This window comes from Mauremys reevesii, linkage group 21 (genome assembly GCF_016161935.1).
Source record: "Mauremys reevesii isolate NIE-2019 linkage group 21, ASM1616193v1, whole genome shotgun sequence".
In the NCBI taxonomy this organism is placed as follows: domain Eukaryota; kingdom Metazoa; phylum Chordata; order Testudines; family Geoemydidae; genus Mauremys; species Mauremys reevesii.
Genome location: NC_052643.1, coordinates 2,455,747 through 2,597,860, shown reverse-complemented (window position 1 = coordinate 2,597,860; position 142,114 = coordinate 2,455,747). Strand labels below are relative to the sequence as shown.

General features: G+C 49.3%; 5 protein-coding genes across 6 annotated transcripts; 1 reads left to right on the top strand and 4 right to left on the bottom strand.

Moving 5' to 3' along the window:
- Positions 1-17,998: 17,998 nt before the first annotated feature.
- Positions 17,999-29,505, top strand: LOC120388021 (kinesin-like protein KIF17). Its single transcript, XM_039509557.1, has 3 exons — positions 17,999-18,137; positions 26,773-27,223; positions 29,390-29,505. Exons 2-3 carry the CDS (start codon positions 27,022-27,024, stop codon positions 29,503-29,505), a joined length of 318 nt encoding a protein of 105 aa, XP_039365491.1. The 5' UTR covers positions 17,999-18,137; positions 26,773-27,021.
- Positions 29,506-30,223: 718 nt separating this feature from the next.
- LOC120387675 (uncharacterized protein DDB_G0287625-like) lies at positions 30,224-32,877 on the bottom strand. The gene is made up of 2 exons (XM_039508642.1): positions 31,541-32,877; positions 30,224-31,510 (listed from the first exon to the last, which is right to left on the bottom strand). The coding sequence occupies exon 2, from the start codon at positions 31,357-31,359 to the stop codon at positions 30,631-30,633; it is 729 nt and encodes a 242-aa protein (XP_039364576.1). The 5' UTR covers positions 31,360-31,510; positions 31,541-32,877; the 3' UTR covers positions 30,224-30,630.
- Positions 32,878-43,122: 10,245 nt separating this feature from the next.
- On the bottom strand, positions 43,123-88,740 carry LOC120388020 (kinesin-like protein KIF17). Its single transcript, XM_039509556.1, is given in 18 exon segments — positions 43,123-43,167; positions 46,584-46,685; positions 48,311-48,405; positions 50,758-50,861; positions 51,321-51,407; positions 54,184-54,294; positions 59,665-59,785; positions 61,816-61,883; positions 64,977-65,235; positions 70,357-70,588; positions 74,332-74,456; positions 74,901-74,995; positions 75,094-75,133; positions 75,803-75,943; positions 83,408-83,505; positions 87,623-87,694; positions 87,697-88,102; positions 88,720-88,740. Coding segments are annotated over 17 exon segments (2,103 nt in total). The 3' UTR covers positions 43,123-43,167; positions 46,584-46,657.
- On the bottom strand, positions 88,666-98,774 carry LOC120388019 (kinesin-like protein KIF17). Its single transcript, XM_039509555.1, has 4 exons — positions 98,608-98,774; positions 94,627-94,858; positions 89,240-89,498; positions 88,666-88,847 (listed from the first exon to the last, which is right to left on the bottom strand). The coding sequence occupies exons 1-4, from the start codon at positions 98,772-98,774 to the stop codon at positions 88,840-88,842; spliced, it is 666 nt and encodes a 221-aa protein (XP_039365489.1). The 3' UTR covers positions 88,666-88,839.
- LOC120387674 (kinesin-like protein KIF17) lies at positions 98,679-131,381 on the bottom strand. Of its 2 annotated transcripts, XM_039508640.1 has the most exons (9): positions 130,559-131,381; positions 126,587-126,733; positions 123,246-123,347; positions 117,798-117,987; positions 111,759-112,211; positions 107,644-107,741; positions 100,080-100,220; positions 99,177-99,271; positions 98,679-98,732 (listed from the first exon to the last, which is right to left on the bottom strand). In XM_039508640.1, the coding sequence occupies exons 1-8, from the start codon at positions 130,787-130,789 to the stop codon at positions 99,260-99,262; spliced, it is 1,374 nt and encodes a 457-aa protein (XP_039364574.1). In that variant the 5' UTR covers positions 130,790-131,381; the 3' UTR covers positions 98,679-98,732; positions 99,177-99,259. The 2 variants fall into 2 exon arrangements, with proteins under 2 accessions (XP_039364574.1, XP_039364575.1); XM_039508641.1 differs by lacking the exons at positions 98,679-98,732; positions 99,177-99,271; positions 100,080-100,220; positions 107,644-107,741 and adding an exon at positions 110,904-111,091.
- Between the last annotated feature and the right edge of the window lie 10,733 nt (positions 131,382-142,114).

Genomic DNA, 142,114 nt, shown 5'->3' with positions numbered 1-142,114 from the left:
GTGTCTGGATCATCTGCCATATACAATGTCTCTCTGACACCAGGATAACTAACAAACTCCAGCTTTATTGTGGCTGCTTGCAACATGGCTTCTTCAGCCTCATGGCTTCTCTGACAGTCCCCCAGGCGGAGTCCTTCCAGCCAGCTTCCCTCAGGAAACACTATGCTGTGAAAGTCTCTGCTAGCACATTTGCAGTGTTACAACGGGCACTGTCATGGGCAAACTGTGATCTGAAACTGATGAAACAAGGGAGAGAAGTGGCCTAGACAAATTAACATTGGTGCTGACTTTTATTTTATTTGTCCCTGGGGGTGCTCCACCTCTGCTTGGCCGAAGGCCCCACCTCCACTTTGCCCCATCCCCCCGAGGCCCCACCCTTGCTCTGCCTCTTCCTGCCCCCTCTCCGCCCCCTCCCCAAGGCCCCCACCCACCTGCTGCTCTCTGCCCTCCCCAAACCTCTCCTCCAGCTGCCAAACAGCTGTGACTGGTGGGTGCTGACCACCCACTATTTTTTTTCTGCTCCAGCCCCGGAGCACCCGTGGAGTTGGCGTCTATGTGAATAAACACTAAAATATTAGTTTAGCAGCAGTATCCTGTACTAGAAGGTCACACACCTTGGTGGTAGGCCAAGCTGGCAGGTGGTGGCAGGGGCAGAAACAACGTCTCTAGCCCTCAACCTGTATCAGTTGCCTGGGATACTGCCACTCAACCTGAACTTTATTGTCAAGTCATCTGAGCTGCTTCTCTTCACTGTTTTATCACATTTACATCAACAGTTCTCTCTGTCCGCAGACCAAACGGGCACTGGTCACATCAAGTCAAACAGTTTTCCCTGCACAAAGGCAAATGCTCTTGCCTGAGCCAGGCATAGTGTGAAGGGAGCAAGAGTGCAGGTCGCCAGCCCAGTTCCTACTCCGCCAATATCGCTGAGATCTGAAGCAGCTCCTGCTATTCCAGCCTGGATCAGATCCGTTAAATCCCCTGAGCTCAGAAGGACAGCGGATGGCTGTTCTCTGGGGCAAGAGTCCCGACTGGTTTCCTGCTGGTCGCCATCCAAAGCTGTAAGGAGGTGCACGTGTCTCTCCCCTTCTGACAGGGCAGGAGGCTGCACCTCCTCGCTGCTTCGCAAGCAGGGCACAGCTCACAGCCAGTGAGTCCACCTGGTGATTAGTCCAAGTAACAGTTAGTCCTGCCAAGTCCCTCAATCAAGGCAGTTAGCAGGCCTGGCCAGCAATCAGCCCAGGCCTTAATTAGTCTTTCTGCCCCAGTCCCTCAATCAGGGCGTTTCAGGCTGAGTACGTGCAATATGGCCCAGCAATTCAGGGTGGGGAATTAGCTCCCAACCGGGAGCGACAGCAAATGCTCCTGGCACGCTAGCTCCGGTGGGCGCCGATTCAGGCTGATTCAGGCCGCCTGGCCTTTTAGTAGGGAGGTGGCCACCCTTCACAGGTAGGGTGCCCAGGGTAAAGGGACGCAGGCCCTCCCACTCCACTATGTCCCAGCCCAGGGCCCTATTAGTGGCAGGGTAGTTCACCACTAGGTCAGCGGGGATCCACCCACAACACAGTAGCCAGTTCACAATAGTTCCATGATCAAACCCTATTCAGTGTCCCTGGGCTCCTTCCTATCCGCCCCAGTTTGGGGCACCTGGGTTCCGGGGTTGTCCTCGGTCTCCACTGGGTAAACAGCCAATGGCAGCCCCGGCAGTTCATCGGCGTTGCTGGTCTCCGGCAATTCAGGTAACTCCTCTCATCGGGCAGCCATCTCCTTCAGCTCTAGGCTCCGGCAGCAAGGAAGAGAGAGACATCCTACTCCTCTGGCAGCTCTCTTCCTACTGAGCTAGGAGGCTGGCCTTTTATAGTCCTGCTTCCTGTCCCGCCCCTCTGCTTTGGGGGAGGGGGGGGCGCAAGTGGCCTGTTTCTGCCCACTAGGGGGTGATTTCGGGTCTCTCCCCTTCTGACAGGTGGGAGGCCGCGCCTTCTTGCTACAAAAGCCGATAAAACCATGTGTTTGGGTGTGGCACCAAGAGCACTTTCCCCTGGGTGAATCTCACAGCCTCGTTCAAGAGCAGGTAAGTATCAGAACCCATTTTACAGATGGGTGCTGAGCCACAGTGATAGGGAGTGAGTTCCCCAAGAGGCCACAAGTCAATAATGAAACCAAGCGTGGAAGCCAGGAGTGCTGACCCCCGATCCCCTGCGCCAGGCACTACGGTAGATCCCACCCTCACTCTAAGCCAGGAGGAGAGGGAGTAAGGGCCTGCTTGCCATTCCCGGCTCTGGGAGGCAGTGTGCTGTGGGGGTTAGTGCAGGGACCTGGAAAGTAGGACTCCTGGTTCCATCCCTGGCTCTGTCACTGGCTCCTCTAGTGACCCTGAGCCAGTGGCTGCTCCAACCCAGGCCACAATTTCCCATCAGAGGGACTGGGTCCCCATTCCCTACAGCCCAGAGGTTGGGAGGCTTCAGGAATGGGTGTCAGGTGCTGGGGTTCATGAGATGGGGGGGGTCGTCCCCCCACACATGGGATCAGTGTTCTGGCCCCATGCTGCTGGCCTGAATTTACCTGTCCCACGGCAATAAGCCCTGCTCTGTGTTCACTGACATTGTCGTCTGCACCCTGCCCTGCTGGCAGGCAGTGTAACCCGCCAGGGCAGGGCCCCCTCCAGCCCGCACTGGGGTCGGAGAGCGAGGAGAAGGGAGGGGGGCAGAGAGTGCATCAGAACATCCGCCCCAGCACTCCATCTCCTGCAGCAAGTGAGCGCCATTCAGCATGTCCTTCACAGTGGGTGCTAGCCCATTGCTAGCCAGGCGACCCTAAGCAGGAATGTCTTTGCCCCCCGCCACTAAAAGAGGCAAGTTCTTATAATAAAAAGCACATGGGGGGGCCCCTTGAGCTGCTTGGGGCCCTAAGCAATTGCTTAGTCTGCTTAGGCCTGGCACCGGCTCTTGTTTCCTGAGTCACTTCCCCTTTATGTCCGGGGTGGGGCAGAAATGGGAGGGGGCATCCCCCCAGTGAGAGAGTGATTTCCAAGCACAGCCCTCTGGAGCCTTTCACTGGGGACATGAGCAGAACATTCCTGCAGGGTATTCTCCAGAGCAGAGGTTGGCAAACTACGGCCCGCGGGCCACATCCAGCCCGTGGGACCGTCCTGCCTGGCCCTTGAGCTCCCGGCCAGGGAGACTAGCCCCCAGCCCCTCCCCTGCTGTCCCCCTTCCCCCGCAGCCACGCAGGCAGCGCTCTGGGCGGCGGGGTTGCGCGGTCCTGCTGTTAGCCAAAAGGGCTCGTTTCCCCCTGGAGCTTACCTAATTACACCAAGGAGGCACGGAGACAGGAAGACAAGTACCACACCCTTTATTGATCGGTCAGCTGAGCGGGTGTTCCTCTCGGCTAGTGCCAGAGAAAGAGACACACCTTTCATGGCCAAGCGGCCTACCTTTATAGCCGGTAACAAACAACTTAGCCTACGTTTGTCTACGTCATTTGGTTGACCTATAGACCCTGTACATGTCTCTATTAGGGGATAATTGGATATGCAGGATACATATATCATTTTGTGGGGGCTACAAGATACATCTGTTGAGGATACATTTGTCATTCTGAAGGGGACACAAGATACATCCGTTGACCCTTTGTACTAGATACTTTGGATGCATACATGTGAACACAGCTGCACACACTTGGGGAGCCAACATATACTTGGGGAGCCAAACAAAACTGATAAGCGAAATAGCTGACTTAGGTAGATACACGGCCTTCAGTCTAATAAGTTCTGTAAGCTTTCCAACACAGTTTGGACAAGCATAGCATAACTTTGGTTCACTCAGGCCTAATACAAAAAGGCTTCATTAGCACTATGATTTTCCAACAACTCCCCCCTTTGAGAATACTCACCAAACCTTTTGGCTGAGTTTTCTCACACTTTGAGACCAAAAAGCAATGAAGCCCTGCAGAAATATTTACAACTGCTCTTTTAAGCTTAGTCACACACAACCAAGGAATGAATGCATGGACAAAGAGTGGAACCTTGTTCATTTAACAACTAAGGGATCGGGGCACTGACTATAACTCAGGTAGGTATACCCAGTGGTTTAATTTCCCAGATGTCTCGGTGAATAATTTAATCCCATATGCATCCTCCCCATGGACCCGGCAGGATTCGGTATGTGGGAGCCACACCCACCCCAACCGGTCCATATGCTTGGAAGGAGCACTGTAAATGTACACACTTCCACCCAGAAAGTGTCCAAGTATGTCTTCATGACCACAGATCAGATGGTACTCCTGATATGTCTGTAAGGGCAGTGGGTCAAGTCTGGTGCTCAAGATCACTTCAAATGGCCATCAGCTGGTCATCGAGGAAATCCTGAAATTTTAAACATACTAGATCCCACTGCAATGCCTTCCCAGCCTCAGTGATATTCAATACCATCTCTGTCAGTAACTTCTGGGTTATAGAACTAAGGGTGGAAATGACATGTAACTCACCAACTTCAGCCTATACTTGGGTTAGCTGAACTTCAGAAATAAGGCTAGTGGCCCTTTCTAGTCGGCCCAATTTCTTATTATGTTCTTGGCCTTTAAGAATATTCCAAATGGCTGCTACACTATTGGCCCCAGCCCACAGGGATCTGCCCAATTTCTTCTTTTTCCAGAGGAAATAACCCAGGCTCTTTGTTGTGCTAATCTAATGGCAGCCCCTTGTGAGCAATCTGGGTATGTAAAAGTGATCTGAAAACTGGATAAGACAATATCATTTAAAATCCAATTAGGGAGGGCAAGACATACTAAAGGATTTATCCAAAACACAGGGCGCAGCCTGTAGAATAAACCCCAAAATTCAATTAATACCACATTTCCAAACAGGGGTCCCACAAGTTTGTTCCTGCCAGTGTAGAATTTTTGTTTCTTTACCAGGGTCAGTTCTCAATGTCCTTTTTAGTCAGGAATTCCTGGACTTTGGCAGTGTCAGTGAAGTGAGTGTTTCTTCTAGAAAAGTTCAAAGGCACAGTTGGTCTGTCAGTGGACAAGGGAGAGGTTAGCTAGCACGTCACCTTGTCCTTTTTCCCTGCTGTCCAGAAGCACAGTTGAACTAGAAGAAAGAATAGGCTAATTGTCAGTAGGAGAATTCTCCTGATGTAGAGGGGTCTTTTTGCAGTGAGAATCATGGGTCCAAGCAGTCAGTCTTTGGCACTTCACAGCGGTGTTGGTAGTCAGCAGGACTCACTAAGGACCTTTCCAGCATGGAGCCAAAGCAGTCTTTCGTTGGTGGACCTGTACATTGATCCGGTCTCCAGGTTCCATGGAGTGGCAGGGCTGCTAGGGTCTTCGGGTAGTGCGTCTTTACCTGTGTAAAAAGGAAACCTAACACATTGCATTAGTGTCTTTGCAGATTTTACAGCTGGTTGGGCATATTCAAGCCCCCCTTTTCTGGTTGTTAAAACTTGGCTAACTGTGAACAGTGTCCTTGAACGAAGTCAGTGTATCTCTTTTTTTTTTTTTTTTATATTTTTTTTTTTTTGGACTGAGCTTGCTAATTAAAGTTTTTCTCAGTTAACTCATTCTTTTTCCTTTTCCCCTTTTTGGCTTCTTTTTTAACCTACAAAGGAAACTTTTACTTTTTACTTATACACCTTTTGACTTTTACTTTTTACTTATACACCTTTTGTTAACAATGAACACATACACATTGGTGTTATACAGTACATTAGTCTTATTATTTAATGTATGCCACATATACCCTTCTACTAACATAACCTTATTACAGAGCTTTGGAACAACAAGCCAGGACAAGCACACCCACTTTGATGAGTTTATTTAATACAACCTCTAGTTCAATAGCTTCCCACCATCCCCAGTCCTCTGGCTAAAAGTTTGAGGTAGCCAGAAGGATGCCATGCACAATATGGGGAGTGGGTTAACTTTTCATGTCCTCGCTTCCAAAGACTGTTAGTATGCAAATTTTAACAACAATTTTCAATTAAAAGATTTGGCCAATGTAGTTTCTTTCTCTTACTTAAGAAAATATATTAGACTTTAATAGATCACATTTTCCCAATTTATCCAAGCACTTTGTATTCCAAGTTGAACAAAACAAGTATCTGTATTCCAATCCAGACTATCCCATAAACAAAATAATTTTGGCCACTAGACAGACACCACAAGACAGAACATAAAACACAAAACATAATTTTTACTGTGCCATTAAATCACGATACGTTGAATGCTGTTCAGCTGGCATTAGTTTTCTTTGATTATCTGAAAGACCAAAACAGAGGTCTACCCCTTCTGGGCAGTCAATTATTGCTTAAAATATACAAATACCCTTGCTGCTTTCAGGCAAAACAAGGAATTACCCCATATTGTCTTATATGTGTTTCATAGACAGCCCAGATTTCAGTGGCCTCTACCTTATCAGTTAGATAATTTGCATTAATACAGATGCTTTCTGGTTTGCTTTTTACTTTTAACTCCTGCTTTTAAACACTGAAAGAAAATATCACCACTTATAGTGCCTTAGAGCCTAATAAATTTTCATTTACATAGCATTGTATACATTCTTTAGCTAATTCAACAAAATTGTTTATAGCCAAATGATTGCAATCTAATAATTTCTTTGCCTGAATTTATTTACAAACATTTAAAAAAAACACCAAGAACTTTTCTCTTTAGCATTTTTACAAAGTTCAACTACTATTCCCTCCAGCAACTACAGAGTTAACTTTTCACTCTCCTTCAAATCACTTGCTCTTTCCTTGTATCACTTGCTTTGTCTTTCAACAGCCACTTACCAATTCAAATCACCATTCCAAATATCCTTCTGAGTATTTGAAATCCCCATGCTTATACTCACTTACTTCTTCCTTCCACGAGACCCTCAAAAGTTTCCAACCTGTTCTCCAAGCTCTCTGTCTGTTGCCTGCCTGCCTGGGCCCGATCCTTTGTTTGTTTTTTTTTGCGCGCTGAACCGTTTCTTTCATGGGCTTCTGCCCCCACCCTTCTGGTCTTTTCCCAAAAACATTTTATTCACAAGACTACCCGAGTCCTCCCGTGTGAGGCTCGCCACCTGGGCAAAACGCATGGCCCACTGGCGTTTAACTATTTAATTGCCTCTTGTAGCAAACACACTGCTGTTACAGCGAATGCTGAGCACAAATGGTTAAATTTTAACAAGTCCCTGAAGGACTGGTACTTGTTTAGCCAGGGCTTCCTTTTCTAACTGGAAGTCCTGTCTCAAGGCCTGCAACTTGCCCTGGGCGCAGGTTTGAGTTGCTGCCTGGTTCATGATCTATGCTCTTAATTGCTCAATTCTAATGACCAAATACACATTTTTTTTTCTCCAACTACTCTATTGCCCAGTCCTGCTACGACTGGGGGTAGATCCTTTCACCTGCCACCCTTCCTGGTCAACCAGGGTGGAGAGAGGAATGCTAAACCCTTCTCCAGTTCTCAGACTTACTGCAGCTGAGAATGGGCACACCTTTAATTATGCAATCCTCAACATATAACACCAACAATACCAAACAGAACAAACATAAAACAACAAGGGTAAAACAAATAGATGGTGTAAATTCTGTAGGGCTCCCCCATTCTCTATTGCTCACCAAACTGTGACAAATTTCTGTTACCAATTTATGCCTCATGTCAGGTGATCAGGCTGACACTGCAGGACGTTGCAGGAGGATAGAGAAAATACACCATATAACCAAATTTTAAAGCTTCATTACAAATAATAAAACAACAATGGAGAGCGTTGGGAACGCTTCCACATCACTCATAAAAAATATGAATGCCCCATACTTACACATATCCAGACTGGCCACGTCTGTATATAACATTCAGAAAAGGGGAATAGGTGGACGGGAGATTATCCTGTATACAGCTTGTTCAGAATTTCCAACATGCTTCCGCTCTTGGGAAGGCTGTTCTTTTACACCCTGGAATCTCCTGCAGTGTCTCTTTCAGAGATTCTAGTCCAGGTCAGCTACCTCTGGCTTCTCCAGTGTCACCAAGCCACACCAGCACCGGCATCCGTCACAAAGTCAGACTGTTGGATCTCACCAAACAGTTAAGCTTTGCAAATGTAATCTCAGTTCTGTAACTTGTACTGCCTTTGGTTTGCTTGACCTTGAGCATAAAACAACTTTCGCTTTTTATCTCTGGGCGAAGCTGAGTTTTAAATTAACCCGTTTCTAGACAAATTGCTCACACTGTGTCAGAGGCTTTTCTTTGGTGATTAAAAGCTCCTCTGAGATATATGATCTTATCTAGATTAAAGGTACCTTTTAATGGGCATTGTTTAGATGGATCTTCACGCGTATAAAGATTCCAATTCTCTAAATACCTGCAGGTTTTAGAACCATAATGTACGTACATATAATATGCTGGGGTACCCTTAGGGGGTGAGGTGGAATGTTTAGACTGTCCCTTACCCACACGGAAAAGAAGGGGGGGAGAGAATATGGGTTCACGCTCCTAGACCGGTTACAGTTTTGGCTTCCAGCATACCAATAGAACAAGAAACAAAAGTACCCCTACCAAAAAGAAAAGCCAGCCCTGGGGCTGCTCTAAGTCCCAGTAATTGTTCAGCACGGCCCACGGACTCGTGGAGTTAATGGAATTATTCATTAGCCGTGTCTGAACCTAGGTACCTTAACCAGAAAGCTTTTACCCACACACACCTTCCTATTTGTGGGTTCCTTTACCATTAGGGGCCCAATGTCCCAACCCTCACTCTTCGGGGGCGTTAATCCTCAAACCCAGGAGGTAACGCACTTACCACGCCCGGAGTGGCCGCGTCCGGCAGGTGGACTCCCCTCTTCTGGTACTGTCTTGCTTCCGTGTCGGCTGGAGTTCTCTGTGGAGGGGGCGTAGCCGTCCCGGCCGATTGCGGCGACCCGGAGCTTGAGCAAACCAATAGCTCAAGGTGGCCACTCTCCTGAGCCGTCCTCGGCCGCCGGTCAGCGCCCCAAACAGGAGAGAAGTCCCGGCGGAGTCGCCATTTGTTAGCCAAAAGGGCTCGTTTCCCCCTGGAGCTTACCTAATTACACCAAGGAGGCACGGAGACAGGAAGACAAGTACCACACCCTTTATTGATCGGTCAGCTGAGCGGGTGTTCCTCTCGGCTAGTGCCAGAGAAAGAGACACACCTTTCATGGCCAAGCGGCCTACCTTTATAGCCGGTAACAAACAACTTAGCCTACGTTTGTCTACGTCATTTGGTTGACCTATAGACCCTGTACATGTCTCTATTAGGGGATAATTGGATATGCAGGATACATATATCATTTTGTGGGGGCTACAAGATACATCTGTTGAGGATACATTTGTCATTCTGAAGGGGACACAAGATACATCCGTTGACCCTTTGTACTAGATACTTTGGATGCATACATGTGAACACAGCTGCACACACTTGGGGAGCCAACATATACTTGGGGAGCCAAACAAAACTGATAAGCGAAATAGCTGACTTAGGTAGATACACGGCCTTCAGTCTAATAAGTTCTGTAAGCTTTCCAACACAGTTTGGACAAGCATAGCATAACTTTGGTTCACTCAGGCCTAATACAAAAAGGCTTCATTAGCACTATGATTTTCCAACACTGCCAAGCAGAGCAGCAGTGTATCTTGCTCCGGCCAGGCGGCGCGACTGCCAGACATGCTGTTCTGAGCGACATGCTAAGGGGCCGGAGGGTTGGACAAGAGGCGGGGATTCTGGGGGCAGTCAGGGGACAGGAGCAGGGCACAGTTGGATGGGGGGAGGTTCTGGGGGTGGTCAGGGATAGGGGACAGGAGGGGGTTGGATAAGCGTGGGAGTCCTGTGGGGGGACCTGTCGGGGGTGGGCGTGTGAATAGGGGCATGGGGACAGGGAACAGAGGGGGTTGGATAGGCATGGGGACCCGGGGAGCCTGTCAAGGGGCAGGGGTGTGGATAGGGATCAGAGCAGTCGGGACTGGGAGCAGGGGGGCTGGATAGGGGGTGGCGTCCCAGGGGGCGGTTAGGGGACAAGGAGCAGGAGGGGTTTGGATGGGTCGGAGGTTCTGAGGGGGGCAGTCAGGAGGCAGGAAGTGGGAGGGGGCAGATAGGGGGCGGGGGCCAGGCTGTTTGGGGAGGCACAGCCTTCCCTGCCCGGCCCTCCATACAGTTTTGGAACCCCAATGTGGCCCTCGGGCCAAAAAGTTTGCCCACCCCTGCTCCAGAGCCAGCTCCAGTGTGTTTGGAAATGTCCCAGGTATACGGCTCCCAGCCCTTCCCTTGTAGGAGGCTGTTCCCCAGGCTGGGGGGCCAGATGCTGCGAGGGGCTGAAATCAATGGGAACCCAGGCACTCCACAGCCCATGGCTTGGACCTTCTGAATCGGAGCCAGGGAAGTTTCCCAGGTGAAGCCCGGACTCCTGGGTTCTATTCCTTCTTAGGCTTGGGGGGATGGAGGAGTGTGGCCTGGGGCTGGAGGAGGGAGCTGCTTGTTCTGACTAACTGCAGGTGTCAGTCCCTGACCCTACTGCTCTGAATGGATGCGACTCCCCTGCTGTCCCAGCACCATGGACGGTGTGGGGGAGCTTTGGGAGCAGCCTGTCCTGTGAGCTGCTGCCATGTGTGCAGATCCCAGTGCCCACCTGGAGGGCAGACAGTCCCATTGGCAAAAGGCTGTGTTGCCCCAGACTCACAGCTGCTCCCTGCTCAGTTCCAGGATGGATATGCTAAAGTGGATGCTGAGGAGGAAGGCTCTGCAGGTGGCCCTGGAGCCAAAGGGAGGCAGCTGCCAGCGGTTCCAGTAGGAGAGCGGCCTCCTTTGTCCCCCATGATGGGGAAGCAGCTCCTGGCCAGTCCAGGAGGTGGACATGCCCGGCCTTCCTGAGCAGCAGGATACCAGCTCCTGGAGCAGTGAATGAAGTGGGTGGGGGGAGGCGTTCACACAGAGATGGAGGTGGCCAAAGTTCTGGCTAGGCAGACAGGACCCAGCCCATGACAGGAGCCAGGCAACACATCCCTGGGTTTGCTTCTGTTTCAAGGCCAGCCCCCGGGAGCCCAGCCCCAGTGGGCCAGCAGGAGGCATCACTCTGCCCACTCCCTGGACACCTCCCCGCCTCCCCAGGTCAGGAGAGTGGTTGATCCCAAGGGGACAGCTGCAGCTCCCTACCTGCAGGCCACTGCAGGTGAGCAGAACCCTGGGCATGGGGAGAAGTAAGAGACTGTTCATACCCTGTGCCTTGTTGCTCTGTCAGAGTTGTTGGGGGATCCCAGCCAAGGGGGCTGGTCTGAGCCATGCGACCCTACTGATGCCAGCAGGATTTGCACAGCTGCCCCCTGCAGCAGGGCATGGTGGGGGGCTGCTGGCAAGTGGGTGGTGGCATCTCCCAGGGAGGACATGAGAGTGCAGAGCCCTCTGTGGAAGAGGTCTGGGGCAGAGGTGTCTGAGGGAGAAGCAGTGTGAGACCCTCTCTGCCACAGGGCCCATACATGGGAGAAGGAACATTAACCCATCTCTCTCTGCCGTACCCTGTCCTTTCCTTCCTTCCCCAGCAGCAGGAGTCTCTCCTGATGCAGTGATCCCCAGAGACCAGTCAGAGAAGTTGTCCCCAGAGGACGACAACGATCTGACTATGGTGGAAGCTGGCTGGAGGGTCGTCATGGACCATCTCCAAGGTGGAGACAAGATACAAACATTACACAGCGGAGCGGGAACCGAGTACTTCCTGCCCCTCATCCCATCCCAGCTCCCTACGGGGAGGCTTGTCCCAGATGATCCACAGCCCCAATGGGAATGGTTATCCCCTAGGATCCGGGACCCCTAGAAGGATGTGTTTGTCCCTGCAATCGGGGTCCCATCCCTGCATAGGCCTTGTCCTGTTTCCTGACTGCCTGTGCTGGAGGAGGAGCTGGTTATGGGAGCTGGGGGAGGGGTTTCCAGCCTTCCCCTGGAGCGTGTGAGCCCAGGAGCCAGTTTGCATGGCTGTCCCCATCCCACCCTGCTAGTTTCAGGACATGGCGGAGCAGATCCAGTTCCTTTGTGCCAACCCCTGCATGTGCTGCCCAGCTCCAAAGCTGCCCTGGCAGAGGGGATTGCAGTGAGTAAAACACAGCTCCGGGCACCTGGTGGGAAGGCAGGAGACATGGAATGAGAAGGGGCCTTCCATGGGCCAAGGGGCAGATCGGTGGGGCTAGAAGGGGCAGAAGAGGGCAGGGCCTGCCTGGCTGAGGACTGGGCATCAACGAAGGGGAAATTTGGGGCATAATCACTAGGGGCAGGTGAGGACTCATGGGGCTGGTGGACAGCTGAAGGAGAGGGTGAGGAGATGTGGGGTGGCTGGGAGGGGGTAAGTTTGACAGGAGGGAGGGATATGGGAGGACAGGGCCCAGCTGTGCTGGGGAGATCCCGCTGGCTGTGTCAGGGTGCTGGCAGCCTCCTCTCTGGGAGTGCCTGGGGGTTAGTGGGGCCCGAATCTCACACAATGTTTGGGGTCCCACAGGAGCTGATTGAGTTGCTGCCCTTGGACTCTGCGCCCAGCTCCGTCCTCTCCAACTCCGTGGTCGCCATGTGCAACCTCAGGTACCAAGACCTCCCACCCGGCTCCCCACACCCCGGTTCAGCTCACACCCAGAGCCAGGAGTCATTGTGCCTCCCAGGTCACCTCCCAGCTGTGGCGGTTCCCTCCTTTGGAGGCGGGGGTATGTGGAGGGGATGGTCACTCCCTCTTTGCCGGGCTGGAAATTTCACTGACCCCAGCCAGGTCACACCCCTGCTTGGTCCAACAGTTTCCATTCTTGCCAACCCGTGCCTAGTTCCTCACAGTTTCATGCCCATGTTAGTGCCAGGCCCGGCTCTGCCCTGGAAAGTCGAATACTGGTTCCTCTCTCCTACCAGCGAACTGCAGCCAGCTCAGGATCCAGAGCTGGAGTCTCACTCCTGCAGGCCACCATGCCCAGTGTGTCACCGTGGCCACGGACAAGGACCATCACATACAGGTAGATCCCTGCCCTACTCCTCCGTGCCAGGAGCAGGAGTGGCCTCTGGTCCATGCTCCCTCAGTTCGCTGGAACTGCTGAAATGAATGTGTGTGTGTGGGGGGAGAGATGGGAAGAGGCTGGAGGGTAACAGAGGACTGGGGGGTCCCTTCCTCCATGGGAGATTCCTTTACCCTCCTTCAGGAATCCCTTCCTTCCTTCCATGTTCTGTGCTTTGGAGCCTGGAGTCTGTCTGCAAACCCAGCTCCCATCCATGGCAGCTTGGCTATGCCATGCCGTGCTGTGTGCCAGGCCTGGGGCAGAGAAGCACTAAGAACCAGGACTGAGGAGCCAGCTGTCATCCTGCCATGAACTCTTGAGAACTGCGCAGTGAGGGATCAGGATGGGGGAAGCCAGGCCGAGTGTGGGGTCCCCCCAGGGCTCCCCTTGTACCCATCCTGTGGCAAGTGTACCCTGGGTTCCATGACGCTGACCCATGTCTCTCTCTCCCCTTTGCAGGCACTGCACAAGACCTTGGCGGAGAACCTGGATATAATGCTGAGGAGCCTGCTGGCAGCGTCCCCCAACACTGACTAGCTCCAGCACATCTTAGAGATGAGCATGATGGGGATGGGCCAGGGAATTCTGCTTGAACCCCGTGGGAGTCTGCAAAGGAGAGACTGAAAGATCCATGTTTCCAGGGTATCCCCCTAGCTGGGATCCCATGGGGCCAGCTTGGCCAGTATACTCAGAGCCTGCAATGCTGTCCTCCTTCTGGGAATAGAGGGAAGGAGCCTGGCTCTGCATGGCTGCTGCAGAGCCTCCTTTTGGCTGGATGTGGTGTAGCCATTCGCAGCATACCAGGCTGGCTTGGGGAGCAAGAGCCTCAACCCTAGTGAATTGCTCAACTTAGAAGGAGAGGGGAGCCAGAGAAGGGATATGTAGGGGCCTGGAAGAACATTAGGTTATGTCTAGTTAGGAATATAGGACACCTAACTGGATGGACCATTGATCTTGTCCAATGTGGCAAGTCCTATCTTACAGTGTCTGGTTCCAGATGCTTCAGAGGAAAGTGCAAGAGGTCCCCAGTGGACCATTATAGAATAGCCTGCACATAGGGGAGGTTTCTTCCTGATGCCCATAAGTTAGTGTCTGGTTCATGCACTGAAGCAGGAGGGTTTCTGTCTCTTATCCATTTTTAATCTTATCTAATGTGACTGTGGATGATCTTCTTATCTTTAAAAATGGCTGATCCTTTATTGACAGGATACTGCAGAGGTACAACTCCCCATTGGAATGCATGGGAAAGGCAGGAAGTTTCAAAGATGTAGTACACTAAAATTAATACAATTAATAATTCTTTTGATTGTTGTTTTACAGTAGCTTTGCAAATCTCTGCCCTTCCCATGCATTCTTGTGGGGAGCTGCATGTCTTCTCTTCTAATTTACATGCCAGCAAGATTGTCAGTATAAGGAAAACCAAGGTACTAGCACCATCTGCTGCACAGAAATGTTGAAACTGTGACAGAACTTTAGCATGTGCCTGGCCCTATAGGGGTGAAATCCCTGGTGGGTCCCCATTTCCTCCCTCTGCAGAGAGTGTGTGTGTTTAGGGAGAAATAGGGTTCAGTATTTTAGAAAGAGCCTCCTGCACATTCCTGCTTTTTGTTCCACATCAATAATGACATTGGTTTCCATGATGACTGCTGTTGGCACAGGCAGGGCAGTGCTTGGGCAGAACTGTTTCCACGGTAACACGCTGGTGACAGCTTCTGGCTGTAGCTGCTTTAACAGAATAATTAAGTGAGTCAGTGTCCTGTGGAGACCCAAAGCCTAGGCAGATCTTCTGCCCCCTGCAGCCCTACATGTTTCTCCTCTGAGATCCCATTAGTATTATTAATTGTATTTGTTTCCTTTTAATGTTGGTGACTCCTGGCCACCCCTGCACCCCAGGGACTCACAGTCACTTGCCATGAAATAAAGCCCTGCAGAGAACAGGCCTCACTGAGCTCTGCTTGGAAGACATCACACTCAGTTGAAGTGCAGTGTCAAGTGAGTGGAATGTCCTTATTCCCCCCTAGTAGGCTAAGTACAGCTTCCTCCCATGCAAAGCAGTGCCATTCCTTCAGCCGATCAGAGATGGGCATTGGTGAGGACTTCGCCAGGGACTAAGCTTCCACAGCACTCCTAACTTTAGCCATCCCAGTCACCTGATATATCACAGTTAAAAGCTATAGTATAGATCAGGGGTCAGTAACCTTTTGGAAGTGCTGTGCCGAGTCTTCATTTATTCTCTCTAATTTAAGGTTTCGCGTGCCGGTAATACATTGTAACGTTTTTGGAAGGTCTCTTTCTATAAGTCTATAATATATATAACTAAACTATTGTTGTATGTAAAGTGAATAAGGTTTTTAAATGTTTAAGAAACTTCACTTAAAATTAAATTAAAATGCAGAGCCCCCCGGACCAGTGGCCAGGACCCAGATAGTGTGAGTGCCACTGAAAATCAGCTGGCATGCCGTCTTCGGCACACGTGCCATAGGTTGCCTACCCCTGGTATAGATTGACCTAACCCTGATCCTGTAACTCGGTTACCCAGGCAGCCCAAGGCTTTAGCTTGGTTAGGGAACATGGCTAAGGTCCTACCTACACTACAATTTTTAACTCTCTCATAACCTGATTCTGTTCTATTCTAGATAGGTTCTTATGGTGCATTTATCACAGTAGTGTCAGAGTGCTTTCCAGCAGTGCATTAAGCAAGGTGACTAACATCTGTCACATATCTGAAATCACATCAGGATAACCATGTTGTAGCTTGGTCCCCCGACTCAGTTATTTTGTGGTGTAGATAGGGTCCTAGTTGTCAGCTCAAATGATGATGGCCATAACTGTTTGCAAATGATTTCAAATACATTTAAAAGCCCCAATGAGAATGGAGCCTAAGTGGTGTTTGTGATCCTAGTGGGCTATTCTGATCACTTTTTCCTGTGATGGATTTGATGGATCACGCAAGGCTATAAAAGAAAAAACATATACTTTAGTAACATCTTTTATGAAAAGTTCCCTCTGCGGGAATTTTAGTTGCTGGGATGATTCTATTAGAGATTTAATGTATTGGGGATATCTCTCTCCAGAACAGGACTTTGGAGTCACCAAAGAAAAACTGACACCCAGATTTTATACTTGTCCTGAGCATGATGGGCAGGATTTTGAGAGTTTAATCAATGCCGTGTAGATGCCCATGTGGTGTAGAGGGGATCAGTAAAACACCTAATATCAGTATCCCTCACTATTGTGTCTCAGGGTTTGTCTACATATGTCAGGGTTCCCTCCCTACTCTGAACTTTGGGGTACAGATGTGGGGACCCACATGAAAGACCCCCTTACGCTTATTTCTAGCAGCTTAGGTTTAAAAACTTCCCCAAGGCACAAATCCCTTCCTTGTCCTTGGACGGTATTGCTGCCACCACCAAGTGAGTTAGACAAAGATTCAGGAAAAGGATCACTTGGAGTTCCTATCTCCCCAAAATATCCCCCCAAGCCCCTTCACCCCCTTTCCGGGGAGGCTTGACAATAATATACCAACCAATAGGTTAACCAGGTGAGCACAGTCCAGACCCTTGGGTTTTTAGGACACTAAAAACCCATCAAGTTCTTAAAAGAAGAACTTTATAATAAAGAAAAAAGTAAAAGAAGCACCTCTGTAAAATCAGGATGGAAGGTAATTTTACAAGGTAATAAGATTTAAAACACAGAGGATTCCCTTCTAGGCTCAACTTCAAAGTTACAAAAAGCAGGAATAAACCTCCCTCTTAGAATAGGGAAAAGTCACAAGCCAAAACAAAAGATAATCTAATGCATTTCCTTGCTATTACTTACAATTTTTGTAATCTTAGATGCTTATTTCAGGTAAGGTTTTAGGAGATTTTTTTTTCCTTCCCTGGTCCTTCTCTGTCGAGAGAGAGAAATACAAAGAGAACCCAAACAAAACCTCCCCCGCAGATTTGAAAGTATCTTCTTTCCTTATTGTTCCTTTTGGTCAGGTGCCAACCAGGTTATTTGAGCTTCTTAACCCCTTACAGGTAATGGAGGGATTTTATGCTACCCTTAGCTGTATGTTTATGACAACATACCACTTAAGTCGATGTAAGCTATGTTGTTTAGGGGTGTGAACACCCCCCCCCCCGAGCAACATAAGTTACATTGACTTAAAGCTGTGTGTACGCTTCGCTATGTCACCATGAGACACTCTCCCAACAACATAGCTTCTGCCTCTCATTGTGGTGGAGTAATTTTGTTGATGGGAAAGTACTTTCCTGTCAACGTAATGCATCTTTACCAGATGTGCTACATCAGCACCGCTGCAGCACGGTAGTGAAGACAAGCCCTCAAACTCTTGATGTAGTCAACTCCCTATAACCAGAGACACGAGCCATTTGCTGTGGCAGATGAAAACCTTGACATATCTTCTTAATGTTTGAAGTTGAAGACGCAGCTATGGGGCAGCTCAGAGTAGGGGAGCAGGGCACCATGTGACACTGGAGATGCCTGAGCTAAGCAACAAACTCTTGACTTTAGTTCCTGTTGCATATAGTCTGTTTCCTGGTTACTGCCAAATATAGCTGCCTGCTACATTACAGCTGTGTAATGGGGTGGGGCAAAGCCTAATTATTGAGCACCTACTGAGCACGGTGCAACCTCCAAGTTGGTGGGAGATGTGGGTGCTCAGCAGGTGCACAGCACCCCTCAGGAGTTGCTTCAGAGTGCTGTTCTGTAGCTGGCAATGAGATTTTTGCTGTAGTGTCCCATTATGCACATAACTGCTTTTTCCTCTTTTCATATGCAAAGCGTGTGCAGTCCTCGGGCTCCTGGAAAGTTTCCAGAGTGGTCTGTGGAGTTTCAGAGTCTAGTGGTCCTACTGTAACCTGTGTTCATGGATCCATAGATTTTAAGGCCAGAAGGGACCGTTCCGATCATTGTGTTGTGCTCTTCCTGCTTGCAGCTGAAGGAGCACCCAGAGAAGGGGGTGTATGTGAAAGGACTCTCCCTGCACACCGTGCACAGCGTGGCCCAGTGCGAGCGCATCATGGAGACGGGTTGGAGAAACCGAGCAGTGGGCTACACCCTGATGAACAAGGATTCTTCCCGCTCCCACTCCATCTTCACCATCAACATGGAGATCTATGCTGTAGGTAGGTGCCAGATTCCTGGGTCAGGCCTTTGGGAGACTGAGCATAGAACCAGCCTGTGCAATCTGGTGGATAATCCCAGAATAAAAACTGGTGCTTGAATACAGCTGAGCAAATCGTTGATTTTTCTGTTCTATTGCTGAACCACAGTATCTGTGGGGAAAAAATCGGTTTGTTTCTAAATGAAACTGAATGGTTTTTTTGAGTTTTTTTCACCAAAACAAAAACTGAAAACATTCCATGTGGGTCCAAATTAAATGTTTTGAATGTCTGTTCAAATGGACATTTTCAAAATGTTTTGTTTTGATTTTTTCTAAGGTATTTTGACCTTTTCAAAAATGTTGTTGTCTGGTTTTTTTGGCCAAAACAATTTGTTAAATTTGACCAACATTTGCAAAGCGGTTTCAGAGCCCTTGAAAATGCATTTTTCAGTGACTGTATTATTTGCTGAACATTTTCCCAGTTCTAGTCTTGAATGATTTTAGGTCTAGAATGAGAGCTGTGCCTTGGCACCAACATTCACTACAATGCAAAGTGACTGAGTATTTTTTAAATGTCTTTTCCCTTGCTCACCTGTGGAGGGAGGGGGACAAGTGTCCTAAACATTGTTTGGGAGCATATTTCCCTCTGTTTTTCTTCTAAAATCCTTATTTGATGCTGTTGAGAGCTGCTGGACTGACAGCCCCGGTGCCTGAAGGCCACACTTGCACTTGGAATTCATAGATTGTAAAGCTGGAAGGGCCCTTATTCTCATAGAATCAGAATCATAGAAATGTAGAGTTGGACAGGACCTGGAGAGGTCATCAAGTCCAGCCCCTGTCCTGAGGCAAGACCAAAAACCTAGACTGTCCCTGACAGGTGTTTGTCCAACCTATTCTTAAAAAGCTCCCATGATAGGGATTCCACAATCTGCCTTGGAAGCCTGTTCCAGTACTTAACTATCCTTATAGTTAGAAAGTTTTTCCTAATATCTAATCTAATCTCCTTTACTGCAGATTAATCTAATTACTTCTTGTCCTGCCTTCACTGGACATGGAGAAGGAAAGGTTACTTACCTTTCTGTAACTTGAGTTCTTCGAGATGTTTTGTCCTTATGAGTGCTCCACTGCAGTACGCATGCACACCTCTAACTAGTCTGACCTCCTGCTTAACACTGGCCAGAGAACTTCACCCAGTTCTTCCTGCACTGAACCTACGAACTTTTGATTGAACTACAGCATATCTTTTAGACAGATACCTAATCTCAGTTAAAAGATCCCAGGAAAGAGAATCCTAGGTAGTCTAATCCAGTGGCGAATTACTTTCACTGTCCAAAAATGTGCATTTTATTTCCGGTTTGGATTTTCCTGACTTCGGCTTCTAGCCACTGGACTTTCTTTACTCAATAAAGTATGGCTAGAAACAGGGCAAGTTGCCCCTAGATATCACCATGCCAGTGTGTCTCAACCTGACACACCTGAAGGGCCACCTTTAGGAGTGAGAGAGGAGTTCAGTCTCCCATGCTCCATTCAGTCCTTGGCCTCTGCTGAGTGCTAATAGTCTGGTTTTATTTCCTTCATCTGTTCTCCATTCATGGGAAATTTGCACAATGTCTTCCAACTGTAATTGCAGATGCTGCTGATAGTCCCTCATTTCCATGTATAGAGAATTTACTCACCAAACATTTACTGAAAATGGGGGAATGAGGAGTGACCCTCAGAATAACCCAATTAGCTGATCACGTGGGTGTTAACCGTGCCTTGATTTGCTGAACCAGATCCTGCTTCACCAACTTCTATAATATGGGACCCTCAAATCCTGACGTTAGCCTAAGAATCAAAAGTAAATGCTTACTCTCCTCTCGTGTTCCAGATAGGGCTTGGGTTGCAGTCTAAGTTGGAATTATTTGTCTTGTTTAGAGGCTTTCAAAAAGTGGTACCTCTGTTTTTGCAGCCCAAACTAACAGGGTGAGAATGGCTTGTCATTTAATTAACTTATTAGGGAAGCCCCCTGCATTCCATGGCAAGCTGGGCCTAAATTCTGTTTCAGTGTCTCTGGATTTTGCAGTGCTATAGTGCAGCAGACTGGAAATTCTGCATCCGTTTCATTTACATTTGAGATTGGATGTTTTTACTGGCTTTAACATGACAGTCATAATCCAAACAGTATAGTGGCCTCTGCTATTTATTTTGAAATTAAATTACATTTGTTTTACACTTTGCTCATGTTTTCAGTTTTTATGCCTCAAGATTTGTTATTGGCGATCCAGAGCAGCATAGTAGAAGATGGAGGAGAGAGGAGGGTGAAATATGATATTTTGGCAGCTGTATATTGGACAGTCTGAGTTTGGGGCAATTGGGGAGGTGTAGGAGCAAATTTGGGATTGTGGAATAAGCACATTAGCTGGATGTTTCTACTTAAATGACCGTCAGTCAAATAGTTAACAAAGTTGATATTTAAACTGTCATCTTTAGGTTTCAGATTGGACCCCCATTAAGATGAATGGGGAAGATCAAGCTGTCTGCAGTCTTGGGAAGAAACACAGCATCACTGACTTATAGTTCATATTTTTAAGATTCCCTTCACAACCATGAGATCTACAAAGACTTTTTAATGCACGTTTAGATTCCAGAGTGAAAATATGCAGCAAATAGTAGATTCTGTGGCTGCAGATTTATGAAATACACAGGTCCCTTCCCATTAGTCCAGTGTTTCTCAAAGTGGGTCGCGCTTGTGTAGGAAAAGCCCCTGGAGGGCGGGCCAGTTTGTTTACCTGTCCCGTCCGCAGGTCCGGCCGATTGCGGCTCCCACTGGCCACGGTTCGCCGCTGCAGGCCAATGGGAGCTGCTGGAAGCGGCGCAGGCCGAGGGACTTACTGGCTGCCGCTTCCAGCAGCCCCCATTGGCCTGCAGCGGCAAACCGTGGCCAGTGGGAGCCGCAATCGGCCGGACCTGCGGACGGGACAGGTAAACAAACTGGCCCGGCCCTCCAGGGGCTTTCCCTACACAAGCGGCGACCCCAGTTTTAGAAACACTGCATTAGTCCTCTCTGAGCCTTCAAAGGAATGGTGCTTTCCCCCTTGATTTGGTGGGAGGGAAGAAGTTTTAGACTTGTCTCATGCTTCTGCTGCCAGAATTAGTTGATGGACTAGAAGAGAATTAGACAGTGACAGCCTGGCTTTCCAACCTGCTTGCAGGCATTTTAGCAAGAGTCTGGGGACTTGTTACACCAGGGAAACTAACTCAGTAGTTGTATTGATTGAAACAAACAAGCTCCTTGGGTACAATTACTGGCAGGAGCCAAAACAACTACTTAAATTTTAATTGCCAGTTGCTGCTTACAAACCCCCACTCTTCAGAGAGTCCATTTGCCCCAGGGCTCAGAAAGGACAGTCAGAAGGGGTGGCACTATATTCAAACTCCACCTATTTTCCCCAGTTTCACCCACAATCCCTGAGCTGCCAGATGTTTCTGCCAGAATGATCAGTGATGAAATAGCTAGCAGTGCTTTATGTCATAATCATTAGGGTTCAGTGTCAACACTCTACTGTGATGAATAGGCAGTTAACGTCTTGGAGCTGTTGTTTCTGTCTGTCTAACTGAGAACTCAGCTTTCACAGAGTGCATCAGTTTATGCTTTGTTGACATTTGGAAGGTTTTCTTCACAGTCTTAATGGCTAGAGACTAATTTTTTGAAATGAAAGTTTAGATTTTGCAGATATTGATGGGGCCATCACAGTAGTGCTGACCCTGTCGAACCCTTGATGCACTCCATTGTCAGCCTCATGCTTGTGGCCAGTTTTACTCTTAAACCTGGGTTTGTGATGGCTGGGAATAGCAGGGAAAGGGATGTTTGAAATGAAGGATGATCCAGCACTTAGGGTGGTAACCTGGCACATGGGAGACCTGGATTCAATTGTCTGCTCCATCACAGACTTCTTATGTGGCCTTGGACAGGTCATTTAGTCTCTCTGGACCACAGTTCCCCATCTGTACAGTGGGATACTAGCCCTGCTCAGCTTCATGGTGGTGAGAATGAATCCATGAAAAATCATGAGGTGCTGAGATACTGTGATAATAGGGGCTACATTATCTACCATAGGTAGAGTTTGCAAAGTCTGACTTCCTAGCCTACTTTTTATTCACTGGAGAATCACCCTCCTTTTGTTTTATTTTCCTTAGTTCATTGAATGAGCATTTGCTACTTATCTAGCACCTCAGATGCTGACTGGCAGAATGGGGCTTAGGGAGGGACTAAGACAGTTGTTTTCCACCTAGTGAGTTACTTGAAAAAGAGACAAATGCGTACCTTTAAAAACACCTTCCTTCTGGCTCAGAGTGCTCTGTATGCTCCCGAGAGTGGGGTAATTTATGGAGGTGCTGAGAGTCAAATGGTTCAATACACCCCGAATGAATCCGAGCACATTGGAGTTCTGGGGTGAAATTCTGGCCCACTGAAGTCTTTGGGGCCAGGTTTTCACCCTGACCTTTATCCTTCAGTCCCTAGTTAGCAGGGGTGGGCAGCATTCCCGCGCCCTGGATGGGGAAGGAGTGGCTCACATTGGAGAGAAATCCCCCTGGCCAGACTGGCAGCAAAGCTGATAGGTTCTGCAGGGAACTGCTTGCAGCTTTTCTCAGTCAAGAGGATAGTCCTAGAGTTTAAGGCCAGAAAAGATCACCAGATCATCTACTCTGACCTGTACATCACAGGCCCTCAACACCACTTGGCACCAGCACACTAAACCCATCATCTGAAATTACACCAAATTATTACAGCCCACAGGAGACTAGCCTGTTCTATGCCACAGGTGTAGATTACACGGGACTGAGCTGCACCAGTGCCTGAGGCCCCACAATGGCAGGGAAATGATTAAGTGAGAGAGACCCACTCAGCTCAGGGGCTTCTTAATTAACAGAGACTTGCCCAGTGCCCAGTGTTCAGACTTTCTGGGCAAGCGGAGGAAACAGAAGCAGAGGCTGACCCCTCGTCCATCTCCCAGCCCCATGATCGAGAGCACGCCCATGTCCATTGCTGGGGACGCCACACCGCTTTTGGATGAAATGGATCGATAGGCCTTGCTGGACCTGACCCTTAACCTTTGTTCTTTCTCTGGGGAGGGGAAGGGGAGAGAGAACAGCTGAGAACGAGTTCCCTTCCCTTCTCCTATTTTATACTTCATAAAACGATGTGAAACGACACTTGGTGTGTCCACCCACATGAGCTAATATACCTGGCAGGGCTGGCATCTATACACACACACACATCATAGGAAGGGATGCTGCAGGCGCCTCTGCGCACTAAACCTTGGTTCACCGTGTGGGAAGCTCAGCAGAACAGTTATAAAGGTCGATCGAGGCCCTTTAGAAATGAGCAGCGACCTGCTTTCACAGCCAAAGACTAGAAGGCAAACCCAGCTGGAAATGCCAGCTCTTGGCCTAGAGCGAAGTTTTATTTTGATCGTCTTGTATTCTGACTGTCGCCTGTCCCCGTTCCGACCCACGGAACGAAATCATGTGGGGGCTCGGACAACTCAGCCCAGATCCTCTGACATTTCTGCTACTGTATGCTTGGTGGCTCCTTGTGTAGGGGGCTCTGCAAAACTCCACCAACTGCCCCAGCTGTATTTGCAAGGCTGTGCTAGCAGAGCAGCTCTGGGCTAGGGCTCTTGCCAGAGCGAGCAGCAGCTGGTTCACAGGCTCATCCTCTCCTGGCTTCATTTGGGACAATATTTATTCAGTTGGTTTTTAACTCAGACTGCAAAGCAAAACCCTGGGTAACAGCAGCTTTGCCAGGAGTTAGCAGGAGCTAAGGCACTGCAAGGGCAGCCACTCCTGTGGTGAGGAGAATGCAAATCAGCCTGAGTGCATGTCCTCTGTCATACTGCTTAGCTCTGTCCACATGTAACCGAAAAGGGTGAATACTGAAAAAAAAAGTGTTTCTACTGAAAAAAAAAAACAAAAAACTTGTGCAGTTTCAGCTTCTTTTGATCTTCACTCTACTTATTTTTGCCGACTTTTCTGTCCCTATTTCCCTTACCCAAAATAAGCAAACGGAAAATAACAAACTGATAACCAGCCAGCACAGCACATTTAAAACTCACTTAAAATCACTACCAGCATTTCAAATCAATCAGCTGTGCACAGATCCTGCTTGATTTCGCCACCGTGACAGGTTCGGTCACAGAGACTCCCCCTTGAGACCCCACCTGATGTGCTGAGACTTCCTCTGAGCCCGTTTTCCCTGCCAGCTTGGGACTTCAGTACGCTGTCTTGTTGAGCCAGACACACTAGCCTCCTGCAAACACAGACCCAGGTCTGAACCAAGTCCTCCAAATAGCTGCAGACTTAACTGAAAACAGCTTAAGAAGTGCTTCTGTCTCTAGCACCCATACATCAAGCTCCCATTGGGATCCTAAATCCATTTTACTCTGTATAAAGCTTATACAGGGTAAACTCATAAATTGTCCACCCTCTATTACACTGATAGAGAGATATGCTCAGCTGTTTGCTCCCCCAGGAATTACTTACTTACTCTGGGTTAATTTATAAGCAAAAGTGATTCTTTTAAATAGAAAAAGTAGGATTTAAGTGGTTCCAAGTAATAACAGACAGAACAAAGTAAGTTACCAAACAAAATAAAACAAAAACACGGAAGTCTAAGCCTAAGACATTAAGAAACTGCTTACAGATAAATCTCACACTCAGAGATGTTCCAATAAGCTTCTTTCACAGACTAGACTCCTTTCTAGTCTGGGCCCAATCCTTTCCCCTGGTACAGTTCTTGTTCCAGCTCAGGTGGTAGCTAAGGAATTTCTCATGACTGCAGCCCCTTTGTTCTGTCCCACCCCCCTTATATAGCTTTGGCACAAGGCGGGAATCTTTTGTCTCTTTGGGTCCCCAGCCATCCTTCTAAATGGAAAAGCATCAGGTTTAAGATTGATTCCAGTACCAGGTGACATGGTCACATGTCTTGGGAGACCCCAAGCCTTCATTGTTCCTGGCCTGACTCACAGGAAGGCTTGCAAGTAAGCAGAGCTATTTACAACCAATTGTTCTAGTTGATGGGAGCCATCAGATTCCAAACCACCATTAATGGCCCACACTTTGCATACTTACAATAGGACCTCAGAGTTATGTTTCATATTTCTAGTTTCAGATACAAGAATGATACATTTATACAAACTGGATGACCACACTCAGTAGATTATAAGCTTTGTAATGATACTTACAAGAGACCTTTTACATGAAGCATATTCCAGCTACATTATATTCACACTCATTAGCATATTTTCATAAAATCATATGGAGTGCAACGTCACAGTCACCTCAGAGTCCTGGCCCACCCTGTCCACTATCCCACCTCTAGCTATGGACATTGCTGCTGAAGCTTTAGAGGAAGGTGATCCCTCCCCTCCAAAAAAAAAAATTAAAAAAATACAGAATACATGGGCGTGGGGGGAGAAATTCCTTCCTGAGCCCATTACACTTAGCATTATTGTGGGGTGAAAGGTAGGAAGGAAATGTTACAGAGGGGAGGGTCACTTCCTGGTCCCTGGTAAACAAGGTGTTAACTTCAGCTTAGCTCTTGGCTTCCTCATGCAGTGGTACTCAGGGGGAGAGCTGTAAATTGGTTGCTTAGGAGGGAAAGGGGGCAGAATCCTTTTAGGAAGGTCAGGCTCAAGGGACTGGGCTGAATCCCAATCTGGGGAGTTTTCTTGTTTTCTGCTTATACTTTCCATTGTCCGTTGAGGAGGAGCAGACTTTGACAGTGCACGTCTCTCCTCCTGCTGAGTCATTTCACCAGCTTCTAAGCAGTGAAACTTGAACCTTGGAGAGTGTTTGCAGCCCCCCTTGGGATGCCAGGAACCCACATGGTGACGTCTTGATAGTGCTTGTTTCCCTGGTGAGGGGCACTTCCTGTGTCTGTGCACCACAGGCAGCCCTATGAGCATCACCATACACTGAGGCAGCTTTGATTCAGGCCTAGAGAGAAGCTGTAGGCTGGAAATTGAACTAAATATTGCTTCCAGGCTTCTTGGTTCCCCCAAGCCTTTCCCGGTAGTCCACTTGAACAGATCCTCCTCTCTGGCCATTCACATCCTCTGCTGCTTGTACTGCCCATGTGTTTCTTCCAGCCATGCTGATTTCCTACCCCATTGACTCTTGACTCTCATTTCCATTCTCCCTTATCTCCACCCCTTTAACTTCTCTCTCACTGCCTGGCATTGATCATTTAACTCCATGAAACATCCTGGGGGATATAGTTTGTATGAAAGAACCTGTACAAGGTAAGAGTCTCAATCCTGCACGGTGCTGAGTGTCTTCTGCAAAATTCTGTGTACCCTCATCTTCCATTGAAGCCTATGGGAGGTGAGAGTGCTCACGGGATCAGAATCTAAAGCGGTTCAAGAAGTTTTGCTGTGTATTCTGGGAACCAGGGCCCTGATTCAGCAAAATAGGTAAGCACATGATTTCAATGGGACTCAAGCCTGTCTTAGAAGTTATGCATGAGTATATGTGCTCTTCTGAATCGGGGCCTATGTGCATATGAAGTCTAGGGCCCAAATTGATATGTAATGCCTAAGGGCAAGAGGCCTGGTCCTTGTCTGGTGAAGTTGCTTCTTCTTAAAAGAACCCAATCCCACATTGTTTTCTTGCAGATGAGAGAGGGCAGGATCACCTGAGGGCTGCAAAACTCAACCTGGTGGATCTGGCTGGAAGCGAGAGGCAGTCCAAAACCGGAGCCACAGGGGAGCGTCTCAAAGAAGCCACCAAAATTAACCTCTCTCTCAGCTCTGGGCAATGTCATCTCAGCCCTGGTAGATGGCAGGTGCAAACACATCCCCTATCGAGACTCAAAGCTGACCCGGTTGCTGCAGGACTCCCTTGGAGGAAACACCAAGACCCTCATGGTGGCCTGCCTGTCTCCTGCTGATAACAACTACGACGAGAGCCTCAGCACTTTGCGCTACGCCAACCGGGCAAAGAACATCAAGAACAAGCCCCGTATCAATGAGGATCCCAAAGATGCTCTGCTGAGGGAGTATCAGGAGGAGATCAGGAAGCTGAAGGCCATTTTGGCTGAACAGATGAACACAAATAACTTGTCAGGTATGATGCCCTTGAACTGCTCCAGAGTTGCTTTATCATTGGCCAGAAAATTACACCTTAAATATACAGAGTGCACATTGGCATTTCTCCCCAACCTCCCTTCTGCCTATTGGGGAAGGCTCTCTTCAGCCCAACACCAGCAGCTTTGGCCTTTGAGTTGGGTGGGAGGGGTAGGGGTAGGATGGGAGCAGTCTGTTTTCAGATGGGGGGAGACTTTAGGGAGGGGAGCAGCCTCTAGGACCCATCCTCCATACTCCTGGATAGGAGCAGCCTTTCATGTAGGGGCTAAGACTCTATGGCCTTTCTTCCTTCCCCTGCCCCAGCCAGAACCAACCTTCAAGAGAGCAGGCAATGTCCATGCCCGCTTTGCCTCCCTACTGTTGATCCTCCCCTCCTGGGCCTGAGGTTATGTTAGGTGGCCACATTAAGTGGTACTCCTGCCTTTTCTCTCTGAGGGAAGGGAAGGGAAGGGAGCTGCATAGGGGCTATGAAGCTTGAGAAGCACAAGTTCACAAGATCACTGCTCCATTTAACCAGACATCTTGCCTGCATCCCGTAGCTTTAGGCTTGGGTGAAGAGGCAGCATTCTCCAGCCGTTAGAGCAGAGGACTAGGCATCAAGACTCTTAGGTTCTGTTCTCAGCTCTGATGCTAATTCTCTGTCTAGGGCAAGTTGCATAACATTTGTGTGCCTCAATATCCTCATCTGTAAAATGGGGGTGAGAATGATCCCCCTCCCTGAGTGAATAGCTAGATGAAAACCAGGGACAGGAAGACTCCAATTAGCACTGTATTCCAAGCATCTCTCACTCTTGCATTTACTGCCATAACCCTTTCACATCACTGCAGACCTGTACTGCTCTCAGAAATGTGATCCAGTGTCCAGGGAACAATGTCTTTCTGTGTTGAAGGGTTTAGAGTGTCCTACGCGGTAAACTACTTCCCACTGCCAGTCTGGCCACAGGCAAAGATCATACCATTGTAGCCCTCAGTTACATCCTGGAAAATAATAGTAATAATATCTAGACTAGACTAGAATTATCTTCAGCCTTTTACATACCTGGAACCAAGCTGTTTAAAACTCTGTCCTTCCACACAGCAGTGACTTTCTCTCAGGTGCAGCCCCAGCACAGAGCATTCTCTATCAGGGTGGACTGTATCCTATTAGCACAATTTAAAGGAATGTCTAGGCCAGAGGTCTCAAACATGCAGCCCATGGGCCGCATGCGGCCCCAAGGTTATTTTCTGCAGCCCGCAAGGTCCTCGCAGCCCCACCCGCCCTCCCTCAGCGTTTAGCTAGAGCGGCTCCGGCCCGACGCGCACCGGGGGCAGGGTAGGCTCCCTGCCTGCCTGCCCTGCCCCCACGCTGCTCCAGGAAGCGGAAGGAATGTGGGGGAAGAGAGGCGCAGGGGTGTGTGTTGATGTTGCTTCAGGCACCGCCCCCAGCAGCCCCCATTGGCTGCAGTTCCCCATTCCTGGCCCTTGCTCCCCCACATTCCAGCCGCTTCCCGGAGCGGAGCAGCATGGGGGCAGGGCAGGCAGGCAAGGAGCCTGCCCTGCCCCCCTGGTGCGTGCTGGGCCAGAGCCCACTCCCCGAGCCCCTCCTGCAGTCGAACCCCCTGCCCTGAGCCCCTTGCCGCACCCTGCACCCTGACCCCCTGACACACCCCTCCTGCACCCCAACCCACTGCCCTGAGCCCCCTGCCGCACCCCTCCTGCACCCCGATCCCCTGCCCTGACCCCCTGCCGCACCCCTCACCCCTCCTGCACCCCACACCCCAACCCACTGCCCTGAGCCCCTGCCACACCCCACGCCCCTCCTGCACCCCCTGGGGGCAGGGAGGGGGCAGAGTTGGAGTGGGGTTTCAGAGAAGGGGTTGGAATGGAGGCAGGGAAGGGGTGGGAAGAGGTGAGGCAGAGGCGGGGCCTCATGGAAGGGGTGGAGTGGGGGCGGGGCCGAGGACAGCTGGGGGGAGGTGTCAGTAATGCAGCCCTCGGGCCAATGTACTAATCCTCATGTGGCCCTCGTGGTCATTTGAGTTTGAGACCCCTGGTCTAGGCTGACACATTCCCTATCATCTGTTAGCCTCTTTCTGTTGGTTAGTTGCCAAATGATCTGTGGACAGTCCTCTGTTGTATGTGTGAGTAATCTTTCTCCTTTCCTTAGGTCTGTTACCTGCTGAGACTGCTCAGCTGGAAGTGAAGCCAGCTCTCCTACCTGAACCCCAGCCAGATGTCGAGGCAGAGAAGCAGCTGATCAGAGAAGTAAGCCAGGGAGCGTGACCCCCAAGTTACTTCCTGCTGGGGGTTGTCCACTTTTACAATCCTCAGCACAACTGTAGTGCAAGGGGGTACTGTGTGACCTTCTTGGTACACCTCTCCCCACGCACCTCAATCTTTGGTCTTGTACCATAGACAAAACCTGTGTTGTTGGAGACTATGTTACAATACCACTGTTTCCCAACATTGTTTCATTTTGTTTTGGAGATGGGATGGAACTGGGTTCCCAACTGGGGTCAATTTGCATTGTAGAAGTGCCTTAGCTTTCAGCACTCCCTGCCATTCTAGTGTGGAATCTCCTGTCAGCAAGGGGTTCAGCGAATCTGATCTGACCAACTATTGAGCCAAATCCTGAGCCTCCTACTTGCTTCTTAGTTAGACTAAACTCCCAATGACGTCAGTGCTGCTGGTTGCTTAGGTGATCATTAATGAGATATAGAACCTTTCGGTTCTTCTTCGAGTGCTTGCTCATATCGATTCCAGTTAGGTGTGTGCGCGCCGCGTGCACATTCGTTGGAAGATTTTTACCCTAGCAACACTCGGTGGGTCGGCTGGGCGCCCCCTGGAGTGGTGCCGCTATGGCACCAGATATATACCCCTGCCGACCCATCTGCCCCTCAGTTCCTTCTTACCGCCCGTTTCGGTCGTTGGAACAGTGGAGCGGCTTAGCTGACCTCCACTTCCCTAGCTACTCGTAGTTCTCTCGTTCCTTGTTGTGTATATAGTTAAAAACTTTTTATATAATTCACTTTAGTTTATTACTTTATAGTATATTTAGTATAATATTAGTTAAGAGGGGTTTGGGGAATAGCCCCTTCCCCGCACCCGGTGCCGGGGCCCATGCCCGGTTCACCAGGTTTCAAAACCGTGCTTGGCCTGCCGCAGGTCGATGCTGACAGGAGACCCACACGACTCCTGTCTGAAGTGCCTCGGGGAGTCGCACCTGACAGCTAAGTGCCACATTTGCAAGGCTTTTAAGCCAAGAACAAAAAAGGAGCGGGACATTAGGCTAAAGCAGCTCCTCATGGAGGCGGCTCTCACGCCTCAGCCTTCAGCACCGAGCACTGGTCACTCTTCGAACAGAAGCACCTCCTTGGCACCGGACCGCAGCGGTACGGCCAAGGCTCCTCAGCACCACCCGTCGCTGGCACCGAGGCCGGCTCGACGCCGCTCCCTCTCCCCGAGGTCGAGAAAATCTAAGACTCCTGCTGCTTCCGTGCCACCTGCACCGCAGCCAGAGAGCTCATCCAAGTCGGACCGCCCGGCGCCGACACCCGCCACGGCACCGACGACGTCTGCACCGTCAATTCCGGTCCCACAAGGGCCATCGAGTCTGGTGCCTGTCAGCTCCCCGGCTAGACCCGTGGTAGAGCTTAATATCCCGTCCATGCCGGAGACGTTCTCAACGGCGAGGGATCTGATTTTGATGACAGAGTCGATACTGCCTCCGCCCCCGGCACCGCTGGTGCGGGCGATACAGTCTATAGGCAAGCCGGCCTTGATTCGGCCACCCTCTGTTGGCACAGCAGACCGGCACCGTTCTAGATCATGGTCCCGCAGACGTTCCAGGTCCCGACGGCGCTTCCGCGCCCGTCGCCGCTCGCAGTCCCGGCACCGTTCTCCTCTGCGGTACCAGTCGCACTCGCTGCTCCAGTCAGCATCCCGGTCACCGGCCCGATATTCTCGGCACCGCTCCAGGCACCGTGACTCCCGTAGCCGCTCCCGATGCCGAGCCTCGAGATCGCGGTCGACCTCCCGGCACCGTTCCAGTCGCAGGTCCCGATCTCGTTCCCGGTACCGGTATGCCTCCCAGTACCGGTATCTGGTGCCAAGTAGAGCTAGGCCTGCTAGAGACATGGACTCTGCTCAGAGCCTCTCCGCTCCTCCATGGCCTTCCAGGCATGCTTCAGAGTCGTCCCGCGCGGACAGCTATTATGCACAGGACCGTGAGTCTGATGTGCCCACCGGGGTCTTCCAAGAGGGACAGGCCCAGGACCTAGGCCCACACCTGTGGTCCTTCTGGACGCCTTGGGCGTACCACCAGGCCCAAGGGGCACCAGTAGTTCCGTCCCGCTCAGCACCATCAGAGCACCAGGTGCCAGAGGTGACAATCAGCCATCCGCCTCCCGCTGGTACAGAGGAAGCTCCAGTCCACCCACCGGACTCCCCAGTCCCACTGGAGCAGGAGGTTGCTCAGGAGCAAGAGGCCACGCAGGACCCTCTCGTCCCAGGTGTCTCCTCTTCCTCTTCTCCAGATGAGGCGGTGGCAGGGACATCTTCCTCGGGCCCGCCTCCAATCGACCTGAGGGCCCACCAGGACCTCCTCAGGAGGGTAGCACTCAACATGAACCTCCAGGGAGAGGAGGTCCCAGAGGTGGAGGACCCGGTGGTGAGCATTCTGTCGGCGGATGCTCCCACCAGAGTGGCCCTACCGTTCATTCGTACCATCCAAGCCAATGCAGACAATATATGGCAATCGCCGGCCTCCATCCCACCTACGGCCAGGGGAGTCGAGCGTAAATATATGGTGCCCTCTAAGGGGTACGAGTATTTATATGTCCATCCTCCTCCCTGCTCACTGGTCGTTCAATCAGTTAATGAGAGGGAACGCCATGGCCAGCAGGCGGCAGCCCCAAAATCGAAGGAGGCTAGGCGAATGGACCTGCTCGGCCGTAAGGTGTATTCAGCGGGCGCCTTACAGCTCTGGGTGGCGAATCAACAAGCCCTCCTCAGCCGCTATAATTACAAAACATGGGTGGAGGTGGGGAGATTTACGGAACTACTCCCTCAGGATTCCCGCCAGGAGTTCGCGGCCTTCTTGGAGGAAGGAAAAAAGGTGGCCAGAACTTCCCTCCAAGCCTCGCTCGATGCAGCCGACTCAGCAGCCAGGACTCTGGCCTCAGGTGTTGCCATGAGGCGTATCTCATGGCTTCACGTTTCCAACCTCCCACCCGAGTTGCAGTACACCATCCAGGACTTGCCGTTCGATGGTAAAGGCCTCTTCTCGGAGAAGACTGACCCTAGGCTGCAAAGCCTGAAAGACAATAGGGTCATAATACGTTCGCTAGGCATGCACACACCAGTGACCCAATGCAGACCCTTCCGCCCCCAACCTCCCCGTCCATATTTTGTGCCTAGAAACAGGCAGGACTTTGACAGGCGGCACGGTCGAGGTGGGTGTAGACACCAGTCAGGACCCCAAAGGGCCAAAATCAAGGTCCCTCGAAACCACCAGCGGGACCAAAATCTAACTTTTGAAGGTGCGCCCGAGGACAGCGTACCAAGTACAGGCCAGGATCCTTCTCCTCCCTTCTCCAACCATCTCTCCTACTTCCTCCCGGCGTGGTCCCAGTTAACCTCGGACCTCTGGGTCCTACGCACGGTGGAATATGGATACCACCTCCAATTTGTTTCAGCCCCACCCTCCCACCCCGTCCCTCTTCAGGGACCCCTCTCACGAGCAATTCCTCTTGCAAGAGGTGCGGTCGCTCCTCACCATGGGAGCTATAGAGGAGGTGCCAAAGAATGAAAAGGGCAAGGGCTTTTACTCCCGTTATTTCCTAATCCCCAAGTCGAAGGGTGGTCTCAGACCCATCCTAGACCTGCGAGGACTCAACCAGTTTATGGTAAAGTTGAAGTTCCGTATGGTATCCCTGGGGACCATTATCCCATCCTTGGATCCTGGAGATTGGTATGCCGCCCTCGATATGAAGGACGCATATTTTCATATCACCATTTTTCCTCCGGACAGGAGGTACCTCCGTTTCGTAGCCAACCATCAGCACTTCCAGTTCACGGTCCTGCCCTTCGGCCTTTCCACAGCCCCAAGGGTATTCACAAAGTGAATGGCCGTGATCACCGCATATCTCCGCCGACGTTGGATACACGTGTTTCCGTATCTGGACGATTGGCTCCTCTGGGGGACCTCCGAGACACAAGTCGCCCAGCATGTGGGCATCGTCAGGGACCTATTCACTCATCTAGGCCTGGTGATCAATATAGAGAAGTCCTCTCTGGTTCCCACACAGAGGTTAGACTTCATAGAAGCGATCCTAGACTCCAATCTCGCCAGGGCCTGCTTACCACAGCCGCGGTTTCAAGCAATGGCAACAATCATCCACGGTCTGCAAAATTTCCCGACGACCTCGGTTCGCACTTGTCTCGGTCTCTTGGGTCACATGGCTGCATGCACGTTCGTAACCAGGCATGCCAGGCTCCGCCTCTGTCCGTTACAAACTTGGCTCAACTTGGTATACCGCCTGAGCAGGGACTCAATAGACACAATAGTCACCATTCCCCCGAGCACTCTAGGCTCTCTAAACTGGTGGCTGACTCCCTCCCTGGTGTATGCAGGGCTACCGTTCCATCCGCCTCAGCCCTCAGTGTCCCTGATGACGGACGCGTCTTCTCTCGGCTGGGGCGCGCACCTCGGAAGCCTTCGTACGCAAGGCCTCTGGTCACCTCAGGAGCTGACCCTGCACATAAATGTCTGAGAACTGAGAGCAGTCCACCTAGCATGCCAGGCATTCCTGCAACATTTACAAGGCCGCGGTGTCTCAGTGTTTACAGACAACACAACAGCCATGTACTATATAAACAAACAGGGAGGGACTCGATCTTCTCCCCTTTGTCAGGAGACCATCAGACTCTGGGACTTTTGTATAGCCCACTCGATAGACCTGGTAGCGTCCTTTCTCCCGGGGGTTCGGAACACTCTGGTGGATCGACTGAGCAGGTCATTCCTCTGCCACGAGTGGTCGATATGCTCAGATGTTATTCATTCGGTTTTCCAGAGGTGGGGATTTCCCCACATAGACCTGTTTGCTTCCCGCGAGAACAGGAAATGCCAGATGTTCTGCTCCTTCCAAGGCCTCTCACCAGGGTCGATCTCGGATGCATTCCTGATGCCGTGGACGAACCGGCTGCTTTATACCTTCCCGCCGTTCCCGCTGGTTCACAAGGTCCTGCTAAAACTCTGCAGGGACAGAGTGCACCTAATCTTGATCGCTCCAGCGTGGCCCAGGCAGCACTGGTACACCACGCTACTCGATCTGTCACTAGCCAACCCGATTACCCTGCCACTCCACCCAGACCTCATAACGCAGGACCACGGCAGACTTCGCCACCCAGACCTGCAGGCCCTTCACCTCAAGGCGTGGCTGCTGCATGGCTAAACCAGTCAGAGTTGCGTTGCTCTGCCTCAGTACAGCAAGTACTCCTGGGTAGCAGGAAGCCTTCCACCCGGTCAACGTATCTGGCCAAATGGAAGTGTTTCTCCTCTTGGTGCGGGACACACAGTGTTACCCCCGCTGAGGCCTCGATCCCAACCATCTTGGATTACCTCTGGTCTCTCAAACAGGAGGGCCTGGCGGTATCTTCCTTGCGGGTGCACTTGGTGGCCATCTCTACCTTCCATCCAGGGTGGAGTGGCCGCTCCATGTTCTCACACCCTATGGTCTCTAGATTTCTTAAGGGCCTGGAGCACCTATACCCACAGGTACGACGCCCTGCCCCAACATGGGACCTCAACCTGGTTCTAACCAGACATATGTCTCCCCCATTTGAGCCGTTGGCAACATGCTCCTTTCTATACCTGTCCTGGAAGACAGCTTTTCTCGTAGCCATTACATTGGCCAGACGAGTTTCCGAGCTTCGTGCGCTAACGGTGCACCCACCGTATACTGTGTTCCACAAGGACAAGGTGCAGTTACGACCACACCCGGCATTCCTCCCTAAAGTGGTATCGGCATTCCATGTCAACCAGGATATCTTCCTTCCGGTCTTCTTCCCGAAGCCGCACTCATCACAACGGGAGCAACAATTGTACTCCCTGGATGTCCGTAGAGCGCTCACATTTTATATCAAGCGGACAAAATCATTTCGTAAAATGTCCCAGCTCTTTGTTGCAGTGGCAGACCGAATGAAGGGTCTACCTGTCTCATCCCAGAGGATCTCATCATGGGTAACAGCGTGTATCTGTTATGACTTGGCTCATGTACCCTCGAGCCACCTCACCGCACACTCTACCAGGCCTCAGGCTTCATCTGCCGCCTTCCTGGCTCGTGTACCTATCCAGGAGATATGTCGTGCAGCTACCTGGTCTTCGGTCCACACCTTTGCTTCACATTATGCTCTGGTCCAACAGTCCAGAGATGATGCAGCCTTTGGCTCAGCAGTTTTGCATTCTGCAACATCTCACTCCGACCCCACCGCCTAGGTAAGGCTTGGGAATCACCTAATTGGAATCGATATGAGCAAGCACTCGAAGAAGAAAAGACGGTTACTCACTTTTGTAACTGTTGTTCTTTGAGATGTGTTGCTCATATCCATTCCAAACCCACCCTCCTTCCCCACTGTCGGAGTAGCCGGCAAGAAGGAACTGAGGGGCGGATGGGTCGGCAGGGGTATATATCCGGTGCCATAGCGGCGCCACTCCAGGGGGCGCCCCAGCCGAACCACCAAGTGTTGCTAGGGTAAAAATCTTCCGACGAACGTGCGGCGTGTGCACACCTAATTGGAATGGATATGAGCAACACATCTCGAAGAACAACAGTTACAAAGGTGAGTAACCATCTTTTTCTTGGGATTCTGCAATTATTATAGGCAATTTGTAGAGGGAATTACTGACCTTTGTTGACCCTTACATTAACTCACCATTGGGGTATTTCCTCATAGGAAAAGGCCAGGCTCTGCATCCAGATGCCAACTACTACCAAGTCAGTGAATCCTTTGGAGATTGGTGAACTCTGAATTGTGAGAATGCTTTTCAGATGTTAATAGATAAAGTAGCACGCACTAGGTGCATTAGTTTTGGCAATATTAAAAGAAGATATCTACTACACAATGATGCTAATATGGAAGGACTTGGAGGAGTCCTCTACCAAGAACATCCAGATGGATGGAGACCAGTTGCCTATGCTAGTAAGAGTCTAGTATCATTGAAAGAACTAGCCAGTTCACAAACTAGAGTTCTTAGCATTAAAGTGGGCTCTGACCAAGAAATTGCATGATTATCTCTATGCAGCCAAATTCACAGGCTCCTGGCTCGGTTCCCCCTGCCTGAAGGGTGCATGGGTGACCCCAATAGCTCTGTTTCCCCTGCCTGAGGGATGTGTGGGTGACCCCCCTGGCTCCGTTACCCTTGCCTGAGGGGAACATGGGTGACCCCAATAGCTCCATTCCCACTGACTGAAGGGCGTGCAGGCAACCCCCTTGGCTCGGTTTCCCCTGTCTGAGGGGTGTGCATGAGACCCCCCAGCCTCGGTTCCCCCCCTCAGGGGCACGCAGGCAACCCCCTCTGCTCGGTTCCCCCTGCCTGAGGGGCACATGGGCAACCCCCTGGCTTGGTTGCCCCTGCCTCAAGGGCATGTGGGTGACCCTCCCTGGCTCCGTTCCCCCTGCCTGAGGGGTGCACGGGAAGCCCCCGGGCTTGGTTGCTGTGACGAAGTGGGGGGTTTTCTTGGGGTTTCTGTGTTTTCCAGTGGTTTGCATGCACAGGGGGTGGGACTCAATGTCCCTGGATGTTACTGGTTTAACGAGGTGAGGGGAGAGGGAGTTTGTTGTTACAGAGGACGGGAGAGGGACTCGGGACCCCAGCTCAGGAGACACAACCGGTTCTGGCCAGTGGGAGGACAAAGGGCTGCAGAGAGAGGACCCCGGTGACCTGACCAGCCGGTTCCAGCCAGAGGAGAGCTGGGAGGAGAGGAGACCCAGGCCTTCCTGTTTATGACCCTGTTTACTGGAGAGAAGACAATGGACAGAGGCGGGGCTTGAGGCCAGGGATATCGGAGGCCCAGCTGGGAAGCAGGGGGGCTCAGGGCTGGGGCTGGTGAGGGGAAGTAGGCAGAGCCCTCCTGGATGCAGGGAGACTGGGATGTGCTGTTATTGTGAGAGGCCAGGACTGAGGCCCTGAGAGTTTCCTGTGCTGTGTTCAACTCTCAATAAACCCTCCTGTTTTATGCTGGCTAAGAGTCACTCCGGTCTAGAGAACAGGGTTGCATCAACCCCTTCGGGGGTGAAGAGGCCCAGGGGGTCCAGAGCACGTGGACTCCCTGAGGGGGCGCACGGCAGACAGACGTGCTAAGGCTCAGAGAGGTGTGGCTCCAGGAGGTGGAGGGGCCTGACCCCGAGAGAGAGTGGACCCCCGAGAAGGGCCGCACGGGGCCATGAGTGGGCACGATCTGTGAGTCCGGGACAGTTGCCCCTGCCTGAGGGGCACATGGGAAATCCCCCGGCTCGGTTGCCCCTGCCTGAGGGGAGCTCATGCGACTGTCCCTGGCTCAGTTCCCCCTGCCTGAGGGGGCGAGGCGACCCTCCCCGCTCTAGCACTTTACCCCTTGCCTGAGGGAGTGCAAGTTGTTGGTGGCACCAGGCATGGCCCAGTGTTGACAGAAGGGTGGAAAATGACAGTGCCAATGAAGGCTCCCTGTATTAGGCCTCTGCTTGTCCGAACCGCTTCCATGTTTAGACTTTAATTAACTCCACAGGCTAGATGGAAAGAATGGAATGTGTGGCAACTAGTTATCAGTACCAGGAGGCAATTATACAGCCTGCTTGCACCTGGCTGAAGGGAGTGAAACAGAATGACCGGTCAAGAAAAGTTACTAACGAGATAATATGTTTTTTTGCCAAGTATGATTTAACCAGCTCAATATAATTGCTGCTTTATAATGTGCTTGCTGTATGGGAACTAGAAGGGAGGGAAGAAGAGGGGGGGGGGAAAGGGGGAGCTGGGCATTGGGGGTAATAGACATGCTTAGCTAAAATCATGTATAAAGAGAGAGAGCTGCTTGTATGGGGTGTGCTTGATCTGAGACCTGTCTGTGTCTCCGAGCACGTGCGCTTTGAGATCTCAAAATAAACCTTTTTTTGCTTCTCCACCCTGGTGTGTCTAATTGGAGTGAGGCACTCCGGGCAACGAACCACTGTTGCTGTCGCCTCAGGCCTTTGTGCCGGCAACAGTTTTGGCGTCCCTGGGTGGGCTTGAGGCTAAATTTAGCCTTGCCCGGACCCCTCCTGGAGGTCGACGGATTGCGGCGACGACCGATGCCCAGCACGCACCGGTGACTTCATCGGGGGCCTCGGCGGAGACGCGGTGTGGTCGACCCCGGAGGGCACTACGGTGCAATGCGCTCAGATAGTGGAGAAGCAGCTACGGGCGACGGTGGGGAACCGGTCTCGTGGATAAGGTAGGAACAGTCCAGTGCTGTTAACCTTTTGTTTGCCTGTTAAGACCTGGGGATGCCCAGTGTCTTCCCATAGGTATGGGGCAGGGACAGAGTACAGGCAGGGTACGGTGTACACCCTTAGAATGCATTCTGATGAATTGGAAAGTGTTTGAAAAAGATCCATTGACTAAAAGTAAACTGAAAAGATTCTGTACAGTAGACTGGCCTCAGTACCAGCTAGAGGGCCAGGAAAGGTGGCCACCGGAGGGATCACTTAATTACAACACGATCCTTCAATTAGCTTTGTTTTGTCAGTGAATGAATAAGTGGAATGAATTTATGTATGCACAGTTGTTTATGTTGTTGAGAGATAGGTCAGATCTGTTGCAAGAGTGTAATTTGACTCCGACAGGCTCGGCAGTCACTGTTGTTAGTCCCCCGAACCCCTCCCCGGTTGTAATGGCAGAGTCGGTGTCCCCTTCAGCTCCTACACCCCCACCGTATAAAGACCAGGTGCCTCAGGTTTCAGAGATTGCTCCTTCAGTGGGACTTTATCCGTTGATTACTGAGACTGTGGTGGCCCGCCCGGGAGCGGAGGGGCGCCGGGCCACTACTATGCTAGTTTACTCACATGTGCCTTTTAACCCAGTGGACCTAGCAGCCTTTAAGGCACAGGCAGGGGAATTCTCCACGAATCCCAGCAAGTTTATTTCAGTTTTTGAGGGATGTTTTGCCAGTCACAAGCCTGACTGGGATGACTGTAATATCCTTATGAGGACCCTGTTGTCTGAAGTGGAGAGGAATCAGGTTATAGCTAAGGCAAGAGTAGAAGCACACCTATGGCATGATCTGGAACCGGCTAATTTTGCCACTCCTGCCAATATGGTCCCCCTAGCAGATCCTAGGTGGAATCCTAATGGTCAGACCCGCCTCACTGTGTACAAGGAGCTGCTCTTGCTAGGACTCCGACGCTCAGCTGTTCGCCATAACAATTGGGCCAAACCTTATGAGCTCATACAGGAGCCTAAGGAAAGTCCGGTCGCTTTCTGCAGCGCATCCGGGATACCATTCGGCAAAACACTAACGCAGACCCTGATAATGCAGCAACTGAGGCAATTATAAAAGGTATCTTTACCAGCCGTGCTGCCCCTGACATTAAAAGGAAATTGCAGAAAAAGGAGGATTTGATGGGCATGTCTGTGGCACAGATTTTGGAAACTGCAAACAAGGTTTACAGCCTCAGGGAGGGAGAGAAGGAAAAAAGGCAAGTGAACATGATGGTTGCAGCAGTACAGGCCAGTGACAAGAGGAAGTTTCAGGAAGGTGGTGGAAGGGGCCGGGGAATGAGAGGCCGTGGACGTGGGCGCCCTGGCTCACAGGAAAGGCGTTTGGGACGCAATCAGTGTGCCATATGCCGGAAGGAGGGACACTGGAAAAATGAGTGCCCCGAGAGGGAAGATACCCCTATGATGGCAGCAGAGAATCAAGACTAGGGGTGTCAGGGGAGACGGACTATCCTGCCCCCGGAACCCCGAGTAAAAATGCGGGTGGGAAATTCGGAAATAGACTTTTTAGTAGACTCTGGAGCAGCTCGAACCGCTGTAAATCAACCCCTTCAGCTGCCTGTGGCAGATTCCCTCACTGTGGTCGGCGCTACAGGAAAAGGAATCAAATGTCCAGTGTATGCCCCAGCAGAATGTGCTTTGGGAGACAAAATTCTCTCCCACAAGCTGGTTTACCTCCCCGACTGCCCAACGCCTCTACTGGGACGGGATCTGCTTTGTCGCTTAGGTGCCACCCTGCACTTCACCCAAGATGAAATCACTCTCACCTTGCCCCCAGAGAATGCCTGGATAATGACTCTTGCAGTTGAGCCCTCAGCCATGCAAGCCCCAGAGTGGAGCCAGTGGGAGGACCAGGTTTTTCCTTTAGTATGGGCATCGGGGGTCCCAGGAAAGGCAGCACATCACACCCCCATTAAGGTTCAGCTCCTGCCAGAAAGGTCCGGTGCGGATCAAGCAGTATCCGATCAAGAGGGAGGCCAGAGAAGGGCTGCAGGAAACTATAAATCAGTTTCTGAAGTACGGGGTACTGTGAGAATGCCAGTCAGCCTGGAACACCCCCATCCTGCCTGTTCGAAAGCCCAATGGCACCTATCGGCTGGTCCAGGACCTGAGGGCAGTTAATGAATGGGTTAAGACTCTGCACCCCTTGTTCCAAACCCGTATACACTGTTGGCATCTATAGGAGGGCAGTACACCCACTTTTCGGTCCTAGACCTGAAAGATGCTTTCTTCACAATTCCGGTCGACACACAATCTCAGGAGATTTTCTCCTTCGAGTGGGAAGACGACCGAAGGGTTAAAAAGCAGCTTTGCTGGACTGTTTTAGCTCAGGGATTTAAGAACTCCCCTACGCTTTTCGGCCAGGCTCTGGCCAAAGACTTGGAGGAGTGGAATACTCCGGACGGGATCCTCCTCTTGCAGTATGTGGACGACCTGTTAATTGGGGCTGTGGGATTAACCCCTTGCCTCCACGCCACTGTGAGCCTCCTGAACTTTGTTGGGCTCTGAGGATACCGGGTAGCTCGGAGCAAGGCTCAGATTGCCCTCTCAGAAGTACAGTACTTAGGATTTCACATAAGACAGGGGGAGAGACAGCTTTCAAATGAGAGGAAGGAAGCAATCTGTCAAATTCCTGTCCCAAGCAATCGTAAACAGCTCAGGGCTTTTCTGGGCATGGCAGGCTTTTGCAGAATATGGATCCCAGAGTTTGGACTGTGGGCTAAGCCCTTGTATGAATGTGTTAAGGGAATGGATCACGACCCCTTTCACTGGTCCTCAGAAGCTGACAAGGCATTTAAAGTGTTAAAGCGAAAGCTAATGAAAGCCCCGGCACTCGGTCTGCCAGACATCTTTAAGCCGTTTCAACTGTATGTGCATGAAAGGAAGGGAGTGGCTCTAGGGGTGCTTACTCAATTATTAGGCACTTGGAAACGTCCTGTGGCATATTTCTCTAAACAACTGGATCAAGTTGCCAAGGGGTGGCCAGCTTGCTTGCGAGCTGTCGCGGCAACTGCCCTAGTGCTTGGTGAAGCAGAGAAACTGACTTTGGGGGGGACTGTGCAGGTGTATACCCCTCATATGGTTCAAGCCCTGCTGGACACTAAGGGTGGTCTCTGGCTCACGCAGGCTCGGGTAGCTCGGTACCAGGCTAAACTCCTAGAAAATCCTGAAGTTACCCTGCAGACCTGCCCCTCCCTCAACCCAGCCACTATGTTGCCAGAGACAGAGGAGCAGGAACATGACTGTTTAGAAATCATAGATGCCCAGTACTCCAGCCGTCCAGACTTAAAAGATCAGCCACTCCCCAATGCAGAGTATGAGTGGTACACTGACGGCAGCAGCCTTGTTACAGATGGGCAAAGGAGGGCGGGCTATGCTGTTGTAACTCTCCATGAGACTGTGGAAGCGGAAAGTTTGCCTGCCGGAACGTCAGCCCAGCTGGCTGAATTGGTAGCTTTAACCCGTGCACTCGAACTGTCAAAAGGAAAGAGTTAACATTTTTACTGATTCCAGATATGCCTTTGGAGTGCTACATGCTCATGCAGGTCTCTGGAAGCAAAGAGGAATGCTTACAGCTCAGGGGTCCCCGGTCAAGCATGGGACACAGATTCTCCGGCTTCTGGAAGCGGTGCAGCTCCCCTCAGAGGTAGCAGTGGTGCACTGCAAAGCCCATCAAAGAGAAGACCAGGACGTAGCCAAGGGCAACGCCAGGGCCGACAGGGAAGCCAAGCAGGCTGCCACCCTGGAACCATTGGAAGCTGAGGAGGCCCATGTGCATGCCCTCATCCCATCAGTGGGTGAGCTCCCAGCCCCTCAGTACTCTTGTGAAGAAAGGAATCTGGCCGACTCCCTTGGGCTCCAGGAAAAGGAGGGATGGCTCCACTCCACAGAAGGAAAAATCCTCCTACCTAAAAGCCTAATACGGCCAGTACTACAGAAACTACATCAGACACTCAAGCGGCATCTCTCAAAGGTCTGCCAAGAGGCTTCTCTTCGGTGGCCTGATACCTTACCCCTTGTTTTGCTCCGAGTTCATGCTCTCCCAAAGGGCAGGTTAGGGCTTAGTCCCTTCGAGATTATGTTTGGGAGGGCATGGCCTATGAATGGTACACCGGTTCTGTTAGGGGAGTGGGAGGTAGGCTGCGGTTTCTTATCTCAGTACATGTGCTCTCTGTCTGCTGTTCTCTGTTCTCTCCACAGGTATACCAAAGATTTGCAGCCTCTCCCGCTGGATGCCCCTGTCCACTCCCTGCAGCCTGGTGACTCCGTTCTCGTTCGTACCTGGAAGGACGAGCCTCTCCAAGAGAAGTGGAAGGGACCTCACACCGTCCTGCTGATCACCCACACAGCAGCAAAGGTCGAGGGATACAAGAACTGGATCCACTACTCCCGTCTGAAAGCAGTGCCAGCTCCTGAACGGTGGACCGTCCAACCTGCGGAGAAGACTGCCAATGACGATCTGGGACTTAAGCTGTTATTCAGGCGACAGTAAGGCCTGCTGGGAATGCCCTGTGACCCCTTTGGACAGTTACAGCGCACTCCCCGTGAACACTCTGAGCGTTGGCTGTGTTTATTTTGACAGGGCCAGCCTAACCTGTGGGCTTGGTCCCTTTTGTTTTTAATCTGCTTGTTATTAGTAGTAGTAATTTTGTGGGTATTTGGGGAATTGTAATTGTTAGGCCTTAGGATCACTTGCCCAGTATGGATCCAGGCCTAGGGTTTGCCACAATGTTACTCTTTGCTATGGGAACACTCCTCTCGTTAACTCCCGTTTCTCCCCAGGCACATGCGGGATGGAGGGGAATCCCTAACAAGTTAGAGTCAAATACGTATGAGAACCTGAAGATTTGCTTTGCCCAAGAGTTTAATCTCTCTAACTGCTCTTCCGTAAACTTTGTACCCCCCGTGCCCCGAAGCTCCCTATGTACCCTCTCATTGACAGCCCCAGCTCCATAGAACTCAATTACGTTTTGTCCACAGTATATGAGAACACTCAGCCAAAGGTTTGTTGAGTATTCTCAAAGGAGGGAATTGTTGGTGGCACCAGGCATGGCCCAGTGTTGACAGAAGGGTGGAAAATGACAGTGCCAATGAAGGCTCCCTGTATTAGGCCTCTGCTTGTCCGAACCGCTTCCATGTTTAGACTTTAATTAACTCCACAGGCTAGATGGAAAGAATGGAATGTGTGGCAACTAGTTATCAGTACCAGGAGGCAATTATACAGCCTGCTTGCACCTGGCTGAAGGGAGTGAAACAGAATGACCGGTCAAGAAAAGTTACTAACGAGATAATATGTTTTTTTGCCAAGTATGATTTAACCAGCTCAATATAATTGCTGCTTTATAATGTGCTTGCTGTATGGGAACTAGAAGGGAGGGAAGAAGAGGGGGGGGGAAGGGGGGAGCTGGGCATTGGGGGTAATAGACATGCTTAGCTAAAATCATGTATAAAGAGAGAGAGCTGCTTGTATGGGGTGTGCTTGATCTGAGACCTGTCTGTGTCTCCGAGCACGTGCGCTTTGAGATCTCAAAATAAACCTTTTTTTGCTTCTCCACCCTGGTGTGTCTAATTGGAGCGAGGCACTCCGGGCAACGAACCACTGTTGCTGTCGCCTCAGGCCTTTGTGCCGGCAACAAAGTGATCCCGCCCCTGGCTCTGGAGTGTGCGCGTCCCTGTTCCCGGTGCCTTAGGGGCATGTGGGTGACCCCCACAACCCCGGCTCTGTTCCCCCTGCCTCAGGGGCGCACGGGCGACCCTTGCCCCCGCTCCCGGCTCAGTTCCCCTTGCATGTGGGGTGCGTGTGGGTGAACCCCTTCGTCCCTGGCACTGTTCCTCCTGCTGAGAGGCACGCAGGTGACCCTCCCCTGCCCCCGGCTCTGTTCCCTCTGCTTTACTTAGAATTATTTAATGAAGAAGCTGCTTCTTTGTAAAGCCAAAGAGGTGAGCGAGAGAGGCCCTAGAATGCTAAGGATTCTTGTGACAAATCCTTTCATAACCACGGGCTAGAGAATCTCAGGGACTAATTTCTCCTCTCTTTGAGCTAGTTACTGAATGGCAGAGCTTTCTGAGCCATGAGCAGCCTTGATTTGGCCTTCCATGTCAGAGAGTCTCCTAGCTCCACACAGGCGCACAGTCGAAGTGTCGCCTTTTCTCTTTCTTTGTTGTGTTTCAGAGAACAGTACTGCCATCCCAAACCTTCATCACTTACGAGTCTCACCCCACAAAAATCATCTGGCATTTCCTGTTCTCGCGGGAAACAAACAGGTCTATGTGGGGAAATCCCCACCTTTGGAAAACCGAATGAATAACATCCGGGTGTATCGACCACTCGTGGCAGAGGAATGACCTGCTCAGTCGATCCGCCAGAGTGTTCCGAACCCCCGGGAGAAAGGACGCTACCAGGCCTATCGAGTGGGCTATGCAAAAGTCCCAGAGTCTGATGGTCTCCTGACAAAGGGGGGAAGATCGAGTCCCTCCCTGTTTATTAATATAGTACATGGCCGTTGTGTTGTCCATAAACACTGAGACACTGCAGCCTTGTAAATGTTGCAGGAACGCCTGGCACGCTAGGCGGACTGCTCTCAGTTCTCAGACATTTATGTGAAGTGTCAGCTCCTGAGATGACCAGAGGCCTTGTGTACGAAGGCTCCCGAGGTGCGCGCCCCAGTTGAGGCAATTCAGCCTCACTTTAAGGGTTTGCACAATCCCTCTCATTCTTACATCTCTGTTTTCATTACATCTTTCCCCTTCCCTATGATCTTGTGTATCCTCTCTCCTGACCCCTTCTTTCCATGTGTCCACTTTCAGCATCCTAACTCCTTTCATGTCTCCCTGTAAAGTTGAGGCAGATTCCCACCTCCTAGCCCAAAGCTAGGACCTTGGATCCAGTCCTGCAGCCCTTATGCATACTGGCTAATTGATAGACCTCAACAAGCTCTTCTAAATGGGGACTCATCACGCAATTGGAGCCTTTCTAGTGGGGCTCCACACAGGGATCTGTTCTTGGTCCAATGCTACTCAATATCTTTATCAATGAACTGGAAGAAAATGTCACTGCTGGTAAAGTTTGCACACAAAAATTGGTGGAGTGAAATGATAATAAGGTCAGTTCTACAGAGCTATTTTTTAACCCCAGGACCAGGAGTTGCCACTCCACCATGGCTCTGGTCAAGTCCAGTGGCTACTGGCCAGGGCTCCACCTAAAGCGTCCCCTTTAAAAAAGGACAATGCATGCATGCATGCACACACCCCTTCCAGGGCCTGGGCTCAGATCCCATGAGAGAGAGAGAGAGAGAGAGAGAGTGTGTGTGTGTGTGGTTTTGTAATTATTTTTGTATTGCATTTTAAATTGATGCCAAAGGTGGCAGGAACCAGTCACAGGCATTCTTTTGTACGTGTTCAGTTAAATTCAAATACCTACGTAAAATAACAGAAGTAAGTTTGGTCTTGTGAGTTGCATATTCTAATAGCCACCATCAAGAATAAAGAACTTTGAAATCAATTGCGGAGAGCAGCTGAGTCTAACCTTTTGTCAGGGTAAAAACACATTGATGATAACTTTCAACATTGATTTGAAGCACACTCTACTTTCATGTACAAGAGTGTATTCAAACTGGGTCTCACACAATAAAGGAAAGTATGAGATTTGGGGGAATGGGACCAGACTGTAGATAAAACTCACTAAACATAATAAGAACAGTTTTTGTCACATCCCAAATGCTTCATGTTTCAGTTTCTGCAAAAAGTTTCTGCTGGGTTCTCCCGCATTTCTATTAGGCATGCCTGATAGCAGTCAGAGCAAATTAAAGCATATCCTCATTTAGTCATAATTACTTTATGATCTCCTCACCTCCAACTTTTGCTTGGTGTCGGCTCCTAGCAAATCTCTTATGTCTTCATTGTAGATCTCCAGGTAAGAGACTCTTACCAAGAATTTGGTGTTTTCAGCACACTATACAAAAACAAGAGATGGGATTTTAGGGGAAGTTTTTCAAAAGTGCTTAAGGGAGTTAGATACCTAAACTCCAATTGACTGTCAATGACAGTTGGGTGCCTAACCCCCCTTGGCTTTTTTGAAAATACTTAGTCTGCAGATTAACTATTTAGTTCACATTATATGGGACCTTTCAGATTGTAAACTCCTGCCATACAATACATAGACACTGAGAAGTGTAGACCTAGTGTGAGGGGCTCGTTTACACTGGTAAATACACAGCATCGAGAACATTCAGCTTGGAGTAAAAGTATCTTGTCCTTTTCTAGCACCCTTCAGCAGAGGGCTTCATAGCACTTTATAAACATTAATGACTTAAGCCTCACAACTTCCTAAGATTTAGGCATTATCCTGGTTTTACTGATATGGAAACTGAGGCCGAGAGAGAAACACCAATTTGCCAGAAGTCACATAGTAAATGTGGTAGAGCTATAAACAGCACCTGAGTCCCAAATCTCAAGGACTCTGTTGGACTCTACATATGCCCATTATTGAATCATACACACTCAGCCAACCAGAGCTGCATTCAGTGCTCATGTACTCATCATGTGAAGTTCTTGGCAAGTTGACAGGAGGTCTCCTGCTACCCTACTGATAATTTGGGGGTGGGAAGAATGTGGCTAAAGCACTGAGGAGGAACTCAAGAGATCAGAGTTCTATCCCGGCTCAGTGACAGCCTTCTTGTGTGATCTTGGGGAAGTCACGTTCCCGCTCTGTGCCTCAGAATGGAGGGAGATATGCACATTTCCCTTAAGTACACTGCCTTGTTAATTAGATCAGCTTGCTGACACCACAGCTGCTATAAGCTCCCTCTGTCCTGAGCCCTGCTCTATGGAAGATGGGGTAAGCAGGGTGCAGGAGCCGGGGGAAGGGGGACACCCTGACATTAGCCCCCCCTCTTCCTTCCCTCCATCCCAACCCCTGGCATAGCAAGCAGGAGTCTCGGGGAGCAGCTCCAAGGCACAGGGCAGGAGCAGCACATGGCAGTGGGGGAAGGGACACAGCTGAATTGCAGGCAGCTGCTGCACAGGGAACTTAGGGGAGCGTGGAGCTGATAGGGGGCTGCCAGTCCACCCTGGCTCCAAGCCCCCACCAGCTAGCTGCAATGGGCTGCTCTTCCTACAAGCAGTAGACAAAGCAAGCGGCTGCCAAACAATGTTAGAAGGGAGCATTGCACACCTTTAAACGAGCATGTTCCCTAATTGATCAGCAACGAAACAACGTTAACCAGGACGACTTTAAGTGAGGAGTTACTGTATTAAAAGTTTTGTTTCAAAGAAGTTTATAAAACTAGATTGAGAGATTACCTTTGATTACCCAATCAGCATGAAGTCTGCGCCTTTCTTGCCTGCCCTCAGCCGCCCTCCCCCCAATTCCATCCTGTTAAAGGACCAAATGCCTGTTGCATCTCAACTGAAGAAACCAAAAACCAACCTATCTTCCTTTGTTTATAATAGTCCCTACCCCAGCCCCAGGCTTATAACCTATGTGGAGGGAAGATAGTGGCAAGAAACCCATCCAAACAGAGACCTCTTGTTCTCAGTCACAGCCCCACTGCCAGCCTTGCCTCGTGGTTCACTTACCCAACTCCTCGGAAGAGAACAGGGTTTAATGGAGTTTTCCCCACAATGGTGGGAGCCTTCAGCAGATTTTCAGAGTCTGCGACAATGAGCGTGTGCTTCAGGGAGGAAACAAGAGACCTGTGATGAGCTTTCACAAGCTACTAACAATGTCATTAATGCACAGGCAACTTGTTAACATGTGTGTCTGCTTGCCACTCTATGGCTAGTGATCTGCACCACACGGCACCTCAGGTTCTACAGCTGCCCTTCCAGAACTGTGAAGTAGCATTAATTGGCTCTACAGTCTCACCTGGCCTCTTGACAGGAAGAAGAATTGTAATACAGGGCAAGGGGATGGAGGAGGTAAGAGCAGGAGAAGAAACCAGGCACATGCTCAGAAGCCCTCAGGGAACAGACAACAGCCCCTGCTGGTTACAGTCTAGAGCAGGTTTTCTCTTGTGAGTTGCATATTAGGAAGCTTAAATCAGAAGGAAGGTAAATCCCAGGGCGACAGATGCAGATCTCTTGCAGGAACATGTGTTTATTAGTTCCTATTTGTTCTGATTGCTGCCACAAGCTGATGTGAACACTATAGAAGGGATTTCAGCATATCAGAAAAAGCACAACAGGGATCGGCAACCTTTCAGAAGTGCTGTGCCGAGTCTTCATTTATTCACTCTGATTTAAGGTTTCATGTACAGTAATACATTTTAACATTTTTAGAAGGTCTCTTTCTAAGTCTATAATATATAACTAAACTATTGTTGTATGTAAAGTAAATAAAGTTTTTTAAAATGTTTAAAAAGCTTAATTTAAAATTAAATTAAAATGTAGAGCCCCCCAGACTGGTGGCCAGGACTCGGGCACCGTGAGTGCCACTGAAAATCAGCTGGCGTGCCGCCTTCGGCATGCGTGCCATAGGTTGCCTACCCCTGAAGTACAACATGGAAGAATCTGCATTCCAAAGTGCCAGAAGATACTGGGGGACAGCTGCTGCCTAAAGCCTTAGTCTGTGACACTTACACAGCCCATCCTAGAGCAGTTTGGTTCCTCTTGGCCTGCAAGGCCTTGCTCTAGGACACAAGATGTTCTTAAGTAAGGAATAACGAGCTTACAGCTTTGCAGCATGTTGTCAGGAGCTGCCTTAATTAAACGGTGATGTAACTTATAGTCACTCAGAAGAATTCTCCCTGAGGGACAGTTGTGTATCCAGAGGGGTAGTTACTGTGCTTACTGTACCGAGTTTTAATTACATTTTTCCACTGAAAGAATTTTTTGTTTAAACCAGGAAATATTCAGCTATTACAACATACTAGAAGAGATACCAAACTAAGCATATTAAGAGAGTCTAAATAACAGCACCACAGTGAAATCAAAGGCCCCATGAACCTATAGAGCAGTGGTTTTCAACCTCAGACTATGTCTAAGGGGGTGCACGAAAGGCTGTTATTACCATAGAACAGTGGTTTTCAACCTGAGTCTAAAATTTCCAAAGGGGTCTGCAATGAAAAAAGGTTGAAAACCACTGTTAGGAGAGTTATTCTTTCAGTGATATTGGATAGGCCTTCAACTATCTACTGGCTGGGAAGAACTCGTATCTAGCTACAAATTATGAATCTCCAAGTCCTACTATACGTTCTGTAAGATTGGTTTGATAGCGAGCACAAGATGGTATGGTCGAAAAGGAAAGTTTGCAAAATCTGCACTGCTAATAAGTTACATAGGCACCCCAAAGCTATGGTGATTCCCCCATCCATCGGGGATTGTGTGCGCCCCACATAGTTTACAGAAAAGCTATGTTACAATGTTCTTAACTCTCAAACATTATTGGGACATCTTGTATCTCTCCTGTAAAGACAGATATTTCAGAACCAAGCAAGGACAGAAAAATCAAGATCTCACATATATTCGATAAACTTCCACAGAGTTTTCTATGTTGATCTCTCTTTGTCCTTGTGTCTTGAGCCAGAGTTTACCTTTTTTAATATGTCTGGCTACTAAGCATGATATTCTATCTCCTGACCCATCATGAATAAAAGGAAATAAAATATTTCACTAGAAAGGGGGAATTCTGATCTCCTACCCCCGAGGGGTTCGAGGTCCAATACAGTGAACCCCTGACTATTCCAGGTGGTGTTTTTAACTGCTCAGTGTGACTGGAATGTTAGAAGTTGTCTAGGCATAGATCAAAGGTGCATGATAAATTGCAATCTCACATTAAAGATAAGAGCAATAATAAAAGCAGCATATCATTCAATAAGATTCACAGCTGCTACTTAAAACGTCTTTGGAATGAGCATGGATAGGAGGGGAAAGAAGAGAAAAAGGAAGACGACAAGATGTGTCTCCAGCCCTTACAGCCAAATGCTTAAAAAAAAATAAATTCCTTCCCATAAGCTATGTACTAGCTAAGACAAGTTTCCTCAAGCCCTGGACATATCCAAAGAATTCAGTGTCTGGACTTTTACCTGGCCTGGGTCTGAGATATCATAGTTGTGATGGTCAATGACTGCTGTCCTTTCCTCATCAAACTCTATTCCACACTCACTGCCCAGCTCTCGCAGAGGATCACCTAAAAGGACAGAGAAGTGGATTCCCAATTAACAGTACATACAAGACACAAAAGCAACTAAAAATCAAAATAAAAACAAAGGACAGCCCTGATTTATGTGCTAGCGTCCTGCTAACCAGGCTGCTGGGTGCACTCAGTACACAACCCTTGGCTGAACTCAACTTTCTTTGGAAAGTGAAATTAAGGCATTCCTTTTTCTTTACCACCAATTCCCTCGGAGCATTGTGAGGATGAAGGTTTGTAGCATGTTTTGAATGCACAGAGTGCTGTATAGTTTTAGCTTTTGAAAATCCCCTTTAAAAAAGGTTGCAGCCAGAATTCTAAGAGCTCCCATGACAAGGAAGACACCTTCCCCTACAGGACTGATCTGTGCTCTCTATATCCAGCAAACTCTTATGCAGCTATAAAATGAAAAGCCAACATTTATGCCCATTTGTTTGATACGCAGATTTTACTGACCAATGTCAGAACTGGCAGCCACAAGGACACTTCCGCCTCCGTCGATGAAAGCAGTAATTGTCTCCACATTGATGTTTCCGCCAAAATCTGAAAAGATGCATCAGACATTAGTGATTCAAAAAGTGGACACCGAACTATTTTACCAGTGCTTCAGAGCAAGGGAGGAGAGGGAAATACAAGGGTGGTGAGGCAAATTAATAAAGAAGCTGTGTTGGAGTGATGGGCACCTCCTGTGCCTAAGCAGGATCCTGAAGCCACATACACCTATGGCCAACATAGATTAAAGGGTTGGATTAAGGGAGGATTAATTCCTTCAGAAGGAAGGCAAAGAGCCATAAAATCCAGCCTTTAAAAGGCATAGATCTAGCCATTCAATCTCAGTTGCAGAGAAATAGCCAATGAATTTTTTATTATTATTTGTTTGGGCACATTTAAAGACATACTTTTCTTTTGGTTACATCAGAGGTAGGTAACCTATGGCACAGGTGCCGAAGGCGGCGCACAAGCTGGTTTTCAGTGGCACTTGCATTGCCCAGGTCCTGGCCACCAGTCCGGGGGCTCTGCATTTTAATTTAATTTTAAATGAAGCTTCTTAAGCATTTTAAAAACCTTATTTACTTTGCATACAACAATAGTTTAGTTATATATTATACACTTATAGAAAGAGACCCTCTAAAAACATTAAAATGTATTACTGGCACACGAAACCTTAAATTAGAGTGAATAAATGAAGACTCGGCACAGCACTTCTGAAAGGTTGCCGACCCCTGGGTTACATGTAGTTGATTTGCTTCTTCCTCACCCAACCCCAAGATACAATTCTTATCTGTTTGCAGGTAGAAATTCTACATTTTAAAGATAGTGAGAGACTTCTGCATTGAGATTGAGAGAGAGATATCTGTCAACAAGAGGAAATATTAATTATTCCTTCTTGTAGAAGTTGAATTACAACTGGCACTAATGCAAGCATTCCTGGGACAATAATGAGGAATACCTCACTCATTCCATTCTCTAATAAAATCAAATTTAATTAAACTTCACTATAGCAACAATAACCAATATATCTAAGAGAAAGCAAATGAATTTAGAGAAACATGCATCTCTGCAAGTTGAAAGAGGTACAGCCAAAACTTTACAATATCTTAATTAAGGAAGTGAAAGAGAAAACAGAACACCAAGAGAAGGACAGAAGTGGAGTAAGTCAGAGGTTAAGAACAAGTCATGAGAAAGACACTGTATGCCACACTCTAAAATTTAGCTCTGAAGCAGTTTAAAAAGGGTTCCTACATATCATGAGTCAATAGCTTCTTCTTGCACAGCTCTGTAGTTAGTTCTCCTAAGGATCTGATTCCAATATCACAGTCCTAGTAGTAATGTTCAAAATTAAGTTACCTGACACTATCTCTGAGGCTCACCTGAAGTTAAGTGTGCTATAACCTGGGGCTACAGATTATACTATTCAGTTTAATTCACACACAATCAGCTAGCTCTCCACTCTTGCTAAGTGAGTGTTCCTTTTGGAAGGTCTTTCTTGGCTCTCTCATCACACCAATATCACCTGATCTCTCACTTTCCTGAAGGGATGTATTTCAAAAAGGTTGCTATTAATAATTCCTCATCAAGTCTGATTCAGGCTGTTAATAGGGGTAAAGAGAGAATCCAGATATTTTGGTGTGAATTAGAACAATTTAATTTTTTTATTAAAGTGAATGTCTGAAATGAAATATACACAGGTTGAGAGGGAAGGTACTGTACATCTGGGGTCAGGCTTGGGTTATGGGGGGGTTACAGGTATTGTTTACAAGGATAAAAAGATACATACATATCGCATAACCGGCATAGACCCAGATTGGGGTGCAAAAGTTTTTAAAGTGTCAGTGGATAAGTGGGCTCGGCTACGCCACCCATGGAATGAATAAGGAGTCCAAGTCAGTATCGGTGGAGCGGATAAGTACATGGGTAGGGTACGTCCCTTGGTCCGTCAGGGAAGGAAGTGGGTTATTTCACTGGTCGGCTGTCTCGGTTACTCGGTGTGGTATTGGCGGTGTCCGACTACTACTACACTTAAAATCAAGGCATTTTAAATAATGACAGTGTTATTCCATCTTTTAGTTATAGAATTTTAGAACAGTGCATTTGTTAATCTATGGAAGCACTGTTCCAAAAATACACATTCAATACATTTTTTTTTTTTTTTTACTGAATCACAATACCATAATTCTAGATATACCACAGGGATTATAAAGTAGTCTGAGAATTATTAACAGACATAACAGTTACTATCACAGCAAACACTGGTAATGAAATAGTGTTTACAGAAAATAGATACCCAACAGTGACTGCAGGTCCAAAGCAATCAGCTATATTTGTGTGCTTATTCTTTGTTCTACAGGCTTCTGCCCCCCTCCCTCCTTTTTAGAAGCTGGCTTATGACCATTTAACTGCTTAAAATGCATACAGTTCCTGCCACAGTTTGCCCAATGATGAATGAAGATAACACCTGTAATTCTACATCTCAGGGACAGGCCCCAAAAGCCACCTCACGGTCAAAATGAAGCAAGTCCGAAGAATACTTTGATCAGTTTTATCAAACCTAGGAAAAGCAATCTCATGGTTGAGCAGGAGGCTGGGAGTCAGGACGAGGCCTAGCTCTGACACCTCTCATTGTTTCACCCTGGGTAAGTCTCTTGCCTCCCCATCTGGAAAACTGGAACAGTAAAAGACCAGCCTCAAAAGGGGTATTATGAAGGTTAGCGAATATCTGCAAGGCACTTTACAGATCTAGTGTGTCTTCTCCAAGGGCCTCAGAGTATTACACAACTTAATTTCTGAGTCTTTTCCTTTATGCAAAGGGATCTCTTACCTTCTACAGATGGGGAGAAAATAATCAAGTTGTCATACAGAAATTCTCCATATTTTATGAGGGACAGGCCAGGGTCATCAGCAGTCCTGAAGGTGAGGTCAAAGCCTCTATCTGCACCCAGAAAACAAAGATCATAGCCATGAATACTGTGACACAACTTTAATTTTAAAAAAAGTGTAAGACAGATCATGCTAGAAAATGAGATAAGAAGGCACTTAATTCAGTCTTACCCATTACAATCTAAGCATCTAGTTGCCATACTTTTAAGGTGTAATCCATCTGAAGAAGTGGGTTTTTTACCCATGAAAGCTTATTCCTAAATAAATTTGTTAGATGTTAAGGTGCCACCAGACTCCTCAATACTTTTTAAGTTGCTACATAAATATCTAAGTCAAGAATTTTACTCTTCCACAATACACTTATTGTCTCAGTACTCCAGTGAGCACTGTCTGCAGAATTGTTCCTGACAGTCTCCAAGCAGTGACACTTCTTGGTACTTACAATCTAATCCATAGTGTTCAGGGGACACGGGGACTTTTTGGACAAACCAAATTAAAAACAAACAAGAACCTCTGCGCTCTCAATAGCATTTCCATGCACGTCTTTGATGTGAATCAAGCCGTGATAAAATTTGTGGATGACGTGAACACCAGAGGGGGAAACACGCACAGGAAAGAGGCAAATGCTCTCGTGAGATCTGGGCAGCAGGGGCTGCAGCTAACAACGGGAGAGGCGAGTCTAACAAACGTGACGCTCTTCAGAAGACAGACAGGCACCAACCCCAGGTACAGAGCATCCCCCCCCCGTCCTTACTGACACACGTGGCACTTCCTGGCGACCACGCCCCGCCGCCGCTGTATGGAGGATGCAGGGTCAGCGTGGCACCCGCAGAGAACCAGACGCGAGAGGACTCCGACCCCGTCGGCCACCCCAGGCAGGCGCACCCCTCACGGGGAGACGTAGTGGGGCCGGGAGGCTGCGCCGTGATGGACCCAGGCTCCCCCCATCCCCGTCGCCCTCCCCCAGACCATGACTCCCGCCTTCCCGTGGGACCCCCCCGCTTCTCCCCTCCCTCCACCCGGGCTCCGCTCCGCCGCCCTCACCCGCCAGGCTCCGGAGGAAGAGCGAGTGCGTGTCCCGCAGGTTGACGTTCTCCAGCAGCACCAGGGTGCGGGGCCCCCCGTCCGCCTGGGCCAGGCCCAGCCCGACTAACACCAGCAGCAGGAGCCGCCCTGAGGGGAGAGCGGCTGCTGCCTCCATCTTCCTCTTGGGGGGCCAGCCTCACCCGGAACCGATCCTCTCCACGCTGCCAATCACCGACCCGCTTTGCCCGTAGAGGCGGGACACGCAAAGCCGCCTCAATCCGTGACCCGGAAGCGATCGAGAACCCGGCACATCCTCCCTCCCTCTCGGGGCCCGAGGACTAGATCTGAAGGCCCGCCTCCTCGAGAGCGGGGCCCAATCAGAGACAGACACCTCCACACAGCGGGCCCCGCACAGCAGCCCTTGCTCAGAGGGCGCCCTGAGCCCCGCCCATGCGCGCTAAAACCGCCTCCGAGCCAGCGCCCCCTGCGGCCCATCAAAGGGATGGCAGCGGTCGTAGCCCAGGCCGGGCTGCCCCTGCACCCGGGTTCTGTGGCTGCTGCTGCGCCTGCGCAGCGCGCCGCCTCCTCTCACACCGTCCTTGCCTGGTTTCCTGCATGGCCCAGGCTTACCGCAGTAGCCGCTCCCAAGCATGACATTAAAAACAAATAACTTTGGGTCCCTGTCTTCTGCAGCCCCGCCCTTCAGGAATCCCATTGGCATGTTTTTACTGGCGGTGTTGCCAACTCTCATGATTTTGTCACAAGTCTCATGACAATTACTGTTTTCCTTAAAGCCCCAGCTCCTGGAGTCAAGTGGCTATGTGATGATTTCAGCATTCATTCTTAAAAGTAAGTTTCTATCCCTCATGGCTGTGGAGAAAGCTTCATAATGTGACCCCAGTGGACCCTAAAGGGTCAGAAAGCAGAAAGCCAATAAAAAGAACACAATCTATTATTTTTACAAAATCTGCTATGAAAGCCAATCACATGATTTTTGAACATCTGGGTTTAGCAATAATGCTGCCACTGCAAAGGTTAGAAACTTACGTGTTAAAATAAAGCCGTCTCCCCCATGTAATCACATGACTCTAGGAGCTTTATGGAAAGCACCAGATAGTGCAAAATTTACAATAAAATCATGAGAGCAGACAACACTGTTAATGTCCTAGCAGGGCTGTAAACTGTGCTCTATCTGCCAACACCAGGGGCTTACTTCCCACTGCCACTGCTGGTACCCACGCTGCAGCATGTGTCCCTTTCCTCTTCTCCGAGCTATGCCCTGCCATTTGGGTCACCTCTCACTTCTAAGACAGCTAGGGTAGGCAGTGTCTTTTGCTGATCAACAGCAGAATATGCTGGCTTTCGGATTATGAAGCAAAAGCTGATGGGCAAGACACTCCCGACCCAGTGCTTTGCAGCTACAGCGATAATGGCCAATGTATGCAACATCTGGCAAAAATGCAAAGGAACATGAACTGTAAATATAACAGCAGTCATATGAGTTTGTCATTAAAAGGCAATGTATTGTGATCATTAACCAGATGTCCTGCACATAAGATAAATGACTAAAATATAAACAGTCAACATATAGTTTACAAAACTAACATCTTGAACACAAGGACAGGAGCAATCATTTCCACTGTCTCACTGAACTGCAGTTTCCGATTTGATCTGATCTAGGAGTCAGGGAATAAATTTGCAAACCGTATTTCCTTGGAGAACTGAGTTTGTGTCCCATAAATGATGTCAGTTTCAGACTCTTTCTCAAGAAAAGAGAAAGCAGAAATGGCTGGGATATGGTAGCGATGCTGCCAGAACCTCTCACTGTCTTATTACAATGAGGAATAAGACAGGAGAATTCTGTATGGGGCATGAGCTCAAGTTGTGGCTGTGACATCCAAAAGGAAACAAGTTCTGTCTAGGAAACTTGCATTGGGAAATACAGAAAGTGATTTTAAGGCTTTTTTTTTGAGGAACTGCCTCACATCACTAAAGATTTTACTCCAAGTACAGAGGTTTGACTGGGCATGGCAGTGACCAGAATGGAAGACAAAATATATGGTGCTGGCTGCACACACGTGGCAGGGAAGCAGGTAACGGAGGAATGTGCCAGCCCCAGCTTGAACCTGGAGTTGTCACTACAGACTTCAAAACCTCTGGAAGCAGCATTGGTCTCCACTGACCCTAAACTCAAAGGAAAGTCAAAAGCCGCTGTGATAAGAGGATTGCTGCCACCAAATTCTATATCGTTAAGAGGGTAACTGCCAAGGTAGGTTGCTGCAATCTGAGCAGACACTGCCACCAGGGGCCACGGGACTGGAGTCCATGAAGGCCACTACAATCAGAAGGATCCGTATTCACCTGAGGCCAGTTCACTCAGAAGGGGTCACTGCTGAAGCTGTTTTTGCCCTTCTTGCGCTTTGTTTTGGAGGACGGTGTGGTGAAGTCAAGCGACTCAAGGCGGAAAGGACGTGGCTGGGGCATCTCCACAGTCTGTGAAGGAGAGACTGGTGCCATGCTGGAGGTGTTGTTGTTCAGGGGGGTGCTCAGCACAGGAGGGGAGTTATGATGGGCTGTAGAGTAAAGGAACAGGACATACCCACATGTTTGGTCTGTTAAGACTCAGCAATGCTTTTCCACGTTCCCAGCTGCATTAAAACCTTATCCATTAATTTTATTGACGGCAATCAGGAAATTTAGATAGTTTTGCATTTAATTTACTCATTTTAAGGAACTTCCAGACTGGAGTTGACCGTTTCACTGGTTGGTTTTCTGAATATGCAATGTATCTAGTCAAATACTAATAACTGAGTCCTGGAGAGTGAAACACCCCATGCCTGGTGGCTGACCTTTCTCAGTGGACTGCCTCCACATTTGGGATTTGATGCCCACATCCCCTTGAAAGTGCATCACAGCCAGAGTTTAATGACTTTCATGGCACAATGCAAAGCTCATTTAGTTGGTTGAATTGTTGATTATGTCTCTGTTTTGTTCTGGCTTTCTGCTTATTCTCTGTAATTGAAGAGCCCAGCTGCCAGCATGACAGACACCTGAGACTAAGGGTACGTCTTCACTACCCGCCGGATCGGCAGGTAGTAATCGATTTCTCGGAGTTCGATATATCGCGTCTCATCTAGACGTGATATATCGAACCCCGAACGCGCTCCCGTCGACTCCGGAACTCCACCGGAGCGAGTGGCGGTAGCGGAGTCGACGGGGGAGCCGCGGACGTTGATCCCGCGCCGTGAGGACGGGTAAGTAATTCGAGCTAAGGTACTTCGACTTCAGCTATGCTATTCACGTAGCTGAAGATGTGTACCTTAGATCGACCCCCCCCCCAGTGTAGACCAGGCCTAAGGGTAATAGGAAGTAGTAGTAACTGGATACATTTCTTCATGCTGCCTCATCAATGTGCCTCAATCCTGTCCTCATGAGACATTCCTAAGGGTAAGATGGGAGTGTGTGTAGTCCATCCAGTCTCTGCTAGCAAGGATGCCAATTAGCACCAACTGTGGTGGTGGGTTTTATTATGCAGACAGCTCTTCACCAGGAATTAGACTGAAACCCCACAAAAATCTGTTTCACTCAGGCTACCACAGGGTTGTTATCTTTTGTTAGACGTACCTAATCTACTTTGGAACCAGTGACCTGAAGAGGAAAGACTCTGTATCTATCGGTTCATCCACAGCTGCATTTATTTCTGTGTGCTGGCTCAGAAATGGCCGCAGAGCTATGCAGCTCAGTACATTGTTCCAAAATTAATTAAAACCAACCAACCAAAACCAAAACCCAAAAAACAAAGGGCCTGATCGGCAAGAGACTCCTATTGAATGCTGTACAGAAGCTGTACAGATGGGCCCATGCTGTACATTTACAGAGCTTAGCTATCCCTAAAACAAATGGAGTCAGACACAGCAAGGGCACTTGTCACCAAGGACTAAGTCCATGGCAAATTTAAAAAGGAATCACTAGCACCACTGAATGACACACAGGCTAAGGCCGCTCCTTCTGCAGAACATCCAGCCCATGGTGCTTTATTCCCTGAAAAACTGGGATGAGTGGCAACCCTATGGAGGGACAAAAGACAGCAAGTGTTGGTCAGGGTGACACGTTGAATGTGAATTACCTCCAAGCTACAAGCACTGGAAGCAAATCATTCAAATCACTACTGGCAGGGTTATCAACATCTGGTCTGCTAGAGCAACTCTAGGGAACCATTGTCAGAGGGCAAAATGGCTATTACCACCAATAAAGGAATGGGTTGCATTGTCCATTAAAGAGGCTATTTGACTGGGGAACAACAAATCCCTCTAGACTAACATGCCAGGAATGGAACCCTCACTGCAGGAGATACCGGCACACGGAGGAAAGGAAAGGAGAATGTTGGGATATTTACCAAGACTCTTCATAGGATCAGCACTGAGGATCTGGCTGGCTCGCTTGGACCGGAAATAGTTACTGGCAATATTCTCACTGTCACTCCTGTTCAGCATCAGTTTGTAGCGGTCTTCTTCCTGCTGGGATCACAAAACGCTGTGAGCAGCACTCCCCTCAGCGCCAGCTCGAAAGCAGCCAAGCACCATTCCATGAGCTAGGGCCAGAGACTTAGAGATAATATGAAGTGATCAAACATATTATCCAACCTGGGCAACAGTAACACTGCAGAATACACATTCTTGGGCATAATCTGGACAGGCATCAGGCTACATCCTGCCACACCCCATCCCCAATACCTGTAAGCAAAGTCCAAAATGTAATGATACCGGTGCAATTCTGCTACACTGGATGGAGTGGGTGCAGGACTCTCTATGTGCTGCACTGAATGGCTTTCTGGCAACTCTCTCCAAGGCTGCAGCTGGTACATGGCCAGTAGGTTTGCAAACCATGCAAATCCACTGTCCAAAAGCCCTGCCAAGGGGACCTGTAGGGGTTACAGCAACTACTACAAGCAATTGGATTGGTCGCATTGACTAAGGTCTTGCATGGGTGGGAGGGGGAAATCAATTGAGCCATGAGGCAGGATTCATAATCCCCATAGAAGTTTGGGAATAAGCTTCCGTCCACACTTGCTGAACTAACCTAGTCCTAGGCCACTGTGCCCTGGGCAGAGAGGCCAAGCAAAGCAGGGAGTGTTTTTGTTGTTGTCAAAGGGGAGCTAAGATTACTCCTGGGGGAATTCTGTGCCCCAAAATAAAAAATTCTGCACACAATATCTGAAAATTCTGCAAAATTCTGCATATTTTGTTGGTCAAAATAACACAATATAATCATGCCAGTTACAATTATTTTGGTAATTTATTTCAAAATATCTGTCAGCAAGTATGTCTGTAACAATACAGACCAAAAAAAATTCTGGTAATTTTTTATTGACAAATAGATTCCTTACTAGGCATATGAATACAGAACATTGTGTAATTCATTTAAATGACAATACAGAACTGTATTTCTTGCACCTGTCAGAAGCAGTGCAAAGGCTTGGAGGAGTCAGGGATTACAGAGGAGCTGAGGGAAAAGGAAGGAGCCTAGGAGTGACCCTGGAGGGTGATGAGTATGGGTGGGAGGTTTTTCTTTGGGGGTGGGATTGTTAGGGTGTTGGGAAGCCTCCCCCATGCAGACCCTGGCTGACCCCAAGCCTCCCCAATTCAGTCAGGCACATCTGCTGCATTCCTGCACCTCTCGCCCCCACGGGTCTCTGCAGAGCCCCTCCCCCATCCCCAGGCTCAACCCTGTCACCCCACTAGCTCCTGAGCCCATGCTTCCATCTGTCCCCCCACTAGCCATTCTGAACGAGAATCTGTGACCCCCCCAGCAGCCTTGTGTGCCCCACTCTGTCTAACCTGCGTCCGCGGGCAGGTGCTGTGATGAACTCTATTCTGGGGGGAATTCTGCAGCACTGAGCATAGAATTTTGTATTTTTCTGCATAAAAAACATTTTGCCTAAGAAGTGCTGCAGTTCCACCTTTTCCCCACCAGAGGCCGCTGTGGCGCTAGAACAGCCGGCATGAACGCAGCCAGCTGTTCTGGCACCATAGCGGCCTCTGGTGGGGAGAAGGTGGAACTGCAGCACTTCTTGGGCAGAATGTTTTTTATGCGGGAAAATACAAAATTATGCGAGACTGATGAAGTCTGCGCGTCCGCAGATGCGCAGAATTCCCCCAGGAGTAAGAATCTGATGCCAACTGGACCTTGAGCCCAGCTCCCCACAGAGAACAGCCAATGCACTATCCTTCTAGTCTTGGACCTGCTCTAGGTTCTGTGTTGTCTATCATTCTGGCCGGGTTGTCTCTCCTCTTCAGGGGCTGGACTCCCAGCATTCCCAGCCCCTGCTGGCCTGAGTCCTACACTCCCCTGACTGGCCACTGGACTGTGAGGCCAGCTCACTGCTTCACTATTTACTCTGCTTTACACACACCCTTATTCTAATGCCAGTGATGGCTGGGTATGAGTCCCTCTGGAGCCACTCAGCCCTCTGCCTATTTCCTCCAGAAGGAAGAGCTGTGTAGCTCAGAAGGCTCCCTCAGGGTCCCAGAGGAGACGTGCAGCTTACCATCAGCAGCTCTCCGTTCTCGCCTGAGGCGCTCTTCCTGGCTGGCTTAGTCTGTGGCAGTGATGGAACTGCTATGAGAACAAAGGCATTACTTAAAAGACCAGCAGCACTGAATCAGTTCCAGATTTTCCTGACTGTCCTCCTTGTTCCCCACTGCTGCCTTACAGACACCCCAGATCACTGCTTACTGAGCCATACGGGGACTAGAAGGACCTTCACACTACACTTTTTATCCAATAGATGGCACATGCTATGCACCTACCAATAAGAACATAAGAACGGCCATACTGGGTCCCAGTATCCTGTCTTCCGACAGTGGCCAATGCCAGGTGCTTCAGAGGGAATGAACAGAACAGGTAATCATCAAGTGATCCATCCCGTTGTCCACTTCCAGCTTCTGGCAAACAGAGGCTAGGGACACCATCCCTGCGCTTCCTGGCTAAGACCCATTGAGGGACCTATCCTGCATTAATTTATCTAGTTCTTTTTTGAACCCTGTTATAGTCTTGGCCTTCACACCATCCTCTGGTAAAGAGTTCCACAGATCAACTGTGCTTTGTGTGAAGAAATACTTCCTTTTGTTTCTTTTAAACCTGCTGCCTATTAATTTCATTTGGTGACCTCTAGTTCTTGTGTTATGAGAAAGAGTAAATAACACTTCCTTATTTACTTTCTCCACACCAGTCATGATTTTATAGACCTCTATCATATCCCCCTTTAGTCGTCAGTTTTCCAAGCTGAGAAGTCCCAGTTTTATTAATCTCTCCTCATACAGAAGTTATTCCATACCCTCAATCATTTTTGTTGCCCTTTTCTGTACCTTTTCCAATTCCAATATATCTTTTTTGAGATGGCGCAACCAGATCTGCATGCAGTATTCAAGATGTGGATGTACCATGGATTTATATAGAGGCCATATGATATTTTCTGTCTTATTATCTATCCCTTTCCTAATGATCCCCAACATTCTGTTAAGCTTTTTTGTCTGCCGCTGCACATTGAGTGGATGTTTTCAGAGAACTATCCACAATGACTCCAAGATCTTTCTTGAGTTGTAACAGCTAATTTAGACCCCATCATTTTATATGTATAATTAGGATTATGTTTTCCAATGTGCTTTGCATTTATCAACATTGAATTTCATCTGCCATTTTGTTGCCCAGTCACGCAGTTTTGTGAGATCCCTTTGTAACTCTTTGCAGTCTGCTTTGGATTTCACTATCTTGAGTAGTTTTGTATCATCTGCAAATTTTGCCACCTCACTGTCTATCCCTTTTTCCAGATCATTTATGAATATGTTGAACAGTACTCATCCCAGTACTGACCCCTGGGGGACACCACTATTTACCTCTCCCCATTCTGAAAACTAACCATTTATTCCTACCCGTTATTTTCTATCTTTTAACCAGTTACTGATCCATTAGTAGGGCCCTACCACATTCATGGCCATGAAAAACACGTCACGGACAGTGAAATCTGGTCTCCCCCCCCCCGATGAAATCTAGTCTTTTGTGCTTTTACTTTATACTGTACAGATTTCATGGGGAAAACCAGCATTTCCCAAATTGGGGGGCCTGACCCAAGAGGGAATTGCAGGGGGTCACAACGTTATTGTAGGGGGGTTGTGATATTGCCACCTTTACTTCTGCGCTGCCTTCAGAGCTGGGGAGCCAGAGAGTGGGGGCTGCAGGCCAGGGGCCCAGCTCTGCAGGCAGCAGTTCAGAAGTAAGGGTGGCAACACCATACCATACCATCCTTATTTCTGTGCTGCTGCTGGCGGTGGCTCTGCCTTTAGAGCTGGGCTCCTGGCCAGCAGCCTCCACTCTCCAGCTCTGAAGGCAGTGCCACCACCAGCAATAGTGCAGAAGTAAGGGTAGCACTAACGCAATCACCGCTACAATAACCTTGTGACCCCACCACAACTCCTTTTTGGGTCAGGAACCCGACAATTACAACACTGTGAAATTTCAGAGTTAAATAGCTGAAATAATGAAATTTATGATTAAAAAAATTCTATGATCATTAAATTGACCAAAACGGACTGTGCATTTGGGGGGGCCTATCCACGAGAGGCCCTTCCCTCTTATCCCATGACAGCTTACATTGCTTAAGAGCCTTTGGTGAGGGACCTTGTCAAAGGGTTTCTGAACATCTAAGTACATTGTATCCACTGAATCACCCTTGTCCACATGCTTATTGACCCCCTCAAAGAATTCTAGTAGATTGGGGAGGCATGATTTCCCTTTACAAAAAAAATGTTAACTCTTTCTCACCAGATTATGTTAATCTATGTGTCTGATAATTCTGTTCTTTACTATCATTTCAGCCAATTTGCCCGATACTGAAATTAGATTTACTGGCCTGTAATTTCCAGGATCACCTCTGGAGCCTTTTTAAAAAATTGGCATCACAGTAGCTATCCTCCAGCCATTGGGTACAGAAGCTGATTTAAATGAAAGGTTACATACCACAGTGCAACTACATGTGGGGCCTGCAGGTCTGTGCAGTGAATATTTCAACCTTGTAGGGAAAATGGTTCATCTATTGGGCTAAGGCAGCTAATACAGAGAAGGGAATGAAATAAAAAGCACAGGACTGGGGGTCAGGCATCCTGGGTTCCCTCACTCTACTACAGACTCACTATGGCACATTGGGAAGTCATGTCCTTCTGTGCCTCAGTTTACCCCCTTTTAAAACCAGTCTAATAATACCTACCTGATGAGGGTTTGTGAAGCCTAATTCATTAATCTCATAAACTGCTTCAAGGTCCTTGAAGGAAAAGAATGGGGAGAAGGGCAACAATTTTATGTTAAGCACCAGTTACCAAACAAGACTCCACTAAAGGCCCAGAGATGCTTATGATATTTAATCAGATATGGGTTATACTGTTGTGTGGTTTAACACAAGATTCCCTACTATCACACAAATCAATGACATCCTGTTCAAAATAAATAGTCAGGTAGTCCCAATAAGAGATGCTTTGTCCTCATCTAGCTAGATCATCATCCAGGCTCCCACAGAAAGATTACAGCTAATTCTGTACCTGTGAGCCAAACCAAGGTTTTATAAGCAAATACCATCCAAACGCGATACACATGGCCATGCCAGTGAGCTGAGATAAGCTGCGTGGATGGGGAGTACAATGCAGATGCCTTTCTTACCTGCGGGAAGACTGGTTTTTTGAATGACAAGCTCTGGGAGTTTCCAGCAGCCGCTGTCCTCATCCCAGATGGACTCGCATCTGATCTTATCTAGGTTGCTATAGTTACAGTCACGCCGTATGAGGGGCTGCACCTGATCCAGAAGCTGCTGAAAGAGCAAGCAGTCCCGCTCCTGTCGGCGGATGGTGGCAAGATAATCAATCTTCTCCAACTCAAACTCTGACTGCAAGTCTTTGATTTCGGTCTCAGCAGCTCGCAGCTAGGTCACCAAAAGGAAAGGGTTAATTGTGATGAGAACAGAGAGAACTCTAGATGACTGGCACAACAAGAATGATTAGGAGGAAGATATGAAGAGGGAAGAAAGACGTGAGGAGAGTTTGAAAAGATTTGCACTGTTTGCTTTAGAGAGGAGACTAATAACGAGAGGGCATGATCTAAGTATACGGTATATGAATGGTTCAGAGAAAGTGGATTGGGAACTTCTATTCTCTCTGTCTCATAACCCAATAACAAGAGGACATTCAATGAAACTGAAAGGTGCCAAATTCAAAACTGGTAAAAGGAAACGCTTCTTCACACAATGTACAATTAGAATGTGGAACTCACTGCCACATGAAGTTGTGGGAATAAATAACTTTGAATTTTGCTGTGAGGGGCTGGAACTTATATGGACGTCAAGAATATTCAGAATTACACTAGTATATAATAAAAAATGGGAAGAGATGTAAAACCTCAGGCTTCAAGTTTCAAACAAATCTCTGACGAACTATTAGGGATTAGGATGAATTCCTGTAGGGGCAGATTCTCCCACATCTGCCTACACCAGGGTTTACTGCCCCTTCCCCTGAAGTATCTGGTGCTGGCCCCTATTGTAGACAGGTTACTGGACTAGATGGACCTTGGGCCCCCTGCCTAGAAGCCGCTGCCAGAGGGTTGTGCTGGTCACTTTCGGGAGCCGCCCGAGGTAAGTGCTCACCCCCTGATCTCCTCCTGCACCCCAACCCCTTGCCTCAGCCTATAGTCTGCACCCTGTACCCAAATTCCCTCCCAGAGCCTGCATCCCACACCCCCTCTTGAACCCCAGTCTGGTGGAAGTGTGTGAGGATGAGGGAGAGTGAGCGACAGAGGGAGGGGGGATAGAGTAAGCAGGGGGTGGGGCTTTGGAGAAGGGGCATGACAGGGCCGTTGTCTCAGGGAAGGAGCAGGGGGCGAGGCAAGGGTCTTTCAGTTTGCGCGATTAGACAGTTGGCAACCCTACCAGGCAGGCAGGTGGAAACCCTGGCCATGCTGGAAGAGCATGCCCAGCAGCGCAGCCGGCAGCACCAGCCAGCGCAGGCGCAGCACCGCCCAAATGTCAGGCGGACCGTGTCCGCATGGGCACTGCTTGTGCATGCGTGCCCATTGCTGTTCTGCCCTGGGGCCTGGAATTGCTGTCAGCGGCCCTGTATGCACACGTGGTTTTGGAGGCCCTTTGGTAGGTAAGCACTATATCTTTAAAGCTGCATGTTGTCAGAGGGTCTGATTTTCTGAATGGCCTCACTTTGATGGGCATAATTTTGCATTTACAAGTATTTTTGGGTGCAATTCGTACTGCTTATATGTCTTCTGATTCATAGCTATAATGAACCACAGTCAAATGAAGACAGATACCTAATTCCTTCAGCATCAAAAGCATGATTGTGATTGGAATAACAGAGACTTGGTGGGAGAACTCACATGACTGGAGTACTGTCATAGATGGATATAAACTGTTCAGGAAGGACAGGCAGGGCAGAAAAGGTGGGGGAGTTGCATTGTATGTAAGAGAGCAGTATGACTGCTCAGAGCTCCAGTATGAAACTGCAGAAAAACCTGAGAGTCTCTGGATTAAGTTTAGAAGTGTGAGCAACAAGGGTGATGTTGTGGTGGGAGTCTGCTATAGACCATCAGATCAGGGGGATGAGGTGGACGAGGCTTTCTTCCAGCAACTAATTGAAGTTACTAGATCACAGGCACTGGTTCTCGTGGGAGACTTCAATCACCCTGATATCTGCTGGGAGAGCAATACAGCGGTGCACAGACAATTCAGGAAGTTTTTGGAAAGTGTAGGGGACAATTTCCTGGTGCAAGTTGCTGGAGGAACCAACTAGGGGCAGAGCTCTTCTAGACCTGCTGCTCACAAACCGGGAAGAATTAGTAGGGGAAGCAAAAGTGGATGGGAACTTGGGAGGCAGTGACCATGAGATGGTCGAGTTCAGGATCCTGACACAAGGAAAAAAGGAGAGCAGCACAATATGGACCCTGGACTTCAGAAAAGCAGACTTGGACTCCCTCAGGGAGCTGATGAGCAGGATCCCCTGGGAGAATAACATGAGGGGGAAAGGAGTCCAGGAGAGCTGGCTGTATTTTAAAGAATCCTTATTGAGATTGCAGGAACAAACATCCCGATATGTAGAAAGAATAGTAAATATGGCAGGTGACCAGCTTGGCTTAACAGTGAAATCCTTGCTGATCTTAAACACAAAAAAGAAGCTTACAAGAAGTGGAAGATTGGACAAATGATCGAGGAGTATAAAAATATTGCTCAGGCATGCAGGTGTGAAATCAGGAAGGCCAAATCACACTTGGAGTTGCAGTTAGCAAGAGATGTTAAGAGGAACAAGAAGGGTTTCTTCAGGTATGTTAGCAACAAGAAGAAAGTCAAGGAAAGTGTGGGCCCCTTACTGAATGAGGGAGGCAACCTAGTGACAGGAAAAAGCTCATGTACTCAAGACTTTTTTTGCCTCTGTCTTCACGAACAAGGTCAGCTCCCAGACTGCTGCACTTGGCAGCACAGCATGGGGAGGAGGTGACCAGCCCTCTGTGGAGAAAGAAGTGGTTCAGGCCTATTTAGAAAAGCTGGATGAGCACAAGTCCATGGGGCCAGATGTGCTGCATCCAAGGGTGCTAAAGGAGTTGGCGGATGTGATTGCAGAGCCATTGGCCATTATCTTTGAAAACTCATGGCAATCGGGGGAGGTCCCTGATGACTGGAAAAAGGCTACTGTAGTGCCCATCTTTAAAAAAGGGAAGAAGGAGGATCCGGGGAACTACAGGCCAGTCAGCCTCACCTCAGTCCCTGGAAAAATCATGGAGCAGGTCCTCAAGGAATCAATTCTGAAGCTCTTAGAGGTAGGGTGACCATATATTTTATAGGGACAGTCCTGATATTTGGGGTATTTTCTTCTATAGGCGCCTATTACCCCCCACCCCCATCCTGATTTTTCATACTTGCTGTCTGGTCACCCTTCTTAGAGGAGAGGAAAGAGATCAGGAACAGTCAGCATGGATTCACCAAGGGCAAGTCATGCCTGACTAACCTAATTGCCTTCTATGATGAGATAACTGGCTCTGTGGATGAGGGGAAAGCAGTGGATGTGTTATTCCTTGACTTTAGCAAAGCTTTTGATACGGTCTGCCACAGTATTCTTGCCAGCAAGTTAAAGAAGTATGGGCTGGATGAATGGACTATAAGGTGGATAGAAAGCTGGCTAGATCGTCAGGCTCAACAGTGATCAATGGCTCCATATCTAGTTGACAGCTGGTATCAAGTGGAGTGCCCAAAGGGTCGGTCCTGGGGCCGGTTTTGTTCAATGTCTTCATTAATGATCTGAAGGATGGCATGGACTGTACTCTCAGCAAGTTTGCAGATGACACTAAACTGAGAGGAGTGGCAGATATGCTGGAGGTTAGGGATAGGATACAGAGGGACCTAGACAAATTAGAGGATTAGGCCAAAAGAAATATGATGAGGTTCAACAAGGACAAGTGCAGAGTCCTGCACTTAGGACGGAAGAATCCCATGCACTGCTACAGACTAGGGACCAAATGGCTAGGCAGCAAGTTCTGCAGAAAAGGACCTAGGGGTTACGGTGGACAAGAAGCTGGATATGAGTCAACAGTGTGCCCTTGTTGCCAAGAAGGCTAACGGCATTTTGGGCTGTATAAGTAGGGGCATTGCCAGCAGATTGAGGGATGTGATGATTCCCCTCTATTCGACATTGGTGAGGCCTCATCTGGAGTACTGTGTCCAGTTTTGGGCCCCACACTACAAGAAGGATGTGGAAAAATTGTAAAGAGTCCAGCGGAGGGCAACAAAAATGATTAGGGGGCTGGAGCACATGACTTATGAGGAGAGGCTGAGGGAACTGGGATTGTTTAGTCTGCAGAAGAGAAGAATGAGGGGGGATTTGATAGCTGCTTTCAACTACCTGAAAGGGGGTTCCAAAAAGTATGGATCTAGACTGTTCTCAGTGGTAGCAGATGACAGAACAAGGAGTAATGGTCTCAAGTTGCAGAGGGGGAGGTTTAGGTTGGATATTAGGAAAAACTTTTTCACTAGGAGGGTGGTGAAGCACTGGAATGGGTTACCTAGGGAGGTGGTGGAATCTCCTTCCTTAGAGGTTTTTAAAATCAGGCTTGACAAAGCCCTGGCTGGGATGATTTAGTTGGGGATTGGTCCTGCTTTGAGCAGGGGGTTGGACTAGATACCTCCTGAGGTCCCTTCCAACCCTGATATTCTATGATTCTATGTGCCCCCCCCACTTCAGCTGTGACAATGTAAGAAGCTGTGCCACTAGAGAGAATAATCTCTCTCTCACACACACATGGCGCGCATGCACACAGCCAATTTATTAGTTTGCAGGTCAAAGCAAGACAAAGCTGGAGATGGGCAACAGCTCACCATGACCATTCTCAATGATCCCAAGTTCTGCCCACTCTGCCTAGGTTATAGATATGTGTGAGTAACAGTACAAATCATAACAACAACGCCTGGATAGCACTTTCCCCTGCACCTCTCAAAGATCTTTAGAAAGGTGAGTGAAAATCTTTCTTCTCCATTATAGATGGGGAAACAATTTGCCCACATGAGTCAACATGTAGAGAATTTGGGTCTCCTGTCTGTTGTTCTATCCAGGCTGGCTCAAAGCATGTCATATATAGCTATCAAAAGTAGGCCACTTGATTTACAGCTTCTACTTTGTGTTATGTTGAGGTGGAATAACATAGTGACAATTTTGGGCTCCCCCCAAGCAAAAGATCTTATTCTTATTTTTAGAAATCATGAGGCTTTGATGTGAGCGAGGATAATTTAATATTTAAGATTATCAAGGGGCTAAAATAATCAAAATCCGTGTCTAACATGTCTTGTCAGTTAACTAGGATCAGTCTGAGAGCCACAGAGATGCCAGAGTCATGCTGACTGGAATGTCTCATCACTATAACAAAAGGATGAAGGTGAAGGAGGAAAGGCGGATGAGGGAAAGAGGGATAAGAGTAAGGGGCACCTCCAAGAGTAATCTCATGGATGCTCCCCAGATCCTAGCTCTATACGAAGAGTTAATGGCTTCTTAGGGGTTACCTTCTTCTGCATCTTCTCCAGCAGCTTGCTCTTGGCTCGCACCTCCTCTTGGATAGAGTCATAGACATTGAGCAAGACCCAGTCACTGCTGTCCTCATCAATTTTCTGCAGCGCTGCCACCAGCTGCTTCTTCCGTTCATCTGCATATTTTTTCCGATGTTTGTGCTTTTCCTTCAGGTCCTTGTTTTTGGCCTGTTCTCCTCCAACCACCTGTTGTTCCAGCATGTGCAGCCTGGAAGAGTTGGACACATTTCTTAGATCTGTAGCATAAAGGAACATCTGCACATATGCAAATAATACACTTCCATGGCAACTGCCTAGAGACATTTTAAAAGATACAATAAACAGACAGTGATTTCTGTTGAAGTGAGTATTCAGATTTGTTGATTTAAGAGGTGAGTGACGATGGGGAGCCTCTGTTTTAAGTATCAGAGGGGTAGCCGTGTTAGTCTGGTTCTGTAGAAGCAGCAAAGAATCCTGTGGCACTGTTAGTCTATAAGGTGCCACAGGATTCTTTGCTGCTTCTGTTTTAAGATTTACTTTGTGTTGTGATGTTCACCAAAGCATGAGCTCAGTGTATGTATCTTTACATACATCCTGAATGTATTCACCATTAGGTATATCTAGAAATCTTGACATTTATGGCCCTGTATTTATGAAGTAAAAGATTTTTTTTAAATTAACATCCTAATCCTTATTCTTTGTTTTGAAACCTGCTGTTTAGCCCCAAGATTGATATAGCAGGGGCCGCCATTAGGATATAGAGCATCCCAAAATCATTTGTAATCTATTTTCAGTGGGTGGGCTTAGGCAGATGTAGTAAAGGGAGCAATTTCCATATGCAGGGGCTGCCACATCAAAGGCTTGGTCTCTTGCTGACCTCAGGTCAACAGCGAAGCCCCTGAAAGGCAGGGAAATGTCTGCCATGACGATAAGACAAATGCCCTTCTGTGAATCACACAACAAATTGATGTCCATGCATCATGAGGGAATATGTACCTGCACTGAATTACTGAATATTTTGTGCACAGGAGGAAAAAAACCTGTTCCCCTAACAACCCTCCAACAGGTCATTTAAGGTGATCGCCCCCTTGGGAATGTTAATATTTTTACTACAATCCCTTGCCTATGCTGAGGATTTCAGACATTGGTTGCCAGCCCCTCGTGTAATTGCATTGGTGTAGAGAGGGTAAAACTGCTCTGAGTCACTATTCACACTGGTGGAGCTTATCCTGGTTGAACCTGGCGTAAGCTGGACCTTACGGCCATGCACTTTTTCTACACAGGGGTTTGCACTGCTGCTGCTATATCAGAGGCTGGCCAATGGGGGCCAATAAGGAGAGACTGCCAGAGTAGACATGACCTGCAATGATACTATCCTCTTAACTGTCTTTTCTTCCATCAGAGCATGCAAACCCATTCCTAAAGAACTCAGGTTTCCTCAAGAGGAAACTGGCTCTTTCTGCTCCACTGGACCTCCTGTCTCAATAGCTTGAGTTTGATATGAAACAATTTAGCCCTCAGCAGCTTTTGTTTAATGCACAATTGAATCCTGCTTTGCTAAACAGTAGCAGATAGTCTGCAGACATCCTGAGCTGTAAAGTCTTTTCAAGGAGGCTTTGAAAATGCCATCTCCAAGGAACCCTGCCTTGCCTGATATGCAAAGAACTTTGATGTTTAACAATGTAATTGTAGGAGTGCGTTTCCTTTTCTTGTGTGTTAAGCAAACTAAGTTCTGCAAGGGAGTGTTGAGATTTGACACAATCAATCAGAATAATTTCTTTGGAGCTGTCTCAGCCTGTGATAAATGAAGGGGGGGCGTAGCTCCCTTTGATAGACACCCAGCCACCCAGTTAGCTGTAAAATCCCTCTTGGTAGCTGTTCTCTGCTTGCTTTACCTGTAAAGGGTTAACAAGCCCACAGGTAAAAGAAAAGGAGTGGGCACCCAACCAAAAGAGCCAATGGGAAGGCTAGAACTTTTTAAAATGGGAAAGAAACTTTCCCTTCATCTGTTGTTCTCCAGAGAAGCAGGGGCAGAGTGGCAATGCTATAAGCAGGAATGCTGTGTAAGTTTTGAACCAGGTATGAAAAATTAGCTTCCATATCTAGAAGGAATCATTTGGATAGGGAACATTTCGATGAATGCGATCTGGTTTATTCTTTATTCTGGCTTGTGGATCTCCTCTGTGCTAACCCCAGGTGCTTTTGTTTGCTTTTGTTGTAACCTTTAAGCTGAACCCCCAAGAAAGCTATTTTGGGTGCTTAATTTTTTGAATTGCTCTTTTAAAATCTAGCAAAAGCCTAAGTTGCAGATGTATTTTCTTTCTTTTTGTTTTTAATAAAACTTACCTTTTTAAGAACAAGATTGGATTGTGTGTGTCCCTAAGAGGTTTGTACATGTTGTTTGATTACCTGGTAGCAACAGCTAATTTCCTTTGTTTTCTTTCTCAGCTCTTCCCCGGAGGGCTTGAGGGTACCCCACAGGGAGGATTTCCCACGTGCTCCTTCCTGGGTTCAAAGGGGTTTTTTTGCATTTGGGTGGTGGCAGCATTTACCAAGTCAAGGTCAGAGAGAAGCTGTAACCTTGGGAATTTAATACAAGCCTGGAGTGGCAAGTATTAATTTGTAAAGTCCTTGCGGGCCCCCACTTCCTGCACTCGGAGTGGCAGAATGGGGATTCAGCCTTGACGCAGCCTAACAGCCAAATAGCTTATAATTTACAAAGTGCACTGCCTTGTATATTTTAATAGCCTGTTTGAGCCTAAGAGATGCCCAACAGAGAAATGTGCAGCAGAGAAGCCCTTGGGAAACCTTCTGGAGAAGCAGTTACAGCACAAGGCCATTTTCAGAATGAAGCAGCATTCAGCACTTGAGAGTTTAAAATAAGGGCACACAATTGACCCAAAAAACAGTGGAACCCACGAAGAGTGAATCAGGATATAGTGAAACTCCACTAGTGGGAACTGACAGCAAGTCCCACATTGTTTCAAAGTCATTCTGCTTAAAGGGACTGTCCAGTCAGGCCCTCTCCAGGGTAGAGTAACAACTGTGCCATCTTCACACTAGTTTGGACTCAAGATGGGCCAAAAGTTGAACCTTGAATCTGAAGCTCTTCATACTCCAAGGGTCAACTTTGGGTTCAAGGTTCTGAACCTTATTCCACAGCAGATCCAAGCCAGAAGGGACCGATTTGCCAGTTCTCGTTCAGATGTGGTTCTTGCAAGAACAGCTGATTTCCATTTTCACTGTTTTGGGGCAAATATTTTACAGTAACAATAACCAACATATTTTTCAAGGTGAGTTTTATCACAGCAGACTGACAGCCCTAAAGAGGAAAGTCTCATTTGTCGAGCTACACTATGGGCAGCAACAAGGCAAGATTCCTCCACACCTCACCCCACCACCGGGGCTCCAATGCCCTGGAGGAACCCCCTCTGGGATTGAAAAAGGAGTTGTCTCCATGGTCTGTTCAGTTCCAAACAGCAAGTAGATAGAAATGCATTAGTTTAAGCCAGGCCTACCAACAGCCCCAAGAAAGGAAAGACTTCAGAGTTAGGCAGCATTTGATCTGGTAACCCAGAAGCAAAACACTTGCTGTCCCATTTGCAATCTCTTCAAATGGCCTGTTCCCCAGTATTTCACTGTTATAATTTCTGTATTTTCGCAACATCTAATGTCAGATCTGCTGGGTCTTCATGTTTGAACAAGACTGAAACTTCCTTGTGGAGCAGGAGACACATCATCTTCTGTTTTGTACACATTAAGCACACTGTCCGAACTTAATAATAATAATACAGTGCAATAGTCTGGTTGTTTCTGTCCATGCACCTCACATGCAATACCAGATCAAATGCTGCCTAACTCTGAAGTCTTTCCTTTCTTGGGGCTGTTGGTAGGCCAATCTTAAACTAATGCATGCACCTCACATGCAATGCACAGAAGGCGCTCTGCTGGATCAGAGGCACAGTTACTGACCTGGCAAGCACTTGCTGCTGGTCCACAGCCACTGGAAGTTCCTCAGCAGCAATGGCCACTTCTGCTCCAGGACTCTCTCTGGTCACACTCCCGACGTACTGGGCTATCTGAGGCTCTGCTGTGTCCTGAGGGCAAAAGGCAACTAAAGACAGCTGTTCTGAAAACATGCAGCATGTGTACTGTGACACATGAAGCAGGAAGCTGTCCCACTCTGGGGCTGCTCATGGACCAAGGAGGAAGGAATGTCATTTTGCTGCTTCCCCCTGCAGCACAAGCCACCGAAATTGTCACATTACCCTTAAGGATATGGTACTGCTTGGAGTGAAGTTTTGGCATTGGGAAAGCTAAATTTCCCCTTGCATTTTCAATTGGCTGTGGGATTCTTTTTCATTTCCTGCCCTAGTAGTGTTGCTGTGCACTGTTAAACAGCTGCCACATTCCACCCCAGAAGCAGCTGCACTGTAGATAAATACGCTCTTTTATTGAGTATCCATGAACCTCACAGACACAGGGGACAGGCAGCTAGATTTGTTCCATTTGTCTGATAAAGAGCACTGGCTGATGGGTACCTTGGTGGACACCTGTTCTGTTTCTGTGACGGCGACAACAGGGCCTGGAGACAAAGGTGCCTGGTCAGGGAGAGTTTCAACCCTCAGGACAGCATCTGGAGAATACAAGAAAAAATACCCAGAAGTCTTAGCTACAAGCTCTCCACCACTAGAGCATCACTCTATGAAAATATCACCCAAAATTTGCATCGACCACATCTGCGAGCAGAACAGCTGCCAATTGCCACCCCACCCTGTTTGGGAAAACCATGGGAGACCCAGAGAGCATCCTGCATGAATACAGTAGTTTTCACAATGGATGGTAAAACTTTGGAGGTTCACATGAGAATGCTCAGCCTGTCTCTGAGGGTGGGGGCTTACGGTCAAAGAAAAATCACCATTTTGTATTAGAAAATGCCTGAGCCAACCACTGAGAACACAGGTAATAGAACTACTATGGATTATCAGCTCTTTGGGGCACAGACCATCTTTCTGGTATGTGTTTGTTCAGTAACTAGCTCAACTGGCTCCTAGGCAGCACTGCAAAACAAATAAGGATGGCTGGCAGCAAGTCACAATTGTCTCAGGAATCCCCAAACTTTGCCTAGTTGACAGGCCATATTGGCTACTCACCAGGCATTGAAGGGGCACACCTAATTCACATAGAGTGGATAAGTTTGAAACTATCACCCTTGTACTGTGCATAGAAGTGTGGCTTGTGCCAAGCCAATTGGCTTAAGGTACAGCAATGCATGATGGGACCTGTCATCTCTGCAGTTCAAATCTTTCATTCAAGCTAAGTGCTGTTGTGGCCCAAACTGCAAAGTTCTATTGTCTGCAGTTGCTAGTCCCCCGGTCTACATCCTCCCTGCTCTATGGTTCCCCCAAGAGCTAGCACTTCTCTAAATCTTCCCCGTTCCCACCTTCCTGAGGTTTTCCTCCAGAGTGGACAGCTTGCGGTCGTAGGAAGTCCGCATGGTATTGATGTCCTCCTCAAGTCGGGCGCGGGACTCTTGCTCGGCTTCATAGTCTGCCTTCAGCCGGGCCAGTTTCGCCTCATACTCCTGAAAGGCACAAGGGCACTGTGGACAGCCTGGCATGGCACATCTCAATGGTCTACTCGTGACCATCCCCACCCATTCTGGGCTGCTCGTCACTTCCCTAGCAATATACTAAATACAGAGCTGTATTCACAGCCATTTTCCACTCTACGATTTAAATGAACACAGTGGCTGCTCAAAGGTGATTGGCACTTCTCCATTTATCCACAGGACAGGAATAGCTGATGCAACAATGATGCCAGCATGCCTCAACCCTGTCCTGGAGGGATCGCCTTTAAAAATGAGAGGGGAGTTCACGCCCTCTAGCACTTTGAACTCTGATCTCTCTGCCCAGTCTGCCAAGAAGGAGTCCGGTCAGTGCTGATTCTGGAGGTGGATTATGAATTTGGACACCTGCATGTTAGGAAATGGACTAATATCCCAACCTGGATTATCAGCCATCAGGAAATGTACAGATGGCATTAAAAACTTGACTGTCAATAAGACAGAGTAATCAGTGTATGTGTGTGTGTGTGTGTGTGTGTGTGTGTGTGTGTGTGTGTGTGTGTACTAGTTATCCCTCTCTCCAGCATATACCCAGGCTACGTGAGATGTTTCAATGCATAATCTGAATTTTCTGATCCTTTCTGATGGTGGATTATGTGAATCTTGACCCACACAGACAAACTTGGACAAATCCAAAATTGCAATTAAATGGGAATTTTCCAGGCTAGATAAGAGGTGGTTCATAGGAAATCTAGAATTTAGGCTTCTGTATATTTGAAATTGGTCATTATGATTTTTGGGGACAAATGAGGCAGCCTTGTGTCATAAAACCACATCCTAAATGCTACCAGATTGGAACAAATTTTTGACCCTCCCAATATGGCCAAATTAGAGCCATCAACAGAAAAGACGGTTACTCACCTTTGTAACTGTTGTTTTTCGAGATGTGTTGCTCATATCCATTCCAATTAGGTGTGCGTGCGCCGCATGCACGTTCGTCGGAAGATTTTTACCCAAGCAACACTCGGTGGGTCGGCTGGGCGCTCCCTGGAGTGGCGCCGCTATGGCACCGGATATATATCCCTGCCGACTACCTTCTTGCCGGCTACTCCGACAGTGGGGAAGGAGGGCGGGTTTGGAATGGATATGAGCAACACATCTTGAAGAACAACAGTTACAAAAGTGAGTAACCGTCTTTTCTTCTTCGAGTGCTTGCTCATATTGATTCCAATTAGGTGATTCCCAAGCCTTACCTAGGCGGTGGGGTCGGAGTGAGATGTCGCAGAGTGCAAAACTGCTGAGCCAAAGGCTGCATCATCTCTGGACTGTTGGACCAGAGCATAATGTGAAGCAAAGGTGTGGACCGAAGACCAGGTAAGCCACACAACATATCTCCTGGATAGGTACACGAGCCAGGAAGGCGGCAGATGAAGCCTGAGCCCTGGTAGAGTGTGCGGTGAGGTGGCTCGAGGGTACACGACCCAAGTCGTAACAAGTACGGATACATGCCGTTACCCACGATGAGATCGTCTGGGATGAGACAGGTAGACCCTTAATTCGGTCTGCCACTGCGACAAAGAGCTGGGGCATTTTACGAAATGATTTTGTCCGCTCGATATAAAATGCGAGCACTCTACGGACGTCCAGGGAGTGCAATTGTTGCTCCCATCGTGATGAGTGCAGCTTCAGGAAGAAGACCGGAAGGAAGATATCCTGGTTGACATGGAATGCCGATACCACTTTAGGGAGGAATGCTGGGTGTGGACGTAATTGCACCTTGTCCTTGTGGAACACAGTATACGGTGGGTGCACCGTGAGAGCCTGAAGCTCGGAGACTCGCCTGGCCGATGTAATGGCTACGAGAAAAGCTGTCTTCCAGGACAGGTATAGCAACGAGCATGTTGCCAACGGCTCAAATGGGGGAGACATAAGTCTGGTTAGAACCAGGTTGAGGTCCCATGTTGGGGCGGGGCGTCGTACTTGTGCGTATAGGCGCTCCAGGCCCTTAAGAAATCTAGAGACCATAGGGTGTGAGAACACGGAGCGGCCACTCCCCCCTGGATGGAAGGTAGAGATGGCCGCCAAGTGCACCCGCAAGGAAGATACCGTCAGGCCCTCCTGTTTGAGAGACCAGAGGTAATCCAAAATGGTTGGAATCGAGGCCTCAGTGGGGGTAACACTGTGTGACCTGCACCAGCAGGAGAAACGCTTCCACTTGGCCAGATACGTTGACCGAGTGGAAGGCTTCCTGCTACCCAGGAGTACTTGCTATACTGATGCAGAGCAACGCAACTCTGACTGGTTTAGCCATGCAGTTGCCACGCCTTGAGGTGGAGGGCCTGCAGGTCTGGGTGGCGAAGTCTGCCGTGGTCCTGCATTATGAGGTCTGGGTGGAGTGGCAGGGTAATCGGGTTGGCTAGTGACAGATCGAGTAGCGTGGTGTACCAGTGCTGCCTGGGCCACGCTGGAGCGATCAAGATTAGGTGCGCTCTGTCCCTGCAGAGTTTCAGCAGGACCTTGTGAACCAGTGGGAATGGCGGGAAGGCACAAAGCAGCCGGTTTGTTCACGGCATCAGAAATGCGTCTGAGATCGACCCCGGTGAGAGGCCTTGGAAGGAGCAGAACATCTGGCATTTCCTGTTCTCGCGGGAAACAAACAGGTCTATGTGGGGAAATCCCCACCTTTGGAAAACCAAATGAATAACATCCGGTGTATCGACCATCCAGAAGGGAATGATCATCTAGTCGACCTCCTGTTCAGTCGATCCGCTGTGACCCCTGGGAGAAAGGATGCTACCAGGCCTATCGAGTGGGCTATGCAAAAGTCCCAGAGTCTAATGGTCTCCTGACAAAGGGGGGAAGATCGAGTTCCTCCCTGTTTGTTAATATAGTACATAGCCGTTGTGTTGTCCGTAAACACTGAGACACTGCAGCCTTGTAAATGTTGCAGGAACGCCTGGCACGCTAGGCGGACTGCTCTCAGTTCTCAGACATTTATGTGAAGTGTCAGCTCCTGAGATGACCAGAGGCCTTGTGTATGAAGGCTCCCGAGGTGCGCGCCCCAGCCGAGAGAAGGCGCGTCCGTCGTCAGGGACACTGAGGGCTGAGGCGGATGGAACAGTAGCCCTGCACACACCAGGGAGGGAGTCAGCCAGCAGTCTAAAGAGCCTAGAGTGCTCGGGGGAATGGTGACTATTGTGTCTATTGAGTCCCTGCTCGGGCGGTATACCGAGTTGAGCCAAGTTTGTAACGGACGGAGGCAGAGCCTGGTGTGCTTGGTTACGAACATCCATGCCGCCATGTGGCCCAAGAGACCGAGACAAGTGCGAACCGAGGTCGTTGGGAAATTCTGCAGACCGCGGATGATTGTTGCCATTGCTTGAAACCGCGGCTGTGGTAAGCAGGCCCTGGTGAGATTGGAGTCTAGGGTCGCTCCTATGAAGTCTAACCTCTGTGTGGGAACCAGAGAGGACTTCTCTATATTGATCACCAGGCCTAGACGAGTGAATAGGTCCCTGACGATGCCCACATGCTGGGCGACTTGTGTCTCGGAGGTCCCCCAGAGGAGCCAATCGTCCAGATACGGAAACACGTGTATCCGACGTCGGCGGAGATATGCAGCGACCACGGCCATGCACTTCGTGAATACCCTTGGGGCTGTGGAAAGGCCAAAGGGCAGGACTGTGAACTGGAAGTGCTGATGGTCGGCTACGAAACGGAGGTACCTCCTGTGCGGAGGAAAAATGGTGATATGAAAATATGTGTCCTTCATATCGAGGGCGGCATACCAATCTCCAGGAACCAAGGACGGGATAATGGTCCCCAGGGATACCATACGGAACTTCAACTTTACCATAAACTGGTTGAGTCCTCGCAGGTTTAGGATGGGTCTGAGACCACCCTTCGACTTGGGGATTAGGAAATAATGGGAGTAAAACCCCTTGCCCTTTTCATTCTTTGGCACCTCCTCTATAGCTCCCATGGCGAGGAGCGACCGCACCTCTTGCAAGAGGAATTGCTCGTGAGAGGGGTCCCTGAAGAGGGACGGGGTGGGAGGGTGGGGCTGATACAAATTGGAGGTGGTATCCATATTCCACCGTGCGTAGGACCCAGAGGTCCGAGGTTAACTGGGACCACGCCGGGAGGAAGTAGGAGAGATGGTTGGAGAAGGGAGGAGAAGGATCCTGGCCTGTACTTGGTACGCCGTCCTCGGGCGCACCTTCAAAAGTTAGATTTTGGTCCCGCTGGTGGTTTCGAGGGACCTTGATTTTGGCCCTTTGGGGTCCTGATTGGTGTCTACGCCCACCTCGGCCGTGCCGCCTGTCAAAGTCCTGCCTGTTTCTAGGCACAAAATATGGACGGGGAGGTTGGGGGCAGAAGGGTCTGCATTGGGTCACTGGCGTGTGCATGCCTAGCAAACGCATTATGACCCTATTGTCTTTCAGGCTTTACAGCCTAGGGTCAGTCTTCTCCGAGAAGAGGCCTTTACCATCGAACGGCAAATCCTGGATGGTGTACTGCAACTCGGGTGGGAGGTTGGAAACGTGAAGCCATGAGATACGCCTCATAGCAACACCTGAGGCCAGAGTCCTGGCTGCTGAGTCGGCTGCATCGAGCGAGGCTTGGAGGGAAGTTCTGGCCACCTTTTTTCCTTCCTCCAAGAAGGCCGCGAACTCCTGGCAGGAATCCTGAGGGAGTAGTTCCGTAAATCTCCCCACCTCCACCCATGTTTTGTAATTATAGCGGCTGAGGAGGGCTTGTTGATTCGCCACCCAGAGCTGTAAGGTGCCCGCTGAGTACACCTTACGGCCGAGCAGGTCCTTTCGCCTAGCCTCCTTCGATTTTGGGGCTGCCGCCTGCTGGCCACGGCGTTCCCTCTCATTAACCGATTGAACGACCAGTGAGCAGGGAGGAGGATGGACATATAAATACTCGTACCCCCTAGAGGGCACCATATATTTACGCTCGACTCCCCTGGCCGTAGGTGGGATTGAGGCCGGCGATTGCCATATAGTGTCGGCATTGGCTTGGATGGTACGAATAAACGGTAGGGCCACTCTGGTGGGAGCATCAGCCGACAGAATGCTCACCACCGGGTCCTCCACCTCTGGGACCTCCTCTACCTGGAGGTTCATGTTGAGTGCTACCCTCCTGAGGAGGTCCTGGTGGGCCCTCAGGTCGATTGGAGGAGGGCCCGAGGAGGATGTCCCTGCCACCGCCTCGTCGGGAGAAGAGGAAGAGGAGACACCTGGGACGAGAGGGTCCTGCGTGGCCTCTTGCTCCTGAGCAACCTCCTGCTCCAGTGGGACTGGGGAGTCCGGTGGGTGGACTGGAGCTTCCTCCGTACCAGCGAGAGGCGGACGGCTGATTGTCGCCTCTGGCACCCGGTGCTCTGATGGTGCCGAGCGGGACGGGACTACTGGTGCCCCTTGGGCCTGGTGGTACGCCCAAGGCGTCCAGAAGGACCACAGGTGTGGGCCTAGGTCCTGGGCCTGTCCTCTTGGAAGACCCCGGTGGGCACATCAAACTCACGGTCCTGCGCATAATAGCTGTCCGCGCGGGACGACTCTGAAGCGTGGCTGGAAGGCCATGGAGGAGCGGAGAGGCCCTGAGCAGAGTCCATATCTCTAGCAGGCCTAGCTCTACTTGGCACCACCGGGAGGCATACCGGTACCGGGAACGAGATCGGGACCTGCGACCGGAACGGTGCCGGGAGGTCGACCGCGATCTCGAGGCTTGGCATCGGGAGCGGCTACGGGAGTCACGGTGCCTGGAGCGGTGCCCAGAATATCGGGCCGGCGACCGGGATGCTGACTGGAGCGCGAGTGCAACTGGTACCGCAGAGGACAACGGTGCCGGGACAGTGAGCGGCAATGGGCGCGGAAGCGCCGTCGGGACCTGGAACATCTGCGGGACCGTGATCTAGAATGGTGCCGGTCTGCTGTGCCAACAGAGGGTGGCCGAATCAAGGCCGGCTTGCCTATAGACTGTATCGCCCGCACCGGCGGTGCCGGGGGCGGAGGCAGCATCGACTCTGTCATCAAAATCAGATCCCTCGCTGTTGAGTATGTCTCCGGCGTGGATGGGATATTAAGCTCTACCACGGGTCTAGCCGGGGAGCTGACAGGCACCAGACTCGATGGCCCTTGTGGGACCGGAATCGGCGGTGCAGACGTCGTCGGTGCCGTGGCGGGTGTCGGCGCGGGCGGTCCGACTTGGATGAGCTCTCTGGCTGCGGTGCAGGTGGCACGGAAGCAGCAGGAGTCTTAGATTTTCTTGACCTCGGGGAGAGGGAGCGACGTCGAGCCGGCCTCGGTGCCATCGACGGGTGGTGCCGAGGAGCCTTGGCCGTACCGGCGTGGTCCGGTGCCAAGGAGGTGCTTCTGTTCGAAGACTGACCAGCGCTCGGTGCTGAAGGCTGAGGCGTGAGAGCCGCCTCCATGAGGAGCTGCTTTAGCCTAATGTCCTGCTCCTTTTTTGTTCTTGGCTTAAAAGCCTTGCAAATGTGGCACTTAGCTGTCAGGTGCGACTCCCCGAGGCACTTCAGACAGGAGTCGTGTGGGTCTCCTGTCAGCATCGACCTGCGGCAGGCCAAGCACGGTTTTGAAACCTGGTGAACCGGGCATGGGCCCCGGCACCGGGTGCGGGGAAGGGGCTATTCCCCAAACCCCTCTTAACTAATATTATACTAAATATACTATAAAGTAATAAACTAAAGTGAATTATATTAAAAGTTTTTAACTATATACACAACAAGGAACGAGAGAACTACGAGTAGCTAGGGAAGTGGAGGTCAGCTAAGCCGCGCTCCACTGTTCCAACGACCGAAACGGGCGGTAAGAAGGAACTGAGGGGCGGATGGGTCGGCAGGGGTATATATCTGGTGCCATAGCGGCGCCACTCCAGGGGGCGCCCAGCCGACCCACCGAGTGTTGCTAGGGTAAAAATCTTCCGACGAATGTGCACGCGGCGCGCACACACCTAACTGGAATCGATATGAGCAAGCACTCGAAGAAGAACCGAGAGGTTCTATATCTCATTAATGATCACCTAAGCAACCAGCAGCACTGACGTCGTTGGGAGTTTAGTCTAACTAAGAAGCAAGTAGGAGGCTCAGGATTTGGCCCAATAGTTGGTCAGATCAGATTCGCTGAACCCCTTGCTGACAGGAGATTCCACACTAGAATAGCAGGGAGTGCTGAAAGCTAAGGCACGTCTACAATGCAAATTGACCCCAGTTGGGAACCCAGTTCCATCCCATCTCCAAAGCAAAATGAAACAATGTTGGGAAACAGTGGTATTGTAACATGGTCTCCAACAACACAGGTTTTGTCTATGGTACAAGACCAAAGATTGAGGTGCGTGGGGAGAGGTGTACCAAGAAGGTCACACAGTTCCCCTTGCACTACAGTTGTGCTGAGGATTGTAAAAGTGGACAACCCCCAGCAGGAAGTAACTTGGGGGTCACGCTCCCTGGCTTACTTCTCTGATCAGCTGCTTCTCTGCCTCGACATCTGGCTGGGGTTCAGGTAGGAGAGCTGGCTTCACTTCCAGCTGAGCAGTCTCAGCAGGTAACAGACCTAAGGAAAGGTGAAAGATTACTCACACATACAACAGAGGACTGTCCACAGATCATTTGGCAACTAACCAACAGAAAGAGGCTAACAGATGATAGGGAATGTGTCAGCCTAGACCAGGGGTCTCAAACTCAAATGACCACGAGGGCCACATGAGGATTAGTACATTGGCCCGAGGGCTACATTACTGACACCTCCCCCCTGCTGTCCTCGGCCCTGCCCCCACTCCACCCCTTCCATGAGGCCCCGCCTCTGCCTCACCTCTTCCCACCCCTTCCCTGCCTCCATTCCAACCCCTTCTCCGAAACCCCACTCCAACTCTGCCCCTCCTGCCCCAGGGTACAGGAGGGGCATGGGGTGTGGCAGGGGCTCAGGGCAGTGGGTTGGGGTGTGGGATGCAGGAGGGGTGAGGGGTGCAGCAGGGGGTCAGGGCAGGGATCGGGGTGCAGCAGGGGGCTCAGGGCAGTGGGTTAGGGTGCAGGAGGGGTGAGGGGTGTGGCGGGGGTCAGGGCAGGGGATCGGGGTGCAGGAGGGGTGCAGCAGGGGGCTCAGGGCAGTGGGTCGGGTGCACGGTGCAGCAGGGGGCTCAGGGCCGTGGGTTGGGGTGCAGGAGGGTGTGTCAGGGGGTCAGGGTGCAGGGTGCGGCAAGGGGCTCAGGGCAGGGGGTTCGACTGCAGGAGGGGCTCGGGGAGTGGGCTCTGGCCCGGCACGCACCAGGGGGGCAGGGCAGGCTCCTTGCCTGCCTGCCCTGCCCCATGCGGCTCCGCTCCAGGCAGCGGCGGGCACGGGGGGGAGCACGGGCCAGGAATGGGGAACTGCAGCCAATGGGGGCTGCTGGGGGCGGTGCCTGAAGCAACATCAACACCCCCCCCCCGCACCTCTCTTCCCTCACATTCCTTCCGCTTCCCGGAGTGGCGTGGGGGCAGGGCAGGCAGGCAGGGAGCCTACCCTGCCCCCGGTGCGCGTCGGGCGGGAGCCGCTCTAGCTGAATGCTGAGGGAGGGCGGCGGGGGGGGGGGGCTGCGAGGACCTCGCGGGCTTCAGAAAATAACCTTGGGGCCGCATGTGGCCCACGGGCTGCATGTTTGAGACCTCTGGCCTAGACATTCCTTTAAAATGTGCTAATAGGATACAGTCCACACTGATAGAGAATGCTCTGTGCTGGGGCTGCACCTGAGAGAAAGTCACTGCTGTGTGGAAGGACAGAGTTTTAAACAGCTTGGTTCCAAGTATGTAAAAGGCTGAAGATAATTCTAGTCTAGTCTAGATATTATTACTATTATTTTCCAGGATGTAACTGAGGGCTACAATGGTATGATCTTTGCCTGTGGCCAGACTGGCAGTGGGAAGTAGTTTACCGCGTAGGACACTCTAAACCCTTCAACACAGAAAGACATTGTTCCCTGGACACTGGATCACATTTCTGAGAGCAGTACAGGTCTGCAGTGATGTGAAAGGGTTATGGCAGTAAATGCAAGAGTGAGAGATGCTTGGAATACAGTGCTAATTGGAGTCTTCCTGTCCCTGGTTTTCATCTAGCTATTCACTCAGGGAGGATCATTCTCACCCGTGTAATAGTCCGAGGTTGGGGCCGTGCCCTCTCAGGGGCCGTCGGGAGCCAGGCCGCCTCACTACTCGGCCCCTATCAGTCTCCGGGTTCTGAAGGGTTTTGGGGTTCTGCCCCTCAAGCAGGGGCGGAACAGAAGGCACACAGTTCCTACAATGAGTCCCAGCCCTCAGTCAGGGCGGGACAGCAGACACTAGGTCTAGGCTCCGGTCCTGGCAGCCGGAGCTGAGCAGTTACCGAGGCCGTAAGCCCCAAGCCCTAGCTCAGGCGGGGCAGCACCCAGAATCCAGGAGCTCAGGTCCCCTGCAAGCTGAGTAGTAACACAAAGTTAACAAGCTAAGCCCGGCCCTTAATCAGGCGGGGCACCAAACACAGCCGTTCTAGGCTCAGCTCCTTACAGCAGGAGCTGAGCAACAATAATAGCTCAGGGCTCAGGTCCTTGCATCAGGAGCGGAGCAATAACAGTTCAGGGCTCAGGTCCTTGCGTCAAGAGCTGAGCAATAACAGTTCAGGGCTCAGGTCCTTGCGTCAGGAGTTGAGCAATAACAGTTCAGGGCTCAGGTCCTTGCGTCAGGGACTGAGCAATAATAATAGTTCAGTAATCCCCAGCCCTAGGTCAGGGTGGGGCAACAAACAATAGTCCCAGGGGCTCAGGTCCTTGTCTCAGGAGCTGAGCCACAAGAGTCAGTAAGCCCAGCCCTAGGTCAGGGTGGGGCAACACACAATAGTCCAAGGCTCAGGACCTTGTAGCAGGAACTAAGCAACAATAGTCAGTAAGCCCCAGGGTGGGGCAATAAACTATAGTTCAAGGCTCAGGTCCTTGTAGCAGGAACTAAGCCACAATAGTCAGTAAGCCCCAGGGTGGGGCAATAAACTATAGTTCAAGGCTCAGGTCCTTGTAGCAGGAACTAAGCCACAATAGTCAGTAAGCCCCAGGGTGGGGCAATAAACTATAGTTCAAGGCTCAGGTCCTTGTAGCAGGAGCTAAGCAGCGGCATCAGTCTCAGGAGGCCCAGGCCCTCAGTCAGGGCGGGGCAACAAACAATAGCTCAAGGCTCAGGTCCTTGTAGCAGGAACTGAGCTGTGACAGCAGTTCAGGAAGCCCAGGTAAGTGCAGGCTTCTCTGCCTGAACGCTGGTAGGAGGGGGAGGCTGCCACCCGTGAGTGGGGTGGCAGGGGGGACACAGGCCCACCCACTCCACTGTGTCCCAGCCGGGGCCCTAACAGCGGCGTGGATCCGCTGCAGTCAGTGGGGATCCTGGCGCAACACACACTGACATGGGCACGTCAGTGCCCTCAGCGGACAGGGTTCGGCTACCCCGGCTGCATTCCATCTCCCCTCCTCGGGTACCTGCTCGTCGCTGGGTTCGGCAGCGGGGTCCCATATCATGGGCTCCTCGGTGTGCTGAAAGCGGTCTAAGTCGGGCTGCTCCTCTGGACTCGGGTCACGGGAACGCTCGGGCAGCTCCTCGGGGTACCGGGCTCGGGGCAGGCTCGGCCAGTCCACCTCGGGGTACCTGGCTCGAGGGAGGCTTGGTCCGTCCGCGTCCGGGTACCTTGCTCGAGGGAGGCTTGGTCCGTCCGCGTCCGGGTACCTGGCTCTGGGCAGGCTCGGCCAGTCAGGAGCCTGAACAGGAGCGTCCGTCCTCTCCGGCCGCTGGGCTCTAACTGAGGGTTGAGGCCGGGCTTTTATACTTCCTGTCCCGCCCCTTGACTTCCGGGGGGCGGGAACAGGCGGCGGTGGCTCCGCCCACTGAGGCGGCTCCGCCCACTGAGGTGGCTGTTCTGGTTCCTCTCTCTCTGGGGCGGTCGGGAGCCAGGCCGCCTCACTACACCCCCATTTTACAGATGGGGATATTGAGGCACACAAATATTATGCAACTTGCCCTAGACAGAGAATTAGCATCAGAGCTGAGAACAGAACCTAAGAGTCTTGATGTCTAGTCCTCTGCTCTAACGGCTGGAGAATGCTGCCTCTTCACCCAAGCCTAAAGCTACGGGATGCAAGCAAGATGTCTGGTTAAATGGAGCAGTGATCTTGTGAACTTGTGCTTCTCAAGCTTCATAGCCCCTATGCAGCTCCCTTCCCTTACTTATCCTCAGAGAGAAAAGGCAGGAGTACCACTTAATGTGGCCACCTAACATAACCTCAGGCCCAGGAGGGGAGGATCAACAGTAGGGAGGCAAAGCGGGCATGGACATTGCCTGCTCTCTTGAAGGTTGGTTCTGGCTGGGGCAGGGGAAGGAAGAAAGGCCATAGAGTCTTAGCCCCTACATGAAAGGCTGCTCCTATCCAGCAGTATGGAGGATGGGTCCTAGAGGCTGCTCCCCTCCCTAAAGTCTCCCCCCATCTGAAAACAGACTGCTCCCATCCTTACCCCTATCCCTCCCACCCAACTCAAAGGCCAAAGCTGCTGGTGTTGGGCTGAAGAGAGCCTTCCCCAATAGGCAGAAGGGAGGTTGGGGAGAAATGCCAATGTGCACTCTGTATATTTAAGGTGTAATTTTCTGGCCAATGATAAAGCAACTCTGGAGCAGTTCAAGGGCATCATACCTGACAAGTTATTTGTGTTCATCTGTTCAGCCAAAATGGCCTTCAGCTTCCTGATCTCCTCCTGATACTCCTCAGCAGAGCATCTTTGGGATCCTCATTGATACGGGGCTTGTTCTTGATGTTCTTTGCCCGGTTGGCGTAGCGCAAAGTGCTGAGGCTCTCGTCGTAGTTGTTATCAGCAGGAGACAGGCAGGCCACCATGAGGGTCTTGGTGTTTCCTCCAAGGGAGTCCTGCAGCAACCGGGTCAGCTTTGAGTCTCGATAGGGGATGTGTTTGCACCTGCCATCTACCAGGGCTGAGATGACATTGCCCAGAGCTGAGAGAGAGAGGTTAATTTTGGTGGCTTCTTTGAGACGCTCCCCTGTGGCTCCGGTTTTGGACTGCCTCTCGCTTCCAGCCAGATCCACCAGGTTGAGTTTTGCAGCTCTCAGGTGATCCTGCCCTCTCTCATCTGCAAGAAAACAATGTGGGATTGGGTTCTTTTAAGAAGAAGCAACTTCACCAGACAAGGACCAGGCCTCTTGCCCTTAGGCATTACATATCAATTTGGGCCCTAGACTTCATATGCACATAGGCCCCGATTCAGAAGAGCACATATACTCATGCATAACTTCTAACACAGGCTTGAGTCCCATTGAAATCATGTGCTTACCTATTTTGCTGAATCAGGGCCCTGGTTCCCAGAATACACAGCAAAACTTCTTGAACAGCTTTAGATTCTGATCCCGTGAGCACTCTCACTTCCCATAGGCTTCAATGGAAGATGAGGGTACACACAATGGAAGATGAGGGTACACTGAAATTAGATTTACTGGCCTGTAATTTCCAGGATCACCTCTGGAGCCTTTTTAAAAAATTGGCATCACAGTAGCTATCCTCCAGCCATTGGGTACAGAAGCTGATTTAAATGAAAGGTTACATACCACAGTGCAACTACATGTGGGGCCTGCAGGTCTGTGCAGTGAATATTTCAACCTTGTAGGGAAAATGGTTCATCTATTGGGCTAAGGCAGCTAATACAGAGAAGGGAATGAAATAAAAAGCACAGGACTGGGGGTCAGGCATCCTGGGTTCCCTCACTCTACTACAGACTCACTATGGCACATTGGGAAGTCATGTCCTTCTGTGCCTCAGTTTACCCCCTTTTAAAACCAGTCTAATAATACCTACCTGATGAGGGTTTGTGAAGCCTAATTCATTAATCTCATAAACTGCTTCAAGGTCCTTGAAGGAAAAGAATGGGGAGAAGGGCAACAATTTTATGTTAAGCACCAGTTACCAAACAAGACTCCACTAAAGGCCCAGAGATGCTTATGATATTTAATCAGATATGGGTTATACTGTTGTGTGGTTTAACACAAGATTCCCTACTATCACACAAATCAATGACATCCTGTTCAAAATAAATAGTCAGGTAGTCCCAATAAGAGATGCTTTGTCCTCATCTAGCTAGATCATCATCCAGGCTCCCACAGAAAGATTACAGCTAATTCTGTACCTGTGAGCCAAACCAAGGTTTTATAAGCAAATACCATCCAAACGCGATACACATGGCCATGCCAGTGAGCCGAGATAAGCTGCGTGGATGGGGAGTACAATGCAGATGCCTTTCTTACCTGCGGGAAGACTGGTTTTTTGAATGACAAGCTCTGGGAGTTTCCAGCAGCCGCTGTCCTCATCCCAGATGGACTCGCATCTGATCTTATCTAGGTTGCTATAGTTACAGTCACGCCGTATGAGGGGCTGCACCTGATCCAGAAGCTGCTGAACGAGCAAGCCGTCCCGCTCCTGTCGGCGGATGGTGGCAAGATAATCAATCTTCTCCAACTCAAACTCTGACTGCAAGTCTTTGATTTCGGTCTCAGCAGCTCGCAGCTAGGTCACCAAAAGGAAAGGGTTAATTGTGATGAGAACAGAGAGAACTCTAGATGACTGGCACAACAAGAATGATTAGGAGGAAGATATGAAGAGGGAAGAAAGACGTGAGGAGAGTTTGAAAAGATTTGCACTGTTTGCTTTAGAGAGGAGACTAATAACGAGAGGGCATGATCTAAGTATACGGTATATGAATGGCTCAGAGAAAGTGGATTGGGAACTTCTATTCTCTCTGTCTCATAACCCAATAACAAGAGGACATTCAATGAAACTGAAAGGTGCCAAATTCAAAACTGGTAAAAGGAAACGCTTCTTCACACAATGTACAATTAGAATGTGGAACTCACTGCCACATGAAGTTGTGGGAATAAATAACTTTGATTTTTGCTGTGAGGGGCTGGAACTTATATGGACGTCAAGAATATTCAGAATTACACTAGTATATAATAAAAAATGGGAAGAGATGTAAAACCTCAGGCTTCAAGTTTCAAACAAATCTCTGACGAACTATTAGGGATTAGGATGAATTCCTGTAGGGGCAGATTCTCCCACATCTGCCTACACCAGGGTTTACTGCCCCTTCCCCTGAAGTATCTGGTGCTGGCCCCTATTGTAGACAGGTTACTGGACTAGATGGACCTTGGGCCCCCTGCCTAGAAGCCGCTGCCAGAGGGTTGTGCTGGTCACTTTCGGGAGCCGCCCGAGGTAAGTGCTCACCCCCTGATCTCCTCCTGCACCCCAACCCCTTGCCTCAGCCTATAGTCTGCACCCTGCACCCAAATTCCCTCCCAGAGCCTGCATCCCACACCCCCTCTTGAACCCCAGTCTGGTGGAAGTGTGTGAGGATGAGGGAGAGTGAGCGACAGAGGAGGGGATAGAGTAAGCAGGGGGTGGGGCTTTGGAGAAGGGGCATGACAGGGCCGTTGTCTCAGGGAAGGAGCAGGGGGCGAGGCAAGGGTCTTTCAGTTTGCGCGATTAGACAGTGGGCAACCCTACCAGGCAGGCAGGTGGAAACCCTGGCCATGCTGGAAGAGCATGCCCAGCAGCGCAGCCGGCAGCACCAGCCAGCGCAGGCGCAGCACCGCCCAAATGTCAGGCGGACCGTGTCCGCATGGGCACTGCTTGTGCATGCGTGCCCATTGCTGTTCTGCCCTGGGGCCTGGAATTGCTGTCAGCGGCCCTGTATGCACACGTGGTTTTGGAGGCCCTTTGGTAGGTAAGCACTATATCTTTAAAGCTGCATGTTGTCAGAGGGTCTGATTTTCTGAATGGCCTCACTTTGATGGGCATAATTTTGCATTTACAAGTATTTTTGGGTGCAATTCGTACTGCTTATATGTCTTCTGATTCATAGCTATAATGAACCACAGTCAAATGAAGACAGATACCTAATTCCTTCAGCATCAAAAGCATGATTGTGATTGGAATAACAGAGACTTGGTGGGATAACTCACATGATTGGAGTACTATCATGGATGGATATAAACTGTTCAGGAAGGATAGGCAGGGCAGAAAAGGTGGGGGAGTTGCGTTGTATGTAAGAGAGCAGTATGACTGCTCAGAGCTCCAGCATGAAACTGCAGAAAAACCTGAGAGTCTCTGGATTAAGTTTAGAAGTGTGAGCAACAAGGGTGATGTTGTGGTGGGAGTCTGCTATAGACCATCAGATCAGGGGGATGAGGTGGACGAGGCTTTCTTCCAGCAACTAATTGAAGTTACTAGATCACAGGCACTGGTTCTCGTGGGAGACTTCAATCACCCTGATAACTGCTGGGAGAGCAATACAGCGGTGCACAGACAATCCAGGAAGTTTTTGGAAAGTGTAGGGGACAATTTCCTGGTGCAAGTTGCTGGAGGAACCAACTAGGGGCAGAGCTCTTCTAGACCTGCTGCTCACAAACCGGGAAGAATTAGTAGGGGAAGCAAAAGTGGATGGGAACCTGGGAGGCAGTGACCATGAGATGGTCGAGTTCAGGATCCTGACACAAGGAAAAAAGGAGAGCAGCACAATATGGACCCTGGACTTCAGAAAAGCAGACTTGGACTCCCTCAGGGAGCTGATGAGCAGGATCCCCTGGGAGAATAACATGACGGGGAAAGGAGTCCAGGAGAGCTGGCTGTATTTTAAAGAATCCTTATTGAGATTGCAGGAACAAACCATCCCGATGTGTAGAAAGAATAGTAAATATGGCAGGTGACCAGCTTGGCTTAACAGTGAAATCCTTGCTGATCTTAAACACAAAAAAGAAGCTTACAAGAAGTGGAAGATTGGACAAATGATCAAGGAGGAGTATAAAAATATTGCTCAGGCATGCAGGAGTGAAATCAGGAAGGCCAAATCACACTTGGAGTTGCAGTTAGCAAGAGCTGTTAAGAGGAACAAGAAGGGTTTCTTCAGGTATGTTAGCAACAAGAAGAAAGTCAAGGAAAGTGTGGGCCCCTTACTGAATGAGGGAGGCAACCTAGTGACAGGAAAAAGCTCATGTACTCAAGGCTTTTTTTGCCTCTGTCTTCACGAACAAAGTCAGCTCCCAGACTGCTGCACTTGGCAGCACAGCATGGGGAGGAGGTGACCAGCCCTCTGAGGAGAAAGAAGTGGTTCAGGCCTATTTAGAAAAGCTGGATGAGCACAAGTCCATGGGGCCAGATGTGCTGCATCCAAGGGTGCTAAAGAAATTGGCGGATGTGATTGCAGAGCCATTGGCCATTATCTTTGAAAACTCATGGCAATCGGGGGAGGTCCCTGATGACTGGAAAAAGGCTACTGTAGTGCCCATCTTTAAAAAAGGGAAGAAGGAGGATCCGGGGAACTACAGGCCAGTCAGCCTCACCTCAGTCCCTGGAAAAATCATGGAGCAGGTCCTCAAGGAATCAATTCTGAAGCTCTTAGAGGTAGGGTGACCATATATTTTATAGGGACAGTCCTGATATTTGGGGTATTTTCTTCTATAGGCGCCTATTACCCCCCACCCCCATCCTGATTTTTCATACTTGCTGTCTGGTCACCCTTCTTAGAGGAGAGGAAAGAGATCAGGAACAGTCAGCATGGATTCACCAAGGGCAAGTCATGCCTGACTAACCTAATTGCCTTCTATGATGAGATAACTGGCTCTGTGAATGAGGGGAAAGCAGTGGATGTGTTATTCCTTGACTTTAGCAAAGCTTTTGATACGGCCTGCCACAGTATTCTTGCCAGCAAGTTAAAGAAGTATGGGCTGGATGAATGGACTATAAGGTGGATAGAAAGCTGGCTAGATCGTCAGGCTCAACAGTGATCAATGGTTCCATATCTAGTTGACAGCTGGTATCAAGTGGAGTGCCCAAAGGGTCGGTCCTGGGGCCGGTTTTGTTCAATGTCTTCATTAATGATCTGAAGGATGGCGTGGACTGCACTCTCAGCAAGTTTGCAGATGACACTAAACTGAGAGGAGTGGCAGATATGCTGGAGGTTAGGGATAGGATACAGAGGGACCTAGACAAATTAGAGGATTGGGCCAAAAGAAATATGATGAGGTTCAACAAGGACAAGTGCAGAGTCCTGCATTTAGGACGGAAGAATCCCATGCACTGCTACAGACTAGGGACCGAATGGCTGGGCAGCAAGTTCTGCAGAAAAGGACCTAGGGGTTACAGTGGACAAGAAGCTGGATATGAGTCAACAGTGTGCCCTTGTTGCCAAGAAGGCTAATGGCATTTTGGGCTGTATAAGTAGGGGCATTGCCAGCAGATTGAGGGATGTGATCATTCCCCTCTATTCGACATTGGTGAGGCCTCATCTGGAGTACTGTGTCCAGTTTTGGGCCCCACACTACAAGAAGGATGTGGAAAAATTGTAAAGAGTCCAGCGGAGGGCAACAAAAATGATTAGGGGGCTGGAGCACATGACTTATGAGGAGAGGCTGAGGAACTGGGATTGTTTAGTCTGCAGAAGAGAAGAACGAGGGGGGATTTGATAGCTGCTTTCAACTACCTAAAATGGGGTTCCAAAAAGTATGGATCTATACTGTTCTCAGTGGTACCAGATGACAGAACAAGGAGCAATGGTCTCAAGTTGCAGTGGGGGAGGTTTAGGTTGGATATTAGGAAAAACTTTTCACTAGGAGAGTGGTGAAGCACTGGAATGGGTTACCTAGGGAGGTGGTGGAATCTCCTTCCTTAGAGGTTTTTAAAATCAGGCTTGACAAAGCCCTGGCTGGGATGATTTAGTTGGGGATTGGTCCTGCTTTGAGCAGGGGGTTGGACTAGATACCTCCTGAGGTCCCTTCCAACCCTGATATTCTATGATTCTATGTGCCCCCCCACTTCAGCTGTGACAATGTAAGAAGCTGTGCCACTAGAGAGAATAATCTCTCTCTCACACACACATGGCGTGCATGCACACAGCCAATTTATTAGTTTGCAGGTCAAAGCAAGACAAAGCTGGAGATGGGCAACAGCTCACCATGACTATTCTCAATGATCCCAAGTTCTGCCCACTCTGCCTAGGTTATAGATATGTGTGAGTAACAGTACAAATCATAACAACAACGCCTGGATAGCACTTTCCCCTGCACCTCTCAAAGATCTTTACAAAGGTGAGTGAAAATCTTTCTTCTCCATTATAGATGGGGAAACAATTTGCCCACATGAGTCAACAGCAGAGCCAAGTAGAGAATTTGGGTCTCCTGTCTGTTGTTCTATCCAGGCTGGCTCAAAGCATGTCATAAATAGCTATCAAAAGTAGGCCACTTGATTTACAGCTTCTACTTTGTGTTATGTTGAGGTGGAATAACATAGTGACAATTTTGGGCTCCCCCCAAGCAAAAGATCTTATTCTTATTTTTAGAAATCATGAGGCTTTGATGTGAGCGAGGATAATTTAATATTTAAGATTATCAAGGGGCTAAAATAATCAAAATCCGTGTCTAACATGTCTTGTCAGTTAACTAGGATCAGTCTGAGAGCCACAGAGATGCCAGAGTCATGCTGACTGGAATGTCTCATCACTATAATAAAAGGATGAAGGTGAAGGAGGAAAGGCGGATGAGGGAAAGAGGGATAAGAGTAAGGGGCACCTCCAAGAGTAATCTCATGGATGCTCCCCAGATCCTAGCTCTATACGAAGAGTTAATTGCTTCTTAGGGGTTACCTTCTTCTGCATCTTCTCCAGCAGCTTGCTCTTGGCTCGCACCTCCTCTTGGATAGAGTCATAGACATTGAGCAGGACCCAGTCACTGCTGTCCTCATCAATTTTCTGCAGCGCTGCCACCAGCTGCTTCTTCCGTTCATCTGCATATTTTTTCCGATGTTTGTGCTTTTCCTTCAGGTCCTTGTTTTTGGCCTGTTCTCCTCCAACCACCTGTTGTTCCAGCATGTGCAGCCTGGAAGAGTTGGACACATTTCTTAGATCTGTAGCATAAAGGAACATCTGCACATATGCAAATAATACACTTCCATGGCAACTGCCTAGAGACATTTTAAAAGATACAATAAACAGAGAGTGATTTCTGTTGAAGTGAGTATTCAGATTTGTTGATTTAAGAGGTGAGTGACGATGGGGAGCCTCTGTTTTAAGTATCAGAGAGGTAGCCGTGTTAGTCTGGTTCTGGTTAGTCTGGTTAGTCAAAGAATCCTGTGGCACTGTTAGTCTATAAGGTGCCACAGGATTCTTTGCTGCTTCTGTTTTAAGATTTACTTTGTGTTGTGATGTTCACCAAAGCATGAGCTCAGTGTATGTATCTTTACATACATCCTGAATGTATTCACCATTAGGTATATCTAGAAATCTTGACATTTATGGCCCTGTATTTATGAAGTAAAAGATTTTTTTTAAATTAACATCCTAATCCTTATTCTTTGTTTTGAAACCTGCTGTTTAGCCCCATATTGATATAGCAGGGGCTGCCATTAGGATATAGAGCATCCCAAAATCATTTGTAATTTATTTTCAGTGGGTGGGCTTAGGCAGATGTAGTAAAGGGAGCAATTTCCATACGCAGGGGCTGCCACATCAAAGGCTTGGTCTCTTGCTGACCTCAGGTCAACAGCGAAGCCCCTGAAAGGCAGGGAAATGTCTGCCATGACGATAAGACAAATGCCCTTCTGTGAATCACACAACAAATTGATGTCCATGCATCATGAGGGAATATGTACCTGCACTGAATTACTGAATATTTTGTGCACAGGAGGAAAAAAACCTGTTCCCCTAACAACCCTCCAACAGGTCATTTAAGGTGATCGCCCCCTTGGGAATGTTAATATTTTTACTACAATCCCTTGCCTATGCTGAGGATTTCAGACATTGGTTGCCAGCCCCTCGTGTAATTGCATTGGTGTAGAGAGGGTAAAACTACTCTGAGTCACTATTCACACTGGTGGAGCTTATCCTGGTTGAACCTGGCGTAAGCTGGACCTTCTGACCATGCACTTTTTCTACACAGGGGGTTGCACTGCTGCTGCTATATCAGAGGCTGGCCAATGGGGGCCAATAAGGAGAGACTGCCAGAGTAGACATGACCTGCAATGATACTATCCTCTTAACTGTCTTTTCTTCCATCAGAGCATGCAAACCCATTCCTAAAGAACTCAGGTTTCCTCAAGAGGAAACTGGCTCTTTCTGCTCCACTGGACCTCCTGTCTCAATAGCTTGAGTTTGATATGAAACAATTTAGCCCTCAGCAGCTTTTGTTTAATGCACAATTGAATCCTGCTTTGCTAAACAGTAGCAGATAGTCTGCAGACATCCTGAGCTGTAAAGTCTTTTCAAGGAGGCTTTGAAAATCCCATCTCCAAGGAACCCTGCCTTGCCTGATATGCAAAGAACTTTGATGTTTAACAATGTAATTGTAGGAGTGCGTTTCCTTTTCTTGTGTGTTAAGCAAACTAAGTTCTGCAAGGGAGTGTTGAGATTTGACACAATCAATCAGAATAATTTCTTTGGAGCTGTCTCAGCCTGTGATAAATGAAGGGGGGGCGTAGCTCCCTTTGATAGACACCCAGCCACCCAGTTAGCTGTAAAATCCCTCTTGGTAGCTGTTCTCTGCTTGCTTTAGCTGTAAAGGGTTAACAAGCCCACAGGTAAAAGAAAAGGAGTGGGCACCCAACCAAAAGAGCCAATGGGAAGGCTAGAACTTTTTAAAATGCGAAAGAAACTTTCCCTTCATCTGTTGTTCTCCAGAGAAGCAGGGGCAGAGTGGCAATGCTATAAGCAGGAATGCTGTGTAAGTTTTGAACCAGGTATGAAAAATTAGCTTCCATATCTAGAAGGAATCATTTGGATAGGGAACATTTTGATGAATGCGATCAGGTTTATTCTTTATTCTGGCTTGTGGATCTCCTCTGTGCTAACCCCAGATGCTTTTGTTTGCTTTTGTTGTAACCTTTAAGCTGAACCCCCAAGAAAGCTATTTTGGGTGCTTAATTTTTTGAATTGCTCTTTTAAAATCTAGCAAAAGCCTAAGTTGCAGATGTATTTTCTTTCTTTTTGTTTTTAATAAAACTTACCTTTTTAAGAACAAGATTGGATTGTGTGTGTCCCTAAGAGGTTTGTACATGTTGTTTGATTACCTGGTAGCAACAGCTAATTTCCTTTGTTTTCTTTCTCAGCTCTTCCCCGGAGGGCTTGAGGGTACCCCACAGGGAGGATTTCCCACGTGCTCCTTCCTGGGTTCAAAGGGGTTTTTTTGCATTTGGGTGGTGGCAGCGTTTACCAAGTCAAGGTCAGAGAGAAGCTGTAACCTTGGGAATTTAATACAAGCCTGGAGTGGCAAGTATTAATTTGTAAAGTCCTTGCGGGCCCCCACTTCCTGCACTCGGAGTGGCAGAATGGGGATTCAGCCTTGACGCAGCCTAACAGCCGAATAGCTTATAATTTACAAAGTGCACTGCCTTGTATATTTTAATAGCCTGTTTGAGCCTAAGAGATGCCCAACAGAGAAATGTGCAGCAGAGAAGCCCTTGGGAAACCTTCTGGAGAAGCAGTTACAGCACAAGGCCATTTTCAGAATGAAGCAGCATTCAACACTTGAGAGTTTAAAATAAGGGCACACAATTGACCCAAAAAACAGTGGAACCCACGAAGAGTGAATCAGGATATAGTGAAACTCCACTAGTGGGGAACTGACAGCAAGTCCCACATTGTTTCAAAGTCATTCTGCTTAAAGGGACTGTCCAGTCAGGCCCTCTCCAGGGTAGAGTAACAACTGTGCCATCTTCACACTAGTTTGGACTCAAGATGGGCCAAAAGTTGAACCTTGAATCTGAAGCTCTTCATACTCCAAGGGTCAACTTTGGGTTCAAGGTTCTGAACCTTATTCCACAGCAGATCCAAGCCAGAAGGGACCGATTTGCCAGTTCTCGTTCAGATGTGGTTCTTGCAAGAACAGCTGATTTCCATTTTCACTGTTTTGGGGCAAATATTTTACAGTAACAATAACCAACATATTTTTCAAGGTGAGTTTTATCACAGCAGACTGACAGCCCTAAAGAGGAAAGTCTCATTTGTCGAGCTACACTATGGGCAGCAACAAGGCAAGATTCCTCCACACCTCACCCCACCACCGGGGCTCCAATGCCCTGGAGGAACCCCCTCTGGGATTGAAAAAGGAGTTGTCTCCATGGTCTGTTCAGTTCCAAACAGCAAGTAGATAGAAATGCATTAGTTTAAGCCAGGCCTACCAACAGCCCCAAGAAAGGAAAGACTTCAGAGTTAGGCAGCATTTGATCTGGTAACCCAGAAGCAAAACACTTGCTGTCCCATTTGCAATCTCTTCAAATGGCCTGTTCCCCAGTATTTCACTGTTATAATTTCTGTATTTTCGCAACATCTAATGTCAGATCTGCTGGGTCTTCATGTTTGAACAAGACTGAAACTTCCTTGTGGAGCAGGAGACACATCATCTTCTGTTTTGTACACATTAAGCACACTGTCCGAACTTAATAATAATAATACAGTGCAATAGTCTGGTTGTTTCTGTCCATGCACCTCACATGCAATACCAGATCAAATGCTGCCTAACTCTGAAGTCTTTCCTTTCTTGGGGCTGTTGGTAGGCCAATCTTAAACTAATGCATGCACCTCACATGCAATGCACAGAAGGCGCTCTGCCGGATCAGAGGCACAGTTACTGACCTGGCAAGCACTTGCTGCTGGTCCACAGCCACTGGAAGTTCCTCAGCAGCAATGGCCACTTCTGCTCCAGGACTCTCTCTGGTCACACTCCCGACGTACTGGGCTATCTGAGGCTCTGCTGTGTCCTGAGGGCAAAAGGCAACTAAAGACAGCTGTTCTGAAAACATGCAGCATGTGTACTGTGACACATGAAGCAGGAAGCTGTCCCACTCTGGGGCTGCTCATGGACCAAGGAGGAAGGAATGTCATTTTGCTGCTTCCCCCTGCAGCACAAGCCACCGAAATTGTCACATTACCCTTAAGGATATGGTACTGCTTGGAGTGAAGTTTTGGCATTGGGAAAGTTAAATTTCCCCTTGCATTTTCAATTGGCTGTGGGATTCTTTTTCATTTCCTGCCCTAGTAGTGTTGCTGTGCACTGTTAAACAGCTGCCACATTCCACCCCAGAAGCAGCTGCACTGTAGATAAATACGCTCTTTTATTGAGTATCCATGAACCTCACAGACACAGGGGACAGGCAGCTAGATTTGTTCCATTTGTCTGATAAAGAGCACTGGCTGATGGGTACCTTGGTGGACACCTGTTCTGTTTCTGTGACGGCGACAACAGGGCCTGGAGACAAAGGTGCCTGGTCAGGGAGAGTTTCAACCCTCAGGACAGCATCTGGAGAATACAAGAAAAAATACCCAGAAGTCTTAGCTACAAGCTCTCCACCACTAGAGCATCACTCTATGAAAATATCACCCAAAATTTGCATCGACCACATCTGCGAGCAGAACAGCTGCCAATTGCCACCCCACCCTGTTTGGGGAAAACCATGGGAGACCCAGAGAGCATCCTGCATGAATACAGTAGTTTTCACAATGGATGGTAAAACTTTGGAGGTTCACATGAGAATGCTCAGCCTGTCTCTGAGGGTGGGGGCTTACGGTCAAAGAAAAATCACCATTTTGTATTAGAAAATGCCTGAGCCAACCACTGAGAACACAGGTAATAGAACTACTATGGATTATCAGCTCTTTGGGGCACAGACCATCTTTCTGGTATGTGTTTGTTCAGTAACTAGCTCAACTGGCTCCTAGGCAGCACTGCAAAACAAATAAGGATGGCTGGCAGCAAGTCACAATTGTCTCAGGAATCCCCAAACTTTGCCTAGTTGACAGGCCATATTGGCTACTCACCAGGCATTGAAGGGGCACACCTAATTCACATAGAGTGGATAAGTTTGAAACTATCACCCTTGTACCGTGCATAGAAGTGTGGCTTGTGCCAAGCCAATTGGCTTAAGGTACAGCAATGCATGATGGGACCTGTCATCTCTGCAGTTCAAATCTTTCATTCAAGCTAAGTGCTGTTGTGGCCCAAACTGCAAAGTTCTATTGTCTGCAGTTGCTAGTCCCCCGGTCTACATCCTCCCTGCTCTATGGTTCCCCCAAGAGCTAGCACTTCTCTAAATCTTCCCCGTTCCCACCTTCCTGAGGTTTTCCTCCAGAGTGGACAGCTTGCGGTCGTAGGAAGTCCGCATGGTATTGATGTCCTCCTCAAGTCGGGCGCGGGACTCTTGCTCGGCTTCATAGTCTGCCTTCAGCCGGGCCAGCTTCACCTCATACTCCTGAAAGGCACAAGGGCACTGTGGACAGCCTGGCATGGCACATCTCAATGGTCTACTCGTGACCATCCCCACCCATTCTGGGCTGCTCGTCACTTCCCTTGCAATATACTAAATACAGAGCTGTATTCACAGCCATTTTCCACTCTACGATTTAAATGAACACAGTGGCTGCTCAAAGGTGATTGGCACTTCTCCATTTATCCACAGGACAGGAATAGCTGATGCAACAATGATGCCAGCATGCCTCAACCCTGCCCTGGAGGGATCGCCTTTAAAAATGAGAGGGGAGTTCACGCCCTCTAGCACTTTGAACTCTGATCTCTCTGCCCAGTCTGCCAAGAAGGAGTCCGGTCAGTGCTGATTCTGGAGGTGGATTATGAATTTGGACACCTGCATGTTAGGAAATGGACTAATATCCCAACCTGGATTATCAGCCATCAGGAAATGTACAGATGGCATTAAAAACTTGACTGTCAATAAGACAGAGTAATCAGTGTATGTGTGTGTGTGTGTACTAGTTATCCCTCTCTCCAGCATATACCCAGGCTACGTGAGATGTTTCAATGCATAATCTGAATTTTCTGATCCTTTCTGATGGTGGATTATGTGAATCTTGACCCACACAGACAAACTTGGACAAATCCAAAATTGCAATTAAATGGGAATTTTCCAGGCTAGATAAGAGGTGGTTCATAGGAAATCTAGAATTTAGGCTTCTGTATATTTGAAATTGGTCATTATGATTTTTGGGGACAAATGAGGCAGCCTTGTGTCATAAAACCACATCCTAAATGCTACCAGATTGGAACAAATTTTTGACCCTCCCAATATGGCCAAATTAGAGCCATCAACAGAAAAGACGGTTACTCACCTTTGTAACTGTTGTTTTTCGAGATGTGTTGCTCATATCCATTCCAATTAGGTGTGCGCGCGCCGCATGCACGTTCGTCGGAAGATTTTTACCCAAGCAACACTCGGTGGGTCGGCTGGGCGCTCCCTGGAGTGGCGCCGCTATGGCACCGGATATATATCCCTGCCGACTACCTTCTTGCCGGCTACTCCGACAGTGGGGAAGGAGGGCGGGTTTGGAATGGATATGAGCAACACATCTCGAAGAACAACAGTTACAAAAGTGAGTAACCGTCTTTTCTTCTTCGAGTGCTTGCTCATATTGATTCCAATTAGGGGATTCCCAAGCCTTACCTAGGCGGTGGGGTCGGAGTGAGATGTCGCAGAGTGCAAAACTGCTGAGCCAAAGGCTGCATCATCTCTGGACTGTTGGACCAGAGCATAATGTGAAGCAAAGGTGTGGACCGAAGACCAGGTAAGCCACACAACATATCTCCTGGATAGGTACACGAGCCAGGAAGGCGGCAGATGAAGCCTGAGCCCTGGTAGAGTGTGCGGTGAGGTGGCTCGAGGGTACATGACCCAAGTCGTAACAAGTACGGATACATGCCGTTACCCACGATGAGATCGTCTGGGATGAGACAGGTAGACCCTTAATTCGGTCTGCCACTGCGACAAAGAGCTGGGGCATTTTACGAAATGATTTTGTCCGCTCGATATAAAATGCGAGCACTCTACGGACGTCCAGGGAGTGCAATTGTTGCTCCCATCGTGATGAGTGCAGCTTCAGGAAGAAGACCGGAAGGAAGATATCCTGGTTGACATGGAATGCCGATACCACTTTAGGGAGGAATGCTGGGTGTGGACGTAATTGCACCTTGTCCTTGTGGAACACAGTATACGGTGGGTGCACCGTGAGAGCCTGAAGCTCGGAGACTCGCCTGGCCGATGTAATGGCTACGAGAAAAGCTGTCTTCCAGGACAGGTATAGCAACGAGCATGTTGCCAACGGCTCAAATGGGGGAGACATAAGTCTGGTTAGAACCAGGTTGAGGTCCCATGTTGGGGCGGGGCGTCGTACTTGTGCGTATAGGCGCTCCAGGCCCTTAAGAAATCTAGAGACCATAGGGTGTGAGAACACGGAGCGGCCACTCCCCTGGATGGAAGGTAGAGATGGCCGCCAAGTGCACCCGCAAGGAAGATACCGTCAGGCCCTCCTGTTTGAGAGACCAGAGGTAATCCAAAATGGTTGGAATCGAGGCCTCAGTGGGGGTAACACTGTGTGACCTGCACCAGCAGGAGAAACGCTTCCACTTGGCCAGATACGTTGACCGAGTGGAAGGCTTCCTGCTACCCAGGAGTACTTGCTATACTGATGCAGAGCAACGCAACTCTGACTGGTTTAGCCATGCAGTTGCCACGCCTTGAGGTGGAGGGCCTGCAGGTCTGGGTGGCGAAGTCTGCCGTGGTCCTGCATTATGAGGTCTGGGTGGAGTGGCAGGGTAATCGGGTTGGCTAGTGACAGATCGAGTAGCGTGGTGTACCAGTGCTGCCTGGGCCACGCTGGAGCGATCAAGATTAGGTGCGCTCTGTCCCTGCAGAGTTTCAGCAGGACCTTGTGAACCAGTGGGAATGGCGGGAAGGCACAAAGCAGCCGGTTTGTTCACGGCATCAGAAATGCGTCTGAGATCGACCCCGGTGAGAGGCCTTGGAAGGAGCAGAACATCTGGCATTTCCTGTTCTCGCGAAACAAACAGGTCTATGTGGGAAATCCCCACCTTTGGAAAACCAAATGAATAACATCCGGGTGTATCGACCACTTGTGGCAGAGGAATGACCTGCTCAGTCGATCCGCCAGAGTGTTCCGAACCCCTGGGAGAAAGGATGCTACCAGGCCTATCGAGTGGGCTATGCAAAAGTCCCAGAGTCTAATGGTCTCCTGACAAAGGGGGGAAGATCGAGTTCCTCCCTGTTTGTTAATATAGTACATAGCCGTTGTGTTGTCCGTAAACACTGAGACACTGCAGCCTTGTAAATGTTGCAGGAACGCCTGGCACGCTAGGCGGACTGCTCTCAGTTCTCAGACATTTATGTGAAGTGTCAGCTCCTGAGATGACCAGAGGCCTTGTGTATGAAGGCTCCCGAGGTGCGCGCCCCAGCCGAGAGAAGGCGCGTCCGTCGTCAGGGACACTGAGGGCTGAGGCGGATGGAACAGTAGCCCTGCACACACCAGGGAGGGAGTCAGCCAGCAGTCTAAAGAGCCTAGAGTGCTCGGGGGAATGGTGACTATTGTGTCTATTGAGTCCCTGCTCGGGCGGTATACCGAGTTGAGCCAAGTTTGTAACGGACGGAGGCAGAGCCTGGTGTGCTTGGTTACGAACATCCATGCCGCCATGTGGCCCAAGAGACCGAGACAAGTGCGAACCGAGGTCGTTGGGAAATTCTGCAGACCGCGGATGATTGTTGCCATTGCTTGAAACCGCGGCTGTGGTAAGCAGGCCCTGGTGAGATTGGAGTCTAGGGTCGCTCCTATGAAGTCTAACCTCTGTGTGGGAACCAGAGAGGACTTCTCTATATTGATCACCAGGCCTAGACGAGTGAATAGGTCCCTGACGATGCCCACATGCTGGGCGACTTGTGTCTCGGAGGTCCCCCAGAGGAGCCAATCGTCCAGATACGGAAACACGTGTATCCGACGTCGGCGGAGATATGCAGCGACCACGGCCATGCACTTCGTGAATACCCTTGGGGCTGTGGAAAGGCCAAAGGGCAGGACTGAACTGGAAGTGCTGATGGTCGGCTACGAAACGGAGGTACCTCCTGTGCGGAGGAAAAATGGTGATATGAAAATGTGTGTCCTTCATATCGAGGGCGGCATACCAATCTCCAGGATCCAAGGACGGGATAATGGTCCCCAGGGATACCATACGGAACTTCAACTTTACCATAAACTGGTTGAGTCCTCGCAGGTCGAGGATGGGTCTGAGACCACCCTTCGACTTGGGGATTAGGAAATAACGGGAGTAAAACCCCTTGCCCTTTTCATTCTTTGGCACCTCCTCTATAGCTCCCATGGCGAGCGACCGCACCTCTTGCAAGAGGAATTGCTCGTGAGAGGGGTCCCTGAAGAGGGACGGGGTGGGAGGGTGGGGCTGAAACAAATTGGAGGTGGTATCCATATTCCACCGTGCGTAGGACCCAGAGGTCCGAGGTTAACTGGGACCACGCCGGGAGGAAGTAGGAGAGATGGTTGGAGAAGGGAGGAGAAGGATCCTGGCCTGTACTTGGTACGCCGTCCTCGGGCGCACCTTCAAAAGTTAGATTTTGGTCCCGCTGGTGGTTTCGAGGGACCTTGATTTTGGCCCTTTGGGGTCCTGATTGGTGTCTACGCCCACCTCGGCCATGCCGCCTGTCAAAGTCCTGTCTGTTTCTAGGCACAAAATATGGACGGGGAGGTTGGGGGCAGAAGGGTCTGCATTGGGTCACTGGCGTGTGCATGCCTAGCAAACGCATTATGACCCTATTGTCTTTCAGGCTTTACAGCCTAGGGTCAGTCTTCTCCGAGAAGAGGCCTTTACCATCGAACGGCAAGTCCTGGATGGTGTACTGCAACTCGGGTGGGAGGTTGGAAACGTGAAGCCATGAGATACGCCTCATGGCAACACCTGAGGCCAGAGTCCTGGCTGCTGAGTCGGCTGCATCGAGCGAGGCTTGGAGGGAAGTTCTGGCCACCTTTTTTCCTTCCTCCAAGAAGGCCGCGAACTCCTGGCAGGAATCCTGAGGGAGTAGTTCCGTAAATCTCCCCACCTCCACCCATGTTTTGTAATTATAGCGGCTGAGGAGGGCTTGTTGATTCGCCACCCAGAGCTGTAAGGTGCCCGCTGAGTACACCTTACGGCCGAGCAGGTCCTTTCGCCTAGCCTCCTTCGATTTTGGGGCTGCCGCCTGCTGGCCACGGCGTTCCCTCTCATTAACCGATTGAACGACCAGTGAGCAGGGAGGAGGATGGACATATAAATACTCGTACCCCCTAGAGGGCACCATATATTTACGCTCGACTCCCCTGGCCGTAGGTGGGATTGAGGCCGGCGATTGCCATATAGTGTCGGCATTGGCTTGGATGGTACGAATAAACGGTAGGGCCACTCTGGTGGGAGCATCAGCCGACAGAATGCTCACCACCGGGTCCTCCACCTCTGGGACCTCCTCTACCTGGAGGTTCATGTTGAGTGCTACCCTCCTGAGGAGGTCCTGGTGGGCCCTCAGGTCGATTGGAGGAGGGCCCGAGGAGGATGTCCCTGCCACCGCCTCGTCGGGAGAAGAGGAAGAGGAGACACCTGGGACGAGAGGGTCCTGCGTGGCCTCTTGCTCCTGAGCAACCTCCTGCTCCAGTGGGACTGGGGAGTCCGGTGGGTGGACTGGAGCTTCCTCCGTACCAGCGAGAGGCGGACGGCTGATTGTCGCCTCTGGCACCCGGTGCTCTGATGGTGCCGAGCGGGACGGGACTACTGGTGCCCCTTGGGCCTGGTGGTACGCCCAAGGCGTCCAGAAGGACCACAGGTGTGGGCCTAGGTCCTGGGCCTGTCCCTCTTGGAAGACCCCGGTGGGCACATCAAACTCACGGTCCTGCGCATAATAGCTGTCCGCGCGGGACGACTCTGAAGCGTGGCTGGAAGGCCATGGAGGAGCGGAGAGGCCCTGAGCAGAGTCCATATCTCTAGCAGGCCTAGCTCTACTTGGCACCACCGGGAGGCATACCGGTACCGGGAACGAGATCGGGACCTGCGACCGGAACGGTGCCGGGAGGTCGACCGCGATCTCGAGGCTTGGCATCGGGAGCGGCTACGGGAGTCACGGTGCCTGGAGCGGTGCCCAGAATATCGGGCCGGCGACCGGGATGCTGACTGGAGCCGCGAGTGCAACTGGTACCGCAGAGGACAACGGTGCCGGGACAGTGAGCGGCAATGGGCGCGGAAGCGCCGTCGGGACCTGGAACATCTGCGGGACCGTGATCTAGAATGGTGCCGGTCTGCTGTGCCAACAGAGGGTGGCCGAATCAAGGCCGGCTTGCCTATAGACTGTATCGCCCGCACCGGCGGTGCCGGGGGCGGAGGCAGCATCGACTCTGTCATCAAAATCAGATCCCTCGCTGTTGAGTATGTCTCCGGCGTGGATGGGATATTAAGCTCTACCACGGGTCTAGCCGGGGAGCTGACAGGCACCAGACTCGATGGCCCTTGTGGGACCGGAATCGACGGTGCAGACGTCGTCGGTGCCGTGGCGGGTGTCGGCGCCGGGCGGTCCGACTTGGATGAGCTCTCTGGCTGCGGTGCAGGTGGCACGGAAGCAGCAGGAGTCTTAGATTTTCTTGACCTCGGGGAGAGGGAGCGACGTCGAGCCGGCCTCGGTGCCATCGACGGGTGGTGCCGAGGAGCCTTGGCCGTACCGGCGTGGTCCGGTGCCAAGGAGGTGCTTCTGTTCGAAGACTGACCAGCGCTCGGTGCTGAAGGCTGAGGCGTGAGAGCCGCCTCCATGAGGAGCTGCTTTAGCCTAATGTCCTGCTCCTTTTTTGTTCTTGGCTTAAAAGCCTTGCAAATGTGGCACTTAGCTGTCAGGTGCGACTCCCCGAGGCACTTCAGACAGGAGTCGTGTGGGTCTCCTGTCAGCATCGACCTGCGGCAGGCCAAGCACGGTTTTGAAACCTGGTGAACCGGGCATGGGCCCCGGCACCGGGTGCGGGGAAGGGGCTATTCCCCAAACCCCTCTTAACTAATATTATACTAAATATACTATAAAGTAATAAACTAAAGTGAATTATATTAAAAGTTTTTAACTATATACACAACAAGGAACGAGAGAACTACGAGTAGCTAGGGAAGTGGAGGTCAGCTAAGCCGCGCTCCACTGTTCCAACGACCGAAACGGGCGGTAAGAAGGAACTGAGGGGCGGATGGGTCGGCAGGGGTATATATCTGGTGCCATAGCGGCGCCACTCCAGGGGGCGCCCAGCCGACCCACCGAGTGTTGCTAGGGTAAAAATCTTCCGACGAATGTGCACGCGGCGCGCACACACCTAACTGGAATCGATATGAGCAAGCACTCGAAGAAGAACCGAGAGGTTCTATATCTCATTAATGATCACCTAAGCAACCAGCAGCACTGACGTCGTTGGGAGTTTAGTCTAACTAAGAAGCAAGTAGGAGGCTCAGGATTTGGCCCAATAGTTGGTCAGATCAGATTCGCTGAGCCCCTTGCTGACAGGAGATTCCACACTAGAATAGCAGGGAGTGCTGAAAGCTAAGGCACGTCTACAATGCAAATTGACCCAAGCTGGGAACCCAGTTCCATCCCATCTCCAAAGCAAAATGAAACAATGTTGGGAAACAGTGGTATTGTAACATGGTCTCCAACAACACAGGTTTTGTCTATGGTACAAGACCAAAGATTGAGGTGCGTGGGGAGAGGTGTACCAAGAAGGTCACACAGTTCCCCTTGCACTACAGTTGTGCTGAGGATTGTAAAAGTGGACAACCCCCAGCAGGAAGTAACTTGGGGGTCACGCTCCCTGGCTTACTTCTCTGATCAGCTGCTTCTCTGCCTCGACATCTGGCTGGGGTTCAGGTAGGAGAGCTGGCTTCACTTCCAGCTGAGCAGTCTCAGCAGGTAACAGACCTAAGGAAAGGAGAAAGATTACTCACACATACAACAGAGGACTGTCCACAGATCATTTGGCAACTAACCAACAGAAAGAGGCTAACAGATGATAGGGAATGTGTCAGCCTAGACCAGGGGTCTCAAACTCAAATGACCACGAGGGCCACATGAGGATTAGTACATTGGCCCGAGGGCTACATTACTGACACCTCCCCCCTGCTGTCCTCGGCCCTGCCCCCACTCCACCCCTTCCATGAGGCCCCGCCTCTGCCTCACCTCTTCCCACCCCTTCCCTGCCTCCATTCCAACCCCTTCTCCGAAACCCCACTCCAACTCTGCCCCTCCCTGCCCCCAGGGGGTACAGGAGGGGCATGGGGTGTGGCAGGGGCTCAGGGCAGTGGGTTGGGGTGTGGGATGCAGGAGGGGTGAGGGGTGCGGCAGGGGGTCAGGGCAGGGATCGGGGTGCAGCAGGGGGCTCAGGGCAGTGGGTTAGGGTGCAGGAGGGGTGAGGGGTGTGGGGGGGGGCCGGGCCGGGGATCGGGGTGCAGGAGGGGTGCAGCAGGGGGCTCAGGGCAGTGGGTCGGGTGCACGGTGCAGCAGGGGGCTCAGGGCAGTGGGTTGGGGTGCAGGAGGGGTGTGTCAGGGGGTCAGGGTGCAGGGTGCGGCAAGGGGCTCAGGGCAGGGGGTTCGACTGCAGGAGGGGCTCGGGGAGTGGGCTCTGGCCCGGCACGCACCAGGGGGGCAGGGCAGGCTCCTTGCCTGCCTGCCCTGCCCCCATGCTGCTCCGCTCCAGGAAGCGGCTGGAACGTGGGGGAGCAAGGGCCAGGCATGGGGAACTGCAGCCAATGGGGCTGCTGGGGCGGTGCCTGAAGCAACATCAACACCCCCTGCACCTCTCTTCCTCACATTCCTTCCGCTTCCCGGAGTGGCGTGGGGCAGGGCAGGCAGGCAGGAGCCTACCCTGCCCCGGTGCGCGTCGGGCCGAGCCGCTCTAGCTGAATGCTGAGGAGGCGGCGGGGGCTGCGAGGACCTCGCGGGCTTCAGAAAATAACCTTGGGGCCGCATGTGGCCCACGGGCTGCATGTTTGAGACCTCTGGCCTAGACATTCCTTTAAAATGTGCTAATAGGATACAGTCCACACTGATAGAGAATGCTCTGTGCTGGGGCTGCACCTGAGAGAAAGTCACTGCTGTGTGGAAGGACAGAGTTTTAAACAGCTTGGTTCCAAGTATGTAAAAGGCTGAAGATAATTCTAGTCTAGTCTAGATATTATTACTATTATTTTCCAGGATGTAACTGAGGGCTACAATGGTATGATCTTTGCCTGTGGCCAGACTGGCAGTGGGAAGTAGTTTACCGCGTAGGACACTCTAAACCCTTCAACACAGAAAGACATTGTTCCTGGACACTGGATCACATTTCTGAGAGCAGTACAGGTCTGCAGTGATGTGAAAGGGTTATGGCAGTAAATGCAAGAGTGAGAGATGCTTGGAATACAGTGCTAATTGGAGTCTTCCTGTCCCTGGTTTTCATCTAGCTATTCACTCAGGGAGGGGGATCATTCTCACCCCGTGTAATAGTCCGAGGTTGGGGCCGTGCCCTCTCAGGGGCCGTCGGGAGCCAGGCCGCCTCACTACTCGGCCCCTATCAGTCTCCGGGTTCTGAAGGGTTTTGGGGTTCTGCCCCTCAAGCAGGGGGAACAGAAGGCACACAGTTCCTACAATGAGTCCCAGCCCTCAGTCAGGGCGGGACAGCAGACACTAGGTCTAGGCTCCGGTCCTGGCAGCCGGAGCTGAGCAGTTACCGAGGCCGTAAGCCCCAAGCCCTAGCTCAGGGCGGGGCAGCAAGAATCCAGGAGCTCAGGTCCCCTGCAAGCTGAGTAGTAACACAAAGTTAACAAGCTAAGCCCCGGCCCTTAATCAGGGCGGGGCACCAAACACAGCCGTTCTAGGCTCAGCTCCTTACAGCAGGAGCTGAGCAACAATAATAGCTCAGGGCTCAGGTCCTTGCATCAGGAGCGGAGCAATAACAGTTCAGGGCTCAGGTCCTTGCGTCAAGAGCTGAGCAATAACAGTTCAGGGCTCAGGTCCTTGCGTCAGGAGTTGAGCAATAACAGTTCAGGGCTCAGGTCCTTGCGTCAGGGACTGAGCAATAATAATAGTTCAGTAATCCCCAGCCCTAGGTCAGGGTGGGGCAACAAACAATAGTCCCAGGGGCTCAGGTCCTTGTCTCAGGAGCTGAGCCACAAGAGTCAGTAAGCCCCAGGGTGGGGCAATAAACTATAGTTCAAGGCTCAGGTCCTTGTAGCAGGAACTAAGCCACAATAGTCAGTAAGCCCCAGGGTGGGGCAATAAACTATAGTTCAAGGCTCAGGTCCTTGTAGCAGGAACTAAGCCACAATAGTCAGTAAGCCCCAGGGTGGGGCAATAAACTATAGTTCAAGGCTCAGGTCCTTGTAGCAGGAGCTAAGCAGCGGCATCAGTCTCAGGAGGCCCAGGCCCTCAGTCAGGGCGGGGCAACAAACAATAGCTCAAGGCTCAGGTCCTTGTAGCAGGAACTGAGCTGTGACAGCAGTTCAGGAAGCCCAGGTAAGTGCAGGCTTCTCTGCCTGAACGCTGGTAGGAGGGGGAGGCTGCCACCCGTGAGTGGGGTGGCAGGGGGGACACAGGCCCACCCACTCCACTGTGTCCCAGCCCGGGGCCCTAACAGCGGCGTGGATCCGCTGCAGTCAGTGGGGATCCTGGCCGCAACACACTGACATGGGCACGTCAGTGCCCTCAGCCGGACAGGGTTCGGCTACCCCCGGGCTGCATTCCATCTCCCCCTCCTCGGGTACCTGCTCGTCGCTGGGTTCGGCAGCGGGGTCCCATATCATGGGCTCCTCGGTGTGCTGAAAGCGGTCTAAGTCGGGCTGCTCCTCTGGACTCGGGTCACGGGAACGCTCGGGCAGCTCCTCGGGGTACCGGGCTCGGGGCAGGCTCGGCCAGTCCACCTCGGGGTACCTGGCTCGAGGGAGGCTTGGTCCGTCCGCGTCCGGGTACCTTGCTCGAGGGAGGCTTGGTCCGTCCGCGTCCGGGTACCTGGCTCTGGGCAGGCTCGGCCAGTCAGGAGCCTGAACAGGAGCGTCCGTCCTCTCCGGCCGCTGGGCTCTAACTGAGGGTTGAGGCCGGGCTTTTATACTTCCTGTCCCGCCCCTTGACTTCCGGGGGGCGGGAACAGGCGGCGGTGGCTCCGCCCACTGAGGTGGCTCCGCCCACTGAGGTGGCTGTTCTGGTTCCTCTCTCTGGGGCGGTCGGGAGCCAGGCCTCACTACACCCCCATTTTACAGATGGGGATATTGAGGCACACAAATATTATGCAACTTGCCCTAGACAGAGAATTAGCATCAGAGCTGAGAACAGAACCTAAGAGTCTTGATGTCTAGTCCTCTGCTCTAACGGCTGGAGAATGCTGCCTCTTCACCCAAGCCTAAAGCTACGGGATGCAAGCAAGATGTCTGGTTAAATGGAGCAGTGATCTTGTGAACTTGTGCTTCTCAAGCTTCATAGCCCCTATGCAGCTCCCTTCCCTTACTTATCCTCAGAGAGAAAAGGCAGGAGTACCACTTAATGTGGCCACCTAACATAACCTCAGGCCCAGGAGGGGAGGATCAACAGTAGGGAGGCAAAGCGGGCATGGACATTGCCTGCTCTCTTGAAGGTTGGTTCTGGCTGGGGCAGGGGAAGGAAGAAAGGCCATAGAGTCTTAGCCCCTACATGAAAGGCTGCTCCTATCCAGCAGTATGGAGGATGGGTCCTAGAGGCTGCTCCCCTCCCTAAAGTCTCCCCCCATCTGAAAACAGACTGCTCCCATCCTTACCCCTATCCCTCCCACCCAACTCAAAGGCCAAAGCTGCTGGTGTTGGGCTGAAGAGAGCCTTCCCCAATAGGCAGAAGGGAGGTTGGGGAGAAATGCCAATGTGCACTCTGTATATTTAAGGTGTAATTTTCTGGCCAATGATAAAGCAACTCTGGAGCAGTTCAAGGGCATCATACCTGACAAGTTATTTGTGTTCATCTGTTCAGCCAAAATGGCCTTCAGCTTCCTGATCTCCTCCTGATACTCCCTCAGCAGAGCATCTTTGGGATCCTCATTGATACGGGGCTTGTTCTTGATGTTCTTTGCCCGGTTGGCGTAGCGCAAAGTGCTGAGGCTCTCGTCGTAGTTGTTATCAGCAGGAGACAGGCAGGCCGCCATGAGGGTCTTGGTGTTTCCTCCAAGGGAGTCCTGCAGCAACCGGGTCAGCTTTGAGTCTCGATAGGGGATGTGTTTGCACCTGCCATCTACCAGGGCTGAGATGACATTGCCCAGAGCTGAGAGAGAGAGGTTAATTTTGGTGGCTTCTTTGAGACGCTCCCCTGTGGCTCCGGTTTTGGACTGCCTCTCGCTTCCAGCCAGATCCACCAGGTTGAGTTTTGCAGCTCTCAGGTGATCCTGCCCTCTCTCATCTGCAAGAAAACAATGTGGGATTGGGTTCTTTTAAGAAGAAGCAACTTCACCAGACAAGGACCAGGCCTCTTGCCCTTAGGCATTACATATCAATTTGGGCCCTAGACTTCATATGCACATAGGCCCCGATTCAGAAGAGCACATATACTCATGCATAACTTCTAACACAGGCTTGAGTCCCATTGAAATCATGTGCTTACCTATTTTGCTGAATCAGGGCCCTGGTTCCCAGAATACACAGCAAAACTTCTTGAACAGCTTTAGATTCTGATCCCGTGAGCACTCTCACTTCCCATAGGCTTCAATGGAAGATGAGGGTACACAGAATTTTGCAGAAGACACTCAGCACCGTGCAGGATTGAGACTCTTACCTTGTACAGGTTCTTTCATACAAACTATGTCCCCCAGGATGTTTCATGGAGTTAAATGATCAATGCCAGGCAGGGAGAGAGAAGTTAAAGGGGTGGAGATAAGGGAGAATGGAAATGAGAGTCAAGAGTCAATGGGGTAGGAAATCAGCATGGCTGGAAGAAACACATGGGCAGTACAAGCAGCAGAGGATGTGAATGGCCAGAGAGGAGGATCTGTTCAAGTGGACTACCGGGAAAGGCTTGGGGGAACCAAGAAGCCTGGAAGCAATATTTAGTTCAATTTCCAGCCTACAGCTTCTCTCTAGGCCTGAATCAAAGCTGCCTCAGTGTATGGTGATGCTCATAGGGCTGCCTGTGGTGCACAGACACAGGAAGTGCCCCTCACCAGGGAAACAAGCACTATCAAGACGTCACCATGTGGGTTCCTGGCATCCCAAGGGGGGCTGCAAACACTCTCCAAGGTTCAAGTTTCACTGCTTAGAAGCTGGTGAAATGACTCAGCAGGAGGAGAGACGTGCACTGTCAAAGTCTGCTCCTCCTCAACGGACAATGGAAAGTATAAGCAGAAAACAAGAAAACTCCCCAGATTGGGATTCAGCCCAGTCCCTTGAGCCTGACCTTCCTAAAAGGATTCTGCCCCCTTTGCCTCCTAAGGAACCAATTTACAGCTCTCCCCCTGAGTACCACTGCATGAGGAAGCCAAGAGCTAAGCTGAAGTTAACACCTTGTTTACCAGGGACCAGGAAGTGACCCTCCCCTCTGTAACATTTCCTTCCTACCTTTCACCCCACAATAATGCTAAGTGTAATGGGCTCAGGAAGGAATTCCTCCCCCCACACCCATGTATTCTGTATTTTTTTTTTGAAGGGGAGGGATCACCTTCCTCTAAAGCTTCAGCAGCAATGTCCATAGCTAGAGGTGGGATAGTGGACAGGGTGGGCCAGGACTCTGAGGTGACTGTGACGTTGCACTCCATATGATTTTATGAAAATATGCTAATGTGTGAATGAGTGTGAATAAATGTAGCAAATGCTCATTCAATGAACTAAGGAAAATAAAACAAAAGGGGGGTGATTCTCCAGTGAATAAAAAGTAGGCTAGGAAGTCAGACTTTGCAAACTCTACCTATGGTGGATAATGTAGCCCCTATTATCACAGTATCTCAGCACCTCATGATTTTTCATGGATTCATTCTCACCACCATGAAGCTGAGCAGGGCTAGTATCCAACTGTACAGATGGGGAACTGTGGTCCAGAGAGACTAAATGACCTGTCCTAGGCCACATAAGAAGTCTGTGATGGAGCAGACAACTGAATCCAGGTCTCCCATGTGCCAGGTTACCACCCTAAGTGCTGGATCATCCTTCATTTCAAACATCCCTTTCCCTGCTATTCCCAGCCATCACAAACCCAGGTTTAAGAGTAAAACTGGCCACAAGCTGCTAGAACAGCATGAGGCTGACAATGGAGTGCATCAAGGATTCGACAGGGTCAGCACTACTGTGATGGCCCCATCAATATCTGCAAAATCTAAACTTTCATTTCAAAAAATTAGTCTCTAGCCATTAAGGCTGTGAAGAAAACCTTCCAAATGTCAACAAAGCATAAACTGATGCACTCTGTGAAAGCTGAGTTCTCAGTTAGACAGACAGAAACAACAGCTCCAAGAAGTTAACTGCCTATTCATCACAGTGGAGTGTTGACACTGAACCCTAATGATTATGACATAAAGCACTGCTAGCTATTTCATCACTGATCATTCTGGCAGAAACATCTGGCAGCTCAGGGATTGTGGGTGAAACTGGGGAAAATAGGTGGAGTTTGAATATAGTGCCACCCCTTCTGACTGTCCTTTCTGAGCCCTGGGGCAAATGGACTCTCTGAAGAGTGGGGGTTTGTAAGTAGCAACTGGCAATTAAAATTTAAGTAGTTGTTTTGGCTCCTGCCAGTAATTGTACCCAAGGAGCTTGTTTGTTTCAATCAATACAACTACTGGGTTAGTTTCCCTGGTGTAACAAGTCCCCAGACTCTTGCTAAAATGCCTGCAAGCAGGTTGGAAAGCCAGGCTGTCACTGTCTAATTCTCTTCTAGTCCATCAACTAATTCTGGCAGCAGAAGCATGAGACAAGTCTAAAACTTCTTCCCTCCCACCAAATCAAGGGGGAAAGCACCCGTTCCTTTGAAGGCTCAGAGAGGACTAATGCAGTGTTTCTCAAACTGGGGTCGCCGCTTGTGTAGGGAAAGCCCCTGGAGGGCCGGGCCAGTTTGTTTACCTGTCACGTCCGCAGGTCCGGCCGATTGCGGCTCCCACTGGCCACGGTTTGCCGCTGCAGGCCAATGGGGGCTGCTGGAAGCGGCAGCCAGTAAGTCCCTCGGCCTGCGCCCCTTCCAGCAGCTCCCATTGGCCTGCAGCGGCGAACCGTGGCCAGTGGGAGCCGCAATCGGCCGGACCTGCGGACGGGACAGGTAAACAAACTGGCCCGGCCCTCCAGGGGCTTTTCCTACACAAGCGACCCCACTTTGAGAAACACTGGACTAATGGGAAGGGACCTGTGTATTTCATAAATCTGCAGCCACAGAATCTACTATTTGCTGCATATTTTCACTCTGGAATCTAAACGTGCATTAAAAAGTCTTTGTAGATCTCATGGTTGTGAAGGGAATCTTAAAAATATGAACTATAAGTAAGTGATGCTGTGTTTCTTCCCAAGACTGCAGACAGCTTGATCTTCCCCATTCATCTTAATGGGGGTCCAATCTGAAACCTAAAGATGACAGTTTAAATATCAACTTTGTTAACTATTTGACTGACGGTCATTTAAGTAGAAACATCCAGCTAATGTGCTTATTCCACAATCCCAAATTTGCTCCTACACCTCCCCAATTGCCCCAAACTCAGACTGTCCAATATACAGCTGCCAAAATATCGTATTTCACCCTCCTCTCTCCTCCATCTTCTACTATGCTGCTCTGGATCGCCAATAACAAATCTTGAGGCATAAAAACTGAAAACATGAGCAAAGTGTAAAACAAATGTAATTTAATTTCAAAATAAATAGCAGAGGCCAGTATACTGTTTGGATTATGACTGTCGTGTTAAAGCCAGTAAAAACGTCCAATCTCAAATGTAAATGAAACGGATGCAGAATTTCCAGTCTGCTGCACTACAGCACTGCAAAATCCAGAGACACTGAAACAGAATTTAGGCCCAGCTTGCCATGGAATGCACGGGGCTTCCCTAATAAGTTAATTAAATGACAAGCCATTCTCACCCTGTTAGTTTGGGCTGCAAAAACAGAGGTACCACTTTTTGAAAGCCTCTAAACAAGACAAATAATTCCAACTTAGACTGCAACCCAAGCCCTGTCTGGAACACGAGAGGAGAGTAAGCATTTACTTTTGATTCTTAGGCTAACGTCAGGATTTGAGGGTCCCATATTATAGAAGTTGGTGAAGCAGGATCTGGTTCAGCAAATCAAGGCACGGTTAACACCCACGTGATCAGCTAATTGGGTTATTCTGAGGGTCACTCCTCATTCCCCCATTTTCAGTAAATGTTTGGTGAGTAAATTCTCTATACATGGAAATGAGGGACTATCAGCAGCATCTGCCATTACAGTTGGAAGACATTGTGCAAATTTCCCATGAATGGAGAACAGATGAAGGAAATAAAACCAGACTATTAGCACTCAGCAGAGGCCAAGGACTGAATGGAGCATAGGAGACTGAACTCCTCTCTCACTCCTAAAGGTGGCCCTTCAGGTGTGTCAGGTTGAGACACACTGGCATGGTGATATCTAGGGGCAACTTGCCCTGTTTCTAGCCATACTTTATTGAGTAAAGAAAGTCCAGTGGCTAGAAGCCGAAGTCAGGAAAATCCAAACCAGAAATAAAATGCACATTTTTTGGACAGTGAAAGTAATTCGCCACTGGATTAGACTACCTAGGGATTCTCTTTCCCTGGGATCTTTTAACTGAGATTAGGTATCTGTCTAAAAGATATGCTGTAGTTCAATCAAAAGTTCGTAGGTTCAGTGCAGGAAGAACTGGGTGAAGTTCTCTGGCCAGTGTTAAGCAGGAGGTCAGACTAGTTAGAGGTGTGCATGCGTACTGCAGTGGAGCACTCATAAGGACAAAACATCTCGAAGAACTCAAGTTACAGGAAGGTAAGTAACCTTTCCTTCTCCATGTCCAGTGAAGGCAGGACAAGAAGTAATTAGATTAATCTGCAGTAAAGGAGATTAGATTAGATATTAGGAAAAACTTTCTAACTATAAGGATAGTTAAGTACTGGAACAGGCTTCCAAGGCAGATTGTGGAATCTCCATCATGGGAGCTTTTTAAGAACAGGTTGGACAAACACCTGTCAGGGACAGTCTAGGTTTTTTTGGTCTTGCCTCAGGACAGGGGGCTGGACTTGATGACCTCTCCAGGTCCTGTCCAACTCTACATTTCTATGATTCTGACTCTATGAGAATAATGGCCCCTTCCAGCTTTACAATCTATGAATTCCAAGTCCAATTCAGGCACCGGGGCTGTCAGTCCAGCAGCTCTCAACAGCATCAAATAAGGATTTTAGAAGAAAAACAGAGGGAAATATGCTCCCAAACAATGTGTAGGACACTTGTCCCCCTCCCTCCACAGGTGAGCAAGGGAAAAAACATTTAAAAAATACTCAGTCACTTTGCATTGTAGTGAATGTTGGTGCCAAGGCACAGCTCTCATTCTAGACCTAAAATCATTCAAGACTAGAACTGGGAAAATTTTCAGCAAATAATACAGTCACTGAAAAATGCATTTTTCAAGGGCTCTGAAACCGTTTGCAAATGTTGGTCAAATTTAACAAATTGTTTTGGCCAAAAAAACCAGACAACAACATTTTTGAAAAGGTCAAAATACCTTAGAAAAAATCAAAACAAAACATTTTGAAAATGTCCATTTGAACAGACATTCAAAACATTTAATTTGGACCCACATGGAATGTTTTCAGTTTTTGTTTTGGTGAAAAAAACTCAAAAAACCCATTCAGTTTCATTTAGAAACAAACCGATTTTTTCCCCACAGATACTGTGGTTCAGCAATAAAACAGAAAAATCAACGATTTGCTCAGCTGTATTCAAGCACCAGTTTTTATTCTGGGATTATCCACCAGATTGCACAGGCTGGTTCTATGCTCAGTCTCCCAAAGGCCTGACCCAGGAATCTGGCACCTACCTACAACATAGATCTCCATGTTGATGGTGAAGATGGAGTGGGAGCGGGAAGAATCCTTGTTCATCAGGGTGTAGCCCACTGCTCGGTTTCTCCAACCCGTCTCCATGATGCGCTCGCACTGGGCCACGCTGTGCACGGTGTGCAGGGAGAGTCCTTTCACATACACCCCCTTCTCTGGGTGCTCCTTCAGCTGCAAGCAGGAAGAGCACAACACAATGATCGGAACGGTCCCTTCTGGCCTTAAAATCTATGGATCCATGAACACAGGTTACAGTAGGAACACTAGACTCTGAAACTCCACAGACCACTCTGGAAACTTTCCAGGAGCCCGAGGACTGCACACGCTTTGCATATGAAAAGAGGAAAAAGCAGTTATGTGCATAATGGGACACTACAGCAAAAATCTCACTGCCAGCTACAGAACAGCACTCTGAAGCAACTCCTGAGGGGTGCTGTGCACCTGCTGAGCACCCACATCTCCCACCAACTTGGAGGATGCACCATGCTCAGTAGGTGCTCAATAATTAGGCTTTGCCCCACCCCATTACACAGCTGTAATGTAGCAGGCAGCTGTATTTGGCTGTAACCAGGAAACAGACTATATGCAACAGGAACTAAAGTCAAGAGTTTGTTGCTTAGCTCAGGCATCTCCAGTGTCACATGGTGCCCTGCTCCCCTACTCTGAGCTGCCCCATAGCTGCGTCTTCAACTTCAAACATTAAGAAGATATGTCAAGGTTTTCATCTGCCACAGCAAATGGCTCGTGTCTCTGGTTATAGGGAGTTGACTACATCAAGAGTTTGAGGGCTTGTCTTCACTACCGTGCTGCAGCGGTGCTGATGTAGCACATCTGGTAAAGATGCATTACGTTGACAGGAAAGTACTTTCCCATCAACGAAATTACTCCACCACAATGAGAGGCAGAAGCTATGTTGTTGGGAGAGTGTCTCATGGTGACATAGCGAAGCGTACACACAGCTTTAAGTCAATGTAACTTATGTTGCTCGGGGGGGGGGGTTCACACCCCTAAACAACATAGCTTACATCGACTTAAGTGGTATGTTGTCATAAACATACAGCTAAGGGTAGCATAAAATCCCTCCATTACCTGTAAGGGGTTAAGAAGCTCAAATAACCTGGTTGGCACCTGACCAAAAGGACCAATAAGGAAAGAAGATACTTTCAAATCTGCGGGGGAGGTTTTGTTTGGGTTCTCTTTGTATTTCTCTCTCGGACAGAGAAGGACCAGGGAAGGAAAAAAAAATCTCCTAAAACCTTACCTGAAATAAGCATCTAAGATTACAAAAATTGTAAGTAATAGCAAGGAAATGCATTAGATTATCTTTTGTTTTGGCTTGTGACTTTTCCCTATTCTAAGAGGGAGGTTTATTCCTGCTTTTTGTAACTTTGAAGTTGAGCCTAGAAGGGAATCCTCTGTGTTTTAAATCTTATTACCTTGTAAAATTACCTTCTATCCTGATTTTACAGAGGTGCTTCTTTTACTTTTTTCTTTATTATAAAGTTCTTCTTTTAAGAACTTGATTGGTTTTTAGTGTCCTAAAAACCCAAGGGTCTGGACTGTGCTCACCTGGTTAACCTATTGGTTGGTATATTATTGTCAAGCCTCCCCCGGAAAGGGGGTGAAGGGGCTTGGGGGGATATTTTGGGGAGATAGGAACTCCAAGTGATCCTTTTCCTGAATCTTTGTCTAACTCACTTGGTGGTGGCAGCAATACCGTCCAAGGACAAGGAAGGGATTTGTGTCTTGGGGAAGTTTTTAAACCTAAGCTGCTAGAAATAAGCGTAAGGGGGTCTTTCATGTGGGTCCCCACATCTGTACCCCAAAGTTCAGAGTAGGGAGGGAACCCCGACATATGTAGACAAACCCTGAGACACAATAGTGAGGGATACTGATATTAGGTGTTTTACTGATCCCCTCTACACCACATGGGCATCTACACGGCATTGATTAAACTCTCAAAATCCTGCCCATCATGCTCAGGACAAGTATAAAATCTGGGTGTCAGTTTTTCTTTGGTGACTCCAAAGTCCTGTTCTGGAGAGAGATATCCCCAATACATTAAATCTCTAATAGAATCCTCCCAGCAACTAAAATTCCCGCAGAGGGAACTTTTCATAAAAGATGTTACTAAAGTATATGTTTTTTCTTTTATAGCCTTGCGTGATCCATCAAATCCATCACAGGAAAAAGTGATCAGAATAGCCCACTAGGATCACAAACACCACTTAGGCTCCATTCTCATTGGGGCTTTTAAATGTATTTGAAATCATTTGCAAACAGTTATGGCCATCATCATTTGAGCTGACAACTAGGACCCTATCTGCACCACAAAATAACTGAGTCGGGGGACCAAGCTACAACATGGTTATCCTGATGTGATTTCAGATATGTGACAGATGTTAGTCACCTTGCTTAATGCACTGCTGGAAAGCACTCTGACACTACTGTGATAAATGCACCATAAGAACCTATCTAGAATAGAACAGAATCAGGTTATGAGAGAGTTAAAAACTGTAGTGTAGGTAGGACCTTAGCCATGTTCCCTAACCAAGCTAAAGCCTTGGGCTGCCTGGGTAACCGAGTTACAGGATCAGGGTTAGGTCAATCTATACCAGGGGTAGGCAACCTATGGCACGTGTGCTGAAGACGGCACGCAAGCTGATTTTCAGTGGCACTCACACTGTCTGGGTCCTGGCTACCGGTCCAGGGGGCTTTGCATTTTAATTTAATTTTAAGTGAAGTTTCTTAAACATTTTTAAAACCTTATTCACTGTACATACAACAATAGTTTAGTTATATATATTATAGACTTATAGAAAGAGACCTTCCAAAAACGTTACAATGTATTACCGGCACGCGAAACCTTAAATTAGAGAGAATAAATGAAGACTCGGCGCAGCACTTCCAAAAGGTTGCTGACCCCTGATCTATACTATAGCTTTTAACTGTGATATATCAGGTGACTGGGATGGCTAAAGTTAGGAGTGCTGTGGAAGCTTAGTCCCTGGCGAAGTCCTCACCAATGCCCATCTCTGATCGGCTGAAGGAATGGCACTGGCTTGCATGGGAGGAAGCTGTACTTAGCCTACTAGGGGGGAATAAGGACATTCCACTCACTTGACACTGCACTTCAACTGAGTGTGATGTCTTCCAAGCAGAGCTCAGTGAGGCCTGTTCTCTGCAGGGCTTTATTTCATGGCAAGTGACTGTGAGTCCCTGGGGTGCAGGGGTGGCCAGGAGTCACTGACATTAAAAGGAAACAAATACAATTAATAATACTAATGGGATCTCAGAGGAGAAACATGTAGGGCTGCAGGGGGCAGAGATCTACCTAGGCTTTGGGTCTTCACAGGACACTGACTCACTTAATTATTCTGTAGAAGCAGCTACAGCCAGAAGCTGTCACCAGCGTGTGTTACCGTGGAAACAGTTCTGCCCAAGCACTGCCCTGCCTGTGCCAACAGCAGTCATCATGGAAACCAATGTCATTATTGATGTGGAACAAAAAGGAGGAATGTGCAGGAGGCTCTTTCTAAAATAGTGAACTCAATTTCTCCCTACACTCTCTCTGGAGAGAGAAATGGGGACCCACCAGGGATTTCACCCCTATAGGGCCAGGCACATGCTAAAGTTCTGTCACAGTTTCAACATTTCTGTGCAGCAGATGGTGCTAGTACCTTGGTTTTCCTTATACTGACAATATTGCTGGCATGTAAATTAGAAGAGAAGACATGCAGCTCCCCACAAGAATGCATGGGAAGGGCAGAGATTTGCAAAGCTACTGTAAAACAACAATCAAAAGAATTAATTGTATTAATTTTACTGTACTACATCTTTGAAACTTCCTGCCTTTCCCATGCATTCCAATGGGGAGTTGTACCTCTGCAGTATCCTGTCAATAAAGGATCAGTGATTTTTAAAGATAAGAAGATCATCCACAGTCACATTAGATAAGATTAAAAATGGATAAGGGACAGAAACCCTCCTGCTTCAGTGCATAAATCAGATACTAACTTATGGGCATCAGGAAGAAACTTCCCCTATGTGCAGGCTATTCTATAATGGTCCACTGGGGACCTCTTGCACTTTCCTCTGAAGCATCTGGAACTGGACACTGTAAGATAGGACTTGCCACATTGGACAAGATCAATGGTCCATCCAGTTAGGTGTCCTGTATTCCTAACTAGACATAACCTAATGTTCTTCCAGGCCCCTACAAATCCCTTCTCTGGCTCCCTCTCCTTCTAAGTTGAGCAATTCAGCCTCACTTTAAGGGTTTGCACAATCCCTCTCATTCTTACATCTCTGTTTTCACTACATCTTTCCCCTTCCCTATGATCTTGTGTATCCTCTCTCCTGACCCCTTCTTTCCATGTGTCCACTTTCAGCATCCTAACTCCTTTCATGCCTCCCTGTAAAGTTGAAGCAGATTCCCACCTCCTAGCCCAAAGTTAGGACCTTGGGTCCAGTCCTGCAGCCCTTATGCATACTGGCTAATTGATAGACCTCAACAAGCTCTTCTAAATGGGGACTCATCACGCAATTGGAGCCTTTCTAGTGGGGCTCCACACAGGGATCTGTTCTTGGTCCAATGCTACTCAATATCTTTATCAATGAACTGGAAGAAAATGTCACTGCTGGTAAAGTTTGCACACAAAAATTGGTGGAGTGACAAATGATGATAAGGTCAGTTCTACAGAGCTATTTTTTAACCCCAGGACCAGGAGTTGCCACTCCACCATGGCTCTGGTCAAGTCCAGTGGCTACTGGCCAGGGCTCCACCTAAAGCGTCCCCTTTAAAAAAGGACAATGCATGCATGCATGCACACACCCCTTCCAGGGCCTGGGCTCAGATCCCATGAGAGAGAGAGAGAGAGAGAGAGTGTGTGTGTGGTTTTGTAATTATTTTTGTATTGCATTTTAAATTGATGCCAAAGGTGGCAGGAACCAGTCACAGGCATTCTTTTGTACGTGTTCAGTTAAATTCAAATACCTACGTAAAATAACAGAAGTAAGTTTGGTCTTGTGAGTTGCATATTCTAATAGCCACCATCAAGAATAAAGAACTTTGAAATCAATTGCGGAGAGCAGCTGAGTCTAACCTTTTGTCAGGGTAAAAACACATTGATGATAACTTTCAACATTGATTTGAAGCACACTCTACTTTCATGTACAAGAGTGTATTCAAACTGGGTCTCACACAATAAAGGAAAGTATGAGATTTGGGGGAATGGGACCAGACTGTAGATAAAACTCACTAAACATAGTAAGAACAGTTTTTGTCACATCCCAAATGCTTCATGTTTCAGTTTCTGCAAAAAGTTTCTGCTGGGTTCTCCCGCATTTCTATTAGGCATGCCTGATAGCAGTCAGAGCAAATTAAAGCATATCCTCATTTAGCCATAATTACTTTATGATCTCCTCACCTCCAACTTTTGCTTGGTGTCGGCTCCTAGCAAATCTCTTATGTCTTCATTGTAGATCTCCAGGTAAGAGACTCTCACCAAGAATTTGGTGTTTTCGGCACACTGTACAAAAACAAGAGATGGGATTTTAGGGGAAGTTTTTCAAAAGTGCTTAAGGGAGTTAGATACCTAAACTCCAATTGACTGTCAATGACAGTTGGGTGCCTAACCCCCCTTGGCTTTTTTGAAAATACTTAGTCTGCAGATTAACTATTTAGTTCACATTATATGGGACCTTTCAGATTGTAAACTCCTGCCATACAATACATAGACACTGAGAAGTGTAGACCTAGCCCTGGTCTACACTAGGCGTTTAAATCGGTTTTAGGAGCTTAAAACCGATTTAACGCCAAAACCGTCCACACTAGGAGGCACCTTATATCGATTTTAATGGCTCTTTAAACCGGTTTCTGTACTCCTCCCTAACGAGAGGAGTAACGCCAGTATCGGTATTAACATATCGGATTAGGGTTAGTGTGGACGCTGATCGACGGTATTGGCCTCCGGGAGCTATCCCACAGTGCACCACTGACCGCTCTGGACCGCAATCTGAACTCGGATGCAGTGGTCAGGTAAACAGGAAAAGCCCCGCGAACTTTTGAATATTTCCTGTTTGCCCAGCGTGGAGCTCCGATCAGCACGGGTGGCGATGCAGTCCGAAATCAAACTAAAAAAAGAGCTCCTGCATGGACCATGCGGATGTGATCGCTGTAAGGGCAGGCAAATCCGTTCTATCAGCGCTCCGTTACAGAAGATGAAATTCAGAATCCTTTTTTAAAAATCTCCAGACAGACGCCATAGCAGGGACTCAGCGCACTGCAGCGTGACAAGTGTAACGGAAAGCCAAAGAATCAAATGGACGCTCATGGACTGGAGGACTGAAGCTATCCCACAGTTCCTGCAGCCTCTGAAAATTATTTGCATTCTTGGCTGAGCTCCAAATGCTTCTAGGGTCAAACACAGTGCCCGCGGGTCAGGGCATAGCTTGGCAATCTACTCACCCACCCCCCACCCACCCCCAGAAGCGAAAGGTAAAACAATCCTCTGACTCTTTTACATGTCACCCTATCTTTACTGAATGCTGCAGAGAGACGCGATAGTGCAGCAGTCAACACCAACATCCTTGCTCCCCCCCCCGCCATGGGCGGCTGATGGTACAATATGATGGAAATCCATCCTCATCATCAGCATCAGCTGATCATGCAAAAAGCTGGAAATCCATCCTCATGATCAGCTTCAGCTGATGGGACAAAAGGACTGGTAACCGTCCTCGTCATCAGCCTATTAGCCCTAATTTTTTCTGGTGGATGGATGGTGCAATATGGTAACCATCCTCATCATAGCAACAGGGGGCTGAGCTCCATCAGCCCCCACCCTTCATGTGTAAAGAAAAGATTCAGTTGCCCCTGGACTAGCAGTGGGATGCTGGGCTTCTCTCCTACACACTGCTTAATGTCCTGTCTGGACTATCATAGCAGCTGGAGGCTGCCTTCCACTCATTTCTCACTAACAAGTCAGTGTGTCTTATTCCTGCATTCTTTATTAATTCATCACACAAGTGGGGGGACAATGCTACGGTAGCCAAGAAAGGCTGGGGGAAGAACGGAATCAACAGGTGGGGTTGTTACAGGAGCACCCCCTGTGAATAGCATACAGATAATTTCTGCGGGCTCTGACACAGAGCAGGTGGTTCTCTAGCACACTTGCCTATATTAGGCAGCACAGATTCTATTTTTAGATACCAAAAAGGAGGGATTGACTCAGGGAGTCATTCCCAATTTTTGCTTTTGCGCCCCTGGCTGATCGGCCAGGGGCACTTATGACAGCAGCCAATGGTACAAAACGATGGAAGGTGCAATATGGCTAGCAACCACTCTTGGCTTTTGCACCCCTGGCTGATTGACCAGGGGCACTAGCAGCAAATGGTACAAAAGGACTGGTAGCCATGATCATCCTCAGTTCCAATTTATGGAAGGGTTTGGATGGTGCAATATGGCTAGTAACCATCTCTGCTGTCATGCAAAAGCAAAAGCATGCTTCTGTGTAGCGCTGCTGAATCGCCTCTGTGAGCGGCATCTAGTACACATACGGTGAGAGTCACAAACGGCAAAACAAGCTCCATGGTTGCCATGCTATGGCATCTGCCAGGGCAATCCAGGGAAAAAAGGCGTCTGCCGTTGCTTTCCCAGACGAAGGAGTGACTGACGACATTTACCCAGAACCACCAGCGACAATGATTTTTGCCCCATCAGGCACTGGGATCTCAACCCGGAAGTTCCAAGGGGCGGGGGAGGCTGCGGGAACTATGGGATAGCTAGGGAATAGCTACCCACAGTGCAACGCTCCAGAAATCGACGCTAGCCTCGGACCATGGACGCACACCACCGATTTAATGTGTTTAGTGTGGCCGCGCGCACTCGATTTTATAAAATCTGTTTTACAAAACCGGTTTATGCAAATTCGGAATAGTCCCGTAGTGTAGACGTACCCTAAGTGTGAGGGGCTCGTTTACACTGGTAAATACACAGCATCGAGAACATTCAGCTTGGAGTAAAAGTATCTTGTCCTTTTCTAGCACCCTTCAGCAGAGGGCTTCATAGCACTTTATAAACATTAATGACTTAAGCCTCACAACTTCCTAAGATTTAGGCATTATCCTGGTTTTACTGATATGGAAACTGAGGCCGAGAGAGAAACACCAATTTGCCAGAAGTCACACAGTAAATGTGGTAGAGCTATAAACAGCACCTGAGTCCCAAATCTCAAGGACACTGTTGGACTCTACATATGCCCATTACTGAATCATACACACTCAGCCAACCAAAACTGCATTCAGTGCTCATGTACTCATCATGTGAAGTTCTTGGCAAGTTGACAGGAGGTCTCCTGCTACCCTACTGATAATTTGGGGGTGGGAAGAATGTGGCTAAAGCATTGAGGAGGAACTCAAGAGATCAGAGTTCTATCCTGGCTCAGTGACAGCCTTCCTGTGTGATCTTGGGGAAGTCATGTGCCCGCTCTGTGCCTCAGTTTCCCCATCTGTAAAATGGGGGATAATACTTCCTTACCTTGCCATAGGGTTGTGTGGATAAATTCATTAATGTTTGTGGGGCTCAGATACTATGGCAGTGAATACTGTAGAAAAACCTATTAATAAATAGCTTATAACATATAGACCCAGATCCTCAAAGATATTTAGGCACATAACTCCTATTGAAATCAATGAGAATTAGGTACCTAAATAGCTTTGAGGATCTGGACTACAGTCCCTGCTACAGCAGCCATTTCATGTCACTACATACCTGTACGCTTTCAAAAACGTGTTCAAATGCTCTGGGAATTATGCCTTTCTGTGTGGGAGGGTCCATAATGCCCTGCATGGTAAATGACTTCCCACTGCCAGTCTGGCCATAGGCAAAAATGGTGCCATTGTAGCCCTCAGTAACACCCTGGAAAATTCAAGAAAAAAATAAAGATAATAGCCATTATCTTCGTCTTTCACATGTTTTGAATCAAGCTACTAAGATTCTATTCTATCACCTAACAGTGCTTTTATAGGGAAGGCGAGAAACTGCTGGGTGAGCAAAGAAATTGCAATGTCATCTGTAGGTGGATGGAACACAAGCACCTGAGCTGGAATTTTGAATTTCTTCTGGAAAGTCCCATGGGATCTTTATCTCTACAAACCAAGGACTTGGTTTTACATCTCATCCAAAACCCAGAAAAATAAACCTGAAGCGGAAGAAAAGTAGGTGCAAAAGACAAGCTTCCTAGCTCAGGCCATAGACTAAGAGAATAAAATAAAATATATTTCACTGCTGTATAAATGCACTGGTTTCTCTCACACCCCAGGGGCTGACAGAACAGAGGTGGTCAAAACAGGAAGGGCCCATTGATTATAGTATAGAAAATTAGGATACTTTTGCTGCAGATCAGAAGATACTCTGAGGACCGGAGAAACAAATGGAACTCCAGCTGATTGTGGCTAAAAGGGAAGTCTTCATCCTAGAATAATGATAAGAATGTTATTTCTCATCTACTCACTCAAATTCATCCTTTGCAAAGCTGGCTAAAGGAGGGAGTGACCCAGGGCCGGCTCCAGGCACCAACCGAGCAAGCTTGTGCTTGGGGCGGCAGATTCCAAGGGGCGGCTTCCCTCCAATCCTTTTTTTTTGCTTCACTGCTTCGGCCGCCCCCACAGGTTTTTTTCTTTTTTCTTTTTGTAGGGGGTGGCAGTGCGGAGGAGGGGAGCGCCCTGCTGGGAGCGGTGCCAGGTCTGTAGCAAGCCCAGCAGGGCAGCCTGCGTCCTTCCCTGAGTGGCACAGAGCCCTCCTGGCAGGCGGCGTGGTGAGGGCCCTGCTGAAGAAAGCCCTGGCTGTCCCCCTGCTCTCTCTCTCTCCTTCCTGCTAGCCGGGGTGCGCACTCTGCTGCCCAGGGCATGTCTGCAGGGCTTGGAGTCCCCCTGCACCCACGCTCTGGCCGCCCCGCAGGTTTTTTTTTTTTCTTTTCCCCTTTGCCGCTCCGCAGGGTTTTTTTTTTTTCCTTTTGTTCGCCGCTCCAGCAGGCCTGCCAGGTTTTTTGTTTTTTTTGTTTTGCCTGGGGCAGCAAAAAAACCAGAGCTGGCCCTGGAGTGACCTTTCCTTCCTTCCTTCCTTCCCATCTCAGCAAGACATGAAACAGATATAACTTTACGAATCACCACTGGGTGACGGATTTACTGATTTTTAAAAAAACTGAATGCAAGATTCCCCAGATGCAATGGCAATAATAACTAAACAGAGATTTTGAAAAAAATGAACCACATGCCAATTCACCAGAGACTGAAACATGGTTAGGGAGAGAGGCTGCGAAGAGCTGTAAATGAGGAAAAGGGCAAAGCCCTGGTGAATTGCTCAGCCCCCTGCTGTGAAGCCCTCCCAAACCCCTGCTGATTGAGGTCATCCCCTCCTTTGCCAGCTTCAGAGATGCCTTTGAGTGAGCAGGGGAGAAATACTATGCTAATGTTCTTCAGTTTACCGTAGTGCAGGGATTGGCAACCTTTGGCCTGAAGCCGGCCAGGGGGCATGCTGGTTTGTTTACCTGCTGCATCCGCAGGTTAGGCCGATCGCAACTCCCACTGGCTGTGGTTCGCTGTCCCAGGGCCGCAGTGGGGGTCCAGGTATGGGGCTTCCTGCCACCCCACGCTTCTGTGGGGGACCAGGGTTGGGGCACTGGAGCTTCTCCTGCCCTGCCCACCTAGCACTTCTGCTGGAGGGCAGGTTGGGTGGGGTGGCTTGCCCTGGTGCCCAGCAGCTTCTGCTGGGGATGGGTGGTGGGGTGTGTGTGTGGGGGGGGACTTCCCCCACCCTGTTCTGCTGCCATGAAGAAGGGTCAGGGTGCGGGGGCTTCCCCAGCCCTGCCCGCTTGGCAGCTGGGCCTCTGGGCTTCCACCGGTGGCAGCGGATTTTCCGGGGGTCCCCCAGTTGGCTGGAACTCCTGGGCACAGGCCCCACTGGCCCAGTGGCTAATCCCCACTGGCTGCCAGTATTAAAACATCCTTGGAATTTCTAAATATTATAGATGACAATTTCCTAACTCAAAAAGTGTTGCAATCAACACAGGAGGACTCTGTATCAAACCTCATCTTGACAGATAAAGAGGGACTGATCACAGAACTAAAAACTAATGGTTGCTTAGGTACAAGTGACCGTGAATTGGTCACATTTATAATGTGCAAACAGAATAAAGTCCAAACCAGTAATATGTATACTTTGTGTTTTAAAAGGGCCACATTCACAAAGCTGCAAACAATTATCTGCCAAATCAGCTGGGAGGAAAAATTTAATTAGAAAAATATGATCGATCATATTTTGGAATTGTTTAAGAACACTTTATTAGATGCCCCAAAAGCCACAATTAAGGAAGAAGATCGTACTGATTAAAAAACTGACTTGGTTTAGAGGGGAAGTGAAAGCAGCTATAAAAAATGAAAAAAATAATACATAATAAATTAAAGAAGGGGGAAGTTGATAGTAATATATATAAACCAGAAGTTAAGAAAAGGGACACACAGAGAAATCTATGGCAAGTATATTTAAGCAAAGTTAGAATGAGTTTTTTGAGTATATTAGAAGCATAAAAGAATCTTGACCATGGTATTCGTTCATTGCTAAATTCAAATGGTAGAATTATCAATAATAATGTAGAAATTACCAATAAATATTTCTGTTCAGTACTTGGGAAAAAACAGATGATGTAGTCTCATCATATGATGATTATTACACTCTTTCCATTCCACTACTAGATCTCTCAGGAGGATGTTGAACAGCAGCTACTAAAGAGACATTTTAAGATCAGCGGGTCCAGATAGCCCTTTTGGCTGCAAGTTGTCAGAAGAGTGCAAAGGACCTCTAATGTTGACTTTATTTTTAGAAGTTTATGTTTACACAGTTCTGTATTTGCTTTTTTTTTTTTTTTTTTTTTGTCTCTGCTGCTGCCTGATTGCATACTTCTCGTTCCAAATGAGGTGTGGGGTTCACCGGTCAGTTCGTAACTCTGAGGTTCTACTGTAGATGCAAGGAGCTCAATCTATTTAGTGTAACAAAGAGAAGGTTAAGGGGTGATTGGTTATAGTTTGTAATGACCTACATAGGGAACAAATATTTATAATTGGCTGTTCAGTCTAGCAGAGAAAGATATAATACAACCCAATGACTGGAAGTCGAAGTTAGACAAATTCAGATTGGAAATAAGATGTACATTTTTCACAATGAGAGTAAATAACCATCAAACAATTTACAAGGGTCGCTGACAATTTTCAAATCAAGATTGATTTTTTTTCTAAAAAATCTGCTATAGGAATTATTTTGGGGAAGTTTCATGGCTTTTGTTATATAGAAGGTCAGACTAGATGATCCCAATGGTCCTTTCTGGCTTTCAAATCTATGAATCAAGGAGACAGTGCAGCATGAGGTCACATTCAGTGGGTTTTCTTCAGAACCATAAAGATTAAAACTTTGTAGGATTTTTTAATGAAAGTTTAAACTGTGCCAGGGCTGGCTCTAGGCACCAGCAAACCAAGCACGTGCTTGGGTCAGCACAATTTCAGGGATGGCATTCCGGACCCTTTTTTTTTTTTGCTTTGGCAATTGCTTGGGGTGGCAAAAAACCTAGGGCCGGCCCTTAACTCTGCAGTAATTGATGGAAAGGCCTTGCCGGCCATTGCCAATCTCCCAAGCCACCCATTCTCCATGGAGACTCTCTGTGGCTCATAGATCACTTTTGGCCTCACTCACCTCTACCAGCGGGTAGGCAATTTCATTGTAGATCTGTTCAGTGTTGTGGCTCTCATAGTACGCCCCGTCGAAGGTGAACTGCTTCGGGGGCTCGTCAGTGGCCCCCGGGTTCTGGATAAAGCACTGGCCCCGGGGGCTGTCCATGCTGATCACGGCCTGGCAGCTGAGGGCCTTCTCTCGCTCGTTCATGGGCCGGCAGCGCACTATGACCTTCACCGCCTCCGAGGCCATGTCCGAAATCACCGGACAACCTTGCCGTCTGCAGAGGCGCTTCCAACGGCGCGGGACGGCTGGAGCGAGCCCGGCTCAGGGGGCACGATCCCAGCTCGCCCCAGTGGGGAGGCAGTGTCAGTAGGGCAGGGGCAGCTGTATACGGCGCTGGAGAGAGCCCGGCTCAGGGGGCACGATCCCAGCTCGCCCCAGTGGGGAGGCAGTGTCAGAAGGGCAGGGGCAGCTGTATACGGCGCTGGAGAGAGCCCGGCTCAGGGGGCACGATCCCAGCTCGCCCCAGTGGGGAGGCCGTGTCAGTAGAGCAGGGGCAGCTGTGTATGGCGCTGGAGAGAGCCCGGCTCAGGGGGCACGATCCCAGCTCGCCCCAGTGGGGAGGCAGTGTCAGAAGGGCAGGGGCAGCTGTATACGGCGCTGGAGAGAGCCCGGCTCAGGGGGCACGATCCCAGCTCGCCCCAGTGGGGAGGCAGTGTCAGAAGGGCAGGGGCAGCTGTGTATGGCGCTGGAGAGAGCCTGGCATGGGGAGAAAGCCTCGCTCAGGGCAGTGGGGCGGCAGTGGCAGGAGTGTGGGAAGGGCATTGGCGAGCTGGGGCGAGCCTGGCCGGGGGGGGGGGGGCTCACACCCGTGGGCGGCAGGGGCGGCGGGAGGCAGAGGCGGGAGCGGGCGAGCCTGGCTCCCCGCCCCAGCCCGGCTCGAGGGGCGCCAAGCAGCGGGCGCGCAGGGAGCAGGGAGCAGCTCGCCACGGAGCCTGCCCGGGCCCCGCCCGCTAGGGGGCGCCAGGCGCTGTGCCCGGGCTGGGGGGCTGGGATGCAGCCCGCCCGATGGCCCCAGGGTCGGGTGGGGGGAGGGGGGAACCGGGCGGAGTCGATCTGGACCAGGCCGGAGCCGGGCCGGGGCAGCAGCGCCGAGCTCCGCTCCCCGCCCCCGCCGCGGCGTTCGCCGTTACCAAGGGGCCCAGGGAGCGTCGCGCAACGGCGCGCCGCACTCTCTGCCGCAAGGCTCCCCCCCTCCCAAGGGGCCGGGCGAGGGAGCGTCACCCAATTCCCATCCCCGCTCTCTGCCGAAATGCCGCGGCAGGCCCCTGGTCTGGCTGAGCGGAGCTGCCCCCTGGGCTCTACGGGGAGTGGGTGGGGTGAGGGGCTTCTCCAGGGAATGTCGCAGCCTCCAGCTGTGGGGTGCAGCAGGGCACAGGGTGGCAGTGGCCAGTGCAAGGGGCAGGCGCGGCGCAGCACCCCCTCAGGATGCTGGGTGAAGTCTGGCTTGTCTAGGTTATTTGGGGGCTAGGAGGCCACAACTCCGATTAAAGAGCTGCAGGGACAGCCCAGGCCACTTCCCTCCAGCCTAGGGTGACCAGACAGCAAGTGTGAAAAATCAGGATGGGGGTGGGGGGTAATAGGAGCCCATATAAGAAGAAGACCCAAAAATCGGGACTGTCCCTATAAAATTGGGACATCTGGTCACCCTACTCCTGCCCTGCTGGGAGCAGTCAGCACTCCAGCGCCCAGGGAGCGAGCACCCTCTGCACCAGCGAGGGCCTGGCGAGCTGTCATATGGGCCACACTTTAGCCACACTCCTGCTGTGGTGGCACAGAGGGAACCTTCCCTCTACATGCTGAAGGGCATGTGGTGCAGAGTCCAGTCATTTATAGACCTTCCTGTCTGAAGGAAAGTACCTTCATGGCAGCTGAGCAAGCTCCTTTTGAGATCTGGTCAAGAGGAGCCAAGTTTGGCCACCCACTTTGAAGAAGGGGAGGTTACTTACCTGTACAGTAACTTGGAGTTCTCCAAGATGTTTTGTCCATAGGGTGCTCCACCTCCACATGTGCATGTCCCCGTGCACTCCTGAACAGAGATTTTTGTCAGCAGTGGCCATGGGTCCGTACCATGCAATGTCTGGCTGTCAGATCAGCTGTGTATCAATGAGAACCTGACATGAAAGCCATGTCTTATGAAATCTTGGGCAGTGACTCCATAGTTAACCCTGAAAGGTGGCTTCCATTCAAAGCTGTTTTTCATATTCTCTTTGCACTTTCAGAAAAAGGTTCTATGTGGTAGCATAGACAGAACCCTAGCACGGCACCCACCCTGCCTGGAGCCTCTGGCTGCTATCACACTCTTACTTGGGAATATCTGCACTGTAAGTGCTACAGCTGTACCAACATGGGTGTAGCACGGTAATGTAGACACTAGGTCACCCTATCTACATCGGACATTTTTTTCACAACCCTGAGTGTTGTAGCTAGGTCAGCCTTAGGTGTAGATCAGGCCTAAGTTAAAGCAGAGCACAGGGAAGCAATCCTACAGGTCTGTGCCATACAGAACAGCGGGGAAGAATGGGGCTTTGGGAAGTGCAGACTCATTGGGCACACAAAAAAGTAGCCAGGGAGACAGGGCACAGGCACAGTTACAGTGTAATGGTAATGGTTGAGATTCACAGTGCAACCCATAGAGCATCAAAAAATAAAATAAAATAGGGAGCCCCAGGTGTGACGTTATGACTGTGATATAATATCTCATTGAAAGATGACAGGAACAGAAAGAGTTCATTAACTCATAGACTGACCTGACCCATGGGTGAACCTTAAGGACGGGTTAGGAAGATATGTAAATGACTAGAGCTTTGAAATGCAAGTCTGCATTGTTAGAGGTAGAAGGGGAGATGTTTGCTCAGGTCTTGTGATGGCAGCAAACAAGTCTTGTCCATTGCTATAGTTTTAATTCAAAGATCAAAAAAAAGGAATATTAACATTTATAATGATACTTGAGTAAAATAGTATTATTGTCTATGTGTCTCTTTGAAGGTTGTGCTAACCTGTATCTGAACTGTTTAATGGGTAAATTACTCTGTGCTAATTGCCAGGATGTTTGGGAGAAGGAGTTGAGCCTATTGTTTTCTCAGGCCGAAAGGCTGCTGGAAATGTATGAAAAGCCTGGGACACGATCCTGCTTCATCTCAGATCTGCTTTGGGTTTCAAGAGGGGGAGACCTTAAGCCATAAGGATTGAGATCCCCAGTCATTGACTGGAGCCACCCTGAATATGGAACTTGGACTATAACCTATGGACTATTTCTAAGAGGACTTTTGGCAACTACAAGCTCATCTCTGCTGTGTATCTGAACCTCAAGAATTGAATTCAAGTCTGTCTGTAGATTAATCTTTTAACCAACACTCTCTATCTTTTCTTTTTTAATAAATTTTAGCTTAGTTAATAAGAATTGGCTATAGCGTGTATTTTGGGTAAGATCTAAGTTATAATTGGACCTGGGTATGTGGCTGATCCTTTGGGATTGGAAGAACCTTTTCTCTTATATGATGAAGTAAGATTCTTAGGAATCATCATCATATCTGACAGGTGTGTCTGGACAGAGGCCTGAGGCTGGGCACTTTAAGGGAACTGCGTGGTTTGGACTTCTAAGTGACCAGTAAGGTACTGTAGAAGCTGTTTTGTGCTGGTTGGTAAATCTAAGTATTGGAATAACCACCAGCTTTTGGGGTTTGTCTGCCCCGTTTGGTTTGCAGTTCACCCTGATTGAGTGACCTCAGCTGGCTCCCACGGGCAGCACCGTCACACCAGGCAGCAGAGACACTGCAGGAGTGGAACTGAACAGGCAGTAGGGTGACCAGATATCCCGATTTTATAGGGACAGTCCTGATATTTGGGGCTTTTTTTTATATGGGCTCCTATTACCCCCCACCCCCTGTCCTGAGTTTTCACACTTGCTATCTGGTCACCCTGACAGGCTGTACTAGAAGGAGCTGGTGTATTATAGTAGACTAGGACTATAGAGCAGGCTGTCCTTTGCCCTGCTGAAGCACATGCACGGGCCATGGTCTGATGCTTCTCCAAACACGCTTCAGCTCTCGTTCTTACCAATAGAAAAATAAAGACAAATTCCATCGTCCCGCCACCCTTTGGTGCAGAGCCCCGATCTCATTATTAAACCAGTTTCCCACTAGACCCATCTTCTTGACGGGCACCAGTCGGCCAGTGTGCTTTCCCAAGCCCAAATGTCAGGAAAGAGAGTTAACCAACGCTGGACTTGGTACCTTGAGGAGTGCTGCCTGCAAGCAATAGCTTATGCAGCTGGCCCTCAGAACACTGTAGGTCCCAGTTCACCAGAGCTATTCTCCAGCAAATGAAGCAATTAAAAAGGATTAAAAAAAGATTAGCATTTTAAGGCAGATTTAACTGTAGCTAATACTAAGTGAAACAAGGATTAGGGAGATAGCGAGAAACTCCACATTTAAGGTCTTTATTTAGTGCTACTGCACAATGAAGGTAGCAAGTATCTAATGGGCCTGTGTTAAAACAAATCCAGGGAAACTGTGCAGTTACTTAGACCAGTTGGAAGATAAAGCCAGATTTTCATAAGAAATCAGGGCCAGATTTTCTTGGGCTCAGCCCTCACATTTGGGGCCAGATGCTGAACAGAGCTCAGCTTCCCCGTAACACTAATAGGTAGGTTTTGAGGAAACCTGAGTCCTCATTGTATATGGTCCATCCATTACCATAGCATGTAAGCACCTCTTAATTTTTAATATATTTATCTTTATGAAATGCCTGTGCAGTAGAGCAGTACTATTGTCCCCGTTTTACTGATGAGGAACTGAGCCACAGAGACATTAAGTGACTTGCCCAAGGTCACAAAAGAAACCTGTGGGCAAGCGAGAAATTAAGCCTGGGACTTGGGAGATCCAGGTTAATACCATCAGCACTGGGCCATCCTTCCTGTCTGAAGGAAAGTACCTTCATAGCAGCTGAGCAAGCTCCTTTTGAGATCTGGTCAAGAGGAGCCAAGTTTGGCCACCCACTTTGAAGAAGGGGAGGTTACTTACCTGTACAGTAACTTGGAGTTCTTCAAGATGTTTTGTCCATAGGGTGCTCCACCTCCACATGTGCACATCCCTGTGCACTCTTGATCAGAGATTTTTGTCAGCAGTGTCCATGGGTCTGTACCATGCAATGTCTGGCTGTCAGATCAGCTGTGCATCACTGAGAAGCTGACATGAAAGCCATGTCTTATGAAATCTTGGGCAGTGACTCCATAGTTAACCCTGAAAGGTGGCTTCCATTCAAAGCTGTTTTACATATTCTCTTTGCACTTTCACAGAAAGGTTTCTTTGGGGCTGACATTTTCCCTACTTAGTGTTAGTTCCAAAAGAATTTCTTTGGAAAGACTGAATTTAATTGAAACTGATATTCACTGAAAGACTGAATTTTTCATCAGTGTTCTAATAATTTGCCCACTCATGAATAAAGAATGGTGTGTGGTGCAAAGTTCATATTGTTCTGAAGTAATCCTGACTGAGAGCTTATGCAAAGGCCAAATGCACAAAGGCCGGGTTCTCAATTAAACAATATTTCAAAGGCATAATCCTTTATGTTGGTAGCTCTGACAGGGGTTATGAATTTAAAAAAAATATTTCTTCCTGTGTCAACTATGTTTGTAAATTCTCAGAACTTCCAAAAGTTATAACCCTATGGCCAATGGAGCATGTAATTGCTATGTGCCCAACAATTCAGCCCTCTTGGGAGTTATAAGATCAGTTGCTTAACTTTTGTATACCACATACCCTCCCAATATTCTTTCCTGTGCACCTGCTGAACAGGCAATGTCTCCACTCCGCTCACTGGTTTCCAGCCCACACGGAGCAGCAGTGGGGTAAGGGCAGGAGTGTACTTTTTCCACAGCCATGTTGGGGTGATGCCGAGGCAAGATGGGAACAGCCCCCCTTGGTCACCCCAACAACCAGCTGGCTTCTCCTGCCATAAGCCACACCCCTTAGATTCCTGTGGTTCACCCATGTTTCCCCTCTACAAAGCTGCCTCTGGTTCTCTCCAAGCTCTCCCATTGCCCTGGGGCGAGGGAGGGAAGGAACGAGGTCCTGCCTCCCCATAACAAATAGGGGGACCCACGTAGGGCAACTGGTTTATGGTTTTATGCATATTTGCCAGCTGTTTATTTTGTCCAGCGTCAAGAAGCTGCACATCACTTGGCATCTCTCTTTGGAGCAACATTAATTTTTACATGGATTTCACAGAGGTAATTCTCAGGAACTGATGGGTGGACTTGGTGGAATACAGATGGTCCCCTGCTCCAATCCAGTTTCTGCCATTTGAATGCTGCAGATCAGAGATGGGAGGCTTGAAGGTTCTGGGGGAGCACACTGCAAAGCCATCACATGCTGCTGCAGCTTCACCTTTACCTTTGTCCCTTGCGCCTTCCAATGGGGGAAAGAATCTGACCCTTGGATTGGAGTTTCTGCCTAGGTCCTACATGTAACACTTTGGGACCTGGTTGTCCTTGACATGTTACTCTGAGCCTGGAGAGGACTCACCTTTGGACTACAGCAGCAGTGGCTGCAGAGGCTCAGGATGCCGCTTCCCAGAATGCCTTGAATCAGGGGCAAAGGAACAGGCCAAGGGGCCATGGCCCATCCACTTTTTGCCATGGGCCCACCCCCTGCCCCTCCTTTTACTCCTCCCCCGGCCAGGTCAGAACCAGAAGCTGGAGCCTGGCCCGGGGTAAGAGTGGCCCAGGGAGCCTGGGCAGCTGTGGGGAGCCGTGAACCCTCCACCTGCCCTGAGCTGGGAGTCCGGGGGGTGGGGACATGGGCTGGTGGCTGCTCTTGGGTGGCCCCCTGCCTGGGGCAGATGGAAGGCCTGGGCTCCCCTTCCTGGCTCCAGCTTCTGGGGGACGGGGCCTCAGGGGAAGAGGCAGGGCAGGGGCAGGGCCATGGAGGGGACAGGGGCTCATGGCCCCCCCACTATTAGGGAGACTCTGTCACCCCTGCCTGGAACGCAGGGCGGAGATAGAACACACTGGAAGCTACTACCACAGCCAATCAGAAGCCACAACTCAGAGACAAAGCGTTTGGCTACGTTTTGCTGGTTGCTGGCTGCTGGTGGAGCGGAACGGAGGGAGAAGCATTGCAACCTGGGAGGTGCCCATTCAACTTCCCATTGATCTCTGGTGCGGGCTACTGGGTCACTGACGTGTCTCAGCTCAGCACAGACCAGCAGCCTAGAGACTAATAGAAGGAGTGACTCCTGCTCCAGCTACTGAGAGCCAGCCCAATTGTCCATTGGACTCCAGAGCAGGGAGCCTCAGCACCATCCTGCCCTTGCAAGAATCATAGAATCATAGAATCTCAGGGTTGGAAGGGACCTCAGGAGGTCATCTAGTCCAACCCGCTGCTCAAAGCAGGATCAAACCCAACTAAATCATCCCAGCCAGGGCTTTGTCAAGCCTGACCTTAAAAACCTCTAAGGAAGGAGATTCCACCACCTCCCTAGGTAACCCATTCCAGTGCTTCACCACCCTACTAGTGAAAAAGTTTTTCCTAATGTCCAACCTAAACCTCCCACTCTGCAACTTGAGACCATTACTCCTTGTTCTGTCATCTTCTACCACTGAGAACAGTCTAGATCCGTCCTCTTTGGAACCCCCTTTCAGGTAGTTGAAAGCAGCTATCAAATCCCCCCTCATTCTTCTCTTCTGCAGGCTAAACAATCTCAGTTCCCTCAGCCTCTCCTCGTAAGTCATGTGCTCCAGCCCCCTAATCATTTTTGTTGCCCTCCGCTGGACTCTCTCCAATTTATCCACATCCTTCTTGTAGTGTGGGGCCCAAAACTGGACACAGTACTCCAAATGAGGCCTCACCAGTGCTGAATAGAGGGGAATGATCACATCTCTCGATCTGCTGGAAATGCCCCTACTTATACAACCCAAAATGCCATTAGCCTTCTTGGCAACAAGGGCACACTGTTGACTCATATTCAGCTTTTCGTCCACTGTAACCCCTAGGTCCCTTTCTGCAGAACTGCTGCCCAACCATTCGGTCCCTAGTCTATAGCAGTGCATGGGATTCTTCCGTCCTAAATGCAGGACTCTGCACTTGTCCTTGTTGAACCTCATCATATTTCTTTTGGCCCAATCCTCTAATTTGTCTAGGTCCCTCTGTATCCTATCCCTACCCTCCAGCGTATCAACCACTCCTCCCAGTTTAGTGTCATCTGCAAACTTGCTAAGGGTGCAGTCCACACCATCCTCCAGATCGTTAATGAAGATATTGAACAAAACCGGCCCCAGCACCGACCCTTGGGGCACTCCACTTGATACCGGCTGCCAACTAGACATGGAACCATTGATCACTACCCGTTGAGCCCGACCATCTAGCCAGTTTTCTATCCACCTTACCGTCCATTCATCCAGCCCATACTTCTTTAACTTGCTGGCAAGAATACTGTGGGAGACTGTATCAAAAGCTTTGCTAAAGTCCAGAAATAGCACATCCACTGCTTTCCCCTCATCCACAGAGCCGGTTATCTCATCATAGAAGGCAATTAGGTTAGTCAGGCATGACTTGCCCTTGGTGAATCCATGCTGACTGTTCCTGATCACTTTCCTCCTTTAAGTGGTTCAGAATTGATTCCATGAGGACCTGTTCCATGATTTTTCCAGGGACTGAGGTGAGACTGACTGGCCCCATGGTTGTTTGTTTTGCTTGTGAGTTTTAAGTACGGCATGGCATCACCCGGGGTGAAAGTAACTTAAAACTCTTACCGATATGGGGCCTGGCAGAAGGGGCAGGGCCTTGGGCAGAAGGGGCGGGGCTGGGGTCAGCCTCCCAGCCAGCCCTTCAGTGCTGCCTGGCCCATGCCGCCTGGGGCTCTGGCGGCGATTTAAAGGGCCCGGGGCTCTGGCTGCTGCTGCCTTTTTTAATATTGCCACCTTACCACTCTTCTGGAATTTCACCCGTATTCCAAGATATATTAACAATTTATGGGGGCAAGGGAATTTCAGGGTCTGCAACATTCTGTCTCTCTCTGCACCTCTCTGTATCTCTCTCAGTCGTTCTTCTCAAATAGATAAAAGTTCATCTGTATTCTCTCCGTCTTGGCCTCTACGGATCCCTCCTGCTGGCTTCTGACAGGTAAGCCTGACTCTACATGTCTGCCAATACCAACTCTCTGCCTGGGCAATACTTGAGGTGTACACTGTACCTCTGCAGACACCACATCATCTGTTGTAAGCACTTTCGTGCACTACGTAATGGCTTTCTTCAAATGCTTTTGAGAGGTCTGTGGTCAGATTGTATGTCCCGTAAGGGCACTGGTGTATTTTTTCATTCCAAAAGTATTGCTAACAATTCTTTTTCAATTTGAGCAGATCTCTTCTCCATCATGAACAATGTTCAAGGACAATGGTCTTCTTGAAATGCAACAGGTTTTCCCCTTGGCAGCAAGGTATCCCCTAGACCCATCTTGGATGCACCACGTTGCAGCTTCTGGGGTTCCTCTGGGTTGTAATATTTCAGAATGGGAGCCTTCCCAATATCTCTTTTACTTTCCAGAATACTTGCTCATGTTGGTCTGTCCACTCTCATAAGGAATCCCGATGTGACAGCTGTCTCAGGATCATGAATCTCTCAGAGAGATGGTTGCAAAACTTAGCTAAATAATTGACCATTCCCAGAAATCTCTGGACTCCATTAACATCCCTGGTATTTCTCTAATTGCTCTCACTTTTCCTGGGTCTACTTTCAGGGTTTTATGGTCAACAAATGTCCAAAATATGGCAACTTGGTTACTCTCAACCTGAGCTTCCTTAAGTTCAATTTAATGTTTCTCTGCTTAATTTGTAGTTATTATCTTGCTATGCTTGTTCTGGATCGTCACCCTCTCCCACTGTCAGCACAATGTCTACTATTGTCCAGAGTCCCATCGGGCCCTCCAATGCTTGGGTCAGTCTGCTCTGGAATACCTCTGGTGCCAGACTGATTCCCATTGGCATCCTTAAGCATCGGTACATCCCAAATGGAGTTGCAAAGGTTGTCATCTAAGTGGATTCTTCATCCAGTTTGATGTTCCAGAATCCATTTTTTACATCACATATTGAGAAAAGTCTCACTTTAGACAAATCTGGTAATATGTTCATAATTGTAGGCAGAGGGAAATGGTTCCATTCTAAAGCTTTGTTTAAAGGCTTTGGATCTAGGAATATTCTTATTTTTCTAGATGGCTTTCTTACCACCACAGGTCTTCTTATGCAGTCGGTGCTCTTCTCTACAGACTATATACTTCCATGATTCTGTGGGTTCCACTGTTCATCCTTCAGTGCCTGTAGTAATGCAATGGCTACTTTTCTTTATGGCAATTTAACTGACTTCACACTGGTGTCAATCTATATTTTATAATCACTGTCTAGCCATCCATCACCCAGAAACATGTCTCTATACTTCCTCTGTATCATCTTCTGGACTCAGGTAATACAATCCAAGGTATCTCCAGTCACTCATGATGCGCTTTCATCAGGTTCATGGCTTGGGTGGCCTAGATTCCCAGAAGAGGTACTGCTGTCTCATCGTCTGTGACCACAGTTTCTGGTGCTTTCTAGAGTCTTCTTGCACTGTGTTTACCAGCAGTTTGGTCACCCACATAATTGTTTTCATACTCATTGGTGCTCTTTTCAGTTACTGTGTATACCTTGGGTTTGTTTTTCTTCTCTCTGCACAAACACTTGGCTGCAAAACTATTAAAATTGGCACAGATACAACATTTTTTCCCCATAAGCCAGACACTTCTTTCTGTTTTGCATGTTTTCTCCTACAGTATTTGCATGTGTCTCTACTGTAGTTGTCTGCTGACGTATCTGATTTTGTTTTCCCTTTCTTATATATTACATGGATAGTTTCTGCTGACTGCCCTGCCAGGGTTCTAATCTTCTCTGTGGATAGCTCTGCTGCCCTGCATATCACCAAGTTTTTCCTCTAAGTTAAGCCAGCTTCCATCAGCAACTGTTCTTATACTCATGAGTCTCATAGCCTGCATGCTATCTAGTCTCTTATAATGCGTCTGACGAAGTGGGTATTCACCCACGAAAGCTCATGCTCCAATACATCTGTTAGTCTGTAAGGTGCCACAGGACTCTTTGTCTCTTATAATTGAATCTTAAAAATTTCCAAAACTGCAGCTGGCTGCTGGCACTTTTCAATTGGTGCTGTACTTGTCTACATCCTCTGCAGCTGTTTGATACCAAGGAAAGAAATTACATCTTTCCATTCTTTCATTCTTCCTGGAGTTACAGGAGTATCAAAACAGGCTTTTGTATCAAAACTGCTTCTATGGTGCATTGAGCTTGGGAATTTCCATGCAGAGACTCACTTATCTCTCTCCAGCTTTCTCCAATCAGGTAACATTAAGGTTAAATTCCTCATTCCAGCTCTTCCATGCTGGAATTAAAGTCTTAGCTTGCCGAATGAACGTCCCTGGAGGCTTCAGCCCCTCTATCTTCTGTTACCCCAGTCTTGTCTTGTGAAACAA

Excerpts from the sequence above, each read along its gene's own strand:
- LOC120387674 (XM_039508640.1), bottom strand. The coding sequence starts at position 130,789 with ATGGCCTCGGAGGCGGTGAAGGTCATAGTGCGCTGCCGGCCCATGAAC. Across the intron at positions 126,734-130,558 it reads TTGCCTACCCGCTGGTAGAG|GGTGTTACTGAGGGCTACAA; the intron begins GTGAGTGAGGCC and ends TGAATTTTCCAG. Across the intron at positions 112,212-117,797 it reads CATGGAGATCTATGTTGTAG|ATGAGAGAGGGCAGGATCAC; the intron begins GTAGGTGCCAGA and ends GTTTTCTTGCAG.
- LOC120387675 (XM_039508642.1), bottom strand. The coding sequence starts at position 31,359 with ATGTCTCTAGCAGGCCTAGCTCTACTTGGCACCAGATACCGGTACTGG.
- LOC120388019 (XM_039509555.1), bottom strand. The coding sequence starts at position 98,774 with ATGTTTTCAGAACAGCTGTCTTTAGTTGCCTTTTGCCCTCAGGACACA. Across the intron at positions 94,859-98,607 it reads CAGCAGCAAGTGCTTGCCAG|GCTGCACATGCTGGAACAAC; the intron begins GTCAGTAACTGT and ends CAACTCTTCCAG. Across the intron at positions 89,499-94,626 it reads TGGAGAAGATGCAGAAGAAG|CTGCGAGCTGCTGAGACCGA; the intron begins GTAACCCCTAAG and ends TTGGTGACCTAG.
- LOC120388021 (XM_039509557.1), top strand. The coding sequence starts at position 27,022 with ATGGTGGCCTGCCTGTCTCCTGCTGATAACAACTACGACGAGAGCCTC. Across the intron at positions 27,224-29,389 it reads GAACACAAATAACTTGTCAG|GTCTGTTACCTGCTGAGACT; the intron begins GTATGATGCCCT and ends TCCTTTCCTTAG.